This window comes from Sebastes umbrosus, chromosome 14 (assembly GCF_015220745.1).
Source record: "Sebastes umbrosus isolate fSebUmb1 chromosome 14, fSebUmb1.pri, whole genome shotgun sequence".
NCBI lineage: Eukaryota > Metazoa > Chordata > Actinopteri > Perciformes > Sebastidae > Sebastes > Sebastes umbrosus.
The window spans coordinates 25,073,419-25,217,597 of record NC_051282.1 but is presented as its reverse complement, the minus strand read 5'-3'; the positions used below and the strand labels follow the sequence as shown (position 1 = coordinate 25,217,597).

The following is a 144,179-nucleotide window of genomic DNA, read 5'->3' as shown; positions in this document are numbered from 1 at the left end:
CACACAAAAGATTTCATGACCTTTTGAACTTACAATATCCACATGTGCTCCGACACACTGTCGCGCTGCAGACGGCCCTTTTCACACCCGTTGTCAAAGCCTGCGTGCTTCTCATCTCCGTCCTCATTACAGAGAGCTCAGCTCAAAGGCCGCCGTGGAAGGAAGCAGTCAGACTCTCTTCTTATATACTCACTTGTAAAGGAGAGATATCAAGATTATCACTGACCACGCTGTTGTCTGCGGGTTATGCTGCTGGGTCAAACAAGCTCTGTGGAATTTCATGCTGCCACTGTCATTGTTTGTGGGTTTAAATTCACTACATTGAAAGGTGTTTTAGCCTGCAGCCATTATTTTGTTAAGGTGAGACTCTGCAGGTGAGTAGGGTACAAATTTAACGAATAGATACCAAGAAACGTCTCCAGTTGATTACTTACAATAAGGCAATTCATTTTTGTATTACAAGTTCTCTGAAATGTTATGTGTAAATATGCAAATGAGGCATTATCTTATTAAATATGTGCATACATTTCCAGAATTCTGAACATTGGATAAAGCCACGTTCAAACTTCTTGTTTCATTTTGTTGACATATTAGAGTCAAAGGTTTTTACAGAGGGACTTTCTTTTCCTTTTTTCAACAGCCATAAAAAAACATACATTTTTCGTCATGTTTTTAGGAATAAAATGTTATATAAATCAGGTTATGAATGATATATGAACAAACCCTTCTGTAAAAACCTTCAGAGTATAGATATCAATGAAACTGGAAAGTTTGGTCTATGAAAGTGCTACTGAAGTGGAGATTTCTGGCTCAGAGTATGAGAAAAAAAGATATGTTTGTAAAATTTCATAAATATTGAAAGACACTACAGGTGAATGGGGTAAAAACATTAACTTATAGATAACACTATGCAACTTCCCCAGTTGATTACTTACATTAAGACAATTATTTTTTGTATTACAAGTTTTATATAGATATGTAAATTACGCATTATCTTATTAAAAATGTCCTAATTTGCATACATTTACATACATAAAACCAGGTTCAAAATTCTTGTTTCATTTTGTTGATACATTAGAGTCAAACATTTTTCCTGAGGGAGTTTTGGACATCTCTTTTTATCACTCCATAAATCAGAAAATACTGTCAACAGCTACAAAAAACATCCATTTCCGCCATGTTTTAGGAATAAAAAGTTCTATAAATCAGGCTATAAATGATGTATGAACAAACCCCTTTGTAAAAAAAACCTCCAGAATATAGATAGGAATGAAACTGTAAAGTTTGGTGAAAGTGCTACTGAGGTGTAATTTTCTGTCTCAGAGTGAGAAAAAACTAATTTTGAGAAAACAGCCTTTAAAAGATATAAAATTCACTACTTTTTGTAAGACACCACAGGTGGATAGGGGGAAAAAATATTATCACCATGAAACTTCCACAGTTGATAACTTATATTAAGACAATTATATTTTGTACTACAAGTTTTTGGAAATGTTATGTTTAAATATGCAAATGAGGCATTATCTAATGCTAACTTTTGGTAAATTTAGGAGAAATCTACAGACGCAAATAGACAAAGTAGTAAAATAAACACCTATATGTGTATTTTGGATGTTTTCTTTCCACTAGTCTGAAAGAAGACATGTTATGGAAGCGAAATAACCTGAAAACTCAAAATTGACCAGTGTATGAAAAAATGTTTTTGCCTGAGGTGTCTTCCTTTAATACAACATGGGCATGTGAATGTAGTGAAGTAGTGCTTAAATAATGAATATACCTCCTGTGTGACGGAGCAACACGATCAGGAGCTTAAATTGATAAATCACTTTAATTGACAAGATTCATGGCACCAGTTTATATATCGAGTTACCCATTTAATAGGTACAGCAGTAGAGTCTAATCAAATCCAATACCACAGTCCTCCAATAAATCTTGTCCTTTTAACGACCTTTATGAGTCACTCTACAGTCATTGTTCAGGTTGAAGTTGGTGTTGCTGTTGTTGCACTGGATTGCTGCAGATGGTACAGGTGTTCCTCAGTGAAAAAATGACCAGTGTCCAACTCCAGGCCTCGATGAGGTGCATGAATTCCAATCAGGCAGCAACCTCCGTGTCTGAAAAGTGAAGCCAATGCAGAAGTGCCTTAAACTTGCATTCTTTCTAACAGCCAGCAGGGGGCGACTCCTCTGGTTGCTAAAAGAAGTCTGATTGTATAGAAGTCTATGAGAAAATGAGCCTACTTCTCACTTGATTTATTACCTCAGTAAACATTGTAAACATGAGTTTATGGTCTCAATCGCTAGTTTCAAGTCTTCTTCAATACAGCATGATGTTCATTTAGTAAATTATGGTCCCATTTAGAGTCAAATAGACCATAAAGCAGGGTATGCTTTAGGGCGTGGCTACCTTGTGATTGACAGGTCGCTATCACAGCGTTGTCTTAACCCTTTCATAGTCAGTTCATGAAAGTTAATTGTAACATTTTGGTTGACTAAAAATGTCTTATTCAGCATTCGGTTGTACTTAGCTCCACCCTCTCGTGTCACTTCTGGTTCCAAAAAACCAAGACGGCGACGGCCAATTCACCAAACTCAAGGCTTCAAAACGGCAGTCCACAAACCAATGGGTGACGTCATGGTGATTATGTTCACTTCTTATATACAGTCTGATTCCAACTGTCTTTTCAGTCACAATATTCAACTGACATTAGACCAAACTAGGCCAAACATAGCATGTGTTCACCCATTCAAAAATGCTTCACCCCACAACATAAATCACAGTTTTATACAAGAAAATCATCAAATAAATATTAAATAAAAAATAAATATGGTTTATATAAGAATTATAGATTTCTCTCCAGCCATGTGGGAGACTGCCCTTTGATTCATGTCCACTGTATCAGCCTTTCTGATCACCATCATACCAACCAACAATCCTCTAATCTCTTCTTGTTAAATTGCCTCGCGGCTCCAACCTGCTTTCTCAACTTTAATTAATCTACCATCTCTCCAAACTATGCTCATTGTTTCTCAACGACCTATATGATGACTTTTGTTTCAACTGTGACTGTAATTGCACGTGTTGTCCACATTTGGGCTGCACAATTTTGAAAAAATATCTAATTGCGATATGATTTGCGATATTAGAGGATATGATCATTTTTACATCATTATTCTTATTTTCATTGAAAAACAAAATGATTATTTTCTGGAGATCTGTACCAAACAAAGATGTTTTCTTAAGTCTATAGAATAAGATGTCTCTGCAGCAGCATAATATTTAATTTAAAAAATGGTATTTTGACACATTTCACCTTTAACAAATACTGCGATTTGAAAATTGCAATAGGTCATATTGCGATTGCGATAAAATTTTGATTAATTGTCTAGTCCCAATGTCTACTTTAGACTTTGTTTTATTGTTACATTCATTCAGATAAATGCATGTCATGTTTTATGACTTGCTTGATTTATTCATTGCCTACTTTAATTTATGGTTGCTAATGCTGCAGAATGTTGTCCTGTCTATCAACGTGCCCTTATTAATTCACCAACAGATAGACATTTTACAACTTGTTGGCTTCAGCATTCATGTGCACTTTAAAAGCAGCTGGCTTTTCATTTTTAAAAGCGTATTCATTTAAACCTGCAGTGGGTAGAAACGGAGCAAATACGATTTAAAAATGTTATTTTTATAAAACACCCACTATATCCTGACAGTAGTGCATGAGACAGGTAATCTGACAAAAAATCATGTGCCTCTGTGTCCTCTGGTGCTTCTAACGGCATTTACAGGATTTCACAGACCGGAGGAAAACAACCAATCAGAGCCGAGCTGGAGCCTGCCATCTCTGAGCAGCTGTCAATCACTTGCAAACTCCGATCAAACGGTCAAACTAGGCAGCGCTGATCAAATATGAATCAATATTCTGTTACTGAAATGCCTATTTCTTGTCTCAAATGTTTTCAGAAACATCTTGTAGTGTACTGTATAGCTGTAAAATTAGAAAGTTTGTGACCCGGCAGCCTTGTTGAAATAAGTTGAGGTAATATCAAGCACCGCCCACCAGCCAGAGCACAGCCAATAGGAACGTTCTCTCTCTGAAATGACCCGTGATTGGCCAAAGTCTCCCGTCACGGGCTACATTTTTTAAAGCCTGAAAACAGAGCCATGAGGAGGTGCAGAAGTCTAGTTTTCTCTCAGAACAATTGAATTACAATATGCTGAAAGGTTATTATGGATTTTTTTTCCCAATGATGCCAAAAACATTCTGCCTACTGAAGCTTTAATTTTATGATTGCTAATGCTGCTGAATGTTGTTCGTCTATCAACGTGCACTTATTAATTCAACAACAGATAAACATTTTACAACTTGTTGGCTTCAGCATTCATGTGCACTTTAATAGCAGATGGCTTTTTATTTTTTTAAAGCTTATTCACTTAACATCCTAAGGCATGTCTACTTCCCCACAATAGAGGGTTACACCCTGGATCCGTCTGCCCCACTGCCCTCTGCATCCCCATCTCAGACCACAACACAGCTCCTTTTCACTTGGAAAACTGGTCTCAATTACCACAAACACTCCCCACACCGTCACCTTCAGAAATTCTGCTTCTCTAATTGTTCTAGTCGAGACCTTTTCCCACCTCTGAACCTGGCAGCTCAATTTCACGACTGTCTCTCTCTTTTTTTCCCAAAATACTGCACTCTGAACATGTTTTCTTCTCTCACAAACGCTCCTCGTACATCTCTAAACTGTTTGTAAGATAGAGGGTGATTATTGTTTTCTAGTGAAACGCGTTTAGACTTCTGTTGTTGTCGACATGTCTTGGGATCAAATAGCTCTTTACCACCGAAATACCCTTACACTATCACTGAAATACACTTGGAAGCGAACAATACAAATGGCTGGATCTGTTCCATAGTGTGCTTGGCAGGGACTTTAGAGGTCAATGTGGATTAAGTAGCTCGAATGGAAAATCTTCTCTTTTAGTTACAGTGCGGCTGAAATGTTGTCTTTGATGACACAGAGGAGCCAGTTAAAATCCCACAGCATAATGTCAAAGAGCGGACAAAACAAATACTGCGGAGCTACATTTAATTTACCTTAAATCGATGAATCTTTTGGCTTCAGTCACGTGTTCACTCAGCATGCTGTACCGGATTCATCACAGCCTCTAAACCAGATGAAAACCTTCAGGTTAGATTTATGTGAGCTGAAGTAAATGAAAAGGTAGTATGAATACTTACGTTGTGCCTACAATGTCTCATTTTGTACCCCCCAGACACATTTCCGCACCAGGCCGAGGCAAAATGTACAGAAGGTGTAGCTGCAGTCTCTTGAACACACACAAGAGCACACGTCCACACACATCTGGCAGCAGATGTCACAGCAGTGTTCAGAGCAATTCCTCCAGTCGTCACACACACACGAGCAGCAGCCGCCAGCCGGTCGGCATTCCTCCTTACTTTGCAGGCAGGAGTTGCAAGGCTTGCAAGACTGTAGCCCCATGGGTCCGCCTGTTGAAAACACACAGAGACACGGGGAGATATTGAAGGAAATCACTGTCTGGAAAAAGAAATGGTCTCCTTTTAAAAGTCCAGAATTGGAATTGGAGGATGTATGTACAAAAGGGGAAGTGCTGTGGAGAAAAAAAGATGCTGATAATTGACTGTCAGCCTGTCCCGAACATTGTGCAAGTTTCCTGCTAGCTCGTGTTAAAGTCCAAAGTTCCTGCAGTATTTGCTGATGTTCGAACAGCGCAAACAGTTTGACCAACTTTTAGATATAATGCTTGATGTCATACTTTGCTCCCCGAGGCCTTACTCCAGCCCGCTCCCACATTCACGAGACAAAGCGTGAAACCAGCCTTAACAACAATTCTGCGATTCCTAAACCTCAAATGTCACTACCAACAGAGTCATCCTCTGTTAACACAAACCCAAAATGCTCATAACACCAAAAGGAGTTTTTTTTTCCCAGCTCTGAGCATGAAACCCAACAGAGACACTCTTTCTCAGGCCTACTTGTCACGCGGCCTTCGAGATAGAGATGGTTGGTAAAGAAAGGATAATGAGCAATACGGCATGAATGAGTAAACACTGATTTAATTATGACTGCAGCACTAACCACCCAAGTTTCTGAACAGAATAAAGATACTAATTGTGTACCAGATGGTTTAAACACTTTTGGAACAGTAAATTGCTTTTTTCCTTTTTTCTCAGAAACGTGTTTTAAGGAGAAAACAAAGCACTTACTTAAAAAGGCGCACAGAAGTTTGGTGACGAATCCTGAACCTCCCGGAGCATGCAAAACAGAAACCTGACTGTCACATGGATCACACATGATCATCATTACAGCAATCAGTCCGAAACCACTCACATTCCTGTCAGAGCACACACGGCTAACGAGGTGTATACAGGCCAGAGCTGAAAGCACGATTAGAAAAGAAATGTGGATGTATTCAGTCAGCAGTCCGACATATGTACACATTGCACTTGAGTATGTGCAAAATTGTATTTCTAGTTCAGTGGCGGCTCGTGACTGAAATTTTTTCTTACATGGGATTCAGATTTTTTCATTTGTATTCTTTAAATCTTTACAGCAATTTACACTTACAAAGTGCTGTATAGATAAAATGATGATGACTATTAATATTATTACACTAGATGGATGCTTATCTCTACTTTCTGATGTAAAACAAAAAACTGAGCAGTAAAACAATGACTTCCAAGATTTCTTAAAAACAATCACTGCGACCGAGGGTGACTATATCCCAAGAAACCAAATGTGGGACAAAGACTATGTTTGTGTGGGACAATGTGGGACACGTTACCAAGGCTGAGTGGTAGTCTACAATTTTGATATAATATCTATCTAACTTCAATAATAAACAATTCTATTCCTCCCCTTATCTTGTAACATCTTTATGCTTTTCCCGAATTCATCCGTAGATCGGCACATCTCTTTTTTGAGCCACACTTCTCTTGTGCGACTCACATGAACTGCGTCGCTTCATGTCGTATTCCGATGAAAAATATCAAATTTCACCAAAAGAAACGGCTTATAAATACTTATACATAGTTTCACAGTCTTTGTTGTAGCTGCTCTTCCTTTCCTTTGTGGTAGTTTACATCATATTCAGCCTAAATCTGCATAGCTTGGTACTTTGCGGTGACTCGCAATTTTCTCCGTTGCGCATAGCGTAGCAAAGACGGTGAAATGTTGACCTGCACTTGACCCACATGTGCGAAGTTTGATTGACAGCAAACAGCCCTGTGATGACAGCCTTCCCTGCTTTCTTCACAGCCATTAAATAAAAGATAAAAGACATTTAAAAAACAAAACAAAAAAAAAAGCATCTGTCCTGCAGTGGTTTCACTTCTGAAAACTAGAGCCAATGAAAATGTGGGACATCGTCTCAATATGTGGGACGTGGGATAAGGGATAAAAATCCTGTGCAGTCCCTACTGCAGCCTCAGGATGGGAATAAACCTTGTGTGCGTAATGTATGTGTCACTAGAAGCCTGTCTGTAAACTGATGCCCGTACAGCAGTCCTTCACCCGTACCGGGATCCAGTCCCGGTTGAGTGCAGCACTCCGTCTTCCCGCTTTGGGTCCAGCCCGGAACAGCTGACAGTGTACGAGCAGGCAGGGCCTCAGCTTCTCTGAGCAGTCTGGGCTGACCCACCCACGGCGGAGCCGGGATCCAGGACCGGAACAATCAGAGCCTGTCATGGCAAAAACAAGCACTTTTAGTGGACGTAAATGACGATGCCAGCTTGCCCCAATAGCACCATATTGCAGCCTGTGAGCAGCTGCCGTCTACAGCGCTCTCACTCATTACTGGAACAGTTTCAGATATTGTTATCCCCATTAGTTATTTAGACACAAAACCATGGGAAAATAGGGTCCAAGTTGAAAAATACTGAAGTTACCATTCATATTTGTGACATATGCACATTTTACTATTGTACACATGAATTTGTATCCTTTATATTTAGGGATGCACTGATCAGACTTTCTCAGTCCTGATACCAATAGCGATACCTGGGCTTTGAATATCGTCCGATACCGAGTACCGATCCGATACCAGTGTTTAATTAATCCCTATTTATATTTCTCTCTTTCTAATTCTTATTGTTAACACAAGTCTTTTAGCAGAGCCTCAGGAGCATGCCACGTGGCATTTCACTACTCTGTGTACGTCACAAATAAACCTTTAAACCCTTGAATCATTGAAACATAAAGAACACCTCCATGTTATATATTGTATAGTACTTTCTTTAGTGCAATGCAATCAGACAGGAAATCATAGTGAAGTTGATTGATCAAAGTTAGAATAACTCTCCTTCAGTTTGCGGCAGATGTGACATTTAATATTATTAAGTCTTCAACTGTCTTTGAAAACAGATCACTTCTTTCCAAAAACCAATGATCCTGTGATTAAAAAATCTCCCCAGAAAACAGCTTGCCTTTATATTTTTTACTTACATATCGTATCCTCATAGGAGCTATACTCATCACGGTTAATCAAGGACATAGAACAGACATCTGTTCACATGGCAGCTCTCCTGACGTTTTATTATTTCCTTTCCTTCTCCTCTCCGTCATTCTGTCTCTTTCTCTCTTTCACCCTCTTTCTCTTTTTTTTTTTTAGACACGCACACACACGTTCCTTCTTGCTCCCCGTAACACAAATGTCAGCAAGCCGCGTGTGACAGGTGAACGACAGTGAAGCGGATTTGACCTTGACGACTCTAAGAGTGAAGTGACAGTAATAAAAGGCGGTAGTGAGCTATTGTTGGCCCAGGGGCATCTATTAATGAATGACATGAAACAGCCGTGAGATTCGGGGACAGGCAGGGGAGGAGGGATGATGGAGGACAGGTGACAGCAGCCCACACACGGCCCTCACCCTGTGATGAGCTCAGCCAGCACCTCGCACACGGGGGTTCATCACTTAAACATACATCCGATGGCATGCTCTCAGACGGCTGCATCGGGACACACGAGCGTGCGAGCAATGTACGGAGGTGTCAAAACACACAGCCACCTACAAATACTCGCCGTCTGAAGACATTCTGTCAAAACCTAGTGTTTACTGTAGAATAAATCACCAGCTATTTCATTACATTATTCATGTGCTAAGTAGACCCCACTGCACCTGAGGGCGACTTGCATTTTTTTTTTTCCACCTCCCACTCGCTCTGACTCTCATACCCGGATCATGCACTGATATAAACCCCAGTGACAATTCAGCTTAATCCCCAGCTTCCCCCTGCTGCACTGCATCCTGTTAGTGAATTGTTGTGAGTGTGGAAATGAGGCTATTTCAGGGATTCGAGAATCTTATATTCAACACACAGTTTCGGGTTCTTACACTCCGGCAGAATTTGTTGGTCTTTTCTACTGATATGGGGGATAATTATAGATAATGAATTGATAGGGGTGATAAGTGTCAGACCACTAATGGAATGCAGTGCTTAACCTCCATAATCCCTTTGTGCCCTTCACTTAGTGTCAGGATAATTAGATTACTGCTGCTGATACCTTCTTTTCCCGCAGACACACACGCAAACATACACCGTGCCTATATAATGGACTTGTCAACACATTTGTATGCATGGACATACTCTATGTATAGTACACCAGTGAGGGGCAGACTAGTTTGATTAAAAGTAGTTGTTTAAGGTTGATAAAATTGTATTTTTTATTGATTTAAAGGTGGAGTTTTCGACCGCTAGTAGTTTTTATGAGTGGGTCCCACCCGATATCATGACCCATCTCTCCACAAGACGATAAAGTGTCAATGTCACGTTTTGCCAAGCCGAGGCGTGAATATTACTTGTGTTTATGAAGGTGCAATACCAGCAGGGGGCAGCAAAACCACTCACTTAGGTTTAGGCAACAAAACCACTTATAGGTTTAGGAAAACCATCATGGTTGGCCTTAAAATATGTATGGAAACAACATAATATAAGTACGAAAAACACGTCACAAACGCCACTAAAAAACACGTCACAAACATAACTAACACAACTTCGATCTTCCGGTGGAAAGTCCTGTGTTTGTTGGACCTATCCACCTCCACTCCCGCCCGCCAAAAGCAGTCTTTCGCACTTGTTATTCTACCTCACTAGCTCTGAGTGTAGCATATTTACGTGGATGCATTTACATTGCAGTCAGTACAGACTACATGGCGTACAAATGACACGCCAAAGGCAAGAACGGCGTTCTTATGTCACGCTTTTGCCTTGCGCGTTATCGCGTTATTCATACGCCTTTACGTGCTGTCTCGGTAGTTGGTCCTCTGCCTGTGCAAATCTATTCGAACCTTTTATTGAACAAGACTTGGTCAAAACCGAGTATATGGCTGGACCGTGTGTGGTCAGTCTGTGAATTTGTGGCAAAGTTGTTACAGAAATAGTTAGTGGTCATGTCTATAATGTTAAATCCAATGGTACATGTCCACCAGGTCCGATGAGGACACTGTAGGGGACGCACTGCCCCACTCAACTGGCCGTTCAAGCGGTGACGTGAATGGTTGAATGCACGTGATTGGTCCCTGGTTTTCTGCTTGCCGTTTCAAACAGCAAACAACATGGTCGGCCTGCTCATAAACTTTCTGTTATTCCGTCTAAACATTCCACCAAAATGTACTTCTGACACTGCTGAATCTTGTTTAATTTTAGAACTAGTTTCACAGCTTGGCCCAAGTTTCGCATCACTGCCAGTATGAGTAGCTTTGATGCAAAACATTCATAGGTGAGTATTTCACATTTTTGTGTTGTTTATTCGTCACGCTCCCGGTGTGTAAAGGCCTCTAGAAATATCATGAGAAATCACACATTGGATAGTTCCAATTAAAGTCCCATCACTTCAGCAGTGGGCCCAACAACGCCAGGCATGATGTCCACAATGTTCTTCCACAACCTGCCTTGGGAGGATGACTCAAGATAAGCAATGACTAACAGTTTAAACAGTAAAAATAGTGAGAGATTTACTGAACCTGTCAGAGAAGATATGGCAGCGCTGGGTGATATATAGCGGTGGGGACGGCACGCTGCGTAACAGGCGACTCCAGCATTTCATCAGGATTGGCAAGACAGTCATATTTTACCCGAGCCATCGCCCAAGGGCTCTGCTCCAGCACCCTGCATCTCTACATCACTCCTATCAACTGGGTAGGGAGCAAGATCTAATTGGCAGGTAGCATGTCACATTCAGGGATGACAGAGAAAGGAAAAAAGGGGGGAAAAAGATGTTAGCAAGGAGGAGCCTAGGTAGGTATCAGTAAAATAACTTATTGTAGTTATTCTAAGAACGACTGTAATGGATGGACTGTCATTCAATCTTGTACAGATATCCATGGTATCCACATCCCCTGACTTTGTATCTGGTGTCACCAGCAGGAAAGGTTTCTCTAAATGTTTCTACTTGATGGATTGGCACAAAAACATTCATGGCTCCATAGTTTCCTAATGATGATTTTCTGACTTTTCCTTTAACGCCACCATGAAGTTGACACTGTTTTTTTTTTTTTTTTTGTGAAATTGATCAATTGTCATGAAAAACAACTTGTTTTAGGTTTAAATGACTAGAGATTCTTTAAGGTTAGGGGACCTTCCCCATCATGTTTACAATAAAAACTACATGGTTGAGGTTATAGGTCTAATTATGGTGAATATGGAAAACATTATATCAGCATGTTAACACTGTCATTGTTTAGCATGTTAAAGTTAGCATTTAGCTCAAAGCACCACAATACCTAAGTACAGCTTCACAGAGCCTCTGTCATGACTGTAGACTTTTAGCCTTGTTTGAGCATCAACAATAGATTGTATATAAGAAGGGGACATAGTCACCGTGATGTCACCCATGTTTGTGGACTGCCGTTTTGAAGCCTCAAGTTTGGCTTGTTGGCCGTCACCATCTTAGTTTTTTGCAACCAGAAGTGACACGAGAGGATGGAGCTAAGAACAACCAAACACTGAATTAGACATTTTTAGGCGATCAAAATGTGAAAGGATTAAAGTTGTAAGAAGAAAACAGGGACAACTCCCAGACCGGACAATGCCGTGGTAGCGACCTGTCAATCACAAGGTAGCCACGCCCTAAAGCATCCCCTGCTTTATGGTCTATTTGACTCTAAATGGGACCATAATTTACTAAATGAACAACATGCTGTATTGAAGAAGACTTGAAACCAGCGATTGAGACCATAAACTCATGATTACAATGTTTACTGAGGTAATAAATCAAGTGAGAAGTAGGCTCATTTTCTCATAGACTTCTATACAATCAGACTTCTTTTTGCAACCAGAGGAGTCGCCCCCTGCTGGCTGTTAGAAAGAATGCACATTTAAGGAGCTTCAGCATTGGCTTCACTTTTCAGAACCGGAGGTTGCACCTCCTTCACACAGGTGGGACTTTATGTTTTAAGCACTGAGCAGCTAGGCTACATCAGACCAGGTGAGGGTTTAGTGTCTTACTAAATGTTACCTTCTGGAAGTGGTTGTTTAAGAATGTTCTTATTTATTTCCCCACGTAGACCTCCAGCCTGTCTAGAGATTTGAATGAGCAACCTTTCCAGAGGGGCTGCTTCTTTAACTTTTATGCTACTGCCACTCAAGGACAGACTGGCCATCTGGAGTTGTGTAGGACCTTTGGGCCAGTGGCGACTCCAGCTCCACTGATGGGAAAAAAAACAGCCCATTCTGTTTGTCTATCCTGATTTAGACCGGCCCACTGGGTCCACAGAGGTGCCTGTATTCAGAGGTCATCAATTTATACCATCTCTGGAGTCACATCTCTCTTTGCTGTCACCTTTACTTCGGTATGTTGTTCTCCTCATGCACCCAGTGAATGTTGACAGAGTTTTGATGAAAATATCTCATTGCATGTAACACTATTTTAAAGATTCTTATGTGTCTAAAAAGGCTTTGCCGATATCCCCGCCGCAATATGTGATATCAAGACTTGGGATCTCTTTCAGAACTCATCTTGTAGTTGTTGGTGAGATAATTTAGCGACTGTTGGGATTGTTTTCACTTCAAACGTCGAAGACAGTGATGCATCTTTTCAAGCATACGGTGTATTAACGTGTCAGTTATCAGCTCAGCTCAGGCAACAACTTCTCCCCATGTTTGCCAGCTGGAGACCGACATCAGCATTTCCATCATCACCTGTGAAGAATCAGGTGGAGTTGATACCGAGCTGCAGTGGAGAGGTTGCCATGACAGGCTTCTCATAATGACTGATGTCATCTGTGGCACTTTCATTTACTGTTCAAAGTGATGGACAAATGCCCAGAGTGTGCCAAGGGACCGTGTCATCAAGATGTCTTTTTGAAGGAGCGTTTCTGGCACTTGACAAGCTGGCGGGGTGTTTCTGTCTCTTTCTTGCCCACGGTGAGACGAGGAGATCGATTATGATTGGTTTCCCACCAAGTACTCAAGCTGCAAGATTGACTTGGTAATGTGTGTTGACATGGAGATCAACTGAGCCAACTCAAGCAGCCTGGTATTAATGAAGCACAAAATAACAACTGTTTGTTAGCGAGTGGCGGCGCAAATCCTCATTCCCTCTCATTAAGCAAAACACCCACTCACGGCCGCGCTTGTGTGGCAACAAACTAGTCCTCGGCACCAAACTAGCCCTGACTCATGTGTTGTTACGGCAATTAGATGAGCCAGTGTCATGCTTAGTCAAGCCTCAACCTTTACTCATGACTTTGAATGCAACATTTCACTGAGGAATTTAATCTTCAGAGCAGTGCCTTCTTTTCTTCTTTTAGTGAGGGAATTACTTGACACTGGCTTTTGTGGTTCTATTGAAGATATTCCAGCTATTTTGTTTTTAACTTCAGAATAAAATAATGCAGGTGTTAGGGGATAAATTGCAAAAAACATCTTATATAAGAGCAAACCAAAAAGAAAACAAATAAAGCTTTTACACAGCATTCGAGTGTCAACAGGGTGAATGCCTCTGTATTATTTTCTAAAGTAGAAGCACTAAGAAGCATCAAATAAATGAAATGCAGACTAACTTTAACATTTTACTGTCTGTGCTTGTGTGCATTTCTTGAGCTCGCTTGGCATCCGGCGCGTTCTCCAGCCCATTCATCAAAAGGACCAATGCTCTTGCGAGCGAGAAGATTTATACACCACAGAGGAGAGAGGTGGAGAATTAGCCCAGATTTATGAGCACAGGCCGCAATGGCACGGCACTGGCAGCTGCTACTTGACATTTGAAATAGAGAATGTGAAAGAAAATTGGAGACGGGGGAAACAGGAAATTGGAACAACAGAGAGGTGGTGGCGACTGAGAAATGAATGAGACATGAGCAGGTCCAGGATTAAAAAACAACGGCATGTGATTGGGAAAACTAATTTGTAGTGAATAAGGCTAAAGAGGAAAAGTATTCAATCACAGCAGTCTATTAACATGAGTTCCATTATTTTAATTTCTGAAAGGTTTCAGCAGATGATTTTGTTTTTAATCTGCTACAGAGAGGTACTACAGGTGAATGGAATATTAATGTTAAGCAGCATTATATGTTTGACACTAAATAAAATGGCCTATGATGATAATGTGAGAGGGTTAGTAATATAGACCCCACTGAGAATCAACAGGTGAAATGGAGATCCTTTGAGATCTTAAAGAACTTAATGGGTGGACTAAAATGCAGCTTTTAAAGCCCCAGTTGAGCATCCTTCCAACTCTCAACTATCACATCGCTGTTGATAACATGGTCCCATTCCTTCAGCTAGTAAGAGGCTGCAGCCTATAAGTTGACTCCCATGCAGGGTCCGCTGGCACACTACTCATCAGTGTTCAGTTCTCACTGTTGTAGCAGAATTGAGTTATGATTGGTTTAGAAAACATTGAGTCAGACTTTGGCTACACAACAAGGCAAAAAAGAAATCGCTGTAAAGCTTGTCAGTTGGTTTGTGTTTGAGGAAAAACTGGAATAACTGAAAGGATCTTCAAGCAATGCATTGGTTGTTTTTCTGATTCATAAGTAAGTAAACTGAATCTTCACCAACAAGCTATTCTCTATGCGCATACATTTTAGCAAACTGAATGTAGCTGTATCTATAAGCTACTACGAGCAACTTTCATTTTGTGTTGGTTTTTGCAGTCCCTGTGGACAAAAGCGGTAGTGTTTCAGAGCACCAGAGTCCCTTTAGAAAACCTCTCATTTTACTGCAGCAGGGTCTGACAGTCTACCTCACTGCTCAGTCCTGGTTCTGGTTCTCCCGTGCCTCCCTTCCTGCCCGAGGGAGCCAGCAATACAGCCTTGGCCTCCAGCAGCGTGGTGTCTTTGGTGGCTCTCAGCAGGGACCGCTGGCGAAGCCGGATTTGGGTCGGATCTGAGCTGAAGGAGTTTCTGGAGAACCTGCTTGCCGTAAATCGATGGTCTTGTTTGCTTATGTTGGTCATATAGAGGCATCTGTATTAAACTGAGCCTGTTTCATAACCAGTTAAAAGTTCTTTGTAGTAACTTAAATCTGGAAAGTAACTAGTGACTTTCAAATAAATGAAGTTGAGTAAAAAGTACAATATTTGCGAGTGTGCTGCCATCTCACTTCAGACTTTATATACATAATAAGAGGAGATGGCTGACATATTGGCTGATATACCCTAGTAGAATATCACACAACCCGAGTCAATGAGGCGGCTCATTGGGTTTCTTTGTACAACTTCTTTAGGAGAAAATAGTGGACACAGAACATGAATGCCCTGCACGGTCTGCACCACAGTGAGAGGCTGCCCTTCTCACCTGGGCTTAGAAGGCATGCTGGGATGGCTGGAGGATCAGACAGAGGTGACAAAAAGCATGCAGAAGGCTTTTTTTTTAGCAGTCACATCCACTCGGGGTGGATCGTCGTGAGGTGACACAGAGAACCACAGAGGACAGTGGGCGCTTGGCCTCGCGGGAAAACGTCCACATCCAAATTGAGTCCAAATCTGACTCACGACGTCAGTGTTCAGGTTCCATTAGTTTGCCGGTGGCCTGCACTCTACCTACTGACTTCATCATGACTCCCCTACTTCCTATTAGCCATCTGTGACATTGGAGGCCACTCTCGGTTGGGGACATTCCCTGCCAACGCTAGTCAGACTCGTCTTGGCTGGATGGATAGAGCCCCAGGAGCAGGCTAGCTGGCGTTGGTCCACGGTTCTTTACCGTCCAAGCCAGGGTGGGTTGTTGGGGCTGACGAGGCAGGAGCTGACCAGCTCCTCCTGTCTGGTGCTCTCTTAAACTCAAAAAGAAGAAAGCATCCCTTTTGGCCAAGGCACAGTGAGTGTGAAAATGTGCCCATTGTCATGTTATGACAGGGGAAACCACAAAGGACAGGGTCCAGTCATGAAACACACAGATTCTCTTATGACCTACCGATTCTAAGCCAGATCTCTCACTCTGAGATTACAGGAAAATATACGTATTTCCCATCTGATTTGACAAGGAGCTCACTGAGTGTTCTCAACACTACCCAATCTCATGGGATGGCGTATAAATAGTACGACATTACAAGGACATTTTGTGTGTCATGACTTTTCCTAGCCTTTTCCTAGGTCATTTGTACACTTTTTTTGCATTTTTTTTTTTTAAACACCACAACACAGTTAGGTTTAAATGTAAATCCAATTTTATTGTCACACATTCTACATAGCACAGCACACAGTGATATTTAGCTACTGCATTTAACCCATCCTAGTATATTAGGAGAAGTGGGCAGCTACGATACAGCGCCCAGGGAGTAGTTTTGTGGGTCGGTGCTTTGCTCAATGGCACCTCTACAGCTACAAGTCCATAGCCTGTACTTGGTCCGTGCGGGGATTTGAACCAGCGATCCTTCGGTTCCCAAGCCAAGTCCCTACGGACTGAGTAGTTTAGTTTTGTTGTTTAGGCAACAAAACCACAAAGGTTTAGGAAAACATCATGGTTCGTTTTAAAATAAGTACGTAAAATACGTATGGAAACAACCTAACAGAAGTATGGAAAACACGTCACAAACGTAACTACAAAACCATACACCTGGTGTCTCGAACACTGGTCTCTTGGTTGAAAGTCCTGGACCCATCCACCTCCCCTCCAGCCATCCATAAGCAGTGTTTCTTTGCTATTTATTCTGCGTCACTAGCTCTGAGCGTAGCATATTTATGCGGATGCGTTTACATTGCAGTCAGTACAGACTACGTGACGTACAAATGACACGACAAAAGCGAGAACAGCATTCTTATTGCACGCTAAATGACTTGCAAACTACCGCGACATTAATGAGCTGTCTCAACATGTTTATTTTCTTTATACGGTACATTCATATTTTTCCGATTTAGATTTATGTGATGACATTAAATTATTTTACTCGAAATAAGAAGTAGTGAAACCTTTTTTTTTTTTTTCCTCAGAGGTTTGGGAGCTCTTCACTCTGAAGTCTCTTGAGACAGCCAGTATTGAGTCAGGAACAACAGAGTCAAGTCAATAAAGGCCTGTGAGGGCCAGCAGGTCAAGATGTGAATTCATCCAGCATACGTCAATCACACTGAAGATCTCTCTAGTGGTTCTATTGAGACTCTTCAGTCTTTTGTGTTGATAGTCTTTCATAAATTATAAGTTTTGTTTAAATATGCCAACGATGCAATATCTTATGAAATATGTGTTAATGTGCATACATTTCCAGAACAGAAATGTGAGCATTGGATAAAACCAGGCTCAAAATTCTTGTTTCATTTTGTTGATACATTAGAGTCAAAGGTTTTTACACATGGAATTTTGGATATCTCTTTTTATCACTCCATAAATCAGAAAATACTGTCAACGGCCATAAAAAAAAATCAATTTTCACCATGTTTTTAGGGATAAAATGTTCAATAAATCAGGCTATGGATGATATATGAACAAATCCCTCTGTAAAAAACCTTCAGAATATAGAGAGGAACGAAACTGGAAAGTTTGGTGGATGGAAGTGCTGCTGAAGTGGAGATTTCTGGCTCAGAGTTTGAGAGAAAACCCATTTTGAGAATACTGCCTTTAAAGATATGGATTGTAAAATCACATACATTTTGCAACAGGCACTACAATGTAAGGTGAATAGGGTAAAATAACTTAACTATTAGATATCACCATAAAACATCCCCAGTTGATTATTTACATTAAGACAATTATTTTTTGTATTACAAGTTTTCTGAAATGTTATGTTTAAATATGCAAATGAGGCATTATCTAATGGTAACTTTTGGTGAATTTAGGAGAAATCTACAGACGCAAATAAACAAAGTAGTCAAATAAACACCTAAATGTGTATTTTGGATGTTTTCTCTCCACTAGTCTGAAAGAAGACATGTTATGGAAGCAAAATAGCCTGAAATCTCAAAATGGACCAGTGCATGAAAAACATGTTTTGGCCTGGGGTGTCTCCCCTTATATATACTCGATTCTACTTAATCATGACTTGATGTTAGTATGATTACATGGGTATGACATCAGCTGAGGCACGAGTCTCTCTTAAAGTCTAATGAAGTCTTTAGTATGGGTTGCCATGTACTGTGTGTGTGTGTATGACATACAGGAAAGGCAAACATGAAATGATGAAGATAAAGCTGTTTCTGATGTGTTTGACTACAATCCTTTGGCAGTAGTAAACCCCAAGCTGAAGCATAAAGACTTTGCGTTTGGGAATAGATAAGGGCTCAATTGAGGCTGCTGGAGCCCGCAGGCATTCTTCCTGGAGGTTTTGGAGACTGACTGTATGGACTGATGGAGGCTGTTGCATCAACAGGAGATGATATCTGATTCCCCCCTCTTACTGCCTGAGGGGGAAAAATACATGTGAACCTGAAATGCGCTCAGTGTATTCAGTCCGAGACCGTCGTCAAAGAGACGGGCCCCGCTCAGTGGTTAAATGTTTAATGGACTTAAAGGACATGATTGCCTGTTGGCACTGTGTCAAATTTACGGAGCAGCCATATTTAGTGCCAGTGTAAAATGTTTGGCTCCGTATTCCTGATGACAGAAATGACCTCCATCATATCTGCTGAAGTTACCGCAGCTGTCCGATCTCAAGCACGACGTCTCTTGACGTCACAAGGACGCTAATTATGTTTTTGATATAATCACTTCACAAGAGCTCTCTATGATTAGCTCGAGTGGTTCCTCTAATGAAAATGATGTCTTGCTTTGTTAACCTTGTGTGGCTCCAGCACTCAGGTGTTAAACTGTGGAGGACGTGGGCCGCATGCTGAAAACATAAAATTTTACACCAAGAATATAAACCCTTAGCCCCGAACAGCTCCATCAAATCTCCTCATGCTTTGATGCTGTTATAACGGGGCTACGGCTCGATGTACTTTACAGCCCACTTTATTGTTGCTTTATGGAAATCAATATGTCATTTTACGGCAAATCTTGCAAATACTTTCAATAAACCGTTAACGGGTCATCTAATCTCCTGCGGCCAATTACATTAGGAGAGAGGAAAGGAGCAGTCTGTCAAGCCTCATTTACAGGACAGGATCATGTCGCTAATGTTTTAATCTGTCTCTATTGGGAATCATTTCTTAATGACAGTCGGCAAATGCTCTTGCTATGACATCTGCGAGAATCATCGCCGCCATTACTCAGTCTAACCAATTGTTGGTACGTCAAAGCCGTATGCTACATTATCTCTTTGTTGATGTCTGAATAGCCGTTGATGTCAGTCACTTTGAGAGCAAACTGACACTCTACAGTTGATCAACTTAACATGACGTGCGCTCCGACTTGTCGTTGTAGTTTGAAAAGGATGAGTCACACCTTATTTTATAGCCATCTCATTTGCACTGTGATATAAGGCGGAGAGGGGTGCAGAGCTTTTGGACTGAATGCTAATGTTTGTACACACCTTGTCCTGTGCTTTCTAGACAGCCCAAACAATGCCCGACCCACATGGGAGCTCTCCAGCTCCACCGCATTCATTTACATTACACTACGGGCCAAAACCTGAAAACTACATAAATCACTCTGTCACTGCTATAAGCTACTATGGCAATTCAATTGGCTTAAGTTTTGCTGGCTAGTGTGGTATAATGCCATCCGTACAGTGCGATAATTCAAACCCATTGATCTGATTACAAGCCCCATAATTCACTGCGACTAGACCCGGCAGACAATAGTTTCATCTCTGTGGGAGCGACACGGCCGGGTCAAAATTCTGCCCATGCCGGCTGTGAATGTTGGTTTTTGGAAATCATTAGGTTTCAAAATCTTCACACTTTGTTAAACTCCGGGAGGGAGGCTGTTGTCACCCTGCCTCCTGCAGCAATGCCAGGCTGTAATGGACACCTGGAAAAAAAGAGACCCTTAACATAATGTTACAAAAGCCCAAGATATGGATTCCTCTCTGTTTGGATGTTGGGTTGAATAGGTATGCTGGAATAGCATCGCACACACACAAGAGGCTTATGGCAGCAGACTGATGGCTACAGGGAGGAATTTCACATGCTAAAACCAGTGTGAAATCCCTAAGAGACCTCTGGCTCCTATATCTCTATTCATCCCACCTAATCTTTAGTGTGCCCAGGGTATTTTATAATGCCATGATATACCATGGCGGGGTTTATGGGCTCAAGGATTTAGCAGCATGATGCGATCAGCCAAAAGGCAGAAAGTAATGGTGGAAAATTATTTTTGCTCAGCATGTAAATAGCTGCTTTAATTACCTTCCAACAGCTGAATGTGAAGATGACCTTTATCAGCTGGTGATCTAAAAATTACCGGGGATATAGCTCGCTTTTGTTTACAGCGATCCAAACTGCCGTGCGATTTATGACCTGCTTTTCATATGCAAGGAAAAACAAGCACTTATTGATTAGTTAGAAAACTCATAACTCTGCGGCACAATGTGGTAAACATTGATTATTTCCCTATGTATGAGGTGCTTTAAACTCCATTTTGCACACTTTTCTACACCTCAAACGTAATGAAAGATTACATAGAGTTCTGCAGCTGTCACGCTATCAGTGAGAGAAAGGACAGGGACACAATAACACAATTTCTACCAGCAGCGCAAGCTATTCATTCTAAACAAGGACTTTGAGAGGAAGTACAAACAATAAATTGCCAAATCAGCGTGGAGAAGGTCACATGGAGTGACACGGGAAGGAGGAACAGTTCTGAATAGGGCGCAACAATCAGTAAACAAATGTCAAGTAGCACGGTGGATTTATGAAAAGAATTGTTTTGAAAGCAAACATTTCTGATAAAGACTTGGCCCTGGAGCGGCAGTTTACAGCATAAAGGAAAGTCATAATGTAACTGTCTGGCCATCTAATGCAATGCGTGTGCACGTTGCATGTATACCGTTCCACGTGCCGGTGCATGGTGGACAGAAATTGCCCGCGGCGAGACGCAGAATCAATCCCAATAATGTTGCATCTCTCTCGCAGTTTCTCTGAATGAAATGCACCCTTCACATCTCCAGTTTAAGACATTCAATTTCCAGCTGCTTCTCGGGGGCAGAATTCTGCAGTGGAAGATCAATGCAAAATGACTGGAAAATTGCTAATGTTATTTACATCAAAGTGAGACTCGAGGAGGCCAATTATGCCGGTGATTCAAGGCAATATTCCTAAGTGAGTTGTCCCTTGGGTAATAATAACCGTGTAGCATTCTGATTTTATTAATATTCTGAGACCAACCCGGGTATTGTTTCTTTAAAAGCACATAAACTCTGATAACTTGACTACAGGTATTTGATATGCTGTGGATGCAGCTATTGTTTAAAATAATTTATTGTGAAACTTATGGTGAAATCTGAGTCCAGAAGATGCACAAAGACATGCAAATTAGGTTTTGTTGTGTTGGGGAGAAAACAGATCTAAGGGTGCGACGTAGAATGGGATATTACCCCTCTGATGTCTTTGCTGAGACGCGGCTATGCATCTCGTAGCAGCAGCGGTTTGGTTGTATTTTTCATGTTTCAATTTGCAGTTGGAGTTTACCACCGTCTCAAGGAAGGAGCTGTGAGATGATCTGTTACTGCAGAGAAATCTGATTTCCTCTGTGAGATACTATGGATGAGGTGTCAAGGCAGATGCAGCAACATTGTATGTATTGTAACGTGTGTGTGTGTGCTTGCACTTGTTAGGGAACACATTTTTGTTTCTTCTGAGGAAAGCAAATCAACAACAGCAACATGTGTGACAAATAGCAGCAGCGTCTGCAGAGAATGAAGAACAAAGCTGGAGCGAATGGCTGGACTGTTTTTTTTCTGTTTAAAACCGACAGACCATATACTGTTTGTAGCCACAGATGTGATAGGCAGAGAGACTGGCATTTCATGGCCACTTTGTTTGCCTTTGCCTGCATGCATAAGTGAGGCAGCAGCACAGGGCCAATCTCAAATGAAGCTCATTTCAATCAGGCCATTTCAAATCAGGCGAGCTGATGGGAAAGAGAGCAGCTTTCCAAAAGGGCCATGGTGCATTCCCCCATCTCCCAAACCAACACGGGTATTTATTTAGCCACGATGCTACATGAGAGTGCATTATCGCCACAGTCCCGCTGCCACTGTCAGTGACCTTGACAAACATAAACGTGTTGGAACATTCTGATGTTAAAATTATATATAATTACTGATGTTATAAAATTATTTGGGTATTTGCTGACCCAAATAATGCAACACAGTCTCACGACAGTTTGTGAAATAGTCAGAAAATGTAATCCATTTGATTCATGTACATAGACACAAATTTCCCCTTTTTTTCGTGATGCTCAGCAAGACTTTCAACAACGTATTTTTCATGCGTTTTCCTACAATGTCCAGCAACACATGAGGCATGTCTCAATTTCCGCTCCAGTCTTTTCAAAATAAAACTACTTAGTTAGGTTTAGGAATAGATTGACTTGGTTAGGTTTAGGCAACAAACTATTTAGCTAGATTTAGGAAAAGATCGTCTTGATTTGGTTTCGGCAACAAACTACTTAGTTAGGTTTAGGAAAAGATCGACTTGGTTAAGTTTAGGCAACAAACTACTTAGTTTGGTTTAGGAAAAGATCAACTTGGTTAGGTTTAGGAAACAGTACTACTTAGCTAGGTTTAGGAAAAGATCGACTTGGTTTGGTTTTGGCAACAAAACTACTTAGTTAGGTTTAGGAAAAGATCGACTTGGTTTGGTTTAGGCAACAAACTACTTAGTTAGGTTTTGGAACATAATGACTTGGTTAGATTTAGGCAACAAACTACTTAGTTAGGTTTAGGAAAAGATCGACTTGGTTTGGTTTAGGCAACAAACTACTTAGTTAGATTTAGGAAAAGATTGACTTGGTTAGATTTAGGCAACAAACTACTTAGTTAGGTTTAGGAAAAGATCAACTTGGTTAGGTTTTGGCAACAAACTACTTAGCTAGGTTTAGGAAAAGCTCGACTTGGTTTGGTTTAGGCAACAAAACTACTTATTTAGGTTTAGGAAAAGATCATAGTTTGGGTTAGAATAACTCTGAAAGTGCTGTAACTTAAGAACGGAAGTTACGTGATAAGTAAATCAACGTTGACTTGTGGTTTCACATGGGACACGGACACCGGTCTCCTGGGTGAAAGTTCTGTGTTTTTTGACCCACCCATCCACCCTGACCTCTTCCCTACGCAACGTTCACTGTTCTCTTTATTTACCATTTCACAATTACATGGATTACATAGGCTACGGATTGACTTCGTGCTGACCATCACAGAAAAAATGGTAAATTCGTGTCTATGTACACGAATCAAAACATTAAATGTCGTGACCATTTTACGAACTGCTGTGCGACTGTGCTGAATAATTACATGAGTGATGCCTCTAAGAAAAGATTGACAAGTTCTATTAGTGCCATTTAAGTAAGTATCACATTGCAAAGTGCGTCTGTCTTAACAAGTCATCTGATCTCAGATTCAGCCTTCGAGGCCGTCAAGAAAAATACACTCAACTGGAGAAAATCTCTTGAAACATGTTGACTCCTTTTGTGCTTTTCATACAATGAGAAAAAGTGACCCTTTAAGAGGAAGACTTGTCTGGTGTAGAACATTTGTTCAAGGTTTTCCAAGGTTTCAATATGAAACATTTCTATTTGAAACATCCTTTTTTGTTTGTTCGTCAATGTCGCCAAAGCAATGCGGTCTGTGAATGTCTAATCATTTAGTCCATCAAGGACTGCTGCAATACCTTTTGAAAAATGCCATTACTTGATATCATTTTTCTCTCTCTCAACACTTATATGAAGAAGAAGCACTTTGATTAAACACATTATAACACATCTCTGGGTATGAAAGACGCCTGACTTCACGTCAACTAATATGTTACGTTAGAAGACGAGTAAATGAGTTGTTTTTTTTTATATTCTTTACTCGGCAAGTAAAAGTAGCTATTCAAGTGTATGCGTAGCTGTCAGCTACACAATACCATATTGTTTGACAGCAGCCTGCGTGGTTTGTATCATCAGCCAGCCTCTGTTTCCTCTGCTGCAGAACGGTTATATAGAGACGGAGACAGAGCACCTGCCCCGGTGCCTGAGCTCTGTTCCCAGCAGCTTGCTAATGTCAACCTGCCTGATACGCACAGCGGGGCGGGGGGGCTCCAAGACAGCAGCAATTTTCCACTGCATGCGAATGAGACTGGAGAGCAATCTGCCGGCCTAAGAGCCTCATAATCAGCACATCATTATCAGGGGGTGGTGGTGGTGGGGTGGGGTGGGGAGTGGGGGAGGAAATAAAAGGGAGGGAGGAATGGATGACACCAAATGAGCTCCTGGTAGCGATGAGACTTTGTGAGACGTGGGGACAAAGGGGAGTTGGTTATTTGTGGAGCAAAGGACGGATTCACTGTGGGGACTATATAAAGCACCATGCAGAGAGAACCACCTCTGTTTACACTTTGTTCTTTGAAAAGCAGCGGCTTTACCTATAGATACAGTAGCCTGGAGGTTCCCTATTAGTCGATAGAACTCACCAAATCTAATGGCCCACGTAGGGGGATGTCTTTTTAAGGCGGACAGCTCATACCTTGAATTTTTCAGCCAAAGACAACAAAGCTGATATCACAGCCCCATATGTAACCTCTGTTCTCACTGTGTGCCTCAAACTCTCATTTTTATCCTCTGTGTGTGGTGATAGGAAAGCATTCACATAACAGGTTATTTCCTATATATGTGCTATTTATCTGTCTAATGGTTTCCGCTTTTAACCACACCAACAGAGCCAGGGTGAACCGAGGCCAGTGCGGAACAAATAGATCCAAACAGGACGGAAGTCTGTGACCCAGTTAATGCTTTATCCTCTGCAGTAGAAACATCCCAGAACAGCCATTTGGGAAGATTTACTTGTCATCAAGTAGCTTTTGAAAAGGCATTTAGCTTTGAATGTGTCAACAATCAATCACAGCTTGTCCAAATGGATGTTTTCCTACCACTTCCTGCCGCGTGGTGGCAGTAGCGTACAGAGCACTTTGTGCTGCCATTGTTTGGCTCAGGTTGTGCGCACTGATCTGGTTTACAATGGGATGGTCAATTCATAAAAAAAATATGTATATATATATATGTATAGACAGTAGCCACATAGAATGGCACAGTGGAGGTCGTTTTTACGCACAAGGAAAGCTTTTTTAAACCTCTGTGGGAAGTCTGTTTGCACTTTCAAACACACACACACACACACACACACACACACACCTGGGAGCTCCAGTGCAGCCTCCTGCTGGGTGATGAAATGGAGCAGCTGGTTTTTGCTGAAGTGCCTTGCTCAAGGACAGCTGCAATAGGACGGTATTTAGAGAGCAAACACACACATGTTTATTTATTTTAGAGGAGCCAAAAGCTCGAAAAAGAATTTGGACATCACATGAACTTCTCCTTTTTTTGATTCCTTATTTTTTTTTTATATATTATAATTATTTCTCTCTGTGATCCATCCAGGGGGTTTTATTCAGAGCAGTATAAGAAGATGATGTCAATATTCCGTCTCGCACACTTGACAGCCGAGCAAATTCAATTGGACTGACTCCGCCTCGCTCACGCGGGACTTTGTCCACAGGCTCCTCATCCTCACACTACCGCGTGCCCGTCTGCATGCCGGAGCGAGCTCTCCTCTCTCTCCACAATCCCCCCCCCCACCTCCTTCACCAGCACCACCACCACCACCAACCTCCAGTCACTCACCCTCATCACCAGTGAGGAGCAGCAGTCTGACGCACAGGACGGACCCGCAGCAGACAGCATTCAGCTTACAGCGGGCAAGCCAGGACTCTTTTCTCCTGGAGAGTGCGTGAGTGAGTGTGTGTGTGTGTGTGTGGTGGACAACCGAGCAACATGTCCCCAGCGTGGAGACGGAGAGGAAGAGGAGGAGGAGGAAGAGGAGGAGGAGGAGGAGGAAGGCGCACCGGGTACTCGACGAGGACCATGGTTACTGGACAGGTCGGACAGGTGTGGGTCTCCTGTTGGATTCTGCTGTCGGCGACTTGTTTCCTCAGCGCTCGAGCTCAAGGTAAGATGTACCTCCTCATAGTGCTGCTGTACTGTTGTTGTTGTTGTTGTTGTTGCTGGAAGAAGCGCACAAGAAAAGTCTGTGTTAGAAAATTAGGTTATGGCACAACATTAAAAAACTGCTCCAAAAAATGTTTGCTTTTTACAAATCTGGTCACATTGCCCAAACTTAGACTAGTTATTGCACAGTGTCTGACACACACTGAAATGGGATTAAATGTGTGTGTAAACTGTCACCTTCACCACATCCCCCCCCCATTGGAACCACAAGGCCAGCTCCAAAAAGCTCAAGGAGCTCAGCTTGCCTCTGCAAAACTGGACACTTAATGTTTAATGTTGTGGTTTGGTTTGAATGAGCCTGCATGTATGATTTTGTCATTGTGAGCTATTTAAAATGCATCTGGACACTAATGTTTAGTGCGTAATGTTGTGCTTGGTTTGAATGAGCCTGCATGTATGATTTTTTGTCATTGTGAGCTATTTAAAATGCATTACAATACAGTCTCAAAAAATGTTCTGTGTGTGTGACTTTAAATCTTCTAGATGTCATATTTGCATATTATTAGTTTTGCAACATTTAAAAAAAATCTCCAGTGAAATCTGTTTAGAAATGACCAGTATGAGAAGCCTCAAAGCAACTAGTTTGACTGCTCACAGCCCCTCCTGCCTGCCCGCCTATAGGCCACCTTTAACAGCTGAGCATTAACTTGTATGAATATGACTACGGAACAATGAAGCAAGGCCATTATTTGGAGGCTGTCTGATGTCTAATTTTTGCTCTCTCACTCCGTGTGAATGTAATAGAACAGAATGAATAAATCCCAACCAGATAGGCTTCTTTCTTTCACATCCAGCACAGTCAGTCGGAGATATGTGGCTTAAAGGCACGAACACGATCTACACTAATCATACAATTACTGTGAAATCGGTATGACTTGTCACTCGCCATCTGTCAGCGGGTGACATGTGCTTCTTGACCAGCGAGAAGGTAATGAGACAGTAGATGGTAGAGAGAGATTGAGAAAAAAATCCTCCCTGCCTCCATATTTCAGAATTGGAAAAGCACAACTGCCACAAGAACTGAAGGTAAGTTGATGAAGGACAAAGTGTGGGCTCACTGGGCTATGAATTTCATCGGCCGTCTTGACGTACACTCACATTAAATGGCGTTTAACCTTACGCTTCAGGTTCCAACCACAGGGTCGTGGTTTTTATTACAGAGGGTCACGCGGAACCGCAAAAGAAAGAGTCATGTTTGACATACAGATCCTTGAGGCGTTTACTTCAATAGGTCCCGAAGGAGGAGAAAAAAAATAGAAGTTGACTCATATGAGAAGTGGCTTCTCTTTGCACTCCCCAACTTATAATCACAATGCTCAGTGCACCAAAGTGCTAAAAGCAGCATAATCCCTTTGCTTGTTTGTCTTTGAACAGGTCGCATTGCTCTAAAGTGCTCCCAGCCTTATCTGAAAGGAGTCTCAGGCGTCTCTTATTATGCAGGGCACAGTTCCTCTAGCTGTTATTACCATCCTTTTTCTCCAGCTAACATGCCTGGAGTCTGTGAGGATCTGTTGAGCGCTTCAAGGCTACTTCACAGGGTTTTACCTTTCCTCCCAAAACAGACCTCTTTCTCATCTTGCAGTTGGTATTCAGGCCCCCTTGAATGTTCCCCGGCTGCGCATTAGCATTGGTGAGAGATTCACTCCTCTCTGTCTGCCTCCTCTTTCAATTGAGAAGGACCTCCTCTATGGCGCACCATCGCTGCTTTAGGTTGTTTCACTGAAGACGCAGTTGCAGTCTTTGCAGGGGGGTCCTCTCACACGCCAGAGAGCTCTTGTTCCTCTGAAGCAGGGAGCCGGTCTCATCCTCGTGGGGCGTCCGTGTTTGCGAGTGACTGGCAGTGCGGCTGTGCCTGTGCATAAAGTTAGAGATGCTGAGAAGGGAGGACCTCTGAGGATGTCATAAATTAGACGACATACAGGCCCCGGGGAACCGGAGGTGGCGTGTTCTTGTTTTTCAACAGGTTCCTACTGAGGCTCCTGCTGCGTTTAATACTGCTGGCTGCTCCAGAGCACAAGAGGATACCTGATAGAGTCCACGGGGGGACCGCTCTCTTGCCACAGGCTGCTCTCAGCATGCCATTTTAAGACTCATTTAGACACCCTCATCGAAATAGCAAGTAAATAGACGTGAGGTTTTATCTCTCTTCGCCTCTTAGCGGTATCTCCTCACCCCTCCTCAAAAGCCTCTACTGCTGAAATCTACCCGTGTGTCTTGTGCCGTGTGTTGGAGCTCACTGTATGCTCCTGTCTATTGAGCTTTAATCTAGATAGCCGCGTTGACATCCTGCCAACCGGCAGCTGCTATAATTTTCTGGACGTACGTTATTATGCAGCTTGACAGCTGTCAGGCATTTTCCAAATCTTTAAATCTTATGATAATCCGCCATGCTTACAAAAAAAAGCATTTGTTTAAAACACTCTGAATCCTTGTGTGATTAAAACTCCCCGCTCTAATGCGGGCACCAGATCATAATTCATCTACATCAGTGACACACCAATACACACACACACACACACACACACATACACGTGTGCATGCAAACACATCCACTGAAAGATAGAAAAATCAATGTGTATAAGATTACACGACTCCGTCAAGAGGAATAGAATACAGTTTTAATAGAATCAAAGGCATCTCCTCGTTCCAACAAAGACTGATGATCATCTGCGCCCACACGAACACCACTCCATCACAAATAACAGGAAGCTTAATCTGTTTTGCATGCGGCCCCACAAAAGTAGACCTACATACTGACATTGATGCACACTGGCCTCAGGCATCTGATTTCAGACATGATAATCCTGAGCCATGTGTGATGAAATCATTGCGTTTCTCTTCAACTTAAAGGGCAGGTCCAATATTTTTGAGTTTTTTGAGGTTTTATATCATTCTGTAGCTTCCCAGTGGTGTCCTTATACATCAAATCAAAGTTTGGATGTTTTAGCATCAAAATACTATTTTCCCAAGCCCTTCTAAAAAACAATTCCCACGTGACCTGACGTACGTTTCTGTATGATGACGCTGCTACATGTACAGTATATACACATCCTTATAGTCAGTGTATTAATGTTACATACAGTCACTTAGATGGTGGTCGGCATGCTCTCAGTTTGGAGACTCAGTTCACAAAACAGTCATTTTACCTCGCAGAATGCGGCAGTATACATAATCCCACTTCAAAAAATCCAAACCAAACCTTTCACTTATTTCCGAACTTAGCACAGCTAACGTTACGTGAGCTAGTGCTAGCGTTCACATTAATCATAACCTTATTGATTAGTGTACTTTGGAAACCTACGTCACTGCTTTTTGCAACAGCTGAATGGGCGTTTCCATTTGAAAAAAAACGCAACAGAACACAGATGGACCCGCCCTTTAATTGATCACATCGCAAGTCCCATATGGGGCACAGTGACGTGGGAGCGCTGTGACTTCTCAGCCGCTATACCATAATTACACACAGTGCATATTTATGACATGTTTGGTGAAATGTAGTTAATTAAACATGTTTACTTCTCCAGGGAGCTAACAGATGTCTGCTGAAATTTGGACTAAACGCTTGTTTTCTTTCGCGCCGTGGCTCGTGCCCAGAAAGACCAGCTAGTGGCTTTGTACAGCCTCAGGTGAAACGTGGTGGCAGCCTGGCTTCCAAATCGGGCTCCTTGTGTGTCTTCAGCGCCTGCCTTGCCTCCCATGTCTGGCCGGTTGGCTGCTTTTTCTTCGGCTGCCAAATGCTGTCTACACATGTTTATTCATGTTGTCACAGGATGCTTTATTCACCAAGATGGAACATATCACAGCTGAATTAGAAAAAGGAGAAAAAAAAATCTGTGCTCACTGGCAGCAGCATTTGAAAAAAATGAATAAAAAAGCCTTTTTTTAAAAATAATAATAATAATAATAATAATAATAATGCAAATGTTTCAGAAAAGAAAGAAAATACAAGTGCCTCAAACCCATTTAAGGGTGACAAATGATCACGATCTACTGTATTGTTGAAGAACAATAGGGCCGCTGCGCTGTCAACGTCTTTTAGCTTCAGGAGGCCTTTAATTGGCTCAGTCGAGCAGCAAAACTGTGTTTATAGTTCATAATGGAAATGTAATCAAATTAACTTGTACCGCAGGGTTTTGGCATTCACCCCTTGCCCAGTAATTGCCATTTGCCCAAAAGGGTTATGGTAATGGCTATGTGCATGGGGCAAAGAGTCGTATCTTCCACCATGAGTCTGTCATACTGCCATATGAGAGTAGCTGGCTGAAATGATTACTTTATACAGGAGTTTAGTTATGCTGTGCTACCGTTAAGAACTTATCGCTATGATGTGGGTTTGTGTTGAGAATTTTATTGGCTAAAGAAGGCATGCAGTCAACCAAATCTGGGTCTTTTAAAGTGGCAGTAGGCAGAATATTTTTGGCATTATTGGGCAGAAATTCCATAATAACCTTTCAGCATATTGTAATTCAAGTGTTCTGAGAGATAACTAGACTTCTGCACCTCCTCATGGCTCTGTTTTCAGGCTTTAAAAGATCTAGCCCGTGACGGGAGACTTTGGCCAATCACAGGTGATTTCAGAGAGAGAGCAATCCTATTGGCTGCTCAATCAACAGAGGCAGCTGGCAATCACTTGCAAACTCTGATCAAACGGTCAAACTAGGCAGCGCTACAAGTTTATTAACCGTTGGGAAAATTTCCTCACCGTCACATCCCCTTCAGCTTTTATTGGAAAAGAGACGGCAATACTGGGCTCGGTTTTCGATTGGATAATCTTTAAAATCTCTAAAAAATTACCAACCCTAGATTTAATGATGAGAATAAAAGGTATGATGCAACCTGTGAGCTTCACCCCACACAATCATGTTATGCAGAATGATTTTCTTTACCCACAGACAGCCTTTCTTTACCCTACTGGGTGACAAATACAGTTTTGGAAAGGTATAGGCTTCTCAAATTAGATTTTCAGCAGCTTTGACTGAGGAGGCAAGTACTTCTTTTGGGGCCAATTTTAATCACATAGCTGAGAGTGGTTTTGTTTCCATGTCTCCTTGTTTACTGATGAGACTGAGGGGAGAAGCGCTGCAAGGGGGGGGGGGGGAGACAAATTCTCCATGTATTAATTCTCCTGGCTAAAAGTCTAATCAATCTGACACAGGACCAGGAGGCAACTCTTCAACCATCAAGAACAAAAAGAAATGTCTCAGAACAGGCCCTGAGCTGGGACAGGAATTGAAAGGAAATGACCTTGGATGGGGAGGGGGATTCAAAGCGGCACTGTTCGTTTAATTTGTCTAATATCATTTTGACAAGGGAGCAGAGATGTTGTGCATGCCGCTTCATCAAAGCGTCATTCTGAGGAGCGATTTGAAAAGCCCTCAAAATGGTGTCATTACTTTCATCCAGGGAAAAGAGGGATTCTACTGAGGCACTTTTCTTGGACCGTGCATCTGTCTTGAAGCCCCCAAGCTGTTCCATGTAAACATTTAAACAACACAAAGGCAACTCAAGGAAAACTGTGGTGAGAAACAATGCTTTTTACAGCATAATGTGCACACTGAATCTCTGCTCTCATTCAGCTTGCCCCTCCTGGGGACTGGTGAGTGTATTCTTGTGTTGTGAATAAAATGGCAAAAGAGGCAAAGAAATAGAGGAATGGAGGAGAAACTGTGGTGGGGGGGAGATGTTTTGTCTCCCTCGCCGAGTGAAAACAACTGGTGGTAGCGATCCATTCTTCTTTGTACATTCACATGAATGAATTCACATCTTGATATTCTGCTCCGTTCTACTGCTGACCTCAAACCAAACCTTGGTTATGTTGCCCGACCACCAGCAGCAGGTTTCCCTGCAGTAACTGTGATGACGTGGATGGATATTGCTGTTTCACTCAATACAGAAGCATGGAAAAGGAAATACAAGCGAGTCAGATGAACAACACGCCCCACAACATATGGAACTGGAGAAGATAGGGAAAGAATATTTAGTTTCTTCTTTGCGACCTGATTGTTTGACTCTTAGACTTTATATAAGAAGTGGACGTACTCACCGTGACGTCACCCATTGGTTTGTGAACTGCCGTTTTGAAGCCTCGAGTCGTCATCTTGGTTTTTTGGAACCAGAAGTGACACGAGAGGGTGGAGCTAAGTACAGCTGAACGCTAAGGTTAAAATTAACTTCCATGAACTGAAAACACACTGTGAAAGGGTTAAAGTTATAAGATGAAAACACGGACAACTTCCAGATCGGAGAACGCCGTGGTAGTGACCTGTCAATCACGAGGTAGCCACGCCCTAAAGCATCCCCTGCTTTACGATCTATTTGACTCTAAATGGGACCATAATTTACTAAATGAACATCATGCTGTATTGAAGAAGACTTGAAACTAGTGATTGAGACCATGAACTCATGTTTACAATGTTTACTGAGGTAATAAATCAAGTGAGAAGTAGGCTCATTTTCTCATAGACTTCTATACAATCAGACTTCTTTTAGCAACCAGAGGAGTCGCCCCCTGCTGGCTATTAGAAAGAATGCAAGTTTAAGGCAAGTTCAAAGCTGCATCATCCTGCTGACACTGCCAACTTTTATGTGCACAAAGGTGGGGTCAGGGGTCAGCGGGTTGGCAGAGGCTGGGCGAGCGGAGAAACTATTTCAGTTCATGGCGTGCTTCTTGTCCACGGGCAGGGTCTCGTCTGGAATCAGGGAGCCTCCATGCCCTCCATCTGTGGGGCTGCGTTTGCTGCTCAGGCTGTGCTTGGCAGCAGTCCTACCAGTCCCACTAGGGGGCCTGGCGAAATGCCTCAAGCTGCATCTCAATGCCGTGTGCTCAGTATTGATTAGGACCAGAGCTGACTCTCATCCCCCATTGTCCTGGTCTTGGCCACATGGGATTCCATATCATGTTTGATATCACTTTTGTTATCCAACACCTGCCTCCTTCCTCTTTCCAGAGATAGGCAGAGCTCAACACCAGACCCCTTCCCACTCCTGACACGTTTTTACTCCACCCTCGCTGCAAACAAACGGCTCGCAACAGAGAGATACCAGCGGATTTCAGTGTGGATGTTAAAGCCCTGAACATGCAAAGGCATCCAGTAAGATAAATCTTTAAAAATTCCTACCTACAATCTCATCCGGCGGTGCTTTTGTGTTAGCTGATAAGGAATTCCCCGCCTGGTATGAGTGGCATAGAGCAGAGCTGGTTGTCATTGCAGCATGGCAGCACTTTAATGTACACATATCTTTGATCCCTGTCCTTGCCTCTAACATCAATAGTGTCAGTTGAGAAGTGTGATGGAGATGGGAGCTGACAGAGGTACCGGGGGCTTCTTGCTCTATGGCTCATGTCACATCTGGATCCCCTTTCCTTGGCCTCTCAGCAGTGAAAGCCATGAAAGTGCTTCAGGTGCAAGACTGGAACCATATGGTGGGATTCAAGTCAAAGCCCAGACAGTCAAAGCCCAGACAAAGCCTTTGTCCAACTCTATATGGAAGCCTGCTTTCTTGTAGAGATATATTTACAGGCCTGAAAAACAAACTGATGATTTCTGTGGTAAATGTTTTTTTTTTTTTTTACCTCGTAACAGGTTATACAACTACATTTCTTGAGAACACAATGAGTGATGACATTCTCGACTACAATTTTCTTCTCTACCGACCGTTTTCATTTATGTGCTAAGGAAAAAATTGACTGGTAAGATTTAATCGAAATGTACGAAATGGCTCCAGAAAAAAAAAGGACGGTCTGAGAGCGTGACTGCTTGAATGATACAAATTATGTAGGTGTGCAGTACATACGTAAATCAATACGGCACAGCGGCTCCTATTGAAATCAGCAAATTGAGAAACTTGTTGTATTCACTCTTCCTCTACATGCTTGCAGGATTAATTGATGCAGGAGAGCCAGTGTTTGACAATGAGGCATGAATCTGCCAATACGCAAATCGAGTCCGTCATGTGTTTCTGCCTGGAATGATTTAGGATCAGTTTGGGAGGGCTCCTCTGAGGTTAAACGTGAAGTCTGTGCACCTCTGAAAGCAAGCAATACCGACAAGGACGCAAAAGATCCTGTGCAGATACAGCTGCATATTTATTTTAATTTCAAAGGCAGCTTGAAAGAGGGATCCAATAAAAGTGCCTTCATTGCTTTAATGCATGTTAGCAGATGCACAAACATGCGCATGGCAAAAGAGTGCATGCACGCTAATACGCCAACACATACTCCAACATCTGCGCACACGCGTGAGGATTGTTTCATTATCGCTAAATGGAGCCTTCTCAAAAGACCAAACCAGCATTTGAATGCCGTGTTTTTTTCCGGCGCAACTAATGAAAGTGGGGCACAGCCACGGTGTCTCGTGTGAATAGACAAAATCAGAATCAGCTTTTTCGCTGTGAAGCGTCATGCTCCGATGGCCCTCTGTGCAAAAAATACTTTCCAATTTAACCTGTCTCCATGCCATGTCGCAGTCGCTGCCAACTGCAGGGAATGGATGGAGAAAAAAGGGGGAACAGAGAGAGAAATGAATATTGCTGTGGACGTTGTGAGGAGGCAATAGGTGGTGGTGGGGGGGGGTCGGGTTGGGTATTGATGGAGGAAAGAAAGGAGAGCGCTGCATCAGTGGGGTAGAGATTGCTGTGGTGTACAGTAGCACAAATCCCAAATTCTGTGCAGATCCGACGGTAGCTAGGAAACAGCTGACAGTAAAATGGGGGGATCAAAGGGATTAGTGTGCCCAGTTTGAGCCCAAACAGTAACCCTTCCACTTCTCCCCACTGCCAGCCTTTTTATACATTCACCCCTGCATTTCACTGATGTGTGCTCGGCCTGTTAGACACAACACATCTCTGGTTATCCTCCCCTGAGTCTACAGTAATTGTTTAATTTGGATTCAGCCTTTTTTTTTACTCACTCTTACATACTCTCACAGACAGGCAATATGTAGAAAAAGGTCACAGTTTCAATTTTTCAAAGAGAAGTGCAGAAATACACCCCCGCTCTAGCACACACATACACACACATATGGAAAGACAAAAAACACAAATGCCTACACACGAGTAATCCAGACAAAACAAAGACATTGCATCTGAGGGAAGAGGACGCACATGTCAGACGCGATCAGTGCTGCCATCTGTGATCTGAGTGAGGTTTCCTGTCACCGGGGCTCGAGACGCAGCCTGCTTAATTCTGCAGGGGACTGCCATGTCCCAAATGCCTCGGTCACTGTCTCCTCTTGTCTCAGAGCCAGAGAGACGTACCTAAAGGAACGTGCCCGAGCGTCCCCTGTTGGGGGCATGTACTGTACAGACTTCTGACAATGTTCCCCCCCACCCCACTGCCTCCACACTGGGAGATGCGGCAGACATGTGAACACACTCTAAGGCTGACACAGAGCTTCACCCGAGAGAGTAAAGCCAAATAAGATCTACATCACATGTGACGTACACATATGACGGCTCAAAACTGATTTGTGATGCCTGATTTATAAGAAAGAGCATAAGTACAAAAACAAAGACAGATTCTATATGATGGCAGCAGCTGCTGTCTGACTTGTGTTGCTGTTGCCGAGGCCTCGGGGCTAAATTTCCGTGTCACTGTCCTCAAAGCTTTCGCAAATTGCTGGTCAAGCTATTTTCATTTGCAAGTGGGGGGGCTTTGAAAAAGAGTAATTTCCTTGTTCTGTGAAGGGAGCTGTTTGAGCACATATCTTATTGTAGCAACGCTGGACATGTTCTGTTCTCCGCCTGTGGGGACGGCAGAAAGGAAAGGGAGAGTCAGAGGGATTATATCAGTTTAATGAAGTTGCTCCGGCCGATGTTTAATTTCACGAAATTCAATTAAAAAGCTTTATTTCCATTTTCTGTAATCACTCAAGGGGTCGCCGTCATGAGAAGAAATCCAAAAATGTGTTCTTCGAGCCCATGTTATGCTGATCCGCATGCTTCACAGTGAATATTGTGAGTCTATAAGAAGAACAAAAAAACGTAACGGTGAAGGAACACAGAGGAATAAGTGGGTAAATCAGGTTTGTACGTAATGCAAAGATAGGAAGAAGTACAGCTGTTAGGCCTGGACAATAGACGCAATCACTGTAGCGCAGCAGCTTCCTTTCCACTTTTATCTTCCTCTGTGGACCTCCACTCCGATTTTATTGTCGAAGCTCCTGTTGTTGCTTTATATGTTAAAGTGGACCAAGCACTTTTCTTGCCCCCATTGCATTAGTGAGGAATAGCAAAGAGGAGAAAAAGAGACAGGGTAAACGGCAGAGACGGCGTGTACCACCACCAGCCTCGTTGCGAACACAGACTGCAGAGCTGACATATGCAAACTCAAAGGGTGGCGGTGTTTTAAAAGCTTTAATCACGCCGCCGCTCGGAGCCCAATGTGGCGTTGCACTCTGCATCATTGAAAGCTTGTTTTATTAATGTTGTCCAGAGTGAAGTACGGTGGGGAAGCGGGGCTGGGGAGGGGACGCATTGTGCTCTTGATTTAAAGTGGGGTGGAGCAGAAACAATGGCCATGAAAAAAACATGGCAAGGAAGGCTGTGAGAAGAGGCAGCCCACTTCCATTACTTCAGAAGGCGCGGTGCCTAAAATGGTGCATGAGAAAGTGGATGTACAGTATAGAGAGAGGACCAGTCACACATGAGGGGTCTTAAAGATTCTATAAAAACTATATTTTAGGGCTGTCAATCGCACATGTTTTAACTGTTCAAAATGAACCTTAAAGGGAGATTTGTCAAGTATTTAATACTCTTGCAAACATATTTAGGGCCTATTTATTACTGGAAATCAATTAAGAACACCAAACAATGACAAATATTGTCCAGAAACCCCCACAGGTACTGCATTTAGCATAAAAAATGCTTAAATCATAGCATGGCAAACTCAAGCCCAACAGGCAACAACAGCTGTCAGTGTGCTGACTTGACCCCAAACTGCATGTGATTATCATAAAGTGGGCATGTCTGTAAAGGGGAGACTCATGGGTACCCAAAGAACCCATTTTCATTCACATATCTTGAGGTCAGAGGTCAAGGGACCCCTTTTAAAATGGTCATGACAGTTTTTCCTCACCAAAATGTTGCGTTACTTCGTAGCGCTATTTAGCCTCCTTCGTGACACTCTAGTATGAGTTGCTACCAATGGATTCCTGAAGTTTCATATGAATGAATCAAGTATCTTCACTTTAGCTCTAAAGCTAAGCCCGCTGCAACCTAAAAATCGCAAGTTGCGTTAACGCATTAAAGAAATTGGTGGCGTTAAAAGGAATTTGCATTAACGCATTATTATCGTGTTAACTTTTGCAGCCCTTCTTTATTTATACGTCAAAATAAGCAGTCTTAGTAGAGGAGTGGATTTTTCCTGGATATCAGTCAGAGAGTCTTGACACTTGCTCTGGTTGACTGTGTGGAATAAGTTCATCATGCGCTTTATGTGACACATACGAGCCAATCAAGGCAAAGTGTGCTGCCTTTGAGTGAAATCTCGTGCGAGTGTGATGCCTAATTGCTCTCATTAGCCGCCGCCGTTCACACCAGTTATTCTGCACAATTAACCGGCTGCCACCAAGATGTTATGAGGCAGAATACGGCGGTGGGTCAAGGGAGAAAAAAAAAAGCCTTGTAATTAATTCTCACTTAAATTAATGATTTCATATTTCAAAGGCTGGCACAATGGCATTTTTTCTTTTTTTTGAGATTCCCCTAGGGGAGACCACTGATGAGTGTTTTTTTTTGTGTGTCATGTGGAAAACGAGGAGGTGCGCGGCGCATTTGATGGAAATCAGGAGCCATTGTTGTTTGACAGTAGGCACCTTTGCAGTGATTGCCTGTGTTATTAATTTGCGAGATGAGAGGAGGCAGGCTCCTCCAGCCTCTGATGGTTACGCGCCGCATTAAAGAACTCGCTGCTATGAATGACACTCAGGGCTAATGAATATGAATACATTTATAAAAATAGGCACGGGCTCCCCTCTCTGCAGATTGGGAGTGACAGTCACATTGGCTGAGCATGGTTGATGAGAGAGGGAACCGCTGGCCCTGGAGATGGAGGGATCAGACAAACAACACACACACACACAGTCACACTCACATAAACGAATGCCCCAGCATGATGACATTCAAAAAGGCTCCAGCATTTAAGAGTGACAATCTTGTCATCTCGTGATACTATTTACCTCGCTGGACGCAAATGATCTGATGTTTCACAGCCTGCGTCTCCCTTCCCTGAAATAATAGTTACCCCAGTATCCAACATAACTAATTGCTTCATTTGTGCATGATGTCACAGCGAATACATCATTTAATATTATGCTTGAAATATCGAGCGGTGGGTGGGTGGCTTCCAAAGAGGATTTCTCTTACTTTTGTAAATCCACAGGTGTCATATTGTTAGCTGGTGATTCATGCCGCACAAACAACACATTTACATCGCCTGTCAACCAATTTATAGACTGCTTCCTGTGGAAACAAAGCGCGGTAATGTATTGTCATTAATGCACAATTCATTACGTTCAGACTCACTTGGGAGGAAATGGAGATATGTCAATTTATCTCTCTGCGATTGTAGCGTGGCATTTAAACAATGTCATTACCTTACATGGACATCAATAACCAACCAATGTTAACTGAAAGGCATTTGTTCAAATTGTATCTAATATACGAGGAGGTACGCTTTTAGTTCTGCAGTTGTTGTTTTAGCAGAAATGCAAACTTTTCTCCTTCTTGACAAAAAAAAAGATCAGTGAATAATCAATCACATTGTGCAGTTCATGCATAGACTGCATAAAAGAAATGGATATAGTCACAGTGACGTCACCCATTGGTTTGTGGACGTTTTGAAGCTTTGAGTTCGGCATTTTGGCTGTCGCCATCTTGTTTTTTTAAGTGTTAAAGTTGAAAGCAGTGGACAACTCTGGGGTCTGAAAAGTGAAGCCACTGCTGAAGTGCCTTAAAGTTAATTTTTTTCTAACAGCCAGCAGGGGGCGGCAACTCTGGTTGCAAAAAGAAGTCTGATTGTATAGAAGTCTATTAGAAAATGAGCCTACTTCTCACTTGATTTATTACCTCAGTAAACATTGTAAACATGAGTTTATGGTCTCAATCGCTAGTTTCAAGTCTTCTTCAATACAGTATGATGTTCATTTAGTAAATTATGGTCCCATTTAGAGTCAAATAGACCATAAAGCAGGGGATGCTTTAGGGCGTGGCTACCTTGTGAGTGACAGGTCACTACCATGGCGTTGTCCAGTCTGGGAGTTGTCCGTGTTTTCGTCTTACAACAACCCTTTCACAGTGTGTTTTCAGTTCATGAAAGTTAATTATAACCTTTTTGGTCGCCGAAAAATTTCTTATTCAGCGTTTAGTTGTACTTAGATCCACCCTCTTGTGTCACCTCTGGTTGCAAAAACCCAACATGGCGACGGCTAAAATGCAGAACTCGAGGCTTCAAAACGGTAGTCCACAAAACAATGGGTGACGTCACGGTGACTACGTCCCCTTCTTATACACAGTCTATGATTGTAAGACGAAAACACCGACAACTCCCAGACCGGACAACGCCGTGGTAGCGACCTGTAAATTACAAGGTAGCCACGCCCTAAAGCATCCCCTGCTTTATGGTCTATTTGACTCTAAATGGGACCACAATTTACTAAATGTAAATCATCCTGTATAAAAGAAGACTTTAAACTAGTGATTGAGACCATAAACTCATGTTTACAATGTTTACTGAGGTAATAAATCAAGTGAGAAGTAGGCTCATTTTCTCATAGACTTCTATACAATCAGACTTCTTTTTGCAACCAGAGGAGTCGCCCCCTGCTGGCAATTAGAAAGAATGCAAGCTTAAGGCACTCTCACATTGGCTCCACTTCAGACATGGAGGTTTCCCACTGAGTCCATCGCACACAGGCTTGTTTCTCTAAAGACATGTTTCATTTTTCTATCAATCAACATCAAAAGCCCTGACCTAAAAAAAAAAATACCCAAAATCATCCCCCTCCACAGCCATCAGAGAAATTTAGTATCAGTGTGTTCTTTCTTTAATAGAGACGAGAATTATGACAAACAAGAATATGCAAATGTGTTCATCTGTTTCCCTCGGTAGGCGACGATTTTAATTGATTAATTGAGGATGTTTATTTGATTGGTTGCGGCTTAATAATCCAAGATGTTATTTGTCAAGCTGTTGAGTTTAGGTGCAACAGCCAGCGAGACTGTTTCCCTTCCATTTTCTTTCCCCCGAAAGTTAATGTCCTTATTTTTCCTCGAGTTTGAAGCACAGGCAGGACCAAATCCCTCAAAGATTTGTGAAGGACTTTGATTGAGATAAGTGGGATGCTCATTGGCGCCGACAGACGTAACCTTGGTGAGTGTTCTCTGGCAGCCACTTGAGGAGGATGGCAGACTGTGAGCGCCGGACATCGGGCATGACTGACACCATGGCGCTAACCTTGAGCCAGGTTCCCGTAGAGCAGCGGCGCAGTATTTAAGGCCCAGAGAAAACTCATTGAGCATCTGACTTAACTGGGTTAGACTGCACCCATGGATGCAAGCCATCAAACTAAACTAATTAACAGCTGAAACAACCTTGAAAGCTGCAGACAACAGTGTGTTAGCAGCGTTTGGCCCCCCCACCCACCACCACCACCACTCTCTTTCCCCACTACTTTCTGCTGTCTGTTTGCGCTATGTGCTATGCTACTCAATTCATTTATTTTGCACTTGAACAACTGTTACTTTATAATCTTTTCTCTCCAGCTGAAATTAGGTTAGAAGTACCTACCCATCAAACCGTTCTGTGGAAAATTGGAGAGGCATAAAAGACAGATAAAAGCACTACATGTTGCCCCTGAAAAACGTGTCGGTTTGTGGGGTTGGAGAAACAGAGAGAGAGAGAGAGAGAGAGAGAGAGAGCAGATGCAAAAGCTCAGAAAAAATGCGCATCACTTTCTAGGATGCTCATAAAGATTCTGCTTAATGGGATGACTCATTTATTTACTTGTTATTTCTATGTTGGCGTGTCTGTTCACGGCGGTGCCCTAGAAAGTGAACGTCTGTGCTTTTTTGACTTATGTTCGCATGAATCAAAAACAGCAAAAAGGATTTACTCAAAGGGGAGACTCATCAAATTCTGTCAGATTCTGAGCTCTCATACCAGTGAGCCCCGGGGATTCTGTTTGATTTCCTCCTGATTCAGCACGGCTGCCATTTTTCTTCCGAGGGCAGTTTGGCCCGAGTTGCCGCGGGGGGTCAGGGGCCAATTCGACGTTATTGAATAATAAATAAATAGAAATGTGTTCCGACTGTCGCTGATCCTTGTTGTTTCTTCTCCCCTCACTTCCCCGGGCAGACTGACAGCAGCTGGGGCCTTGTATTCGCTGTAATGGCCTGTATATATGCAGGGTTTCATATTTCAATCACCGCTGCGGCGGCAGAAATTGGCGGTTTAAGATGAAGTTGAAATTGGAAAGTGGCTATCGTGTCTGCATGAGGAAACACATTTGAATCCCGGCGGAGAAGGTGCTTGGCAGCTGCATCTGGAACGCAGACTGACGAGTCCTTAGGAGTGGAGTTAAAGTTAGCGCCACAAGTGCTCCGGCGCCTTTCAAGCCTTAGCCAAATGATTTTTCCAGCGGAGGTCGCATCAGGGACACGAGATTTGAGGAAGTATTTCATAATAGCCCTATAATCAATGATTCATCACTGGCAATATTAATGAGCCATAAATGATGTATTGGACTCTGATGAGGTAAATCTACATTCACATCGTTAAATGTCACAGCCCGTTCGCGGTAATAAGATATTTGTAATAAGTAATGGTTTGTGTTATATCGCCTATATGGGAAATGATATATTAGCGCACATTGATTTGATTTTTGGACATAAGGCCCGCTGGAAAATCTGAGTTTCACCTTTCATTTCTCGCTGTCACTTATTTCTGTGACTCACACAATCTCTCCTCTCTGCTACATTAACTGAATATTCATTATGTGGCTAATAGTGGTGCCTTTGAAGGGGAATGATCATATTTAATTTTCTCGCCTGAGAAGGAACAAGTTAGTGAGGACTGGAGGGTGGAGGAGAGGAGCGTAGGGGGAAGATAAAGGGGAGGGGAGGGAAGGAATTAGATCAAGCGATGAATGGAGCGGCAGGGAGTTTATGGACCGGCAGGCTTGGGAGTGGGGGAGGGAGGGGAGGGAGGTTTGTGGGAGGGGGTGAGTGTCCAGATTACATTATGATTATATCAGTCTATCTGCCTGATAGCATTGATTGACCTGCACCTGTGTCTCCACCACTCCTCCACCTCTCAGTGCCAGCACTCTCCCCCACGTTGTGCCTATCCTGCTTGGGAGAATAAAGTCTTTCTACATTTTACTCTTGGCAAGAGAGAGGTGGTGGTTGTGGGGGGGGGGATCAAATTATGATTATGATTATGAGAACTCAACCAGTGGCCACACAGCGGTATTTCTTCGCTCCAGCAGCTGCAGTCCCTGGCTGCGTTTATCGCTTTATCGATTACCATCACAAGGCAGTAATTTGCCGGGACTTGCAGGGACATGATTAAAGATCCGCAAGCAACGCACGTTGGCTCGAGTTGGTGTACGGGCGGGGGGGGGAGTGTCATGTTGATGAACACGCGCTGACACACGTACACAGACTCTAACGCTCCGGTAAGCAAGAGAGTGCTTCAAGGGAGGGGGTGCATTCCTGTCATAGACATCAATGGCTCTAAATCTCCTGAGCTAACCTTTTAATGCTCTCAGATCCTTATGGCTGGCTGGATAATTGATTGTGTTTGGTCTAATGGGATTAAGAGGCAGTAGTGGCCTTGGGCTGGACACAGTGGCGGTGATGGCCGCAGTAGTGGTGGATTGGAAGATGGAGAGGTAGATAGAAGAGTGTGGATTGAATCGAGACATAGGTGTGAGAAAGAGTGACAGAGAAAAGCAGCAAAAAAGAAAGAGTGAGAGGAAAAGGAAAAACAGGGCGGATAGATAGCTGCAGGTCTGCTTCTCAGTCCATCCCTAATTAGCTGTATGAGAAAACCAGGGAGCTGCTGGTATCCCCAAGTGAAAAGCTTGTTAGCGTAAGAGATGCTATCCGCCGGCTATTGGTTTTGGTTGTGTTTTGCTCGCTGGGTGAGTCACTGGGTCTGCGGCGAGATGAAAGCGGCGGGAAAATGAGAGCCAAGGTGGCGAGGCCCACCCCTCCCTCCCCCCTTCTCATCACCCGGGATAAAGCCTGTCCCATCCGAACTTATCAACAGCCTCTGTGCTTCAGCTGCATCCCTCACACCAGAGCTTGTTTGAATGTGTCAGTCTGCTAGCCCCCCCTTTCTTCTCTGAATTATTTTTAACTCCCCTCCACACTTGGGAGGAGATAAAAGCAGAAGTTTGTGTGTGGGAGAGTAGCGGGAGAGGAGAGAGAGAGAGACGAGGCTGCGGTTAGTAATTCTTTGCCGGAGTTTTCAATGACTGCTTGTCGCCCTGTATATTGCAGCCGTAGTGTGTCTGGAATCCCCCGTCTCTTTGTGCGGCGCATGGCTCTATCATGAGCGCGTACACGCAGCGCAGAGCTGTCATCATCAGTGCCAGTTTTTTAGTCTTTATGTCTACCCCCTCTCCAGTACTACCTCCCTCTCCATCTATGTTGTATACAGCGAGGCAAAGCCGCATAGTATAACGGCTAACAGGCTGTGTCGGTGCTGGATTGCTGGCTCTATTCATAAGTCCAGCCAGGCGAGATCATGCCACAGATCCAGGTTTTGTCTCTAGTGAATAGAGAGGCTGCCGCAGCCCACCGGCCCTTTATACTGGGCCACGTTTTCACTTGGGCTCACAATATGCCAGGTCAGGATAACTGTTGCCATTTTGGTGGGCGGCGGACGGCATTTCGCCAGCTTCCTGTGGCCAGTAGTGAAGCTAAAATGTGCATCTGTGACTGGTGAATGAGAGTAGAATAGAGGGGAGGGTGTGAGGAGATGATAAATCCTATGTGTGGTGTGGGAATATGAGACGGAGGGTGGGGGGGGTGGGGCTGTGCGGCGCATGTGTGTTTGCGAGTTAGAGAAAATGTGTCACTCAGACCTGGCTGGCTGCCTGTTCTTGTCGAGGAGACGACAGGTGAGGGGGTTGCCATGGTTACCCGGAGTTGGGGTTGGGTTGGAATGTTTTTGTGTGGCGGCCTCGCAATTTTGCAGTTATAACTTTTTTTTTTTACGCCTCGCATGTTCTAGTTTTGTTTAGGTGATGGGTGATATTGTAGTGCCATATGGGTGCAGCAGGTGTTACTAGTAGCCGAGCGCCAATCTGTGCACATAGTGGGTGTTAGGAAAGAGCTATCAGTCAGCCCCTTTCTCGCTCCGTAGAGACTTTCCCGGAGAGCTGTGTTGTCCCTACAAGGGCCAGATGCTGCCTCGGTTTGCTCTGCTGCCCTCTTTCCTCTCTTCCCTCGTTCCCAGGCCCACATCAAACATGCGCAGCCCATTTCCCCCCACAGCTCTAAATCTCTTTAATTCCATCATCTGTTGCCCATTGAGGGCAGCAATTTAGTCTTTACGCAGCATTTTAGTGTGCCATTAAAAATTCTGTGAGGTTGGTGGCCAGGCCCCTGTAGCGGAGAGGTGGCCAGGCTTCAATCTGTGTCTCTGTGTCTAACCTCTGCAGCGCCGTGTCTCCCGGGACACATCCGACCATAAAGATGGTGTTTGAACAGCTCGGCCCGGACACATAGAGAATACATCACATATTCCCCACACGCCGGGCTCAGCCACTCCATCATCATGATTGTCTCTACATCATTCATATATTGTGATAACCACTGACGCCACGCTACGGTGTAAGGGGCTGCCTGAGTAGTTATCAAGTAGTCATTTTTTTCTTTTTTTCTCTGCCGTTAACTTCACTCCAGGCTGCGGTAAAGTGCAGCTCACCGCAATGATTACATTTCTCTGATTTAAAGGAAAAATTCACCTTAAAAACACCTTAACATGTGAGATTTTCGTTCCCATTTCGTCTTTTGTTGCCTTTTATTGTTATTCCTATGTACTAGGGCTGTCATAGTTAATGCGTTAATAATGCAAACTAATTTTAACGCCATTCATTTTTTTAACGCATTAACACAATCAATCTTTCGGAGGTTATAGCGGGTTCAGTCCAGTCTGAGGTACCAACCATGTCAGACTAGCTTGTCGCAAAGGAGGCTAAATAACGCTCCAAATTTGCACCAAATTTTGGCGAGGAAAAATTGTCATGGCCATTTTCAAAGGGGTCCCTTGACCTCTGACCTCAAGATATGTGAATGAAAATGGGTTCTATGGGTACCCACGAGTCTCCCCTTTACAGACATGCCCACTTTATGATAATCACATGCAGTTTTGGAGCAAGTCATAGTCAAGTCAGCACACTGACACACTGACAACTTCTGGGCTGCCGTTTGCCATGTTATGATTTGAGCATATTTGCTATGCTAAATGCAGTGCCTGTGAGGGTTTATGCACAGTATTTGTCACTGTTTTGTGTTGTTAATTGATTTCCAATAATAAATATATACATACATTTGCATAAAGCAACATATTTGCCCACTCCCATGTTGATAAGAGTATTAAATACTTGACAAATTTAAGACAGACATTTTGAACAGATAAAAAATATGCAATTAATCACCATTAATCATGGACAATCATCAGAGGCACCACGATACAATCCTATTGCAATTTTAAACATGAACATTTTGCCATATGCTATATATGAGTGGGATTGTTAAGAGGTTAATAGCTCATATGATAAAAGAGCGATACTTGATGTCGCAAACTATCTCCATACTACGCTGTATTGATTTTTTTCCCCCACCTCTATTATACATGTAGAAGTTAGTTCAATATCTGGCAACCGTATGAGCTCTGTCCTTAACCAACATCTGGAGAGGAAGTGCTGCTGCACGGATTTTATAGACACCGGTTTTATGTAATTTCCAGCAATTTCACCATTACTATTTTACAGTGATTGGAAACTGGCTGGCTGCTCAGTTAATGACTTCCCTATATTCCAGATGGAGAGCAACACCCACACTCAAAACAATGACAGAACAATGACTTGCAAAATAATTCTGTCTCGCAGAATTCTACCGGTATGAATTGTTTACATCATTATGGCAACAACAGCACTCGAGACGAACCTGAAGCAGCTCGAGCTTACTGTAATAAGCAGTCGGTATTTGCCCCTGTAGTGAGTCAGGGGTCTGCCGAGGTTGGGTTTCACTGGTTCACTCCTGCTAATAGGGGGCTGGTTGAACCGGCGCTGGCCCTCTGCCACTCTGACCAGATACTCTCCTCCTCTACGCTGAGAGAGGAGCTACACACTGTATGTCCTTACTAGACCTGACATTGACTCTAAGAGTGATTGGCGAGTCTTAATAAGTGGAGTGCCTTGCAGCAGCAGCAGGGAGTCACTATGCTTGCTGCAGACCTGACCTCTCCTACCGCCCAGCTCTCCTTCTGACTCCCATCGAGTTGCAGGAAGATGTTTTTCTCACCAAAGTCTTTTCAATAAACTTTTATAGGGGGTTGAAGTGGGGGTTGTATGAGGTACTTATCCATAGTCAGTGTATGACCTAACAGTAGATGACGGTCGGCACGTCCCTAGCTTGGAGAAGCAGACAGGAGTTACCACAAGGAAGCAAAGCAATGTACTGCTGTGGACGGGGCCGACAGCAAAACGTATTTTAGACACCTAGAATAATCAATATCAGTTTAAGTGTACGCTATATTTATAATAGTTTTGCTGGTTTACCTTGCCGTCAGACAGCTCTACAGTCTGTGTTTCCAACTGGGAACTGAAACCGTTATCAATGCATTATCTAAGCCACCAGACTCCATTGAAAAAAACAGTAATTTTACCTCACAGAACACAAGAGTTGCTGGTCTACCGCTGCCTCGATCGATTAGTTTGTTTGTGTTGTTGTGTGACTTTTGTTAGTTCTGATTCACCAAAGTCACACAATAGCAGAAACTAACTAACCACTCGAGGCAGCGGTAGACCAGCAACTCCTCTGTTCTGTGAGGTAAAATTACTATTATTTTCAATGGAGTCTGGCGGCTTTGGCAAGAGCATAGATGGATACAATGGCTTCAGTTCCCCGTCGGAAAGGACTGTCTGATGGCAAGGTAAAGTGGTGAAAATATTCTAAATACAGCGTCGCTTAAACTGATATTGATTTTTTTAGGTGAGTCTTTCTTTTAGGTGGCTAAAATACATTTTGCTGCCGGTCCCGTCCACAGCAGTACATTGCTTTGCGTCTGTGTCAGTAACTCCTGTTTCTCCAAACTGGGGGCGTGCCGACCGTCATCTACTGTAGGTAATACACCTACTATTGAGAAGTACCTCAAACAACCCCACTTCAAAACACCTGAACTATCCCTTTAACTACAAGAAACACCTAAACAGACTAATCTACTAAAACATAATACATGTTTTGTCTTAAAGACTTGATACAGCTAAAACATTTTATTCCCCCAAACTAATTCTCCTTTGTTTGCTGATGTCCGTTTAGAAAAGCCCTCTGGAAATCTGAAAAAAAAACATCTTCTTATCAGGACTTTCTTCTCTCAGTGGGGTCACAATGACCAGATGAGAGATCAGTGTCAGGTGTCCCTGAAAGGAGCAGCACAACCCATGCACACTCAGCGAGTGAGTCATAGCATACAAACCGGCACCACCATCAAATATATACTGAATCATTGTTACATCTGTAGCACCATGTGAATCATTCTCTCCTGCTTTATGTGTACATTTAAACAACAAATTTGTTTTATGCATGTTTATAGCGCCGCATTTACCAGGATAGATGCAGAAAATGTTATATAGCACATCCTACAGGTCTAGCACAAGAGAGAAGATGTTTATTGTCGAGAAAAGAGAACCTCCATTCATCTGTTTGATGAGATTATTATCAGTAAATATTTCCTGTCTACCTATTTGCTCTGGTATCTCATTGGCAGCGGCCTGCTCCCATCTGGGAGTGTTTTTCATACGGTATCTCGCAGACAAAGATAAACAGCGGTGTTGTTTGCTGGTGAGCCGATGTCAACACCAGTGATGTCACGGATACCCGTTGCAACAGACAAAACCACGAAACAATGATACGGGATTAACCGCCCCGCCGATCAGGGACGGCCCAAGGGTAGCGGAGAGATACGGGGCCTGCACGGCGCTTTGGTTTAGCACATCTTGCTGACAGCTGTCTGTCCACATGTCAGCCAGTGGTACACACATAATCCAAGACTGCATGATGGCGCCCTCCGACATACAGCGACAGTAAGGAGAGCAACAACAACCTCTCACCGTGGAAATGCTAGGTGCTGGATTATTCGTGGTGTGGCGGATCATCCGCAGCCCTCTCACCCACCCAGGCAGCCTCAGAGGTGGATTAGAGGCCTGGTAATCTGACTGTGTGCTGTGACACATGTCAACCACGGGATGTCTAGAGCGAGAGGAGATGGGGCGAATTAGAAATGGCGAGGTAATCCAGGCTATACGGTCTTTCACTTCATTCCCACACCAACCCCCCCAAGTCACACAGAAACCCACACATGTACGAGGCGCTTATTGCACACAGGCGTCCCCGCACACGGGCCTGTGGGCTTCCTTGACATTACCTCCCTGACATTACCTCCTCAGCACAAGCCCAGCCTGGGATTGCTGTCACATCCTTCCATGGGCAAGATTCACATTTTCATTACGGTGGTGCCAGTGGCGCCACACAACCTTTTTCCCTCCTCCCTTCCTCTCCTCTTCTCCTCTTCATCACCGTGTCAATCATCACAATGCTGTCACTCCGGATCTGTCTCTGAACTAAGCTGTCTCAGAGCTAAGATCCAGACGCACTTGAGAGACCGCGGCAGACTACTCACCCAGACGCTCCTCTCTCTTGAAGTTGTACCAGCGTTTCGCTCCTTTCTGCCTCTCGACACTTCCCTAAGTTTTTTTTTTTTTCTTTCTTTTTTTTTTTTTTACTGATCTAATTTGCAATATTTCCACACATTAGATGAAGCCTGTACATGCGGAACAGAGTACACATGGCCAGGGAATTGAGAACCTCAAATAATTCCCTCATGTGGAAAGGCTGCAATTAACTGGGGATGTCAGCCTTTGTAAAATATAATTGAGTTCAGGACGAAATGAACGTCTCTAATCCGGCCGACAGAGCACTGTCAATCAGCGTTCCTCGCATCCCCCAAAAAACCAACTGTCATGCTTGTTTATGTCTGTCTCTCAGCTGAGTTTTTGGACACTAATGCTCTGGCAGCTGCCTCCCTTTAATGCGTGGGTGACTGGGTGACTTTGTGCGCCGCCTCGGTGGGAGCGGGATGCCGCACTAAAGGCTGGACATCTGTTTTTTGTTTTTTTTCTGGTTGCGCTGGAGATAGCATTGTGCGCTCAGCCATGGTGTCAAACACCTGTGCGACTGAAGAAACATTTTCTCCGTTACTGAGCATAAATCGCCTCTTGTGACGTGCGGAATGATATCAACTGGGAGTGCGGCTATTAGCATAGCGAGGCTTCACCTCAATTCAGAGGGTCAAATAACAGTGCTGGCTCTCTAGTGAATAGGCTCCTCCCGTAGACACTGTATGTGAATTACCTTTCCCATCATCGCTGAGCTGTGCAAGGCATCTTCCAAGACAGCCTCCCTGGAAATGTCAACCATTCACAACGCTCAAATATTGCCTTTCATGGCAAAAAAGAAAGACAAGTGTTGACCTTAAAGAGGATGGATAAATGAGTGCACTTAGAGAACAATCTTTTTTTGTCCTCTTTATTTCCTCTCCACCTGTCTCTCCCACGGCGGCGGCTCTGATCTATGGCCTTTCTCTAATCAACCCTCTCACTGAGAGGTAAAAGGGCCGGGAACACATCAGATACCTCGGTGTCACTCAAAACAGGCCTCCTCTTGTGTCTTGTGCGTGTCACACAGTTCAGTTTTTGTGTGCGTAATGATTGCCTTTCAAGGGCCTCCTCAGTGACTCCCAACAGGCTCCCATGGAAATGGATTAATTACAGGGCGCCTGACAAATGGCTGCCCACAGTTGCGGCAGCTTTGTAAACTCTCTTGACTAATCAGCTGAAGACAGAGCCCCGGTCACTCAGCGCGACCTCATCACCAGCCTGACACTGTAGCCGTGGCTGAGGGGGCCTCTAGTCAGAGATTAATTGTGTTGAACTCTCAGTGCTGTTGCTAACTGACGCTGTCATCTCAGTCCCGTCAACGAATGTTGTTCTTCACCTCAGACACCCGTTGACCCGGCGTGATTGAGAAAAATCTCTCCACTCCTCTTCAAACCCTTTATCTCTGAGAGTTTTTGATCTCTCGGTGAAATAGATTTGGGATTGATTGTCTGCACCCTGTGCTTGGTTGACTATGAATTTCTCTGTTTGTTGTGTGCGCTGTGTCTCAGTGCTCTCTGTTTTCTCTGGGATCGCTGAGCAGGTGAATGCACTGTTTGTTTTGCCTTCTCTGACTGATTAAGATGGAATTTAAGTCGATGTTGCTCCTAGTTGCAGCCCTGTGAAGTAGGGCTTTCATTGTCAATCTGTCGATTAGTTGTTTGGTCTATAAAATGGTGAAAAATGTGGATCAGTGTTTCCCAAAGCCCAAGATGACGTCCTCAAATGTCTTGTTTTGTCCACAACTCAAACATATTCAGTTTACTGTCATAGAGGAGTAAAGAAACCAGAAAATATTCACATTTAAGAAACCATATTTTTTAGGGGTGTCAATTATTTAAAATATTTAATCGCGATTAATCACAAATGAATCGCACAAAATGTACCTTAAAGGGAGATTTGTCAACTATTTAATACTCTTATCAACACGAGAGTGGACAAATATGCAGCTTTATGCAAATGTATGTATAGATTTATTATTGGAAATCAATTAACAACACAAAACAATGACAAATATTGTCCAGAAACCCTCACAGGTACTGCATTTAGCATAACAAATATGCTCAAATCATAACATGGCAAACTCAAACCCAACAGACAACAACAGCTGTCAGTGTGTCAGTGTGCTGACTTGACTATGACTTGCCCCAAACTGCATGTGATTATCATAAAGTAGGCATGTCTGTAAAGGGGAGACTCGTGGGTACACATAGAACCCATTTACATTCACATATCTTGAGGTCAGAGGTCTAGGGACTCTTTCGAAAATGACTGCCCTCCTTTTTCTTTTCTTAAAATATGACTCAAACGGATTAATCAATCTCCAAAAGTTTGTAATTATTGTAATAGTTGACAATTAATCTTTTAATTATTGCAGCTCTATTCTGAATCCTTGTGCCAAATGCCCAATATGTAAAATAGATACCGAAATGAGTCTCATTACAAACAAGTGATGTGCAAATATCCAACATGATTCCTCTAAAATCCTTAATAACCAGAGTTAAAGCCACTCTTAAGCACCTCTCAGTCTGTAACCTGTTTTCTCAGCTGCTTACCAACTATGTGTTGCTTTTCAAGCTATAGTTTCTTATCCAATGCTTCAAAATTAGAAGCTCAAGTCGGAATATTAATTTAATATATTCAGTCGGCTTTTTCTGAAATACAGAGAAGTGCCTGCAGCGTTGTTTATGAATTTGAATAACCCCCTAAAATCATAGAATACAGCAGGAATACAGAGTAATGCCCCGGTGTACCTCTAAGAACACCTTTGTAAGTGACTAAATGTGTGTGTGTGTGTGTATGTGTGTGTGGAGGGGAGGTGGATGCGAAAAGGTTGGTGAGGGTGTTGGGCATGCGTGATCCCCCTGACTGGGATCCAGATCCACAGGCGAAGAGCGCTGAGCCCTCCGTCAGCACATCACATAAAAGCACCCGGCTTTGCAGGATTGCAAACCAAGAGTTTATTTTCCCCTCATTTGTTTTCCTTCCTCTCGGTGAGGACAGGTTTCTCTGCTATTGTGAGGAGCGCACAAGAGAGTCTACCATTATCACAGCCGTAATCGACCATTACAGTTTCCCCTCTCATCAGAGTGCTCGTTAACTGCAGGACAAAAAAGCCTCCAAAACAGACAGAGTGTCCTGGTGCAAACAACACGGTGGTTCGCCGTGCCAGCTTAAACCAACAGCTTGTAAATTGAATCCTGTGGCATACAGTCAAATTTACAGTGTTCAGTGGAGCTTCGCCACCATCAACCAGCCAGCAGAGCCCCGAACTGACCCGGAGGCTCAACAACACCTGGCTCTTCCCTTGTTAATCACGGGCGAGAATCCAATCTAAACAACAGTGTCTGTGTAGCTATTGCGTTTCATGTCAGATGTGAACTAGGCTCATACATCACAGTATTTTTAGACTTCAAAAACAATGCTTTTGTTTCATGTCTGTTCATGTCAGCCGTGCTGCATTGCGCCTGTTTCGGGGTTAGAGTAATTCACTGTGCCTCTCGCCGTGTCTGCATCCATTTGCAAGTTTTTGTTCCCTTTGTCAAAGCGTATTATTGATGCTAATGGGCTTAGATGCCATTCGTGATTGGATCTGTCAGCATAAAAAAAAATAATAATAAAGGTCGGTTGAAGATGGAGTATGTGTATCCGTGTGTGTATTTGGGGGGGACAAACTGTTACCTGTGTGTGCATGCAACTTTACCTACGCTTCGGGTGGTTCGTTCAGGAGGCGCGCTCGCCACAAATATCCAGTCGCTTCAGAGAAATTATGTGCGACAGCAATCACTTTACATTCCCAGAACTGAGCAGATGGAGCGTGTTGTACAGTGAAATAAACACACTGGTGAGCGTAGCACTGGTAGATAGGAGGCAGCTCTGGAAGGGGTGGAGAATGAAAAAAAAACATGGAGAAAACAACATTTGGCAGGGGGCTTTGTTCAAGCTACGTTGATGGACTTAAGGTGGAGGATTAATCTGTTGATCGAAGTAACATTTGTCCTTAACACAGCAGCATCATTTATTTCAAACACGTCTTTCCATCCCTCAATCTGGCCTCCACTCATCAGATGTCTTCCACTTTAGGTGTGGTCAAATGGGATTATGAGGGACAGGACCACATATGGCCTGTGCTGGTCACCATCCCTGTTGGGGGATGTAATCCCACCCCCACCCCCCTTCTGCCATGCCTCATTATCAGATACCAGCATGTGTAGCAGCCACATACCAGCACTATCTCTCACAGACAACTTAGTACTTCCTAAAGTTTCTTCCTTTGTCTCCCCCCCAAATTGTGGCTGACCGAGATGTGTGATATGCTATATTTGGTGGACTGGTGGGGGGGGGGGACAGAATGGACTTGCAAGGAGATTACAGTGAGGGAAGTAGAACAACAACAATGTACGGATTACAGGCAGGATTTGTGTGAGGAACACATGATATCCTCTCTCATCCCTTTATCAGATTGGCCGTGATGGAGAGGCAGTAGTGGCTGGTACCGGAGAGAGAGAGGGAGTGGGTTTGGATTCATTAGGACGGAGCCAGATCAGGACAGAGAGTGATGATAGCGGCTCATAATTCAATAGAAAAATCATCTCGCAGTCAGATGACGTGGCTGCCCGCAAAGTCCATTTTCACAAGTAATGTAGGAATCAGCTATTTCCTAAAGCGAGAGAATACATTTGCCAGTTGGATTGGATAATTGCAGCAATCCACAATTCGACTTGTTTTGATTCATTAATTTCTATAATTAAGTCATGTCACTGTATTTCAGACCAAGTGCAGTTATTGCACGGAAATGACACTTGTTCCTGCCTGAACCAAAGAAAACAGCATACAAACAATATGTTCATATGTTCTAGAAACCAAGATTTTAAAGGACAACAAACTGTGCTTTTTTTGCCAGATTTGGGCCACATTTCCAGACTGTCCACTATAGTTATTGAGACTTACCCCTCGGTAGCAGAGGAGGAAGTCAGGTGAACTGTTGAAGGAAAACAATAACGTGGGACTTAGCCACGGGAGACTACTGTTCTTTTCCTGTTCCCTAGCAGTGGTAGTTATTATTGTAATCATGACTACAACGGTCCCCTGACCTCAAAGGTGATCTATATGATATCCAGAGCATTAATAGAGCAGCAAACAACTATTTGCTATAAGGCTGTGTGTGCACGAAAAGGCATATGAATGACACGACAATGCCCAATGCAAAATCATGCAATAAGAACGCAGTTCTTGCTTTTGGTGTGTCATTTGTACGCCATGTAGTCTGTACTGACTGCAATGTCAATGCACCCACGTAAATCTGCTACACTCAGAGCTACTGTTCTGACGTAGAATGAAAAAGTGAGAGACTGCTTATGGCAGGCGGGAGGAGAGGTAGATGAAACACAGAATTTTCAACCAGATGATCTGAGTTTGGTATTTTGTTTTTTAGTAACTTTCGTGACGTGTTTTCCGTACTTATGTTACGTTGTTTCCATGCGTATTGTACTTAGTTTACGTACTTATTTTAAGCCCAACCACGACGTTTTTCCTAAACCTAAGTGTTTAGTTTTGTTGCCTAAACCTAAGTGACCAGACTACCATATGACCAGACATTACCATATTCTTGTTGCATGGCGTATTCATACGCCTTCCCGAGAGATCGGCTTGGTTTTTTTGATCTACTCCGACCTCCTCCTTGAACAGATTTTTCGCTCTTTGTACTACGTCTCCTGACTTTGCTCCTTTGCTCCTGTCATATTTACTGCAGCCACTAGAAGTCGCCGCCTAACAATAACTGTAAATATGGGTTGTAATAAGCTGCTTGCACAGACAGTCTATTTTGGAGGAGAGAAAATATCCTGCATCGAAAACTGTCGGCTGCTGAAAGCCATTTAAAAACGCCAGTAATGTGAAGCTCAGTTTACTAAAAGTGCACAAAACAACCAGGATGGGCTTTTAAGAGAACACAAGACGGGCATTTTTCTGCAGTGATGTCGGCCATAGTTAATGGGAGCCTCTCGAATCTCGGCAGTGAGGGAATTGTAATTTAACCTATACAGACAGAAAATCTATTCTTTTCCTCCCATGAAGCTGTACGCAAACACAGAGCAATCAACAACATGCCCTTTACCTATAGTTATCTGTACTGACCAAGGGGGGAAATGAATGCACGGCTCCCTCATGGTCTGTGTTCTCCAGAACCCGACTCTGACAGCATCAAACAGACAAGGCTGGATCCATCACTAGTCAAGCTGACACACCTTCTCACAGCGCTGTCCTCCCACACCTTTCTCCACTTGTCTCCTCTAAATAGCCACAGTACAGGCTTGCTCTGCATGCAATCACTGAGAAACGACAAAACTGGCCGCGGTTGACTTTCTGCTAGCGTAGTTCCACCGTAATGCCAGACAGTCTGGGGAAAGTGAGAGAATAATGAAAGAGCAAAGAAATGAAATAGCTGGAGAAAGAGAGAAAGTAAAGAAAGGCAAAGAGCCGAAGGAATAATAGACTGAGAGGCACGGGGAAGGAAACTGATCGAACAAGAGGATGCCATGACAATTATAGGCAACAGAGCCCCCAACGTCAAAGTGGAACCCTATTTCTGGGAGCTGTCTATTCTTCCGCATGTGAGACAGTAAATACCTTGTTTCTATCTTCCCCAGACGTCATTGTGACCACCAGGGTGACAATGGAAACCCTGATGAGGAGCACATGCAATTGCTCTCTCTTAATAAAATCTCACAGTTCCCATTACACCCCGGCACAATGGGCCTCTCGCCTGGCCGCTGATTGAGTTCCTACTCTCCTTGGAGCTATAATAGCAGCCAAGCCACTCCTTCCCACCACCTCCACCACCACCCTCACCCATTTCACCCCATTTCACCCCGCTCCCCTCCTCTAGCCTCACCAGCCCTCGTCCGACTCCCTCCCTTGGAATTTTTGTCACAAGTGAGATCTTTTCACCCAATATTCACTTCCCCTCCTCCTCCTCCTCTTCTCTCTCGAAAGGGCGTGAGATACCCAATATCGACCTGATCGATGAGTGGATGCTTTTTAGAGTGTTACCCCATCTTACTCATGTGAGGCACACCTTTATCAGGACGGCCTTAGTAGCCCCGCAGACAGGCTGTCAAGGAGCAGTGCTGATTATGAGGGATTTCGAGGAGGTTTGCTGCAAGAGTCACGAGGTGGCTTGGATTCCTTTGCCGGGGAAAAGGGCAAGTTAGTTCTCAGAAGTGTGTTAGCTGGTGGGAAAGGGGATTTTTTTTGTGTGTGTAATTGCACTTTCTTCTCCAGCAGTACTTTGGCCTCAAGCGTAAATTCACCTTGAAGGAGAATTCACTCCAAAGTGGAACTCACAGTGAATGTAGAAACAGTAAATATTTATCAGTTTAACTTGGTCAAAAACAGGCAGAAACTTCTGGTTTTGAAAAGTGAAGCTAATGTAGAAGTGCCTTAAACTTACATTCTTTCTAATAGCCAGCACTACTCTGGTTGCAAAAAGAAGTCTAATTGTATAGAAGTCTATGAGAAAATGAGCCTACTTCTCACTTGATTTATTACCTCAGTAAACATTGTAAACATGAGTTTATGGTCTCAATCACTAGTTTCAAGTCTTCTTCAATACAGCATGATGATCATTTAGTAAATTATGGTCCTGTTTAGAGTCAAAACGGCAGTTCACAAACCAATGGGTGATGTCTCGGTGACCACGTCCACTTCCTATGTACAGTCTGTGATTAAAAGCAATAAAACTTCTGCTAAATATTCAAGCTCATTCAAATTCTTGCAGACAGTTTAATGCCAATACTCCATAAATATTAAATTCCCATAATGAAAGAATAGCATGAATAGCATTGGCCTTGAGATGCATTTTTAATCCAACAGAGGAATTTAGTCAGCGGTGGCCAGACCATGACCTCATTTAACTTTCGTAACTTTTTTAAGGTGTGGTTTTGGCATTGAAAGGCAGCGGAGGTTGGAACGGCCGTGCGGTTGCTCCAAATTAAAGGATGAGCATGAAACTCGGATTTGATTTATTAAATTCGTCTGACTTTCTTCCCACTTTGAGGGCCTTCACAGCACAGCCCGCATCCACTTTGTAGTGGGTCAAAGAGGCAATTTTCTTTTCCTTGTTGACTTGTAACGATATGATCAAAACATTATATGAGCATATGTACACAAACATCCTGACCCAGTGCAAAGATACACACATCAGTAAACAGACAAACACACACACACACACACAGCTCCTCACAGGTGGTAAGCCATTAGAGACCTTTTGATTAGCTGTTTTCAAGATGTGAGTCAGGTAAACCGGGGCACTCCCTGCTGCTGTGTGATGCCAGTAAAGGTCAGCAGCTGGTGGCTTCGCTCCCGTCTGCACCGCACTTACTCCCAGAGTACAGCTCAGACACCCTGGGAGTGATGGGGGGGAAAACATGCTTGTATTCACTAGCTGGCTTCATGTGGAGGCCACACATGTATGCTCCAGAGAAGACATACACAACTGTAAGCAGAAAAAAAACAAAAACATAAAAGGGATGTGCAATTTTGTGCTTTACACCACCTTTTTTTAGATAAGAGTATGGCTTCCAGATATCACTTTTTCTCTGGCAGGGATGATTTCAGATTTCTAAACTTGGCAGTGTGCGTGAAAGCGAGCAGGAGAGATGTAGAGAAAAATTCTGGCACTGTCCAGTCTACTGTTTAACGTCAGTGAAGCTGTTTGTTGGAGGTCGGAGCTCTTGATGCAGGCGTTCTCTCACTCTGATACTCCCCGGGCCTGGCATCGGATGCTTATGTCATATTAATTTCATATGGACTAGTAGATGGGCAGCCTCTGATGTGCTTTGTATTGATTTTTGTTGTGCGTTACTTACATTTGATCCAGTTGGCTGACTTGCGGATGTGTGAGGGGACTGATACCATGAAGATAAGGGCGTCAGATCAGTCGGGGTGCCATGCTTTATTTCCCCCTCGACAAATCCGCCGAAGTTTTCTCATCTCATCCCCGCGCCACGGTGACAGCCCGACAGGAGGGGTCCGGCCCGACACACTGCAACGATAGACAGCTCACGCTGACAATAACGCCACCGTTGCTCATGCTGACAAGAGCCCATCCCTTCTCATTTCATTGAGAACGGGAGCAGAGAGAGAGAAAGAGAGAGATGGAGGAAGGGAGAGTGGAGGGGTTGGGAAAAAAAGAGGGAGGTTGACTGGCATCCAGTCAAGGAAAAAACACTGATTTTTGAGCTGCAGACAGACTGCCACTGCGATGGTAATCCTTCAGTGACACCCTTCTTCTGCAGTGTAGGTAGACTGTCAAACTGATAAACACATGCACACGCACAAACATGGATTATATAAACCTGGCCTGTATATTTGTAAGCAACTTGTATGCCTGGTAACTTTGAGGTAGAAATCACTGTCACACTTTCAGCATTGGAAATGATTACCAATACCAAGTAATCACTACACTTGTCTAAAAAATAAATTTAGTTGAATCTAAAATCTATGTCCCCTCACATGAAAACAAGAACAAAATGTCTATTTGTGCCATAAAGTGTATATAAAGATGGAGCTCCCCAAAAGGGAAGCCAAAACATCTAGGTCGCCCCCTGGTGGCTGGCTGCAGTATAGATCATAAGTCCCGCCTCCTCCATGTTAGCAGAGGGGACATGGGTCAAACTAAAAAAAGTCAAACTTCAAGTCAAACTAATTTTTTTTGTCATTTTAGGTAGTTCTTATCACGCTGATGTATGTTTAAGTGTTCATTTTTCTGATATGTTTGGTTTTAATTAGTTATTTGATGCTATAAAAAGGGGATGACACATCATGATTGACAGCTGTGATTGACAGCTGCTCTAAATGAAGTAGTCGCGCAGCTGGAAGCTCTGGAATTATACAAGAGAGGAGATGTAACTTTAACTTTCCATAACGTCACGAGTCTGTATAATAGTGTCAAGTGATCATAAATATTAGTAGCTATAGAGATACTATGGTTAACTGTTGTGTCTTTCTAGCCATATGGCTACCGTGGTGCTAACATAGCAGCTAGGTTGCTCACGCTAACGAGCTGCGGACGTGCTCGGTTTGTGATTGGCTCGGGCGGATGTGTGGGCGGGACCTCGATACCGCGGCTCCAGCCCCCCCGATCACTACTGCGCAGACTCTGGCTCCAAATTACATAAAAATCTCAAGATGGCAGCTCCCGTATCCAGGATATTTTGGCTTCACTTTTGTACGATGGGAGGAATTGGAGACGCGTCGTCCACCTATATATACAGTGTATGATTTCTATATCTTAACACTGATCAATTGAGGAGCTAAAAGTTGACTTTATTTACTGAAATATTGCAGTATTAATATGTATTCAAACCCTTCTGCAATGTTTCCTTTTGCTCTTTAACTATCAGAAACAATTTACATCAGCATATGCTAGTAGGAAGTTTTTGTTTTGTATTGAACCCTGACTCTGACCTCCTGTTTAAAATGAGCCTGCACATCTCATTTGCACTTGTATATATGCACAGTAATGAAGCCACAGTTCGGCAACACAACCTTAGCCGTCTTCAAAAGTCTTAACATTGGTCAGTGTTGAGCGTCTCGGCGCAGCTGCTTGTTTTCACCCACGTTCTAAAATCATATGTGCTTTCATCCCCGGCATGATGTGTGCAGAAAATATGTCAAACTCCCTCCGGTGAGAAGCTGCCAAATTCATGAGTGATTTCATTCTACGCTGAAAAGCAATCAGTCATTAGCTGTTTTAAAATGTGGGTGTGCGGCTCTTTGAGACTAATGTGATTAAGCGCTGCACAAATAAGTTCGACTTGACTTGTCTTATTAGGGGTTGGACCTGCTAATCCAATTTTAAATGTGAGCTTACATCTGTGATTTAAGTATGATTACTTTCAGCCTGAATACAAGACAATTTTTCAAATTAAAATGCTAAAGAGAGTTTTGAAAATTCTCTTTACTTTGCTTGACTTGGACGTCAGAACTGTGAATATAAAAAAACAACTTGTCCAGCCTGCCTCACACTGCTGGGATGTTAAAAGAAGAAGCACTCATGCATGCAGTAATTTTGTGGCTGTACAAAAAGAAGCACTAAGGAAGGAAAGGATTCATATAGTAAATGAGGAATGAAATTCAAAATATGTAGTAGCTCGTAATGACTTTTACTTTGTGAGGAATCTCAACAGTGTTAAACAGTGATTCAATCACACACTTGTTACTTGCAATTTGACACTTGTTACGTAACGTTGTTTTAGGGAACGTTGTTTTAGGTAACGTTGTTTTTGTTTTAGGTAATGTTGTTTTAGGTAACGTTGTTTTAGGTAATGTTGTTTTTCGTAATGTTGTTTTAGGTAACGTTGTTTTTGTAAAAAAAATTTTGTAACATTTTACTTAATGCCGTTTTACGTAACGTTGTTTTGGTAACGTTGTTTTGGTAACGTTGTTTTTGTAACGTTGTTTTTGTTACGTCGCTTTACGTATTGTCGCTTTACGTATTGTCGCTTTACGTATTGACGCTTTACGTAACGTCGCTTTACGTAACGTCTGTTTTATGTTGTTTTTTGTAACATTTTTTGTTGGTTTGCAGAAATGTACAATGCCAAAATTTTGTCTGACAACTGGGTTGGAATAGTTCATAGATTACGCTCTAATCTAACAAATCTATAACTCTTAGAATCTGCAAATATGTTTAACTCTAATATCTTTCTAATACATTTCTCTTGTGTTGTTCTTTCACATAATTAAGACTATAGAAGGGTAAAATAGGCTACGTCAAATTATTCCAAGGGACATACATGCGGGGGTCCCCGGTATATTCTCTATCTTGTAAGATGTCCTCGGCTGAAAAAAGATTGAGAACCTCTGGTGTTAAACACACATAGGACAGCACAGCAGAACCCGAGTGCTCAATATATAAACATGGCATTCTCTGGCTGATATGCGTTGGATTAGATCAGAGAGGATTAGAGGAATGTGGAGGCAGGTTGGTGAGAACAGATCACCTAGATTGAAGAGGGATTTCTAACACTTCTAAATGAGATATGGGCACGCATTCAGAGATAAGAAGCTGCATATGAAAATGGGTCAATTGTTCTGCAGGTTTAGCTCGTGATTAAGAAGATTACGTTCCACCAGTGAACAACAATGGTAGAGTCAGACAGCAGCCCAGTTGTACTTAGCCACTCCGTCAGCCTGGCTGATCCCTATTCTGTCCTTTCACCAGCGTTCAGACTTTCATGTTTTGAGCGATGGGACTTAAGTACTGAGGCGGTGCTTGTCAGGCAGCAGATTTTTTGCTGGAACACAACATAACAAAGCGCAGTATAATTTGACTCATTCCCAGACCAAAGACTTGTTTTGATGAAAGTTTGTGCGGGAGTGTGTTTTTGGGTCCCACCACATCATCCTCCATTTTTCAGAGGAGAGTGATTACAGCAGGAGCACTTAGGCCAGAGCTAGTAGACCGCTATTGATTGATCAAACCTGGCCGCTCAGTCCTGAAGAACACGGAGGGTTTCCATGCCGTCTTCTATCCCTCCCTAATGAAAGGGAGGCAAAGCTGGCTGCCTCCTTTGATCCAGAAGGGATTAAAACAGTGTTGCTTATGGAAGTAGAAAGATCGGGGCTGCCTGTTTCTCTGTCTGTCTGATGTACTGCTGGGAAAGAGTCTGAGCCTGGGTCAGTTCATGATGGGGCCAGGAGGTCCGATTCACAATGTGGTCAACTAGCAAGACCACCTGCCGCTACCGTGCTTTGATCATCGGCATCATCACCATCACCAGCGACGCCAGATGGGAAATGTTAAACTATCGTACCGGCGGCTTGAAATTATCGTATTTTGAGTAAAATTATCTGTGCCGACCCTGACCAATTTGGTGCCCTAGGAAAGATTTTAGCTGGTGCACCTCCTCTTCTTTTTTTTTTGAGCACTCGCAAAGCGCGCCCTGCCGGGAGGTCCTCGAACAGAGTTATTTTTGTGCATATATAGCCTCTTAACCTGCTTATATAGCTATCATATCGATCTTGATTATGAGACAAAAAAAAGGAATTAAATCTGACCAGAATGCACCAGTAACATATGAAAAAAAAAACAAGCCGATATATATATTTTAAATGTGCCCCAGAGGGCTTTAATTAGACTCTGCCCATCTCATTGATCACCATGATCTTAAAATAGGAATAACTCTCCTCCTCAGTTCTTGGTTTACTACTAACCTTCTGAAAGTGATGGTGGGTTATCTGACTGGCTTTAACATTACCAACCTTTTGAAGGCCGTTGCAGGTTTTTAAGATAGTGGACAAACAGTGATATCATATGAATCTTGAGATTGCGATGAATCCGTTGATACCAAACATGTCATGCTATCTTACCAGGAAAGGGGCTAAATATCGCTCCAAAGTTGATCTGTCTTTACCGCGAAGGTCCGTGACACCTCAGTGGCAAACTGCAGTGTTATGACCACACTGTGTGTGCCCCCTCCGGCACTCGGTGCCCTATACGCACAGCGTACGAGCCTAGCGGTGGCGCTGAAAATGATCGTCCACGAGTCATAACCATAAGAATAAATAGCCGCAAATGTGTCATTTTTCAAAACACATATTTAAACAACTTTTTCACAGTAGTAACCTTCCACCATTGTTCATCTTTATTTGTTTTCAACCCCTGATTTTACAAGATATGAGCCGTGCCTCTTGTTTCTGTTTGTTTCTCATTTCCTTCCAGACTGATATCTGTGCTATTACATGTTTCCTCTCGTGTCTGCAAACAGTCGTCTTTGTGATGCATCAAACTGACGGCTACAGATCTGAGGTTTTTGACAGTCTCTATTTGCAACAAGGAAAAGCAAGGTTAGAATCAATAAGATCAGTTTTTTTGATATGCACAGCGGCGCCTTGGACAGCTATTTGATGGAAGTCCTAAAAAACACTAATAAACTTGAAGCCGCGCTCTCAATAATTAAAGCTGATTTCTTTTTTTTCCTTTTTTTCTCTGAGAGAAAATATTTTTTTCGAGGGGAGAGCTGGTGAGGAGGTTGAAGGCTTTGATACAGCCCAGAAGCCTTCATAAAAGTTTTAGATGTGGAGAGAGTAATTGACATTTTTCGTGTGTTGGCAGTCAGAACCACATATGCTTTGCCAAGTGGGCCCTCAAGTTTGTGCGGTCAGTCTCGCTCGCTCCCTCCATTTCTTTTCTCTCTCTCTTATACACACACACACTTTCTGTCTGGTGCATTTTCAGTTTGATCTGTTTTATGGATTTCTCTCACAACTCAGTTGAGGAATTCAATTAATTGAGCAGCCGCGCTGTGAAATATCTATCAGATCAGGATACAGTCGTTTTTCAGAGTGTGGACACATGCAGTATTCATATCTGCATGATGCATAGAGTGCAAAACAGTTGATTTATACACATATCTGCCTGATTTATCTGTAGCGTTACACACACACACACACATTGATGCAAGCACTTTAGGTGATGAAGCCGTCGACCAGGTACTTAGGACTTGGAGCCCTGGGGCAGTTGGATGCACTGTGATATGTGCGGTGACATGTGGCTCCACTATTATCCGTACACTTGTTGTACGCCCTTGTTTGTGTAGCCTTCAAGCTGTTTCCAATGGTCTGTTTATGCTAAAGCTGCCCACCAGAGGGTTTTTGTGTGGCTATTTAACACACACACACAGTTCTTTTCCCCCACATGCATGTTCCCACAGAGGGAAGGTGGAGTTGTTAAAGAGACACTGATAGCCGCTGGCAGAAGCTGTAGCTCCGTCTGATCGTTCTCTCTAGGATCGCTGTGCATGAGAGAGCGAAAACACAGCGAGTGGCATCAGAGTGCGAAAGAGAGAGAGAGAGAGCCCGTTCATCCTCTCCCGACTACCTGCTCATTAGGCTGGAGACCGGGGAGCTGCGTGAGGCCTGCTAACTGCGTGCCTGCCGAAGAAAAAGCCCGACATTACCGCCTATTTATCAGAAGTTGCTGAACTCGTCGATGCACTAGCAGGCATCAATGCATCAATAAATCAGCAATCACTCTGGGCGGTCTTGACTTCTATCGCTTCCTGCCACCCTGACACACTTTTATATACTCCGTTTTATTCACTTTTTATGTGCTGGGTTGATGTATTTTATCGAGCTAGTTACAACAGAACATAAACTAGGGATTACAACCTTGTGCATAAAAAAAAAAAATCTGCCCCCAGAGAGACGTGGAAGCAATCTGTTTTTAATACACTCCACTTCTTATTCTCTGCACCGCTTCCACGCTTCGCTTTCCGTCACTCATAGCCTGCCGTCCTTGTTGCCTCTCGAATGCATGCAGGAGCCGAGCGGCATTGTTTTTAGATCCTATTATCCTGAGAATTCGCCTGGCCTTTCTCACCCCGCCGTTTCCCCCCTCTACTTTACCTTTCTACCTGTTAAGACTTCCAGAAGCAGATGCTGTTATCTCCCAGGCTTTCAACAGCCTGTCACATCCACTAGCTTCTGCCTTCTTCAAAAGCTGTCTCCCACTACCTTCGCTGGATGCACTCCCTGCGGTTGCCGATACCTGCTGGGAGGCGCAGTCGGAGATGTCAAACTTGGACGAATGCGGGGGGAAAAATAGGAGGAACCAAAGCAAGGGTCAGGATGATAGAAGGAAGGAGAGTGTATGAGTGAAGAGACTGAGGGTTGCCACTGCAATATGGTTGTTACTTATGTTTTTTTTCCTTCTCTTTTCAAAGCTGACGTTATTGATTTCTCTAACCTGAAACACAGCCACAGTAGAACCTTCCATCGTCCTATGGATTGGAATTGATTGCCGCGAGGCTCTCTTGTCCTGTAAATATTTGCAAGGCATTATTGATTCCATTAGCAGCTGGCTGCTATTTGTGACAATGGTGTGGATGGTTGCTGTTGGTAAGAGTAAGCCAGTGCTGGAAGGCCAGTCTTTTTTTTCACCGCACATTAAGGTCTTGTTTCACATGTGTACAGTTGTATACGACCTGTCCTTGCTGCCATTACGAGGGGAATGGTCACCCACTTGATTTGTGTGACACCTTTTAAAAGCGAGCTATTCAGGTGGATGATATACTATCTCACAGCCATTCTCATTAGTCTGTTTATTCATCTTCAAAGAAGGCATCGATACTCGCTTGCTGCCAGATGTTTTCTTGTATGAAGCCACAGAGGATGACAGTAACGGTACGTGTCCACATGGGCGTTTTTTGGACGCAAGGGATCGCCTCGCTTCCCAGCATTGGACGCTTGATGGGCTGCCACTAAGCGCTAGGGTTGTGTATTGGAAAGAATCTGGCGATGCGATATATATCATGATACAGATGTAACGATTCATTATATTGCGATATATTGCAATTTTTTCAAATCTAATTTGAGGAAAACTGTCATAGTATAAAGACACACCACCATATATACAGTATATGATCTGAGTAACCATGTGAAACTGCTACTGTGGGGACTAACATCATTACACATGAATATAATTGGACTAATTGGATCCACAAGAGTCTCAGCCTTCCAGTGATACCCAATTTATGCAATTCTAAGACTGATTAGGGACCCCAGTATGCAGAAATATTCAACTACACCATTTCAGAATAGGTGAAAATAACACATTTGTACTGCATGCAAAAAACTGCCTGGTTTTTACCCACGACTGCATGGGATTATCATAACATGTGCATGTCTGTAAAGGGGAGACTCGTGGGTACCCATAGAACCCATTTTCAAAGGGACCCCTTTGAAAATGGCCGTGCTAGTTTTTCATCACCAAAATTTGGAGCGTTATTTAACCTCCTTCTCGACAAGCTAGCACCAAAATGTACCAATGGATTCCTTACCTTTTCTAGTTTTATATTATACCAGTATCTTCACTCTATCTCTAAAACTGAGCCCGCTACAACCACCCGAAAACAGAATAGCGTCTGTGTCCGCTGTTGGATTTTTAAGAGGTTAATTAAAAATCAGCATTTTGGAGAATCAATACACTTGTTTGTATCGATATTTTCTTACACCCCTACTAGGCACCAGTCACCTGATTTTAGAGGAATGCTTTCACTCGTGGGCTGCTGCTCCCAGCTTTCAAACCGGAACCAACATGGCAACTCGTTTAGAAACTTTCTTCTCTTATATTACAAATTTATTTCACTGAAATTGAAATTAGGCGAGGAAAAAGCCCTGCAGTTGCTGAATCTGTCTTCATTTTAAATCGACAACAGTTAGTTTAAAAGTTTTTCAGGAGTTTCCAGAGGTGGCGAGTCACGCTTGGATCCCCCCTGATTTGAATAAAATAGCCTAGTCTTCAACTTTATCAAATGAGGAGCAGCCAACATGATGGTCCGTCTCTCGAAACGCAGCGCTACGCTACCAGAATGCATTGCACAGCTGCTTACATGGACAATGCATGGAAAGGATGGATCCTGTGGACACGTACCACAAGATGTTTTTTTTCTGTAAGGTGTAAAGAGCATGACCTTGGATGTGACTCTCGCTAGCCGAAGCTGATTTTGGCATGATGGAAAGGAAGGGAGGCAGACTTTAAAAAGAGCTGCTCGTAAAGCCTGGACACAATGCTCATATAGGGGCCAATGATGTACAGTCCGTGTGTATAGACTGTGGGTGTTTCATCTAATCTGAGGAAGCGAGGGGCCGGGAGAGTGCTGCTTAAGAGCACAGGGGAGAGCGAGGTGGCCCACGCACTGCTGCTCTGTTAACCCGCATCTCTTCACACATACCCCCTCCTCCTGCATATTCTACTGTTGTCTCAGGAACACAAAGACTATTTTCAGGCAGCCAATCCACAGAGGAGTGGGAAACTGCAGCCCTGCATGCCCCTAAAAGCCTTCATGACTTTTTAATCGGTGGCTCAGGGCTGTGTGCGTCCGGCGGTTAGAGAGTGGACCCCACTGCCATAGCTCCACTCCACGGAGGGATCAAATCCCCCCTCGCTTGAATCTCGGGCCTGTCAAAGCAGTCAGGCATGGAGGCGGTGGATGGGTGGCATCTGAAGGTGAGGGAGGGAGGGAGAGAGACAGAGAGTTGGCAGTGGAAAAGAGCAGTTTGCGGTTGAGAAGGGTGGATGGTAGAAGGCAGCCAGGAGGGAAATGTTTGTAAAGGGTGAAAGAATTTATGTGAAACTGCTGAGAGAAGGAATAGCCCCGCACCAAAATAGCAATTTCTAAGGTGAGAAAGAGTTTGTTCAGTGGAGTTGTAAGAGAAAAGTGATGTGTGTGTGTGTGTGTGTGCGTATGTGTGTTTGTGTGTGCATGGTACGTTCGGTAGGGGCAACACAGCATTTGGAGGTGATGGATTGTTACAGCATACCAAACAGAGTGGGAAAGGTGGGTGGTGGATTTTATTGGAGAGCTGGAAAGGTTTTGTGATGAATAATAGTCATGAGTGAATTGGTCATTGTCAGAACCCTCCAGAGCCTATTGAATCAGCAAGGCTAGGGTTTTACAATGAGCTCCAGCCCATGAAGATCGGCCTGTTGGGTCGTAATAGATGGAAAGTGAGTTGATGGAGGCAGGAGGTACAATAGATGAGGCCAGCTCTCACCGCTGGAGCGGCGTTTGTCGGTGGGGAAATGGGCCACAGGAGAGACCTGTGTTCCTCCCACACACTGTGCAGAGATCAGAGAGCAACGCGGATGCATTTGATGATCGCGTACAGGCATGAGTGCACCCACACACACACACACACACGCAGGTGCACGCACACACACAATGAGGCTCTGAGAAGAGTAAACATGCTGCAGGGGTAGCATGCTGGCTAATGATGCCCCGTTGACCCATCGCTAATGATCCCCCCTCAACGCAGCCAGGAACATGATGGGCTTTGATCTGTCTGTCATTAAGGGACTGTGGAGTACATGCACGTCTCTTTAATCTGATGAAGAATTCAAATATACATGGATCGACTGGAGAGAGACGCACACACATTTACAGTACAAGCATGTATCCTCATGAATAGTTATATATGCCTACTTACACGTGAAGACAGTCTCTGTACACCCACAAACATCTGCGTTTACTGTATGTTAGCGGTGTAAGAACATTCTCAATAACACTGTATGGAATGTTAAATAAAAGTACAAGTGCAGTGCCCGTTCAGAGCGTGTGTCCGTATAGAACGGGCCGATTGCTTGGCCCCCAGAAGTTCTGCTTGCAGCGTTGTCAAGAACCGCAGTATGGCTGCTTGCATCCGCCAAGCGTGGCGTTGATTGGATGAATGGTTCACGAGAAATACGAAGGACAGTCATACGTACATACACAGACAAACATACAGAGAATACTTCCATCATAGTTGATGGTTATGATGCTGCTGCAGCGCCACCTATTGGCCAAATGATACCAAATTTGTCATGGTCACTCAAACGTCATATCTACACATGTCCACCAAATGTGGTTGCAATAGCACAAAGCCTTCAGGAGATATGACATTTTTTGTAATATAAGCCCTTCCCACAGCATTTGAGATAACTTTTAGGGTCAGCTATAGCAAAACTGTACTTTTTCCGGCTTGGTCCAGAGATGTTTTGTACCAAATTTGGTGATGTTTGCTCAAAATTTGTAGGATGAGTAGCAAAAAAATCAGATTTGGACAAAATTCAAAATGGTGGGAAATTGGTCAGTGGATAGTTTTGTCTTGCGGTTCAAAAGTTACAGGCCAAAATGTAAAGTTTGTTGTTATAGCACCACCATCTGGCCAAATTGCACCACATCCGACACTGCACTCCCTTGGGTCCTGAGCAATACACCAGCCAAGTGTGAAGTCGATCAGATGAGCGAATCTCAAGATATGTTGAGGACAAACAGAGGGACAGACCGACAGAGATTCTTTGCTTTATACTGTAGTTAGACAGATGCAAAGATTCGTGGCTCAGATTGCACAAAAAGTAGTGCTATGATGTTGGATGGTACGGGGACTGTGATAAATGCAAAAGCAGATCCCACTGTTCTGATTGCATTAAGAAAAGCAAACTTTTTTTTACTCTCTTTTTTATACTTTAACAGTTTTTCTATTAGATATAAAAAATCACAATATATCGCCTCGCTTACAGTATCGCAATATATCACAATATATTGAATCGTAACCCTGTATCATGATACGTATCGTATCACCAGATTCTTGCCAATGCACAGCCCTACTGTATATAAAGGTCAGGTATGCAGACGCTTGCATTTTACAGACAAACACATACAGACAAACACACATATGCAGGAAAACACAAAAAGCCCTTGAATCCATGACAGAGATTAAACATGTCATTTACTCTCCATGGTAAAAGAGAAGTAATAAATAAAACAGATGATTTATTAATATACCGAGTTGTAATCCACTGCATTATATGTGTATTAAAGCACATTACTTACCATGGCATGGTGAGCGTTAAAGTGCTTCTAATAAAATTCCTAAGTGCCTACAGGCGTTTCAAAGCAGCGGCGGATCTCTGAGCAGTATCTCCTCAGTGTCTCGCTAATGGGACTGATGTAAATATGTTCATTTGTGAATCTTCTCTCCAATTTAGAGCTGCTCACATTGTAGATGAAGATTATCCAGGGATTATGAGGCTTGAAAAAAAAAAAAAAAACTCTATTTGATGTGTATTTATGCACGGCTTATAGATGTAGTAATATGGAATTAGGTCCCATCATGGTTGGAAAATACAAACATGAAAAAAAAAGTGTCACTCCTACCTTCCCCCCCCCATCTGGCTCCCCGTCAGGTTGTCATTTAGTGATATTCGCTTGCAAAAGTGGAAATTTAGCAGACGTTTATGATGCAAATCACCGGCTATAACTCTACGTGGCGTGGAGGGCCGCATTAAGCCTTCAAATCACTCATCCCGTTGCTTGGGCGCCAGTTACATTATGCCATATCCGCTTGATCGTTCGCATATTTCAGTGTGCTATTGCAGCTAACAACAGTCGATGCCTCCGCTTTGTAGGTCCTTAGAGGCGGAGAAAGTTCAGAGAATTACCAACATGATTTTTTTTTTTTTTTTTTTTTTCACACTGGTGCGTTAAGAGCAGTGATGGGAACATTTCAAGAACACAGCGGCGAGAAAAAACTGCTCTCTGAATACATTAACCTGATGGAAGATGGTGTTTCTATTTAAATTTATCTAATTTCTAACGATAACCTCCAGGATATATGTGACATTGTGTGAAGACTAAAATTGCTGTGGTTGTAATTCCTTTTTTTTTTAACATAAAGAGCTCTTGCATATGTATAAGACCGTCAAAAAAATAGAGCTAACCTTGGTTTTTACTTTCACAAATTCACTCTATACTTCTTGCATATCTAGTGGACACGTTGGGGTGCAGAGAGTTGAAAGTTTGAATCCAGGATGGGCCAGGGCTGAATTTTCCCTTCAGCAAGTTTCTTAATCTTTACCCTTAACCCAAATGTAAGAAAACAACCCTTGCAAACATTGCTGCAGCAACACTGGAAGGAATGTAAGCTTGAGTGCAAGCTCACGAATATAATTATAAAAACATCATAAAGCTCATATATTAGATAGCCTTGTTGGCACAGGGCTCCAAGCTGTACTCTGAGCCAATGTTGTGGTAACTACCAAGGGGTATGATTTGGTTTCTCTTGTAAGACAGCTTGCAATTTTAAGATCAACATGACAGAATCTTTACAAGTGGAAAAGTGGGCTTGTGACATTTATCATTAGGTGGACAGATGACGGGTGATTACTGAGAGTTGGATTCTACGTATATAACAACTAGTGGGCCACTTTGTTCTCCTGAGTTGCGGACTTAATCAAGAGAAACATACACATCTTTAATGTTCTGGTGTCAGGATTAGCGTCTAATCATTATTCATTATTTCCACTCTCATGCATAATTCCAAAGTATTCACATAGGATGTTATTAAGCGCACCCGATTTTAACAAGTCGTGTTCCTCTCACGCTAAACCATCCTAAAGGATCATGTGGAGAGAGTACAACAATTAGTATCTCTGACTGTGAATTTCTCCCTGCTTTGTTCGAGTTGCATGCTTCTCACTCGGCGCCCGTTACTGTATCTGATAATTGAGATGAGCAATGTGGTGTGAAGTCATGTAAGAACCAGCCAAACGCTTCCATTAGCATAATGTCAGGGCGTTCAGATCTGCTGTCTGCCTGCTGGCGTATACTGCTGGCTGCCTGTCTTCCGCACAATGCCACGGAGCCGTGTTCGTCCTCTTTCTTTCCTCCTGCTTGGAGCCACTTCAGAGACAAGAACCGGCAAAAGAGGATTCCGACGCCTCAGAGGTCAGAGATGTGGCCTGGTGGGATGTCGCATAGGAGGCCAGCAGCTTTGAGGTTCCATCTGAATGAAGTGATTTTTAGGGGGCGATGGGGGAGCTCTCACGCCATCACAGAGCTCGACTTGGTGCTCTAGCATGGGTGATGGGAGAGAATAGTGGTCAGAGGGTTTCTGTAATGCGGTGGAGAGAGAAGCAGTGATGTGACAAGCTCCACTCTGTCGGCTCTCACACTCCAGAGGTCTCAATTAGGAGCAGGGACTCTGTCCTCCCTCAGGCTGCCCTGCTCACAAAGGTGATAATCCTGCTACACATCATCCAAAATTAGATAAAATGAAATACACATCCATACACTCTATAACTCTACTCATCTCCAGGCGATTACACTGCCATCAGGCCATTAAATAGGCGTTATCTGTGGTTGTAAGCCCCATAGATGTGGGTCAGTAAGGCCCTGCTACACCCAATTTTAGGTTTTATCATCCGTTCACATGGTCGAGCACTGAAAGATTAGGGGTTAGAATCACCAGAGGCCGCACGATTGTCACAATACTTAAGTCACGATACGATCTTATTGCGATTTTAAACATTTTATGATATGCTGAGTTTTGCGATAAGATATATTGCGATTTATTATCTTTTTTCAACTGCAAATTATGCAGCTTGTCAACATCTGTTTTATCTAATAAGATCCAGTTTTCACTCTGTTCATTTCAGAGTTTTCATTCATCAAGATATAAAAGACGGGAGCAGAGGCAGATCATGGAGTGATGTATAGACAGCCTGAAACTCCATATGAGGTGGAGGTTTGGGGGGCGATTGATGGGACACAAAACACAGGGTTTTCACCCAGGAAGTTCACATCCCATATGAAACAAACAACGTGTAGTGGTCTTTGGGTTCACAAGCTTTAAATTTCACTTTCACTTTTGAAATGTAGTTATTTTAAGTCGAAATACAATGTTTTTCCCTAAACCCTAAACAAAGTTTTGTTGCCGAAACCTAAAAAAGTTGTAGTTTTGTTGCATAAACCCAAAGACGCCTTTTTGTTTGTGTTCAAAATGTAACATTTCATGCAGTTTTACGTGTTAGAACGTGTTTCACTTTCACTTTTACGACGTAGTAGGCGCAGTAGGCCCCTATTGACCCACATCTACGCCGCTAATAGCGACAGATAACGCCTATTTAATGGCCTGATAACCGTCAAATCAGACCCGATGTTGCTGACATGTAATCTGTGTGACATATTGTAAATATGAGAAACTCCTCACATCCCAATCCCATTGTAGATGATGCATTGACACAAAAAGAAGGTGTCTGTCTCCTGCAAAACATGCAAATAAAGCATTGCCAACACTGATTGCTGTTCACGTCTGGGCTCAGAGGAAGGAAGTGAGACAGACAGGCAGGTTGTGTAAATGTAATGAAGGGAGGGAGATAATAATTCTTCTCTCCGTCAGCTGCTCTCTGCCATTAGCATTTACTGCCAGCCCCTGCCACTCACGGCTTGGCGCCCGTGCACTCTGCCACACTGATAAGAATCACAATCACCCGCCATTCCACGCGCATATATTACAATGGCAAGCGCCCCCGATACGTCGCACCTAAGCAAAACACTATTAGCATGCCGGTCGGTATCTCTCCAATTCAGAGATTCAAAGGGTTCGGCTGGGGAGAAAAGGCGCGGATGGGACATGGCAGTTTGAGTCCATGCATTTTGCCTGATAATATTCTGGTGTCTGTATCTTAAAGAAACACAGTCACACAAGGATTTACGTTTTGCACACACACATATAGTATGAGGGATAAAGGGGAACAAGGAGCAGACAGGTTGTCATAATGTCAAGAGCAAAGATGACTCTCTCCTCCAAAAAAAAGTACAACTCTATCTATATGTTAATGGTGGGAAGGGAGAGATCCAGATTCTGTCTGGTGCATCAGGCAATTAAATCAAGACCTGTCTGATATCTGACGATACCCACAGCGGTCCCAGGATGGACAGGCAGCGCCGCGTTGCAGGTGCATCTGATCATCTCCACCTCAATGCGTGTGAAGTAATGTTTCCCCTACCATACCATCCACTAATTAGGATCTAATTATCCAGGCTAGTGTAAACAATCGCGGCAGATGGCACAGCGTGCCGTATTAACTCTAATGACCCGGGGCCCTGTGGAATTCACATTTCAGCGCGTTTGTTTATTTTCCTCCATTAGTCTTTGCCCTACTTTCTAAATTCACTTAGGCCTATTTCCAACCTTCTCATGCCTTGAGAAAAGCTGCCCGCCTCCTATTCCCGATGCAGCTCTCCTTGTTGTTTTTTTCTGTTATTATTGCTATTTCTTCCACTTACTGTCGTTTATGTGTTTTGTGTTGCTTTCTCTTGTTTTTTTTTAAACAATGTCAATTAGCTCTCACGAAGATCAAGTGAGAATTTGTACCTATTTTTCTCTCTCCCACCCGCTACCGTCTCCCCTTCTCCCTGGTGAAAAGAGGAAGAGTCGGAGAGAGGCGCGTATGTGATCTGGCGCACAAAAAACCTTTACTTCCTCTTCCAAATCGTAGGAGCCGTCAGTCTCACTTGGGAAATAATACTGTGATGTCAGTCACACACGCACTACCAGCATGGATCATTTGTGTTTCTACCCGTAAGAGCTCTCCAAACCTCACTTCCTTAAGGAAAAACAATTTCATATATCTTGTCCTTCGCAAGAAAGAAATTGCCATATAGTGTATGGCTAAGTTGATACATCCTTTGGATCCAAGAATGTGTTCACAGCTCGCTGCTACGACACATAAATCTTCTCTGAGTGCCACAAAGTCAGACAAGAACCCATGCTTTGTCTTTTACAAAGCTAGGACTATCCCTTGATGATTACAGACACAACTTTCCTACATCAAGCTACAGTTGTTCATTTGTGGTTTTCCCCCACTGTTCGCCGGACAGGGCTGAGCTGACTAGAGACTGGATGCTGCAGAGGGCGTGTAATGGCGGCTGTGGGTGTGCGAGGTCTCATTAATTGACGCCGGGCCTTGTGCCTGTGCTCCTCTGCGTGCCGTGTTCCCTGCCAGGAGCTGGACTTGCTAATTAGGCTCCTGGATATCACAGACACGTCCCTCGCTGTACGCCGCACAATATAGTGACTCAGAAAAAGTGCTAAAGAAGAAGAGAGCCGGGGCGAGAGGATGGAGGGAGATAGAGAGTGCGGAATGACATCTCGACAGAGAGCTCAGGAGGAAGGGACGTGGGGAAGAGAGCGAGGGAGATGACAACTGATGAGAGGACAAGGAGAGAGAGTACGAAAACGACTGTATTGGGAGAGATCAAGGCCACCAAGAAAGAGAAGCTGCCACAACACATAGGGAGGAAACTGATATTGTGGCAGGGAAAAGAGAAGAGAAAAAAAGAAGAGGGAATCAAAAAGAAAAAGCTAGTTGGAGACAGGCAGAGCATAGCAGAGAGGTAGAGGGAGACACTCAGAGGAGCAGCGAGGCAAACAGGGAAGAATTCCAAACAGAAAGTGTGTGTGTGTGTGTGAGTATGTGTGTGTGACTGTGAATTTGTCTGCGCTGCCCGCCGGAGTGTGTGTCCAGATAATTCAATCTGCTGCCCATTGACTGGCCTCCCGCTCCGTCTTCGCTCCTAATTAAATCTCCATTTGTTGGCTGGATGCTGGTGCTTCTAATTGTGATGCTGCAGCATCAGATAGACACACTTAGACACACCTAGAGACACACACACACACATACACATAGGCCCGCAGCAAGTGGGATCCCAGACACGTCACCACCGCGCTACATTACACCTCAATTAATCACATCAATTACGCATCAATTAACCCGTGGCGATCCACTTAACGCGGCCGGGGATGCGGGGCGGTTTTTCGTCGGTGGCGACCTGAGGACTTTTTCTGCAACATCAAAGCAGACGCATCATCAGAAAGAAGAAAACAACTTAACATGAAAATCCATATTCGTACTTTCCTCCGAGCGGTGAGCATGACTGGATGAGCTTTTAAAAGCTGTCACTTGGGCCATGAAACCTTTTATCGTTACAACATAGATACCAAAGAGATCTTAGTCCGACTGAATGGTGCACAAACTTGTTCTAGAGCTATAAATTAGAGGTGGGACCAAAAAATCGATTCACCTATGTAGCGTGATTTTTTTACTAATTTGAAATAGATTTTTCAATGCTATAATCGATATATTTGCTTCATTTGAGTCTATGCGGCGGTTGAAGGAAGTTACCGCTTTTATTGTTGTAGTTTTAGTAACGTGACGTCATATCCGTTCCGTATCCGTCAACCGAAACAAACCACAACAAGCCGAAACGACAAAGTAGAAAACGGCAGAGGGTCTGCATGGATATGACCCGTACCCTCACATTTTACATCCAAAGTGGTAAACACTACACATGCAGTAACGTAAACACTTTGTGGTTCACACATTGCCATAGCCGTCACTCGCATCTCCATGGTCAAATCCGCCGACACTACAACTGTAGAGCACCCTTATACTGACATTTATGTTAAATGCATTCAAACAGCCCCGATGGAGCTGACCATGGATGTATAAAGAGAACAAAGCTAACGGTAAAGGAAGTATACACAAAGTATACACGTGTGACTACGTCCAGTTCTCAGAATAAGTTGTTAACAAAGGGAACTGTAAAATACATATATGGAAATAAGATTGATTGGATCATATTCACCAGAAGTATAAAACATTACATGTCTCTAAAATACCACTTATTTGTGAAGGAAATGTCTTTGATTTTTGGGTTGCTGGAAAAAAAAATCAATAATATATTTCTGACAGTATATTTGACTTCAGGACATCTCTGACTACATACTTGCTGAAAATCAAACATTGTTACTCTATCAATTCAGATATTTTCCAAAGTAAAAGTCTAGAAGCCTAGAAATGTATGATTTAACTTTTTCCCATAGTCTAGTGTTAAAAAAAGTTAACGAAAATTGCAATAAATCGTAATATCGAATCGCAATATTTGAAATATGGTTATAATATTGAATTGGGAGATAGGTGTATCATCCCGGCCCTACTATAAACCCAAAGGGGGTTGGGAGACATGGAGCTGTGATGGACTGGCACTCACATGCAGATGCTGATCCGTAAGCCATTTCTCTAAATGAGTGCAGGGTTAGATGGAGGCTCTCCATCTCCCCTCCCCGTCTTCCAGGCCTGGTCTGCTTGTTTGGCTTCGGCTGTAATGGGTCGCTTCACCTTGCAGCCTAGCGTTGGAGGACACACTCTTTTCATTTCTCCACCCCTTCTCAATCCCTCACCTCATCCCGCCTCTACATCACCTCCCGATATCTCTCTTTTATCATTAAGCCCCGCGTTTCTCTCGCCATCTGTTTTCACCGTCGCCCTCTCTGTCTTTTCTCGTTCGCTGTCTTTCTTAATCCCTCCCTGCGTGTCCGCCTGTTTTCTGACTCACCTAAGTGATGGAGTGTAAATCGGTGGGGTGCCTGTTGTCACGGTGACAGCGGCTGGTGACGGAGTGACAGTTCGGGCTGACCTTCAGGATGGATGGTGTTTTCGCGGGGGAGGAGGTGTGGATAGTTGTGTATTTATGTGTTTGTTAAAAGAGCCCAAACATGCACATCTCAACTTGTAAAGCAAATCGTGTGTGTGTGTGTGTGTGTGTGTGTGTGCTTGATGCACATGTGTATATCTATAAGGGAGGTGTTTCATCAGCTTTTAAGATGCTTTTAACCCCCCGCCACCAACCCCACAACCCACACCCTTTCACCAAGCCATTACTAGGCCAAGGTTGCTGCCATGACTGTTGCATAACCCCCATCAGAGAGGCTAACCATGACCCATCTCACATGTTAAAGTCCAATTGGAGAGGCTAAATGACGGCTCTAAATTTTCCTGGATGACATGATGCACCATGAGGTGGACTGGGGGTGCTCGATGGAGCGGGGAAGTTATGTGCATATATGTATGTGTGCGTGTCTGGGAAGAGAAAGAGAGGTGGAGAGAGTGAGATAGCGAGGTGGAGAAAGAGTGAGCAGATAACAAGACCTCCAAATGTTTCGGCATGCGGGGGCTCCACTTTATCGCTGCATCTCAGTGATACAGTTGTGCCGAGAGCCAGCGAGGATGTGGTTACATAGGCTCAAACACAGGTGCCTGAGGATTAAGCAGAGGGCAGAAAGAGCTCCCTGCTGCTGCTGGAGTGGAGCGGGGGTAAGGAGGTGAGGCACAAAAATAAGCAAGAGAAAGAATACAAGACAAAAGCCGAATGTGAACACCGTCTGTGTGATTGCATGCCAGCCGCGGCGCGATGGGGAGCACAATGGGCCTTGGTTTATAAAGCTGCCCCGGTGCCTGTGGTCTTTGTCTCACGGCCATTAAAATTCTGTGTCTGCAGCAGGGGACCCGGCTGGAGACATGCCACCATTCAACCTCAGCTGTCAGGTTAGAATAAGGTGTTTTCATATCTTTGGTGAATGGGCTGGTGGTGCAGCGTGACTGTCGGGGGCAGCTGCTCTGCACAGCAGCCACATTAAAGCCCTCCTGGTCCCGCCATGCCAGGTTTTGGTCTTCCCTGGATCTGTCGACCCGTTTCGGCTGGCTTTTATCTGTGCTCATAGTGCTGCAGGAATTCATAGTCCAGAAGGACTGCCCTCTAGCTTTCCATCTGGAAAGCCTGCAGCAGGCACTGCCTCGCACCTGCAGAGCCCACCGCTGTCCCTTCATTCATCATTGGAAAGGCAAAGGCCACAGTTCTTCCTTTTCTTCCTCGCGTCTCTTCCAGAAAAGATGTCAGCTTTACTACTTGACACAGTGCAGCCAGTCAGCCGCAGTCAGATGAACTAATGTCCTCCAGTCAAATAAAGGGATATTTCAAGTGTTTTGAAGTGGGGTTGTATGAGGTACTTATCCATAGCCAGTGTATTATCTACAGTAGATGAAGGTCGGCGCGCCTCCAGTTTGGAGAAACAGACAGGAGTATCAACACAGAAGCACAGCAATGTACTGCTGTGGATGGGATTGGCAGCAAAATGTATTTTAGCCTCTATATTTAGATTATTTTTGCCACTATACCTTGCCGTGAGTCAGCTATACAGTCAATGTGTCCGATGTGGAACTGAAGCCGTTTTCGATGCTCTTGCCAAAGCCACCAGACTCCATTGAAAAAAACTGTAATTTAATCTGCCGCGATCGGTCGTGTTCTGTGATGTCAAATTACAGTTTTTTTCAATGGAGTCTGGTGGCTTTGGCGAGAGCATCAAAAGCGGCTTCGGTTCCATGTCGGAAACGTAGACTGTATAGCTGTCTCACGGCAAGGTAAAGTGGCGAAAATATTCTAAATATAGTGTATACTTAATACAGATTTTTTTAGGTGGGCCTCTCTTTTAGGTGGCTAAAATACGTTTTGCTGCCTCCTCGTCCACAGCAGTACATTGCCTTGCTTCCGTGCTAGTACTCCTGTCTGTTTCTCCAAACCGGGGGCGTGCCGACCGTCATCTACCGTAGGTAATACACTGATTATGGATAAAAACCTCATACAACCCCACTTCAAAACACCTGAACTATCTCTTTAAGTTGATTCTATAGTCCCCTATTTGTGCATTCATGTGTGTTTGTGTCCACAGACGTGTTTCTGTAAAAATGAGACATGCATATATGTATTATATCACACTTCTGTTCCATGAAGTCACAGTGGTTTTAAACAAGATGACACCTGAGACGATTTATAGATCAGCTCAGCGGCGATGACACCCCAGCGGAGGCAAAAACATCCACATGACGCATTAGTGACAGCAGCATCGACAGCGAGCCGTCTCTAGTTTACTGTATATTAACAGAGCTTTGTGCTACTGCATGTGCACACATGTGAAAGTTCACATCTGCGTGAGCATAAATAGACACATCTGTTTCCATGTTGACATGCACATGTGCAAACAGACGCATTGCATATTTACAGTGTTTATCTGCACACATAAAACAGAAGAAACAGATACGCTTTAAAACACATGCGGTGTCCACCACAGGCGCTTTTTGACCTCAGCGGTTCACTGCGAAGATCAAAAGCACAGTGATGAAGAGGAAGAGGAGAATGAGGGTCAGACGAGAGGTTCTCTGTCGGAAACTCATTAGATCCCAGAGCCCAGCGTGCAGAGGAATTGGTTCTATCTCCCTTCAGCAGCGAGAAACTGTTAGCGGTCAGCGGCCATTTAAGTTCTCCCCGAGTCTCGAGGAGAAAATCACTTAACATGGCGAGCAATCTTTTCTTGGATGTCGGTTCTGCGCTGTATCTTAAACAGTGACTTTTCCTCTCTCGCTTTGTTCCTGAATATACACTCTTTACCCTAAATGAGAAATTGCCGCAGATAGCCGGTGATTAGAAATTCATAAAAAGGGGCTCAAGTGATCCGGTAATTTGAGGTAGAAACGGATGTGATCACATGAATGGCACTAAAACAGGAAACCTCAGTGGTGATTACCGTGCACTCAATTCTGCAATTTCACATCAGTAACTTGGTATTACGCATATTCCTTGCCTCAATGTGTGCCCAAACGGGTTTGCCGCGTGCAGGTCTCTAATGGTGGCTTGTTGATGGAGCCGCATTGCTAAGTGCATGTAGCCACCGAGCCCCTGAACCAGCTGGAAATGGTTGGGTGTTGCCTGTGTGCGTTTGTTCAGGCATAAGTGAATGTTTTGGGTTGTGTGTGTGTGTGTGTGTGTGTGTGTGTCAAGTACAAATGCATTTACTGGTGGGTAGAATTACAGCACAGCCGCCACTCCACCGGCTATACTGCCTGGGGAAAATAAGGATGGTTCTTTAGTTTGGGCTCAGACGGGGATCAGTTTCAAGGGTCTGTTGGTTTTGTTTTAGAGACGTTCATGAAGGTGGTAGAAAGAACAGATTAGCCAGGTAGTAGTGGAGTATTGTTGTAACCAAACGGGAGAAATGTAAGGACTGGTTTATGAAACAGAAAGGTGGTTTTGTTTGCCTCCTTTTTATGAGTGCTGGGTTTTTTTTTTGAGGGTAATAGAAAGGGGAGTAAGCTGCAGCTTCCAGAGGGGTATTGTGCTGGTGTGTGTGTGTCCGGTTATCTGCGTACCTACAGTGTGAGACACAGAGGTGCACAGTCATTCCTTTTATTTACAGTTTCAATCAGGTTCAATTTTCTGTATCCCCCTTCCCTGCTCGGCGAGGCTGCCCTCACATTCACCCGCTTCCGCCACGCCATCCACTGCATTCGCCGCCATAAATCTTGGGCGTGAACCTGCTGGTGGATGTGGAGAGAGAGAGAGAGAGGGAGAGAGAAAGAGGCTCCAGCGATGTGCCATTAGAATGAGTCAGCCAGTGTGTGGTAGACCCAGAACCAGGCGTGCTCCGGGCTCATGGCGGCTTACTGCAACTATTAATACAGACTTTAATTAGCCCGCCACAAACACTGGCACAATCGGCTCAGTGTCGCCCGTGGCTGGCGAGGCAGACAGATCAATAGGTCTGATCATGCCTTTTTCATCAGCTCAAATGAAAGCACTTTGTCTCCGAGCTCAGCCCCGGACCCTTAGCGTATCACCTTAAAGGCTTTCCGCGGCTGCGCTGGCTGTGTGCAGCGTTGCGGATGGGGCCTGTATAATCTGGCTGCATTAGGGAACTATAAAGATAAATGAAGGGAGGCACAGAGCATAACTCATCCTGTCAGAGAAGGGGGTTTAAGGCTGGGAAACTTTGTGTTTTCTAAAGCAGCCCCTGCCACCCCCCACCCATGGCTTCCTAGTTTCGCACTCTCTCTTCCTCCTCGCCTTCTTTCTTTTTTTTTTGTGTACAATCTCTGCCGTATTTTTCTCCATCTGCTTTCTGTCTACTCCCCCTTCCCTCCTCTCTCCATCTCCATCTCCTTCTCCCTCCCGCATCCTCTTTTACTGATCTGGAGGTATGGAAGAGTTCATTTACACTTCCTCTGCTGCACAAATTGCTCCTCTACCTCTTTGCCAACGCATTTCGGTTTGAAATAAAAGAGTAAGCTGCTTTTTGCGGTAACAACTTTATTTCATGTGCTTTTTTTGGCAGGCTTTTCCGTTGACCTTCAAGTTCCCAATCAGTGCAGAAGAAAAATGTAAATAGCTTGTTCCGAGTCCTCGTTTCCTGTGAAATTGCTGAAATTGTGTTGAGTGTCTGCACACAGGGGTCACTGAATCACCAAATCAATGCATTTTTTTTACCAGCTACCCCCTCTGTCATTTTCAGGTCTGTCAATGGAGTCAAATATTTAATTGCGATTAATCGCACATTTTTTATCTGTTCAAAATGTACCTTAAAGGGAGATTTGTCTTAATACTCTCATCAACATGGGAGTGGGCAAATATGCTGCTTTATGCAAATGTATGTATATATTTATTACTGGAATTTAATTAACAACACAAAACGCTGCCAAATATTGTCCAGAAACCCTCACAGGTACTGCAATTAGCATAAAAAATATGCTCAAATCATAACATGGCAAACTGCAGCCCAAAAGGCAACAACAGCTGTCAGTGTGTCAGTGTGCTGACTTGACTATGACTTGCCCCAAACTGCATGTGATTATCATAAAATGGGCATGTCTGTAAAGGGGAGACTCGTGGGTACCCATAGAACCCATTTTCATTCACATATCTTGAGGTCAGAGGTCAAGGGACCCCTTTGAAAATGGCCATGCCAATATATCCTCGCCAAAATTTAGCGTAAGTTTGGAGCGTTATTTAACCTCCTTCGCTACACGCTACTATGACATGGTTGGTACCAATGGATTCCTTAGCTTTTCTAGTTTTATATGATGCCAGTACCTTCACTCTAACCTGCTACAAACTAAAAATCGCAAGTTGCTTTAATGTGTTAAAGAACTTAGTGGTGTTAAAATGAATTTGTGCTAACACGTTATTATCGCGTTTATTTGACAGCCGTCTTTTTTAAATCACTCTCACTTTTTTCCCCCTCTCTCTTTTCTTGTTTCCAGTAGATGATGTCCCACCTTATTTTAAGATGGAGCCTCCTCAGACGCAGGTTCACCTGGAAGGGAACCGCCTGGTCCTGACCTGCATGGCCGAGGGCAGCTGGCCCCTTGAATTCAAATGGATCTACAACGGCAGCGAGCTCACACGTTTCTCCTTGGAATACAGGTGAGGAATACAACCTTGCCTGCCTGAGCTCATTCTATTACCTTCTTTTTTTTCATTATTATTCATCATCTATAATTAGCTTACTACATGAGGACATTTTAGCGGCATTTAATTGTAACTAATAGCTCAATTGCTCATTTTTATTCATATTGGAAACTCATTTTCATGGATTTATTCAGGACTGATTTGGCTGCATGTCTCCCCTGAGACATAACATCCTGCGTTCAGGGGATTGTCAGATTTATCCCGATTTGTATCTCGCACTGTGTTCAGCGTGCAGAGATGGGGCGAGCAGATAACTCCTCTCTTTTCTCTCTCTTTCGCTGTTTGTTGAAACTGCGACGGAATCTAACAATGCATATTTTTTCATCAAATTGTGCAGTGAGTGTGGGTGGGCTGGTTTGCTTTGTCAGCAGTAAGATGCTGTTTCACTGACCGTGGACTTTTATTACACTTCAGCCTCTATCACAATGCTGGAGGATTGTACTAAGGGCACAGAGTAGTGTGGCAAGAGAGAGCCTCAGCCTGTGCTAACAAGGCCTCTCTGTGTGTGAATGCATCGAGCCCATTTGTCCATGTACTGTAGGCTTGTGTGTGTGTGTGTGTGTGTGTGTGTGTGTGTGTTCGCAAGTCACAGTCCACACGGTGAAAGTCAGTTTCTATCTAATTCTAGCCCTGTTTTCTTCACTCTCTACTCAGTCTGCCCAGTCCCCTAGACATGGACAGACTCTCTCAGGTGGCATTGTCTGATTGCTATCGCTGGCTACACCCCCCGCCTCCCTCTCTCCCTCCCTCCCTCTCCCCACATTCACACTCACACTTTCCCTTCCCCGTCTCACATCCTCTTCTCCCCATCGTCTTCTTCTTTCCCTGTCTTTTTCCTCAGTATTTGGCTGTGCTCTCACGTGGCTTAGTCTCTGGGTCTGCTCTGCGGGCCAGCCCTCTGCTTGTTATTCTTCACCAGCCCTGATCAAAGAGGAGAACTTGAATCCATTTAATCGGACCCCCCCCCCTCCACACACACCACCTCACCCACCCTCTCCTACTGTGAATTGCAGTGCAGGGGCGGACTCCACACTCCTAAGTGGCTGTAGCAAACCAATTAAAGAGGACTCAGATCTGGGGGTTATCTACCTATATTTCACACACACACACACACCATTTAACATTAATGCACATCGGGGGAGAGACGGAGTTACGGCTGCCAGGGATGAACAGGTGAGAAGCGCTCATATGATTTGATTCAACTGACTGAAGATACAAGATAACAATGGGGTCTTTTGTGAGTCCTGCCAGTCAGTCAGAAACTCTCCGCTCTTCGCTCCACAGCTGGCCTTAAAGGGACTCAATGTAAGAATCAGAAATTGCTTGTTAAAGCTTCAGCAGGCAGAATGGTTTTGGCATCATTGGGAAAAAATGTCATAATAACTTTTCAGCATATTGTAATTCAGAGAAAACTAGACTTCTGCAACTCCTCATGGCTCTGTTTTCAGGCATTACAAAATCTATATCTATCTATATCTACTTTGGCTAATCACAGGTCATTTCAGAGAGAGAGCGTTCCTATTGGCTGTGCTCCTGCAGGTGGGCGGTGCTTGGTATTCCTTCAACTGATGTCAACATGGCTGCCGGGTCGCAAACTTTCATTTTACATCCAAACAGTACACTACTTTTCCTGCTTCAACCTCCCGACCGACAGTGGTCAGGAGGCACAGGGACACATACCATAGTTTTGGTCTCCTGGGAACTTCACTGAAACAAGACACGGGAGACCTCTGTTGGTCTTGAGGAGCTGCAGCGTTTATTTCTGCACAAACTGCAACTTCCACTGTACGTTCACTTAATATTCTCAGCGAAAAAATAACTCTCTTCTGCACCTCTGCTCGCTCGTTTCGCCGCCACTCGCTCTCTCTTGCTTCACCACTCACTTCCCACATGCGCACACACTCCCACCACATTAGTTTTCCCCCTGACGTCGGTCACGTTCCTGTTTTGCGAGACGGTCTTAATTAGATATAACTTTTGTGCTTCCGTGGAGTTTGTATCGGAGTCTGAGTTGTGGTGGGGGCTGGTCGTTTGTTGGCGTTAGCGGACTCCACTTCTTACCAAACGTTAGCTGTCATTGCATACTGTTAGCCCTGAAGCGGAGCTGAAAAAAGTAAAGGCACTCGCGAACTCGCATGACGTCACATCCGTTTGGATTTTGCCAGAAAATCGACCCTCATTCTTCACATTAAAAGCAGTCTACAGGTTGATAAAAGAAACACATAAAGTCGCGGAAGGTGTTATTTTTTAGGTTAAATTACAACCTGTTCACACATTGGCAATAAAAATAGTTAAAAAAGATTTAAGACTTTAAGATTACTGTCCGTCTGCACATCAGCGCTGAATCATACTTCAAGGCCGCTCTAGTATATTCCTAATTTAGAACCTCCATGTCTCATGGCTAAGTGGAACGCCATTTAAGCTGGAGCCCAGTGAAACATCTCGATTCATTTAGCATCTCGAGTGTGTGAGGGGGGGGGATAAAAGCTCCGAGATGATAAAATGTCACCGTCTGTCACGCTCATGATGACGACTAATGGCACTTTGTGTTTGTGTGTGTGCCCATTAGGTACCTGATCCCCTCGCTGGACCGGTCGCACGCCGGCCGCTACCGCTGCATCGTGAGGAACCGAGTGGGCGCTATAATGCAGTGCAGCACTGAAGTGCAGGTCGCCTGTAAGTGCGGGTTTCTTTTCCACACGTGTGACAAAGTAAGGGGAGGACGCTGGGTTTTGTTAAAGGCTTGTCAGGCTCAGTATGTGGATGAGTCACTGAGTAAAGGAGCTTAGCTTTTGAAAAAAGTACATAATAATGACAATTCTTCTTTTTTTCATCTCCCATCATGTTTCTCTTCTAGTATTAATTTTCCTCTTTTGCTCACTTTCCTTGTCTACACTTCTTCTCTTTAATGCCTGCTAGATATGGGTGGTTTTGTGGAGGGCGAAAGGTCTCAAACTGTCTCCCAGGGTGATGGCGCTCTCATCCACGCGCCGCGGATACACAGCTTCCCCAGGCCACAGATCACCTGGTTCAGAGACGGGCGTAAGATTCCCTCCAGCAGCCGCATGTAAGTCTACCCTGCATGGTATGTTCGGCGTGTGTGCACGTGTGTTTCTGCGCGTGTCTGAGCGCTTGTATATGTTGCTGGAGCAGAATATCTTTCACTTCAGAGAACTCCGAGAAGTTCAATACTGCTCGCAGATTTTCTCACACACACACATACACACACACACCATGAGTGAAGTTGAGCAGAGTGGTTGATGATGTTGGCGCGGGCCCTGTGTTCATCACTGAATCACCTCTCAATGATAAAGCGGGTTATTATATCGCCCCTATTGACTTTGCAGGCGGAATGATTGAAGGGTAGAGATAGAGCAGGCAGCAGGGGAACCAATTAGACAAAATTGGACAAAAGGCCTCAATTGACGATGTGTTTGACTGACAGCTCTCACCCCTGGGTGGATTTGTATGTGGGAGGGTGTGTGTGTGTGTGTGTGCATGTGGTGAGAGTCTGTGCGAGGCCGCGTGTGCACAGTGGGAGTTCAGCGGGTGACTGTATATCTGTCTATGAGCTATGCTGCGAGCGCGAGTGTAGCTTTTTTTTGGTTCACTGGATTCCTGCCTGTTCAGATATGCAATTTTCCTGAAGAGACACTGTGAAGGTAATCACCTGAGATTAATTTCGCCATCCAGACAAATAGAGGAAGGCAGTCCACAGCTCCTCGGAAACCGTCTCCTCGTGTATTATTCAGCAGCGAGCTCTACCATGTCATAGCTGACATGAAGACCCAGAGTTGCACGGTCTCCCTTGAAGAGTGGATCGGCGCAAGTACCATCTGCCTGCAGGGCTCCAAGTAAAAAAACACAGCACAAGTAACACAGTAAGAAAAAATCCCCAACCCCTTCCATGAATGTTCCAGACCAATTCCAGAGCCGGTTACTGTGCCGCTGACTCTTATCAGAAGCGAAGCGGTGAAGCTTTTGCTCCCTGACAATGAGAGCCACTGACAGGACACTCTGCATTTACCGCTTGTTTGCTTGCTTTGTGTCAGGCCCCATTGATATTCACAGGCATGTGTGTATATCGGTGTTTGTGTGTTTGTGTAGGTGTCTGTTGGCTCGATGAGAGCCACGCAGCTCCTAATTGTCCAGGAGTGTGTCTGTTTATCCTGCACCGATCAGGCAGATGCTGGCAGATATACGGAGAGCCTAATCTGGCCGCGTGCTTAACTTCAGCCCTCATTTAATGGGCCCATCTCAGACGTTTGAGCCCATCAGCCCAAACCAACGTTCAGCCATTCTCCAGGAACAAAAAGGATTTTAAAGGAATGGCTCGTTATTTGTCAAGCTAGTGTGTAGTTTTTACAGTCATCCATCCATTTTCTTGTATTCTGCGTAGCTCGTCATAATGACTGTAAATGCAGTTAATGTGGGACAAATCAGAAATCCATCTTAAGCTCAAAAAAACACTCAGACACACAGATCATCCAAACTAACGTGATGCTGATACAGCACGTTATATTGAGTTTACAGCATTTAAAGAAATTTGAGTTTATTAGCGTCTGTCTGTTGCACTTACTTGTCTCTACACACCGGGGCAGGTTGCGCTTTGACTGTTAAGCAGCATGAAACCTGCCAAAATAAAATATAAATAACTAAATTACTCAATAAATAAATAAATATGCTATTAAATCATCCAAAAATAATATTAAAAATAAATGTAGGCTTTAATAATTCATGAAATTGGCATAAATTGATATTTCTGTTTTAATTTGCTTCTTTATTTCTTAATCTTTGTATTACTTCCCCCTTTTATTTATTTATTAATTTATTTATTAACATAAATTTATTTATTTTTGCATTTACTTTTATTTATTTAACATTTATTTTTAATTTATTTAATTATTATTAAATTATTAAATTGTATTTATTTATGTATTTATTCATTTATTTATTTCTGCATGATTATGTACTGTGGTTTTGTCTTACAATAAATATATAGACGTCTAACTTCATCAGTTGCTCAAAGCTGTTGTTGTAGGACCAATTCATTTGTCTGGATATATTAAGTATATCACAAGACCAGCCTCACTTATCTTAACCCGCTGGGTTCATACAGCGATTGATATTACAGTTACTTTGTATTAATACACTAGTACCGTAGAAACAGTGAGTATAAAATAACGAGACACATTCTGAACTATTCATTTAAGACACTGCAGTGCCTTGTAGATAGAAGTGCTCATAAAAATGGTGTGCTTCTTTTTCAGACATAATTTATGAGCGTGTGTGTGTGTGTCAGTTTACCCTCAGGATTTATTGACTGTGAGAAACAACTTCTCACTGGTTTAATGATATGAGTGTGTCTGTGAGTGGTTTGGTTGTGTTTGGGGACAAATGTTATAATGCACACCAGTTAAGTGGGAATGTATGATTAATTGAGAACCAAATTGGTGACTCCACTTTGATTTGACTACATTCAACGTTACCTAAAGCCGTTTGTGTCCTTATTGGGTAAGGTTGAGGTAAAAGGAATAGTTTGGGTGTTTTGAAGTGGGGGTGTATGAAGTACTTATCCATAGTCAGTGTATTGCCTACAGTAGATGACGGTCAGCACGCCCGTCTACACAGAAGAAGACAGAGAAACAGACAGGAGTTACCGCGTTGAATCAAAGCAATGTACTGCTGTCGACGGGTCGGCAGTAAAATGTATTTTAGCCACCTAAAAGAAAGGCTCACCTAAAAAAATCTATATCAGTCTAAGTGTACGCTATATTTAGAATAATTTCGCTGGTTTACCTTGTTGTGAGACGGCCCTTTCCGACGGGGAACTGAAGCTGTTGTGTCCATTTATGCTCTGACCAAAGCCACCAGACTCCATTGGAAAAAAAAAACAGTAATTTCACCTCACAAAACCCAGGACTTGCTGGTCTACCGCTGCCTCGATCGGTTATTTTGTGCTAATATGTGACTTTGGTGAATCCGAACTAACCAAAGTCACACAATAACACAAACAAACTAACCAATCGAGGCAGCGGTAGACCAGAAACTCTCGTGTTCTGCGAGGTAAAATGACTGTTTTTTTCAATGAAGTCTGGTTGCTTTGACGAGAGCAGAGATAACGGCTTCAGTTCCCCGTTGGTAACATAGACTGTACAGCTGTCTGGTGCCAAGGTAACCCGGCAAATTATTCTACGTATAGCGTACACTTCAACTGATATTGATTTTTTTTAGGTGGGCCTTTCTTTTAGGAGGCTAAAATAAGTTTTACTGTCGGCCTCGTCCACAGTAGTACATTACCTTGGTTCCATGCAATAACTTCAGTCTGCTTCTCCAAACTGGGGTCGTGCCGACCGTCATCTACTGTGGGTAATACACTGACTATGGATAAGTACCTCATACAACCCCAGTTCAAAACACCCAAACTATCCCTTTCAGTTAGTTTGATGGAAATGAATGTAAGGCAATGCAATGCCCTTGATAGTAATGCTAAACAAATATGTGTGTGCATGAACATTTCCTCAGTGCCATCACCCTGGACAACACGTTGGTCATCCTGTCCACCGTGGCCCCCGACGCGGGACGTTACTACGCCCAGGCGGTCAACGACAAGAACGGGGAGAACAAAACGAGTCAGCCCATCACGCTCACAGTTGAGAGTAAGTACACGCGCATCCACACAACACATTTAAGCAACAGCGATACACCTCACTAACAGATTGTTTGTGTCACCAGCAGATTGCATTAACAGGTTGTTGCAAATGAAAATGGAGTTTAAAAAAAAAAAAGTTCATTATTTTTTTCTCACACATTAACTGAACACAGCAGCTACACAACAGGTGGCTCAGTCAAAGGCAATAGAAACAGAGATAGCGCCCTCTACTGGAGCGCCCTTTCATCATAGAACCCCTTTCTTCTTCTATCTCTCTCCAACTAATCATACCCATTATCTACAACAGTTGTTCTGCAGTCCTTCTCTAACCTCTGGCTCCAGCAGTGAGATATATGGTATAGTATAGTATAGTATAGTTAATAGTCTATAAGGTGTGTGTTAGGCAGCAGCAGCAGCAGCAGCAGCAGCAGCAGCTCTCTGACTGGCTGGATGTACGGGCCCCATAAAGTGGACCTTCGGTTTAATCGCCGCTCGCAAAAAAAACGCAGATTTATGAAAATGACACTGAGCAAACGGGGAATGATTAAGGTCGGCCTCACTTATAAACGCTCACAACTTCAAATAAAGTTTGGCATCGCTCGTGCGAGCATGGTTACATGTCAGATCATTAGCTGAACCTTCCCCATCCTCCCACCTGCTTCCACCTTCTTTCATCTGAACAAAGTCAAATTCTCCCACTTACTTTCATCTCAGAAAAATCTTTCTTTGCGTTCTACGACCAATTCAAGCAGCCACTAAATGTATTCTCTAACTGCCTCTGAGGATATTTATGATACTATTTTATACAGCATGTAATACAGCCTTTGATAGAAGATATCACAGGAACCCTTGTTTGATTTGTATTATTCATCTAACGGGGAGGATTTTTAACCTGCTGCGCATTCGTAATATCAGCCTCTCTCCCCGCTCCAGCATATGCTCGTCATATTGTTAATACAGTGTTTGTAATTCAGTGCTCAATACGCATGACACTGCAGTCTGCGGGGACCAGATATCACTGAATATCACCAAATCTGACCTTGCGGATCACACGACCGTAGTTTGCATCTGAAAGTCAATAAGGTTTTTTTAACATTTGTTCATTTTAGCATTTCTGTGGAGAAAAAGACAAAAACTATGCGGTGGAGGGAGCGTGTTGTTCCTGAGGGAGCATACAGATGAGACGGAGCTGAGTCAAAAAGCAAACTGACATCGGCTAACACTCAAACTGGGCAGACACATTTTGCTCTTTGTTCTCTTCTTCAGAGTGTGAAATTCCCCACAGTTGACTCAGGTTTACAGTTGTTTGTTTGGACACAGACGGATGTAAACAATATGGTGACATTAGTTGCAGGAGTTTGCTATGCAGGTCACCACGTTGTTTACTTTTCCCGTTTAATTAGAAGATTACACACTTGAGGTATTCTCAACACTGAGAGTTTATGAACTGCAATACATTAATTAGTCGCTGCCAAGGAACCAATCATGTCTTCTGGAAAATAAAATGAGTTATTTGACTAGTCTAATGGATTCCCAGTTTTCATCAAACTCTCAGCCAAATATTATGGAGTTTAACTTCATTTAACACGTTTAGTTCAGATATTCACACAAATATTTAACACATTTTGATAAACATTTAATAGATATTAAAGTGTAACATCAGCACTCTGTTTGAAGTGGACTATTACACACAAGAGCTTCAACACGACCGCATCAATAATTACAATCAATGAATCATGCATAGACCTCACTCCTCCTCCTCCTCCTCGTCCTCCTCTTCCTCTCCTCCTCCTCTTCCTCCTCCTCCTTCTTCTTCTTCTCCTCCTCCTCCTCCTCCACCTCCTCTTCCTTCTCCTCCTTCTTCTTCTTCTCCTCCTCCTCCTCCACCTCCTCACTCGTCCTCCTCCTCCTCTTCCTCCTCCTCCTTCTTCTTCTCCTCCTCCTCCACCTCCTCCTCCTCCACCTCCTCTTCCTTCTCCTCCTTCTTCTTCTTCTCCTCCTCCACCTCTTCACTCCACCTCCTCACTCCTCCTCCTCCTCCTCCTTCTCCTCCTCCTCCTTCTTCTTCTTCTCCTCCTCCTCCACCTCCTCCTCCTCCACCTTCTCCTCCGTCTCCTCCTCCTCCTCCTCCTCCTGTTCCTCCTTCTTCTTCTCCTCCTCCTCCTCCACCTCCTTCTCCTCCTCCTCCTCCTCCTCCTCCTGCTCTTCCTCCTCCTTATCTTCCTCCTCCTCCTCCTTCTTCTTCTTCATCTTCTTCTTCTCCTTCTTCTTCCCCTTCTTTGTCTTCTTCTCTCCTCGTCTTTCTTCTTCTCCTTCACCTTCTCTCCTTCTTTGTCTTCTCCTCCTCCTCCTCCTCCTCCTTCTTTTTCTGCTTACTTTCCTCCTCTTCTTCTTCTTCTTTGTCTTCTTCTCCTCATTCTTGTTTTTCTTCTTCTCCTTTGTCTTCTTCTTCTTCGTCTTATTCTTCTTCTCCTCCTCCTCCTCCTCCTCCTTCTTCGTCTTCTTTTATTTGTATTATTATTATTTACGGTATGTGATTATACCACTACCAATTTGTGACCTTATTCTTCATCTCTTGCTCTCGGTAGAAGATGAATATTCATGCTGATAAAATTCTTCCTCTTCCTCCTCTCCATCAATCACTTCTTCTCCTCTTCCTCCTCTCTCTCTTCGTCTATTTCTTCTCCACTACTACATTATATTGTATGAGGAGCTCAGAGACCGTCGGACCCACACCAATCAAACTTTCCACATAATCTCACCCGTTAATTAAGAAACAAAAAAAATTCCACAGATCAGCCAAACGCCTGTAATCTTCAGATTTATCCTCATAAATCCTGTGGACTTTGGTAAATCATTGAAGCCTGTTTCATTTCTTCCTTTTCAATGTTTTGACTCTTCTAATGACTTGACAACAAGCTGTTCTACGTGGATTGATTGGCCTTCACTGTGCAAATTAATGATAGCGTCAATAATGCCCTCAAGATGATGCTTGTAGCACCATGATGAAATAGTAGAATCACAGTATCGCAAAATTGATCTGTTTGCTTATCAATCAATGGGTTAATCATCTGCCTCCTTTCTTTTGAATGAAACACGTCACCTTTCTTTAAAAGGACACATTTTGCTGTTCTTCACCTTTCAGTTAGAGTTTTTTGTCAACCAGACATCATGACAATGCATTTTAGGGTCACGGTCCACCATTTACCTGTTTTATACGCTCTACGCTGCTTTTCAAATGTTAAGTGCAGTCTCTTAAATGTGCCAGAAAAATGTCAGCAGCAGCTAAGTTTCACTTTCTTCTTCTTTTCCTTCATTGCTGCTTGAAGCTGTATAATCATAGTTAATAGTCTGGATCAGCTAAAATCACTACTTTTAAAGTCGAGATGAAATGAAAAATGCCTTTTCAACCCTTTTAGATCACTTCCCCGCTCATATTGTGTAACTATTTAACAATATATGCAAAAAAAATAATACAAAAAATCCATTTCTTCGTATTTTCATATCAAAAATCCAATCATCCTTTTTTCCTGTAAAACAAAATATGACCGGTACCAACCAATTTCAACAAATAATATCATACCTTCCATCAATCAGTCTGCAACTTTTAGCAACAAGGGAGGTGTGTGTGGAGCCCGTAGACTGTATATAAAGATGGACGACGAGTCGCCACTTCCTCTCGCTGTACAGAAGTGAAGCCAAAATATCCCGGATATGGGATCTGCCATCTTCAGATTTTGACGCCATTTGGAGCCAGAGTCTGCGCAGTAGTGATCGGGCAATGGAGCCGTGGTATCGAGGTCACCCGTCCGAACCAATTGCGAGCCGAACACGGCCGCAGCTTGTCAGCTAGAGATCTGTCAATCATGACGTCTCACCCCCCTTTTTTTATAGCATAAAATAACTAATTAAACCAAACTTATCAGAAAAATGAACACTTTAACATACATCAGCATGACAAGAACTACCTAAAATTACCTATACTGCAGCCAGCCACCAGGGGGCGATCCAGATGTTTTGGCTTCACTTTTTGGGAGCCGTCATGGAGCCACAGTCCTCTGTCACTACATATCGCGCTAAATTTCAAGCCCACTTTTTAGCAGCCCAATCCAATGCGAAGGATTTGATTTAAATCCCTCTTGTAACTGAACACCGCTCAAATATTCAGTTTCACCGGGCACTCACAGTACAGAACCTAAATACGCTCTAACTTTAGTTTCACTGGGACTTTAAATACAGTTTGCATCTTATTGTCTACTGTGAACATTTTTTACTCAAGGCCACACTTTATAATCATGTTAAAACTTAAGCCTCTAAAGTTTTACAGTATGTGGCGTAAACAAGAATTTATGCAACTGAAGCCAAACAAACAATCTAATTTCACCTTGTAAATTGTATTTTTATAGCACCTCATTCACTATACTAAATTAAACTGGGTTTATAAAATTGTAACGCGACTGAAATGATGATTTCAAACTGTACAGCTGAAGAGCCGGAGACTTGAACGAAGCAATCAAATGGGGGAGCAGAGCCAAACAGCAATAACCCGCCAGGAGGGGCTGCGCCTGCATCCAGGCAGTGTTTGTAGAGGAAGCTTTGTCATTACACTGCTGAGATTCCACATAAATGGGCCTTGAAAGGGTGTGATTTACACTGAGGTGGCACAAAATAACAATAATGATAATAAAAACTTGATTAGGGGCCCTATTAACCCGGGGTAGCCCTGAAAAAGAACTTGCGTGTGCACACAGTACACACGCAGTAAACACGCTGTAAACTCGCAATCACTCAAACACATACGGGCGCACAGGCCCAACAGCCATACTCTGGGGAGGTGGGGGGAAAATGAGATCAGATTCAGAGAGAGATCACTGATTGAGGGCAGTGAATCGATGGTTGGCTGGAGGCTACGTGAAACCCGTGAGTGATGGTGCTGCATTTAATCGCCTTTTGTGTTTGTCTCAATTATGCTACATAATGGCTTCTAACACCTGGGCTAACACCGAGCTCAGGAAATGCTGTGTGCACTGGAAAAAAGGATCTAAAGTAAAGACAGGGGTGTTAATAGTTGGTGAGAGCATGCTGGCTACCTGCTGGTGATAGTGACAGACTGTCAGTCTCTATGTGCGGATCTAGCCGCGCTCAGTTGGCTATATCAGACGGATGCACAGCTCTGCATATAGTTTATAGATTTGTTTCACTTTTTTCTGTGTTTCCCTGTGTGTGTGTGATAGATGTGGGAGGACCTGCAGACCCCATCGCCCCCGCTATCATTATACCCCCCAAGAACACCAGCGTAACCATGGGGAGGAACGAAGCCATCATGGAGTGCGTTGCAAACGCAAGGTACATTTCAACACACACACGGATAACTGAAGAAAAAGACGAATACGAGTACACACAAGGCAGACACGCGCACATTAGCAAAAACACCTACACCTCGTCTCACCCCCACATCTGATATTTTTTGTGATTCAAATGAATCTCGAAACCTTTTGTTTGAACATGATAGAAAAGTATTTTGTACGTCTCTCATTTTGTACCTCTCCATTCTTCCCTTTGATTCAAGGCTTCGCTCTGTTCTCGCTATCTCGCGCAATCTCAGCCCTGAATTCTGACTATTATCTCCAATTCAAAGACTTAATCAGAATGACAGATGCATCCCATTGCTCCCTCAATGCTCTGTAACCTTGAAACAGAATATAAATCTGTATTAAAAACCAAAACTCCCTCTCTCTTGCTCTTTTTTTTCTCCTTTTCATCTTTTTATCTCCGCCAGACCCCTCGTCAAAATGAGTATTACTTGGAGGAAAGACGGGGTAGTGGTCAATACTGGCATCCGAGATTTCGGCCGTAGATTGGTCATCAGTTTGCCCGCAGTCAGCGACAGCGGCTACTACGAGTGTGAGGCGTCGCTCCGCAGCAGCAGCGTCCCCTCAGCCACTGCTGGGGCCTTCCTGCACGTTCTAGGTAAATTACCCACAACTTACATTTTAACCCTGCACCCAGCAGCTGAGCCTGAAGTATCCAAATATTGCATCAGCATGCCAACCCCCATGTTGAGAGAACATTTTGTTGCCGTTTTATACTTCAGTAATTGAGTTGATGCTGTTATCTAAAGGGTTGCAAACGCTAGTTCACCAAAGAAGGGTCAAGATAAAAAAGCACAGATGATTTACGAATCGTTATTAAAGGGATAGTTCGGGTGTTTTGAAGTAGGCTTGTATGAGGTACTTATCCATAGACAGTAGATGACGGTCGGCACGCCCCAGTTTGGAAAAGCAGACAGGAGTTACCACACGAAAGCAAAGTAATGTACTGCTGTGGACGGGACTGGTAGCAAAACATATTTTAACCACCTAAAAGAAAGGTTATAATGTTTAAGTGTACGCTATATTTGGAATATTTTCATCAGACAGCCCTTTCTGACGGGGAACTGAAACTGTTGTATCCATCTATGCTTTCACCAAAGCCACCAGACTCCATTGAAAAAAACTCAAATTTTACCTCGCAGAACACAGGAGCTGCTGGTCGGTTAGTTTTGTTTGTGCTATAGTGTGACACTGAACTGCGGACGAGGAAAAACGACCTTAAAGAAAGGCCAACCTGAAAAAAATCAATATCAGTTTAAGTGTACGCTATATTTAGAATAATTTCACCACTTTACCTTGCTGTCAGACAGCTGTACAGTCTATGTTTCCGAAGGGGAACTGAAGCAGTTCGCCAAGGCCACCAGACTCTATTGAAAAAAAACAGTAATTTCACCTCTCAGAACAGAGGAGTTGCTGGTCTACCGCTGCCTCGATCGGTTAGTTTGTTTGTGTTATTGTGTGACTTTGGATAGTTCCGAGTCACACAATAGCACAAACAAACTATCCGACCAGTTTGTTCGTTGTTCCATGTTCTGTGAGGTTAAATTACAGTTTTTTTCAGTGGAGTCTGGTTGCTTTGGCGAGAGCATAGATGATACAACAGCTTCAGTTCCCCGTCGGAAACTCGGACTGCATAGCTCTCTGACGGCATGGTAAACCGGTGAAAATATTCTAAATATAGCGTATACTCAAACTGATATTTATTTTGCCCACAACAGTACATTGCTTTTGTTTCTAACTCCTGTCTGCTTCTCAAAACTCGGGTTGTGCCGACCGTCATCTACTGTAGAGAATACACTGACTATAGATGAGTACCTCATACAACCCCACTTAAAAAACACCCAAACTATCCTTTTACAGGATTTAATGCGGCAATGTTTTATGCTTTTTCTCCTTTGAAACAGAATACCCTCTGTTTGTAAAAGAGCCGCCGACTCACATCAGTGCAGAGATGGAGAAGGTGGTGGATATCCCCTGCCAGGCACGAGGTCAGTGGTGTTTGTTTTGTCTGTGTGCTCTTGCATGTGGGAAAGAGCAAGCAAGTATGACAAAGAAAAACAGAATAAAAAGAACAAAAGGGTCACAGTGACAAGGAAAAAAAAAAAATAATCCTCTCCTTCCTCTGCAGGCACGCCGCAGACAGACATAGTGTGGTATAAAGATGCAGTGCCCATCAGCCCGGTAAAGATCCCCAGGTACAGGGTGCTGGTGGGAGGCAGTCTACAGATCAACGGTCTCCTGCCGGATGACACGGGGATGTTTCAGTGCTTTGCTCGCAATCTCGCAGGGGAGATCCAGACAAACACCTACCTAGCTGTTACTAGTATGTCCCCTTGAAATACATTTCAAAGCTCTGCACGTCTGCTGCTTAATTCTGCTCATCTTCCGCTCTCTGTTCACCCCCTTTCTTACTCTTAAATCCGCTCCTCTGTTCTCGTCTCTAATCCTCTTTTCTCCCTCGCTCTGTCTCGCCTCCTACACCCATCTATCTATATATCTCTTCACATTGACAGACTTGTCACCTTGGATGCTCAGGCAATTATTGGCTATTTTTGAATCAGAGCAGGAGAAGCAGAGAGATGGCGGCGCCTTGTCAGATTCTCAGAGTTGTCCCCGAGAATGAGACCCGACAGCCGCCCTTTTTGTCAAGTCTATTAAGCTCTCAGCTGGCGTCTGCTTTATTAGGGAGAAAGCTGTTTATGTCTCTCATTATCACCTCTGTCTTACCTGATTTGTGTGTGTGTGTGTGTGTGTGTGTGTGGCTGACCCCTCCTCTCTCAGGTATCGCTCCCAACATCACCGCCGGCCCCTCTGACAGCGCCGTGATTGACAGCATGTCAGTCATTCTGCATTGCGAGACCTCGGGAGCCCCACGGCCAGCCATCACCTGGCAGAAAGGTGCGTGGGCTAACAGCATGAGGTCTGGAGGTGGGGGGGTTCATTATGCCGCATTTGGATGTGTCAAAGTAGACGAGAGCCATGGAAAAGGGTTCAAATATGCATTTTCTCCAGACAAGCTTCACTTTTGCTGCACTGCTTTTCCTTCCTGTTTGTTTTTCCTGACATTTCTCCAATACCCTAATCTCTCTTTCTCCCTGTTCCCCCGTTTTTTTCCCCCTGTTCTTCATCCCACACCATCAATCACTTCCACCCTCCCCTGCAGGTGAACGTGTCTTGGCCAGTGGCTCGGTCCAGCTGCCCAGGTTCACCCTGCTGGAGTCGGGCAGCCTGCTAATCAGTCCCTCTCACCTGTCTGATGCCGGTACCTACACCTGCATGGCCAGTAACTCCAGGGGGATTGACGAGGCTTCGTCCGACCTGGTGGTCTGGGGTAAGCAGAACAGAAGCTCTCTGCACATCATTGTTATAGCTCGCATCGTAGTGATGTGCAGAAAAGAACAAACAAATCTTTTTAACGACTCTTTTCAGTGTCGGCTTGTCGAACGGACCGAAAGCTCATGAATCCCTTACTATTCCCACTCGCTGTTATCGTAGGGTACTGCTCATGCTGTTTGCTATGGTTGTCCATTCACTCAAAACACAGGAAGCGGCGTACACGGACCAAACGGCACTGAATGAACAAGGGAGGACCAATTGAATCGCTCACAGAGTGTCACAGAGAAACTGGCGCTGTATTTTTACAATTAAAACTCGAAAGGTTTGAAATAGGGCTGTCAATCGATGAAAATATTTTAATCGCAAATTAATCACACATTGTTGATCTGTTCAAAATGCACCTTAAAGGGAGATTTGTCAAGTATTTAATACTCTTGTCAACATGAGAGTGGGCAAATATGCTGCTTTATGCAAATGTATGTTCATATTTAGTATTGGAAATCAATTAACAACACAAAACAGTGACAAATATTGTCCAGAAACCCTCACAAGTACTGCATTTAGCATAGCAAATATGCTCCAATCATAACAAGGCAAACTCAAGCCCAACACGCAACAACAGCTGTCAGTGTGCTGATTTGACTATGACTTGCCCCAAACTGCATGTGATTATCATAAAGTGGGCATGTCTGTAAAGGGGAGACTCGTGGGTACCCATAGAACCCATTTTCATTCACATATCTGGAGGTCAGAGGTCAAGGAACCCCTTTGAATATGGCCATGCCAGTTTTTTATCGCCAAAATTTAGCGCAAGTTTGGAACTTTATTTAGCCTCTTTCGCAACAAGTTTATAGTAGTAGTATGAAGTATGAACTTGTTGGTATTCCTTAGGTTTTCTTGTTTCATATGATACCAGTATATTGTCTCTAGCTTTAAAACTGAGCCTGCTACAACCTAAAAACCACAAGTTGCAATGAAAAATAAATTAGTGGCGTTAAAGCGTTATTATCTTTGACAGCCCTAGTTTGAAAGCTTTGATATATTTATATGTATCAACTCGACTATTGCATCGTCTGAAAACCCCTGTGTCCTCTTTTTCTACCTTGAAAAATACTGCAAAGTCCAAGTAAGACCTCTGCAAAATAATAAAATAAAAAGAAACATTCTTCCTTTTTTTAATCCAAGACTTATTTACTTGTACATGCAGTACGTACCTGGTTGCTGGAGGTCATTGCCAAGATACTCTGAATATATATGTAGTCTAATGACTCACGCGTGCATAAATTCACATTATCAGTCCTTGAAAGCTTCGCAAAAATACTCCATCCATTGGAAATGCGGTGTGATTCACCCAGATTCAGAAAGACCGTGAGTGAAAGATGAGACCGAGTCCAGTAAGCTCTATTCAATCCGCTGTTCAAACACAGTCTCCGAATAACAACCTCTCTCTGTGTGTTCACAGCACGTACCCGCATCACTAAACCGCCACAAGACCAGAGTGTCATCAAAGGGACCAAGGCTGTAATGACCTGCGGCGTGACCCACGATCCCAGTGTCACTGTGAGGTAATGATGCAGTATCTGTTGGAGTTTTGTCACATCTCTTTGTAACATTTCCACATTAAAATGTCTACTTGTGTTATATTTTTTTTTTAGTAGTGTGCTTACATTATCCCAAATGTTTCCAACAATGTTCAAACCCAGAGAAATCCTCAATTTTATTAATGGTAATTCATTCATTTTGTCGCCTGTCAATGACAACATATCCACGTTGCCCCCTTCTAGTTCCTATTATTTCCATGGAAACACCGGATGATACATCAGAGAGCGAGGAAGGAAGCCGGCGATCCAGTTACCTAGCAAGCCGCTCTATTAACAAGCAAATTAACGTTACGTTACTTGTGGCTATTTCATTAGAATGAAATGACATAACGTGAATAAACTAGGGCTGTCAATCGATATGATTGTCCATAGTTAATCGCGATTAATCACAAATTAATCACACACTTTTTATCTGTTCAAAATGTACCTTAAAGGGAGATTTGTCAAGTATTTAATACGCTTATCAACATAGGAGTGGACAAATATGCTTGCTTTATGCAAATGTATGTATATATGTATTATTGGAAATCAATTAATAATTGATTTGGTTGGTTGGTACCAATGGATCCCTTAGGTTTTCTAGTTTCATATGATACCAGTATCTTTACTCTAGCTTTAAAACTGAGCCCGCTACAATTAAAATTGCAAGTTGCGTTAAAGTGGTGTTAAAACAAATTTGCATTAACATGTTATTATCGTGTTAACTTTGATAGCCCTAGAATAAACGTGACTGAATGTAACGTGAATAGATCTTTTTTGATTGAGAGCCCCCTAGCAGCAGAAATTACATATTTATCACAGATAATTGTACTAAATGTCTGACATCACATCCTTTTTTTGCAGCTGTTTCTTGATGCAACACCAAGACTAGAAAACAAGCTCTGGTATCAGTGTTGTACTTAATTAGTTTATGAAATCGGCGAGAGCTCTTGTCGTGTTTATCCACCCTTATACGACCTCCTATGGGAAGATTTTCAAACTCTTAGAGTCTGATTGAGGAATTAGTCCGTCGCTTCTCCTCCACTCCTCAGACAGTCTTGATCATGATCGAGTGTGTGCACATGCATCTGTCTCGGAGGGAGCGAAACGACGTCTGCGGAGCCCAGTGATTAGAGTGCCTGTCACCTGTGGGCCCGCGGCATTGATCAGATCGCGGGGTAAACAGATGAATATGTAAACAGAGTAATAACTTCAGACAGCGCCTTTAATTAAACGCAACACAGAGGAGATTAGCTGGAAAGCCCGAACAGTCGCAATTAATCACAGCAGCTCCTGGTGTGTGCATGTGTATGTGAGTGTAAGGGGGCCATATGTGCGGTTGGGTATATGACAGGGAGAGAAATGCATGGAGGAGAGCTGCTGTGCTGTATGTGTGACAGAGAGAGATGGTTTTAAGATTCAAATCCCTTTCCCATCAGCCTCGCAAGGCTTTTCATCGGTGTCAGCGCCTTCTGTGTTTTTCTGTATGAACTGACGCAAAGCAAACGGATTTACTGTCACAACACTCAGAGATACAGAAAAGTGTGTGTGTGTGTGTCTCTCACATATACGTATGTGCACACCTCCAGGCACGTCTGGGAGAAGAGCGGCTCGGTGATTGACGTGACCACGACCCCCCGCCTGCGGCTCGACCCCGACGGGACCCTGCACATCTCCCAAACGTGGTCGGGCGACATCGGAACATACACCTGCAGGGTGACCTCCGTGGGTGGCAACGACTCCCGCAATGCTCACCTCAGAGTCAGGTCTGCATATCTCTCTCCCTCTTCGTCTTATCTTGCTGTCTGTGTTTTATTTTTATTTTTTTTCCTCCTCTTATTTATGTCTGACCGGGACATGATGGATGAATGTTTTCCCCACTGTCGTGCTTTATCGCCGCTCTCCTCTCTAATCCATCAAATCCTCTAATATTTACAACGCGAGGCTCTCGGTTTTGGCTGTTTAATGCTGTTATTTGCTGCCTCTCTTGTCTGATTGTATTTCTCTTTATCACTTTGTTTTTATCACTCTCACACACACACACACACATACAGGCAACTGCCCCACGCTCCAGAAAACCCAATAGCAGTTCTGAGTACCACGGAGAAAAGGGCCATCAACCTCACATACGCCCAGGCTTTCGACGGCAACAGCCCCCTGATCCGCTACATCCTGGAGGTCTCGGAAAACAGTGAGTGGTTCAAGCACCAGTGTCACCGTTAACAATGCATGTGTTGTTTCTTGTTAGTCAATATTTTTTACCTAACATTCCCTGGAAGCACTCAGTTGCAGCCTCTTATTATATTACGTCTCCATTGTGTCCCTAAAATTGGCGGTTGCATCGTCTCCTCTACAATCACTATAACTCAATCGCCTCACCTGTACGCTTCCTTTGCGAGCGATCAGGGGAACCAAATTGCGTTGATGCCCGATGCTCTCGTCTTCCTCACGCTCGACGAAAATCAAAGAAGTGGGAATGCTCTGCTCTCACCCAGAGAGAGTAAATCGTTCAGCCATTTCTCACCGGAGCTCAGGCTCACTGAGAGGATGACAACTCATTAAGAGGAAAATGAATCCGAGGATGCAGATGGGATCCGCTTTTTGGATAATTGAATTTCAATCTGATATTTAGAGTGTACACAAAATAAATGACTTGCTTTTTTATCGGCAGCTGCAATATTATTGCTGAAAATGAAACAATGTGCAATAATAGTCAGGAATAACATTGAATTTAAATGTGTGCTGGAGAGAATAATGTTCTCGCAAGGTCATTTACCGTTCACTCGCTGTATTGCTCACAGCTCTCGTCTAATTTGTGCGTCTTCTCTGCCGCAGATGCTCCTTGGACAGTGCTTCTGGCCAATATTGAACCGGAGTCCACCGGGGTCACCGTTGGGGGGCTCATCCCGGCGCGCTCCTACCAGTTCCGCCTGTGTGCCGTCAACGACGTGGGCCGAGGCCAATTCAGCAAAGAGACTGACCGGTGGGTGCTGCGCTTAGCTCGCTCTGCATCTACTGAATATTAAAAAGATGTTGCTTGTGGTGGTCTGTGTAACTTAATGTGTGTACGCTGGTGAGAACAGCGTTTGGGGAACAACTCGTTCCTCTGCCTCGTCTTCAATAGGAATGATTATTTCCTCTAAGTTTTAGTGTTTGCTCCCGTGGGAGTGCCTGCTCCAGGAACGGGGGCCTTTTCAAGATAAAAACTGTGAATGAGCTGAAATTGCGCTTTGTGAAGACTTGATGGGTGCGCTGACCCATCTTCATCTCTCTCCCTCCCATTAACGGTCTTCACCGTGCTGCATAGTAAAACACAAGAGAGGCTTGAAAGAGGCAGAGCTTCACACAGATTTAGATCTCAAGTGAATTCTCTTGACGTGTAAATGGTCATCATCTTACAGCCCCCCCACACACACCAGACACACACATATATATCGCATCATGATTAACCTATACACACTATATCACTGACCATGTCAACACAACCCAAGTGCTGCTTTAAGGCTGTCAAAGTTACTGCGATAATAAGACGTTAACGCAAATTCATTTTAACTCCACTAATTTCTTTAATGCACACGTTTTAAAGCTAGAGGGAACACTGGCATCACATGAATCTAAAAGACCTAAAGAAACCATTGGTCATGCTAGATTGTTATGAAGGAGGCTAAATAACGCTCTAAAGTTAGGCTAAATTTTGGCAAGGAAAAAACATCATGGACATTTTCAAAGGGGTCCCTTGACGTCTGACCTCAAGATATGTGAATGAAAATGGGTTCTATGGGTACCCACGAGTCTCCCCTTTACAGACATGCCCACTTTATGATAATCACATACCGTTTTGGGCAAGTCATAGTCAAGTCAGCACACTGACACACTGACAGCTGTTGTTGCCTGTTGGGCTGCAGTTTACCATGTTATGATTTGAGCATATTGTTTTATGTTAAATGCAGTACCTGAGAGGGTTTCTGATCAATATTTGTCATTGTTTTGTGTTGTTAATTGATTTCCAATAATAAATGTATACATACATTTACATAAAGCAAGCATATTTGTCCACTCCCATGTTGATAAGAGTATTGAATACTTGACAGATCTCCCGTTTAATTTACATTTTGAACATAAAAAAATGTGCGATTAATCGCGATTCAATATTTGAATCGATTGACAGCCCCTAGCTGCTTTTACACCGGCAGCAAGGAAGTCCCTCCAAAGCCGCCACTACCCATCACACACCGTCTGCACCGTACACTCATTCACACTTCCTGTGTGAATGTACCCCAGACAAGAGCGCACCACAGGAGGGTGACTGAGCGCCAGCGAGAGTGCAGGGCTTTTCTGAGGCATCTCCCGGGCACCCCTCTTTGATCCTAAACACTCTGCTTCATGTCCTCCCGAGCAGCGCTCCGGTGCGCTGGGAAGAAATCAAGATGTCATCTTAAATTGGCTTAAGGGAAAGTCTGCCTGGATCTCTCTTTTCTTGTTCTTTTATATCTTCCTCTCACACTGTCTCTCCATTGTGCTGTTCCATTTTCACCAAGGCCTCTTTGATCCTTGTCATGCCATAGCGAGATGTCCCTCCGCGGACAGTATTATAGAGAATATGTCTCGGACAAAGACACACTCATCCCAACTTTTCCTTTATGGTGCTCTGAAAAAAAAAAAAAAAAAGCTGGCTTTATTATGATTTGACTTCTATGATGAAATGGGATGGAAATATGCAGAAACTCCCGATAATTAATGCATGGTTTCACTCTTTGTCTCCTCTTTCACCTCTCTTTCTCTCCCCTCAGACTAACTCTCCCCGAAGAGCCGCCCAGCGCCCCCCCTCAGACCGTCATCGCGAGCGGCCGCACCAATCAGTCCATCATGATCCAATGGCAGCCGCCCCCGGAGAGCCATCAGAATGGGCCACTCCAGGGCTACATCATCAGGTAAGAAGACCATGACAGCCCGTATTATTCCTTTCCCAGGGATAGGTGCCTGTCAGCTAATGCCATTCAGATGGTGATAATAACTGTTATGTCAGCTCCTTTTCTTCCTCTCCATTTCGCTTCATTCTCGCTCACCGCTGCAATGGAATAATTGGTGCCAATTAAATACCTTCCCCTCCATTCATCTGGTGTCACCTCTCTTTTTGTAACCATTTTCTAAAAAACTGTTCTGCATGGCTTCTCCTCCATCTCTCTGTCTCTTCTTTTTTTGGGGAGAATCTAATATATTTATATTTATGTCTTGTCTCTCCCTCTGTCTATCGATTCCTCCCTCTGCTGCCAGGTACTGTCTGTCGGGGCTTCCTGTGGACTGCCAGATGAAAAACATCACCAACCAAGACCAGAATAGTCTGCTCCTGGAGGACCTCATCATCTGGACCAACTATGAGATCGAGGTGGCGGCCTATAATGGAGCGGGCCGGGGCACCTATAGCCACAAAGTCACTGAATGGACGCTGCAAGGGGGTGAGGCACAATATCACATATGCCCAAGGAATACAAGCAGCCAAGTCTGCAAGTATGAATTAAAAAAATGTCCTGCAGCTTAGTCGCTGTGAGTACCAGAGGCTTTATTTAGTCCCACAAATTCCATTCATTACCTGCAGCCTCATCATATTAGTCCCTCGGCTCGTGTTGAGCCCGCGGCCTAAAACTTGTGACTGACGCTCAATCCAATCATCTGTTTTTAACGATCAAATTAAAAGCAAAGACGGCCGTGTTTTTTCTCTGCAGCACGCTTTTTTTAAAAAAAAAAGCCTTCGCTAACCTTGAAAAGGTGATTCACACGCATTACTAACAGCCCTTCTCCCTAACACTCCTGTCGCAATCAGCAGTCAGCACTTAGCACCGACGGAAGCAGCGAGGCTTTTTAAATGTATGAATGTAAGAGACATGGCCGTGTAAGTGCAAATTTGCCTCTCAGCACCACTTATTTGTTTTTGTCTGTTTTTTTATGTCGGTAATTTCTCAATAAGTGCTGCAGCACCGTAGGACAAATTGTACACAGCCATGAGCCGATGACTTCATTAGAGCTTTTATTTTTTAATTCAAGTCAATCTTTTAAGTCGGTTTAGATCACTTTCATCTTGTAGATTATTAATTTTTTTGTAATCTTAGCATGAATGTAATTTGTTCCACTGTATGAATACTTCTTAGAATTATTAACCACTCAATATAGGTGAGGGTGATGCTTTTTTAAAGCGGCAGTAGGCAGAATATTTTTGGCATTATTGGGCAAAAAATCCATAATAACCTTTCAGCATATTGTAATTCAAGTGTTCTGAGATGTTTCTGAAAACATATGAGGCGAGAAATAGGCATTATAGTAACAGAATATTGATTCATATTGGATCAGCGCTGCCTAGTTTCTCCACGAACGATCCAGACAGATTTTTGGATTATCAAAAATTGAGCCCACAGTGCATCAAAACGTTTGATGCTACTGCAAATTCTCGTTAAATAAAGTGTTAAAATAAATAAAAATAAAATGTTCATGAAAATAAATGCCAAAATGTTGAGATCATGGTAGATGTAGTGTGGTAAAATTCAGAAATGTATCTCAAAAACTGCATTTTTGACAGTAGTTTGAATCCTATCCTAACCATTACAGTCAATGGAAATCAAGCATGTTTAAACATCAGTTTGTCACACATGGAGCAGTCAATCTTTATATAAATAAATGACAGACATTTTTGTGTTGTCCGGATGAAGTACGCAAATTCTCAGAATGTTGTCTCAAAAACTGAATTTTTGACACTAGTTTGAAATCTGCCTTTACATGCCATAATGTGAAGTGGTAGTTTTTGTCCCGGGCAGTAAGCTCACCAACATAGTGACTTTCCCTTGGTGTCAGAGGTTGTGAGTTCGAGACCCAATCGAGGCAGAACGAAAATGCTAATATCTTAAAGGATTAATGATGACTGACCGTCCTGTACTTTGTCTTCCTGCTTCTTATTCTTCCTCCTCAAAATTAGGGGTGGGAAATACCGCAAAATTTGGTTTCGATCCGATAGCAAGTAATACAGGGCCAGAATCGCCGATATCGATACCGATACGGTACCGCGTTTGTTGTTTGAATGCACACAACGTCACAACAGCAGTGAGAAGCAAACGGTACAACAGATCATAATTTGCACAGACAGTTCTACTCTTTGATAAAATATGAATGGGTGCAGAAGAGAGAAACTTTTTTGTATCGATCCTTTTGACGCCAGAATCGATCTTCAAATCGAGACATAGGTATTGGTAATATCGATATTTTCCGATCGATCCGCCCCCCCCCTACTCAAAAGGCTCGGCCCCGACCCACAGTTGGGCAGCAGCTGTAATTTCCTGTCGTAGCTCTCTATCCCACTTTTCTTTCACCTTGTAGATTATTATTGCATCACGGTGTCAAAAAAGAAAAATGTTCCCATTGACCACCTGCAGACATTTAATTGATTCTGCACATATATTACCAGGTGATGATGTGCGTCAGGCTTGTGACACACCTTTGGAAGTCGCTAAAGGAAGCTGCCTCGCTTGACTTCTCTCATTCTACATGCTGAGTAGTATAATTAGAACACACACTGTGAACTTTTCCACGGTGTCGTACAGCTACATATTTCCGTCACGCCTCGGTGATTCCAGCACCTTATGTTCCTGTCTATTCAAAAATCATCACAAGATGAAAGTCACATTTTGTCACTGTAAACTTGCACCGAGCCAAATCTGAGATTATTTCTGGCACCGAATCTTAAGGCTTTTTTTGTCTGGAAACATAGCCAAAGTAGGCTCCAGCTAATGCATCAGCGTGTTGAAAGGTTAATCCATGTTTTCATTACAAGAAGATTGAATAATACTCTCTTTACTGGCTTTCCTCAAAAGTCAATTCATAGATTACGCCGAGTTCAAATTGCTGCTGCTCCGAGACTTTAACAAACACGAGAGAGGGAGGATATCGCTGCTGGTTTAGATATGCTGCGCTGGCTTCCAGTTTGATTTTAAATTCCTTTAACTTGTATATAAAGCTTTGGAAGGCTTAACACAACCACATATCTCTGAATCCCTGTCATGTTAAATCCACTCCATGGACACCACACGCACTAAATATTCTCTAGAGCACTCATAAGAAAATTGGGAGTGTTTCCTATTTCCTATTCTGTTCCACTCCCTGCTCACATGCATTTATTACACAGGGTGAATCAGCAGATATTTTGATTTCATTAGGTTTTACATGCGTTTGCGGTGCTGTATATCACACTGGTTTCAAATTAATTATTTGTATATCTTTTTGTCATTTTCTCCTGTTTCTCCTGCTTACCTGAACACAGCGTGTTTCTCAACCACTCATTAAAACACACAGACTTATTCTCTCTGTCCAGCTTGTTATTATAATTGCGCTGCACACATATTATTTTTTCTCTCTTTTAACAATCGTTGCTTTTGATTTGCTCTCCACCGGTCTTCTCTCACCGTTTCATCTTTACATCCTGCCGTATAAAAGAATTGTTTTCTCATTTATATTATGAGTGCTGGGCAGGTGTGTGTTTGTGGGAATGGAAAAATGGCGTCTATTTATGTCTGTTTCTTTTTGGCTGGATGATTAAAAAATACTTCAAATGCTTCAGAAATGATGGATTCTACCTGGCACACCTTGTTGTTAAAGAAACTACTTTTGAGTGATGCCTGATCAATCAATCAATTAATGAGCCGCTCTGATGCACCTGCAAGTAAACAAATGTGCTGCATTTGTAGAGAAACACAAAATCGTTATGTTTAATTAGCAAAACTTTGAAAACCTGGAAGGTTTTTTTTTTTATTTTATTTTATTTCCATGCGTCTCTCCCCGGTGCACAAAAATAAATAATAATTTCATCATCCAAGTCGCTGTCAGTGAGTAGCGACAGTGAACAAGGCACTCATGTTGTTTAGCTCAGCTCTCATTAATTGGATGTTTCCGTCACTCACTCCATTAAAGGCTCAAGAGCAGATCATGATGTGCATTTAAATACGCTCAAAGGGAATGGAGGATAGCGTGTGGATGCGAGGACCAACGCCGGCCAATCAGCTTCATTAATGCGTGACTCCTCGACTGTTTTTCCGGTGTTACATCAGGATCGCATGCTCGCTTCAAACAAACTGCTGCAGGGTTCACCTGGAAGACGCCTTAGGCAAGCGCTCTCACACTCGGTTTGATTGGCGTGTTCTTTCCTCCCCCAAATGAACCAAAATAAAAAATGCTTCAGCCGGATTCTCACGCTCTAAACGAGGCTGGTCTGAAATTGCCTCTTGTACATCTTCGAGTATTTTCCTTCCCTGTCTCATCACTATTCGCTCTTTTTCCCCTCCCCCCTCCCTCCTCTTCTTCTATCTCTCCCTCCTCTGGATCAGTGCCCACTGTGCCACCAGGAAATGTACAAGCCGAGGCTGTCAACTCCACCACGGTGCGTTTTACCTGGAGTGCCCCGAGCCCGCAGTTTATCAATGGAATCAACCAGGGATATAAGGTGAGCATAGCAGGACTGGTGCCCCCTAGTGGTCGGAGCTAGAGGAGCAACATCTCATTACGAAGTCTGAAAGCCTCATTTCCTCAATTATTCATGATTTTAACACAGAGCAACAGTTTTTATTTTACATTTTACTTTTTAAATTAAAAGAAATCTCATCCAAAATTGGCTACGGCAACTCAATATTTATTTTACATTTACACCTTTAAACATTATGTTGGGGGTTCTGGATGAAAACGGTCCCCAGATAATGAATGCAATTATTCTGTTGGGTGAAATATTCATATTTGGAGCTCAATCAAGAGCTAATCTGAATATAAGTTTCTTAAAAATGTATTGCAAAGACAATTTTGGGGGAAAAAATAATTGCTACAAACAAATACAACATGAAATGGAAAAAAAGGTCAAGGGACCCCTTTGAAAATGGCCATGCCAGTTTTTCCTCGCCAAAATTTAGCGTAAGTTTGGAGCGTTATTTAGCCTCCTTCACAACGAGCTAGTATGACATGATTGGTACCAATGGATTCATTAGGTTTTCTAGTCACACATGATGCTAGTGATCTTTAATCCAGCTTTAAAACTGAACTACAACCTGAAAACAGCAAGTTGCGTTAATGCATTAAAGAAATTAGTGGCGTTAAAACTAATTTGTGTTAATGCGTTAATATCGCGTTAACTTTGACAACCCTATATTAAATATAAAATATTAAATACACTCTAACTGTCATATGTATATTTCAGTTTTTAAATGTATCAGCACTGTCAACCTAATTATCTGAAATACTGAAGGGATCCTATTCATTTTATTGTTATCTTTTGGTATTTATTTATTTATTTATTTATTTATTTATTTATTATTTTCCTTTTGTCAAAGTATTTTCTTAATTTTTTTTTTTTTTATGAGGTTATATTGTCATGTAATCATATTGTTGTGTTTATTGTGTGTATTTTCCCCGTATTAAAGAAATCTTGATGTTACCATTGACACCCTGTCCCTTGTCACATCATGTCCAGCTGTTGGCGTGGGAACTCACTCGTTCAAACGAGGTCCAAGTGATGACGGTGCGTCCCAACTTCCAGGACAGCGTCCATGTTGGTTACATCTCTGGCCTGAAAAAGTACACCGAGTATTACTCGTCGGTGTTGTGCTTCACGACACCTGGAGACGGCCCGCGCAGCCCGCCTCAGCGACTACGCACCCACGAGGACAGTAAGTTTGCCCATTCCGGATATTATATGGTATTTGCAGATAATTACATGTCAGGCTGCTGTTCAGTTCGTTTACTGCCTGTTTTATTATTATTTTACAGCCCCTGGTGCCGTGGGACACCTCAGCTTCACTGATATCTTGGACACCTCACTAAAAGTCAGCTGGAAGGAGCCCCAAGAGAAAAACGGCGTCCTCACAGGTAACCATTAAAGATAATTATGTAACGTTAACATGTCGTCTCTGCTTCGCTCAGTTTACGAGTCACTGAGCTGTGTTTACTGTGAACATTCGTCTCTTCTTCCAGGCTACCGTATCTCCTGGGAGGAGTTCAACAGGACCAATACTCGAGTGACCCATTATTTGCCCAACCTGACTCAAGAGTACAAGGTGACGGGGCTCACTGCCCTCACCACTTACACCATCCAGGTCGCAGCTATGACCGCCAAGGGCCAGGGCCAGCTCTCCGCCTCCACCATTTCCTCTGGCGTACCACCAGGTGAATGTTCAATCTAATAGATGAACTTATACAGTAATTATGAATTATAATATGAATTCATAAGTACCTCAAGTGTCCACTGAAAGGGCTACAACCACTTACCCATGACTGAACTGATTTCTACTCAGCTATTTCTAAAAGCAGTGAAATTAATTTCCTCCGCTCTCCTCCGCAGAGTTGCCCGGTCCTCCAACCAATTTAGCTATCTCCAACATCGGCCCTCGCTCTGTCGCCCTGCAGTTCAAACCTGGTTATGATGGCAAGACATCCATTTCCCGTTGGCACGTTGAAGCCCAGGTAAGGATCTATTTCAAAGAGGACCTATTATGCTCATTTTCAGGTGCATACTTGTATTTTGGGTTTCTACTAGAACATGTTTACATGCTTTCATGTTCAAAAATAGGCTTTGCTTTCCTCATGCTGGCTGTGCAGCAGCACCTCTTTTCACCCTCTGTCTGAAACGCTCTGTTTGCCTGTGAAGCAAATATTCGTAGTGGCCAAACGGCATTACTACAACTTCCATGTCCATCACGTGATGCCATTGGGCCCCAAAATACTTTTTCCCATAGACTTACATTGCGAAAGAGATGTCCCTAACTCAGCGATTAATTTATTTTGAGGTGAATCAACTTCTCAGTATGAACACTTGAATAGCCCTTATTTAAATCACTAGGTCCTAAAAGTTGTAAAATGCACTAATAGCCGAACCCAGGGTTATTTCCCTTCTTCTGTTCATGTGAATGAGACGTGGAGTTATCACTCGGCAGTCGAGTCGACTGAGCAACTCTCATTGGAATGAACGGGAGCCCGCCTCCAACACTGTATCCAGTTTTCTTTATACATCCATAGTTTGAGGGAGTGCCAAACTAGCCGCTAGGCAGGTATTTATGCAAATGTGTTACTTGGTGACATCACCACTTTACAGAAGAAAAGGCGGGACTTCAAGTGAGGCGTTTCAGGCAGTTCCGGAGCAGTGTTTCTGTGGGGGAGAGTAACTCCATTTGGCGTGGACTTTGTAACTTTGCAGACCTTATACATGCACAAAACACTATATAACACACTAAAGGAAAGGGAAAAAGCATAATAGGTCCTCTTCAACACAATGAGAGCAGTCTGGATTTTTTTACAAGTTGTTTGATGTCTTTATATCAGTGCAGGTTTTACGATACCAGCTAATTTCTTTAATTTGTTCTCGTGCTGATAGCACCTCATTCTCTCTGTGCATTTCAGATTGGCATAGTAGGAGACAATGAAGAGTGGCTGGTGGTTCATCAGCTGACTAATGAACCTGATGCCAGATCACTGGAGGTCCAGGACCTGAACCCCTATACGTTCTACAGGTGAGCACACACACACCCAAACACAAATGTATACAGGTGGCCAAAATCTTCTATCACAATATAGGTCATTGCATATCGCGATAACGATATATATCACACATTTTTTCCGGTAAGTCAAAAATAAATAGTCCATAACCACATGGTAAAGCCTATTTTGTATACTCCTGTGTGAATTAAATACTTAACAAATAAAAAGTACTGAGCATTTTCTCATTCCATTAAGAAATTTAGTGCAAAATGAACATAAACAGTTGAAATTATAGAGAGGAAAAACTAATATTTCCATATAAACACTGTTTGTTAATCACATTGAACAAAACCCCAATCTTCAAATGATATTCCCTCAAAATAGTTCACATCAGATTTTTTGAGAAATTTAAGTTAGTACGTGCTCGTTATTATCAATTTAGACAACGTAATTGTGTATCACGATATCTCGATTTATGATTTCATCACAATACGGTTCCATTGAAAGACGATAAATTATCATATTGAATTATTGCCCAGCCCTAGCTGTATATGAAATAAAATCTTACCCAACCGTCTTATAAAAAGTACATTATGAAAATGTTGCAAAGTGAAAAATCAGCCAACCTAATAAACTGGTTATCTTTTATCTTGATTTACTTTGTTGGAATTATTTATTTATTTCTCTACTCATAAATAGATCCTCTTCTCTGCAACTACAATGACCTACTTTCCTTTTGGGCATCATTCAAATTCCATCTAATCTTAAATAATCTAATCTAATCCTTTCCCCGTATCGCCAGCAGCAGATCTTCACTAAACACCCACCTTTATGATGATTTATCCACCATCCGCTGGTTTCCTTTGCTCCAGGTTCCGGATGCGTCAGGTGAACATCGTGGGCACCAGTCCTCCCAGTCAGCCGTCCAGGAAGATCGAGACCCTGCAGGCCCCTCCGGACATCTCCCCCGCCAATGTCACCCTTCGCACCGCCAGCGAGACCAGCCTGTGGCTCCGCTGGGTGGTAAGTTGTCACAAATCGTTGCACGTTGGTTCCTATGTATGAAGTTAGTGGAGTTTTATTCGATTATTATTATTATTGGAGCACGTCTGGGTTGTTCCTGTTCCGACTAGGCTGGATTAGGTATGCCTCTGCATGCGCATAAGCTATCTTTTGTCCTTCTCGTTGATGGAAAATCATGTTGGGACTGAATTGGCAAAATGCCCTTGGGATATTAATTGGATACAACATTGATAAGATAAGCGTTGTCAAATCAGATTTAGGCAATTTCATTTTGCCCATCCAAATAACAAAAATCCATTTTTTTCTTTTATTAAAAAGTTTGATGACTTTCTCTACGACAGCTGGCTTCAACTCAACTGACTCACAAGCATCCCCCTCGTCACAAAACTTAAGTTTACAATCTGGCACACTTCATTAGGTCTTTTTTGTTTCGTTCATGAGATGTTGCCTTTTCCTTCTTCTATAAGTTTGTCCTTGTACTCTCGCACACACACTCTGTACTTGATAATTGCGGCTTCCTGTGTCAGCACTTGGCCAACGTATTCTTCGCTACATCTGCCCATTATCATCGCCGTGCCAGTGCCTGGTCGGTGCCAGGCAGACGGAGAGACAGAGGCGAGATACTCCTGCAGCTCTTTGCGGGGTTATGAAGAGTGCGTGTCACCTGGATTTAACAACACAGCGGTGTCAGCGGTGTGATATGACCCTTCAAACGAATGACAAAGCTCAGTGATTGCGACCCTTTTCAAAAGCTGTAGTAAAAGTTTGGGTAACACTTAATTTGGTAATTAAGTGATAATTAGCAAGTGATCTTTTTATTAAATTATTAATTACCCCAATATTTACCTCAAAATGTATGGAAAATTACTTTATTGTAAACATTGTTTAATAATTATATGCTTAAAAGGCATATAATAATTAAAATAGGGCCCTGAGGCTGTGCGCTGCTCTTCATTGGAGGTGGAAAACTAATAGAAGACACGTCTGATCAGGCACAAATCTCACCACTGTGTGACTTATTGTCTACACAAATGTAACCCGGTAGCTGATGTCATGATTCAGGGAGTTTTTTAAGTTATTTGCTAATTATTATCTATTTATCAGCAGATATGGAAATAAAGCATATCAATTAACTTTGTATTCTTTTCCTGGAAATGTATTAAATAAATTATCAGCTATTGGGAGATAGCAGAATATAATTAAAATAATTTTGGATACATTTTGAGGTAAATAATGGGTTAATTTGGCAGTAATTCCAAAGAAATTTCAAAGAAGTTACTTGCTAATTATCACCTAATTACCATGAAATTTATGGACCTGTAAAATGAAGTGTTCCCGAACTTTGTGGTCCGCGTCGCGGCCGTGGAGGTCTTAGTCAAGGCCACATTAATTTCAAGAACACCCAGCACTTTAATAGAAATAAGCCCAGCACATATTTAGGTAGGTGCTTTCACTTATCACGCTCAATTATGTCCATGTGTCAGTGCTAGATACACTGCATACTAGAAAACAAGATTTTAAGATCATCGTATTTGGCTGAGTGACATTTAGAGTGATTGCAAACACCCTGAAAACACACTTTAGGTTGCAGTTAATTTCAATATTAATGAATCACTCAAACCTGTTGCACCTATGCCTCTCAAGATCTATATTGCCTGCTACATATTAGGATTATATAGTATTATTGATTTAACAGATGAATGTGCAATTATTTAAAGACAATGGAGTATTACCACATTTTGTTAAAACCACTAAGTGCAGTGCTAAGTGCTGAGAGCTTCTCTTCCCGACACCTCTTAGCTGTTGTAATGTCACCGTGAAGTACGGCCTCTCGCGGCTTATTGCTTCGTTATGCACTCCGTTATGATGTCATTTGTATTGATCCTGCTCCAACTGGTGGAATAAAAAACAAAACAAATCCTCTTAGCCTCTTCCAGAGTGGGAGTACAACGGGAACCCAGATCTCGTCGGCTACCGGGTCCAGTACTCCAAAGCCGGGTCCAAAGGGGGAGTCCTCTCTCACGTCATCATGGACCGGCTGGAGAGGGAGTTCACCATCGAGGACCTGGAGGAGTGGATGGAATACGAGGTCAGAGTTCAGGCCATCAACGGTATCGGCTCTGGGCCCTGGAGCCAGCCGGTCCACGGCAGGACCAGGGAGTCTGGTGAGGAAGGAAATACATGCATACACAAGCCAAACACATAGGCTGCGTCCGAAATTCCACACTAACATGCTATTTAGTACACTAAAACAGTATGTGAAATCGTTTAAGTATGTCCGAAACCTTAGTATGAGACCAATAGTACGCAATATATTTCAGAATGGCATAAATATCCCACAATGCAATGCAATGCAGTGACGACAACGTTCATAACAGATGTTGACGGACAGCTCTGTAACATCAATAACGCTTTAATTTAACTGTAAGTATAAGATTTCACTTTGCTGAGCGTAATATATATATAAAATTAGTTCACAAATCATCGTTTGGTCACATGAGGTTGGCACAGATTACCATGGTTACAAGTCTCCAACCGGCAAGGAGGCTCTCAGGAAATGGCAATGTAAAATACAGCTCAGTGTGTCTGAAAAGATACATACTACTGTTTATTCACACAAAAGTATGTCGAACGATAGTACACATATTGGGTATGTAGTACATAGTATGTGATTTTGGACGCAGCCATATATGTAATAAGATGTGCTTGAAGTGCGCTAAGCTCCGTCCTTTAACTCTTTACTGTAGTACCCTCCAGCGGCCCCACCAACGTGTCAGCCTTCGCCACCACCTCCAGCAGCATCCTGGTGCGGTGGGGGGAAGTCCCAGAGGCTGACCGCAATGGACTCATCCTGGGGTACAAGGTCAGCAGGCAACAGTCATATTCATCTGAGAATTATCTCTATTTCAGAATAATAGAGTGGTGCAGGGATGATGTGTTTCTGTAGGCCAACCAGAAAGTTAGCATCGCCATGGTTCCTTCGATAAAAAGCCAATGGGATAGCTCCAAAAAAAACATTGACTTCCAGACGAGGGAACCAGAAGTGCTAAAATGCTAACTCATCTCTGGGTTTAGGGATTCATTCCTGCAGCACTATGTGTACAAAGGTCAATCAATATTTTGCAGATTGTTAAATCAATTTGAAAGTTACAACAAAAGCATAAAAACATCTTCCTGTTACTAGTTTCCTCATCATCCATTGTGCATTTCAGGTTGTGTATAAGGAGAAGGACGCAGACACAGCACCCAACTTCTGGGAGGTGGAGGGCAACACCACCCACACCGTCCAGCTGACTGGTCTGGGCAAGTACGTCCTGTATGAGATCCAGGTCCTCGCCTTCACGCGTATAGGAGACGGAAGGAGCAGCTCGCCGCCCATTTTAGAGAGGACCCTAGATGATGGTAAACACATCCATCTTACCAGCCTATTGTTTTGAAATTGTATAAAATCTCTAAACAAATACAAATGTCACTGTGCTGTGATCATTTCACTTGTTGCTAATCAATTTATCAAGAATTTTCTTATTTTTTCAGCAAATGATTGAAATGTTCTGACTGATCACACCTTGTATAAAGAAACATGTCATAGAAAGTGTTTCTTTTTAACCTTGTTTTAAAATGGATTTATTTCCTTGGTCCATTTTGTTTTATCTGTGATATATGTCACATTCAATACCAGAGGTTTGGACTCGAGTCAGACTTAAATCATGAATTTGATGGCTTTAGACTCGACTTGACAAAATCAAAAAAGACTTGCAACTCAACACCAATCTTGTGACTTCACTTGGATTTGAGCCTGTTAGGGCCGTCCCAAATACTATTTTTTGGGGCTTTGAAGCTTCAGTGAGAAATAATTGAAGGTATCGAAGCTTTGCGGAGCAGCAGGCTGACATGTTCTTCTGTCTGTCTCCGTCTCCACCGTTTCAGTACTGTACACACACACACCTCTACATACAACAAACAGCGATATCCGTCTGAGAATAACTAATAATAATTAATGTTAAATATGAATAATGAATAATGTTGTGGGATTATTTGTTATTTCATGGGTTATTTTGGAATTTATTCATTATTATTACATATTTATATATAAAAAATAAAAAACAAAGCATTCAAAAAGTGATTTTGAGCGTCGAAGCATTCGGGTCAGCACTAAAACCTATTGACTTTACTTCATATCTTCCCCCGAGCCCAAAGGTTAAAAAGTATGTTAATTAAAAAGTGTGCCACAAATCAATTTCCCTTCATTTCCTGAAACAATTAATGCTATTCATTCCCAGCACTTAATTCCCCAGATCCACTTTGTTTGAACCAATCCAACAGCATCCAACCACGTTGCCCGAGAGAACCATGAAGAGCTGACGTTGCATGACTGCACGCCAGTTGAAAGAAATGCTACCAAAGATATTTTTGTTTGTGTACAAAAACTACGTAGTGGTCAACAAAAAAACAATTGCCGTGTGCAAAATGTGCGGTTTGAAAATGACAGACGGAGACGTAAATGAGAGAACATTATGACTCGTTTAGGACCCGAAATTCAAAGTTTAGTACTCTGGACTTGAGTGTAAAGACTTGAGACTTACTTGTGACTTGGTCGCACCTCTGTTTAATACTCTTGCCTGATTTGTTTATTTGATGTATTCTAGTACCAGGCCCTCCGGTCGGCATCCTCTTCCCAGAAGTCAGAACCACTTCAGTCCGTCTCATCTGGCAGCCTCCTGCACAACCCAACGGCATCATCCTGGGTCAGTTTGCAATATACAGACTTTCCTCTACGACCTTAAATATTCTCACGAGAAAAAGTATTTTGCTTTTGTGCTGGTCCAAAAAAAATAAATTTCCCTCAATATTGTTTGATTTTGTAGTGCAGCCAAATTGTTCTCTTTGCTCAACTTCTTTTCTGCATGGCTTCATATTGATATGTCCTTTCAGCCTATCAGATCACGTACAGAAGAAACTCTTCAAACAGCAACGCCGCCACCGTAGACGTGCTGAGCCCCAGCGCGCGTCAGTACACGGCGTCCGGACTGAAACCGGAGATGGTTTACGTGTACCGCCTCACCGCTCAGACACGAAAGGGTTGGGGCGAGGCCGCCGAGGCTCTGGTGGTCACAACAGAAAAAAGAGGTAAAATACCGAAGCTGTTTAAATTATTCACCTCTAAAATATTAAGTTTGAGAGTAACCTTGAATGTGTGTGTGTGTGTGTGCCCTTCAGCCCGACCCCAACCAACGAGCCGTCCCGTAGTGCCTCAAGAGGAAGTCCAGGCTCGCAAAGTGCTGTTGTCATGGGAACCAGGCAGCGACGGCCTATCCCCAGTTCGTTACTATACAGTCCAGTACAGAGAGCTGCCGGACAGCAACTGGACGGTCCATTCTGCATCAGTCAGCCACGAGACGCACTCCTACATAGTGGATAGGTAAATGTGAACGACCGCTTTCATTCCCCCTAAACGTCAGCAGTTTTTATTCTGACTTTTTTTCTCCTCTTTAAAGGTTAAAGCCTTTCACTTCGTACCAGTTCCGTATAAAAGCCACCAATGACATTGGAGACAGCGAGTACAGCCAGGAGAGTGAGGCCATCACGACACTACAGGATGGTAAGACTGCAGTAGTTAGACATGTCCCCCTGTCGTCACTATCCGCTGAATTTCCTGTTCACTTGTACAACAACACTTTTGTAATCGAATGCCTTTACATCCATGTTTTGACTTTGGATTTTCACAGCGAATGCTCTACGTCAACAGTGCGTGTGTTTACTCTCAAGCTGTTCCCCAGCAGACTGTTTGAATTATATATCGCTCTGCTCAGCTGGGTTGGTTTCGCTAACACCAAAATTCTCGTTTTAATTTTTTCTCCCCTTATCTCCTCCAGCCCCAGACAAAGCCCCGACCATTCTGTCCGTTACACCTCACACCACCACATCTGTGCTGGTCCGCTGGCAGGTACGCCGTTGAATTACTTGGCGCTGTGTTTTGTGAATGGAAGGATGAATTCATGTTTGTTAAGTATTGGGCATTAAAGGGATAGTTTGGATGTTTTGATGTGGGGTTGTATGAGGTATTTATCCACAGTCAGTGTAGTAGATGACGGTCGGCACGCCCCCAGTACAGAGAAACAGACAGGAGTTACCGCACGGAAGCAAAGCAAGCTGTAGACAGGGCCGACAGCAACAAAAAAATCTATATCAGTTCAAGTGTACTCTATATTTAGAATATTTTTGCTGGTTTACCTTCCTGTGAGACAGCTATAGAGTCTATGTTTCCAACGGGGGACTGAAGCCGTTATCTATGCTCAAGCTGATGCAACCAGACTCCATTGAAAAAAGCACTGTTAAACCCGATCAGAGAGAGACATTTTTGCAGTTTGCTGCTTCTTTTTTATTGGATATGTTGCTAGACAACCACCAAATGAGTGCTATTGTTACCATATTAGAAACCATGAACTGTACGCCACCCAAATAGTTAATAGTACAGTTTAAATTAATGAAAGCAATTTACATGAAATCTCAAATACCGCACTAATTTGCCTGTTTTCTTTTCAGATTATGGTAACTATGGTTAGTAAACTCATATAGCTCCGGGTATCCAGCAAAACTCACAACAATGAGAAAAAAATAGCTAATGACATCGGGCGTTTTTCTGCTCTGAGTTGAATATTTTTCAACTCGAGAATCGTAAAAACACGAGGGCGAGGCGCTCAGCAGCGCAAGAGCAGCGCACAAAGGGCTTCAATCTCATTGAAAACAATTACAAAAAGCCGCCCCAGGCTGCTAAATCGCGCTCTGTCTGATGAGTCGGGCCTAAGTTTGTTTGTGTTATTGTATTTGATTAGTTCGGATTCACCAGAGTCACACTATAGCACAAACAAACTAACCGATCGAGACAGCGATAGACCAGCAACCCCCGTGTTCGGCGAGGTAAAATTACAGTTTTTCCCAATGGAGTGTGGTGGCTTTGGCGAGAGCATAGATGGATACAACGGCTTCGGTTCCCCGTTGGAAAGGGCTGTCTGACTGCACGGTATAGCAATGAAAATATTATAAATAGATTGTACACTTAGACTGATATTGATTTTTTGGATGAAATATGTTTTGCTGCCGGCCCCGTCCACAGCAGTACATTGCTTTGATTCTGTGAAGTAACTCCTGTCTGCTTCTCCAAGCTGGGGGCGTGCCAACTGTTATCTACTGTAGGTAATACACTGAATATGGATAAGTACCTCATTCAACTCCACTTCAAAACACCTGAACCATCCCTTTAAGCAGACCTCTTCTCTTCGCAGCCTCCCTCTGAGGATCACATAAATGGAGTCCTGTTGGGGTTCAGGGTCCGGTACCGGGAGTTACACTACGACCGGCTACGCAGCTTCACTGTCCGCACAATTAACAGCCCCTCTGCCAACTGGGCTGATCTCACTGGTGAGTTTACTTTTTCCACTGCTTACCCATCAACTACTCTGCAGAAAGCGATGCTACCCGGAGTCTTAAATGTACTTACTTTTACATCAAAGTGTTGCTTTTGATGCTATCAGTAAGGCCTGTGGTGTGTTTTATTAAATAGCAGCTAATATTGCAGCTCTTTTCCCAATCCTTGTTTCCCCAATCCTGCCCATCCTCTATCCAAACTCCAGCTCCTTACAGCGTCAGGAACTTGAGTGAGTCCTCGCTCACCCAGTATGAACTGGATAGTAAGTCCCTTTATGCCTCTCTTCCGTCACTCTCCATCTGTTTTCATGTCATCTGTTGCATGCCATTTGTATAAAATTTACAGCATCTGCGCCTGTGCGTCGTCCTCTCACTCAGCCGTACCCGCTGAGGGGCCGCCGCCTGATTCTTAAGATGTGTATATGACTTAATTCTCTCCAAGCCGCCCTATCATTATTTCAGTGTCTTCTTTCTTTTTAATCGCTGACAAATCTTCCCCGTGTCCCCACAACAACCCCGTCTTTTCATCACTTTGCCTTTACAATTCCACCCTCTCCGTCTTTTTTTGTTCAATTCATGATGTTGTCTTGCCACGAGCATCACTACGACTGTGTGTCTCTCTGGAGGAAGTTTTCTTTTTTTGATCTTAACTGTTCCATTATAATGCTGCTGTGGGTTCTCTCCTCGCAGATTTGAGTAAACACAAACGCTACGAGATCCGTCTCAGTGTGTATAACGCTGTGGGGGAAGGTCCCAGCAGTGCACCACAGGAAGTGTTTGTTGGAGAGGCGGGTAGGTTTATTCTCTTGCTGTGCAGCGCGTGTGCTACTCTACCTTTAATCTTCGTTTCTTAGATGTTAAGCAAGGCCTATAGAAAAAGTGATTACACTCTGCTCCGTTCTAGTCCCAACATCCCCTCCTCAAACTGTGGTGGTCCAGTCCTCTACAGCCACACAGCTGGACGTCACATGGGACCCTCCTCCTCTGGATGCTCAGAACGGGGACATACAGGGTTATAAGGTATCAATAATGTCTCTTTTTTTTTCCTGTGTTACAGCAAATCAGCCAAACTTACATCATTCCTTTCTTATTTTTTATCTTTTTAATGATTTTTTTTCCCCCCTTGTCTCTGTTCACAGATCTATTTCTGGGAGTTTCAGCTCCAGAATGAGACAGAGCGCCTTCGTACTCTGTTCCTGCCGGAGCTCGGGGTGAAGCTCAAAAACCTGACAGGCTACACCACCTACATGATCAGCATGGCAGCCTTCAATGCTGCAGGGGACGGGCCCCGCTCCCTGCCCACCAGAGGGCGCACTCAGCAAGCAGGTGAGCTGCGGCGAATCCAGATGTGGTAGCGTTTCTTCAAAAAAGACCAGCGGCATTCATCTCGCAGCTCAGATCTTCTATAGCATTTCACAGTTCTGTATTTCTTTATACCCATCTGTCTGTCTCCCTCTGTCGTCTGCACAATGATACTCCTCCTCACTATTTTACGGTGCTCAAGGGTGCTTGTGTGGAGTAGTATCTCAAAGTTGGCCTTCTATTCAGTCACAAATGGTGCCTTACAAAAGAATAGATGATGAGCACTTTCATTTTTAGTCACTGTGTTGCACAAAAATGCTGCAGCTTTAAGAGAAATACTGTAAGCCTCGCTCTTCGTATTCACCAAGAAATAGAACATTTTCACTAAAGAGTTTGGTCCTGTGAGATGTAGCATAAGAGATCAGAGTGTTTTTGGCCGCTTCATCCAGGACAAGCCACAAGGGTGGAAGCCTAATGACAGCGGAGGAGCAGTGAATACAGAGTGCGGGGGACACATGTAGATTAGTTTTTTTGGCCGCAACTGCACAAAGACGCCTGTGTTTACCAGCGAGCGAGAGTCCCTCCACTGCGGTTTCAGCACAAAAACAGTTTCCAGTATAAATTTCTCTTGTCTTTTTTCGCCCCCTTGAAGGCTGTGACATTGGCGAGGGGTACAAAGTGCTGAGAACTTAAAAAACACAAGCAGGAATTTTGGCTCTCTGCACCGCAGGGTACTGGGAAGCCAGCCAACACAAGCTTTTGTGAATTCTATGCAGAATTGTGGCAAAATCCCGACACTTAGCTGGATCTGGGCTGGGTCAGTTCTCACAGCTCTCAATCAAGGTCACACAGTGATTCTGCACTCTGGTGTCCACTTCCAGTTTGCTTTTCAGTGACTCATTTCTTCAAACAATGATAGGATTTTCGTTTTTGCATTGATCTGAGCTGTACACCGCGGTACCTGTTCGTACACGCACAAAACATTTTGTTATTCATGCTCCGATAAAGAACAATGAACAATGAAACCGCTCTCACTTTTAATCTCCGAGTATTTCTGTTTCCTGCCATCTAGCATAACTGGACTTTGTCTCAGACTATGAGCATACTGCCTCTGGATTTCCCTCTGTCGTGCTGGCCCAAATCTACTTTTGTTGCCGGTGTAATTCTCCCAAATGTCTTGAGAGTTTGGAGCAATAAGGGGAAAGTAACTGCAGTTGATGATGTGCTAAATTAGTATTGTGACATATGGAAGCTCAGATATCTACTGACGACTGCTGAACTTCAAATTGCTTGTAGCAAGTAAAACATTAGGTTATTTATTTGTTCTCTTCATTTCTCATTTGGCCGGTTGGTTGCTGTCACAGTTATATGTTATGTTGTGTATTCCTTTTCAAATAAATGCCAAGCATCAGTTCATTGAAGGTTAGGCAAATTTCTTTCTAATGTTCAGAAATCAGTCACAGACTCACAGTTATGTTAAGAATTTATAGTCGTCTCGTCTTTTCACCAAATAATAGAAAAGTATCAATAAAGACTCAGCTCGTTAAGCAGTTCAGAAAATGGTATCAATAAAAATGATCGATCCCCATCCCTATTAATTACAGAATTCTACCACTGAGTATTCTGCCTCTGTCGTTCTGGCCCAAAGTAGGATTGCGACCAAGGTTATAATAATTTAGAATTTTCAATTCGTTTTTAATTTAGTTTTGACTTTTCAATTACATTTAAGTTTAGTTTTAGTTGGTGTTTAGAGTGTGGTTGCTACTTTTAGTTTAATTTCAGTTTTTCAGAAATGGTTAGGGTTAGGGTAGGGCTTACAGTCCAGGCTTTTTTACAGTAGTTGTAGTTTGTTTTTGTTAGGGCCAAGTATAATGTCTCAGAAGTATGTAGCTATGTATATATATATATATACATTATAATAACGATAGTTTAGAGCAGGAAAAAGCCGATAGACGATTAATCGGTCGATATCTTCTTTACTTCTGCAGCAGCCACTTTTGCATATGCTGTTTTTGATAAATCAGTTTTTGCCATTCTGAATTCAATCTTTCGTAAAAGAATATCCTGACGTGTGATTTCATGGATTACATCGTTGGAATATGTTCTATTTATTTGCAATGGGCTGTTCTGTGGTTTACATTATGACTGGCCAGGATTACGTCTGCTGCGCGCCCCGTTACGTTGTTAAATGCCACTCTTACAAACCATTCACGTTGGTGCATATTCCCGGGATAAGGAGGATCCTAAAGTGTGTAGTTTCATTTCATGAATGGATGGTTACATGGCTGGATTACCTAGAAGAGAGAATGCCAAATTGGTAAGCAAATTAAAGTAGGCAGTTGAATGATTAATTTCCCTCCCTGTCTTGTATCGTGGACAAAGAGCTGATAGGGTTGCATTTTATATTCAAGAGAAATAAACTCCCCCTCTCCACCTTGACCTTGTGTATGGGGCCTGGAGGCTGCACAGCCATCGGCCACTATCGGAGCCCAGTTCCACCGATAACGATAGTTTATAAAACATTCTGTCGGCCAAGCCAATTAATCGGTCTGCCTCTAGTAGGAATGGCTATAATGTTTAATCTTCGCGCTACTTTAGTGTCCGATGTGAAGCAATTGCGGCGTAGTGCCATCTCCTGGAAGGTCAAGTCCGTTCAATTTCTGTGGTTCAATGTTAAGAGTTGACGGAAATTCATGCCTTCTCCTTTTTTCGGTAGCGATATATTATATCCAAAAAAAAGTAAAACGGAAATTAATTTACATTCAATTTTACTTTTAATAGTTTTTTGCCATGGCAATATTGTTAGTTTAGTTTTAGGATATGTTTTTTTATCAACTTTCAGTTTACTGGGTCGGCACGGTGGAGCAGTGGTTAACACCTTCGCCTCACAGCAAGGTTGCAGGTTGGAGTTTGCATGTTCTCCCTGTGTTTGCGTGGGTTTCCTCCGGGGTTCTCCCACCACCAAAACAAGTTGCGTCAGGCAGGGCATCTGGCATAAAACCTGTGCCAAATCAATGTGCAGATCAATAATCTAATGACCCCTAACGGGAGCAGCCGAAAGACGAACAACAACATGTTGTTTAAGTTTTCTACGAATATTTTTCACTGCTTATTTTTGTTTTCGTTTCAGTTTTAGTTTATTATAATAACCCTGGTTCCGACTTATGAAAGACTTCTGAATTTCAAATTGCTTGCTGTACAGTGTTATAAATATTTATTTGTTCTTATTCATTTGTGTCAAAGTTTGTACATTAATTACACAATTTTAACACAGAAAATTTACAAATGAGTGTACGTAGTGTTTTGTCTCCATCCTCTGAAGAGATCCAACTCTCATCACCTCTTTTCTCACTTTCTTCGCCAAAAGCGCCGACTGCTCCGAGCTTCATCCACTTCAGCGAGTTGACCACCACGTCTGTCAACGTGTCCTGGGGAGAGCCCAAGCAGGCCAACGGCATCATCGAGGGCTACCGCCTGGTTTACGAGCCCTGCACTCCAGTCGATGGTGAGAAGCTCCGCCTGGAGCCTAACAACTCTGTTGTATCTCTTGACATTCCTCAGCTGGCTTTTCCCAGACTGTGATTTACAACCTCTCTCCTAGTTACCATATTCTGTTTTAACTCGCGCTGCTTAAGCTCGTGCACTAATCTGTCACAGGTGAGGGTAGGCCCCACAGTAACGTATATGGCACGTCTGATAAAATATGTTGGAATGCTCTGGTAAGACTTTGCACAGCTTCCTCTCTTGCTGAGAGAAACATGGCTAATAGCTGGTTAAGTGTGGTTGCCTGGACCAGATTGTCAAGTAATTGGGAGCAGAGGTGGAATGCTGAGCCGAGGCATGCTGCGGTCCCTCGGCTATCCGCTAATGGACCCAGAGCAAAGCCGAACAGAGCAGTTAAGACAGGGAATATCAATTGGTCTATTATAAAAAGGTCCTGGTGTCTCTTCCTATCTGGATATCGAGAAGGCTTGCTGGATAATAGACCCTTTCTGTTATATATGCAAAGATATGCCTGTCTGTGTAGTCGTCTAACTCGTTGTGTGATTGCGTGTCTGTTCATATGCAAAAAAGCTTTGTTGCTATGTGTCGCTTGTAGGAAGCAGCATTCTAGAGTCTTAGTGTTTCCTGTACAGACTCCTCTCCTCGCACTCCAGGTGTCAGTAAGATAGTGACAGTAGATGTGAAGGGCAGCGCTCCCCTGTGGATGAAGATCAAAGACCTGGCGGATGCCGTCACCTATAACTATCGCATCCGGGCCAAGACGCTCACTTATGGCCCCGAGGTGGAGGCCAACATCACCACTGGGCCTGGAGAAGGTGGGACTCACTAAATCTGGGATGCATTTCTGATATTTATGCCAATAGTCTCATCTTTTAGACTCATAGGAAGCCATTTTTTTCTAACTATCCACCATTTTTGTCTTCCCAAGGAGCCCCAGGCCCTCCAGGAGAACCCTTTATTTCTCGGTACGGCACTGCCCTCACGCTGCATTGGACCAGCGGTGATCAAGGCCGTGCACCCATCACACGATACGTCATTGAGGCCAGACCCTCTGGTGAGCCCCACATACAATACATGAACAGTTTTGGGGTTTTGGGGATTTTTGGGTTCTAGCGGACTCAGTTTTAAAGCTAAATTGAAGATACTGGTATCATATAAAACTAGAAAACCTAATGAATCCATCGGTACCAACCATGTCATACTAGTTTGTTGCAAAGGAGGTTAAATAACGCTCCAAACTTATGCTAAATTTTGCTGAGGAAAAACTAGCATGGCCATTTTCAAAGGGGTCCCTTGACCTCTGACCTCAAGATATGTGAATGAAAATGGGTTCCATGGGTACCCACGAGTCTCCCCTTTACAGACATGCACACTTTATGATAATCACATGCAGTTTTGGGGCAACTCATAGTCAAGTCAGCACACTCACACACTGACAGCTGTTATTGCCTGTTGGGCTGCAGTTTGCCATGTTATGATTTGAGCATATTTTTTATGCTAAATGCAGTACCTGTGAGGGTTTCTGGACAATATTTGTCATTGTTTTGTGTTGTTAATTGATTTCCAATAATAAATATATCCTCTTATTTGCATAAAGCAAGCATATTTGCCCACTCCCATGCTGATAAGAATATTAAATACTTGACAAATCTCCCTTTAAGGGACATTTTGAATAGATAAAAAATTTGTGATTAATTTGCGATTAATCACAAATAACTTTTTTAATTGATTGACAGCCTTAGTTCCAATACCTCAACAAGTGTTTCTTATTCATTGTCATCTTGCCTTTAGATGAAGGATTGTGGGATATCCTTATCAAAGACATCCCTAAAGAAGTGACGTCCTACACACTTAACCTGGAAATGCTGCGAGAGGGGGTCACCTATGACTTTCGAGTGATCGCAGTCAACGACTACGGCTACGGATCCCCCAGCGCCCCCTCCCCCTCCATATCAGGTACTTTAATCTGAACAATAATGTGTTATCAAAACAATGCTTGTTTTAGTTTATTAATGTGTATCATTTGTTGTGTGTTCAGCCCAGAAAGTGTCCCCGTTCTACGAGGAGTGGTGGTTCCTGGTGGTGATCGCCCTGGTGGGCCTCATCTTCATCCTCCTCCTCGTGTTCATCCTCATCATCCGAGGGCAGAGTAAAAAATACACCAAAAAAACAGACTCAGGTACGACCGCCTGCTAACGTCTCAGTTTCTCCGACTGCATCTGCAACTTAAGCTATCGACTGGTATTTGTCTTCCTCGTGGACAGCTCTGCTGAGAATTGCATTTTAACGATTGCACATCCAAAGTCTATTTTCAGAAAATGGGATTGTGAAGGCTCACACAATTAGACAAATTACCCTGGTTTTTCTGAACATTGTTTGGCTGACAGGGGAAAGATGAGAGTAAAGGCTACCGGTGAAACAGCTGACACAGGCAGGTGAATAAACATTATTGTTCATGTTTAACTGCAGCGAGGATCAATACGGGGATAAATGGCTTGGCAGTGGTTTAATGCTCAGGTCATTAGTCAGACTGAGAGTAATTATATAACTACAGCACTAGCGGCGCTCGCACCACTGTATCAAGAAGCCGATTTTCATGATTGTGAATTATCCCAGGTGACATTGCTGCCCCCTGAGAAACTCTTTATCAGAGTTTAAATCCCAAAACATAAGTTAATCAATGTTAGGAGACTTAATATTTCACAGTATGGTTGGCTAGTATTCACAGTGAGGGCATCTGGGGCTAATCTTTTAGACGTGGTCGAGTCGCCCAGCAGCATGGAGGAGATGGGCAGAGTGGTGAGACGGGAAGGGGGAAAGTGAAGGGTCAGGTCAAGCCTTCCTAAAAGCCTCGTACCAGTGACTTTTTAGCTGATTCAGCATTTAGCATGGTGCCAGTGGTTACCAGGGTCAGTAAACAGGGCTTGGTGAGACCAGTTCAGACAAGCGCTGTGTTTGTGTGGGGACACAAAGAGGACTTCTTAGCCTCCTCTCAACCCCTCAGTCATGAAGCTGATCTGTCTGTTTGTTTTGCTGGAGGCCGTGACCGGACAGTTGGCCTGACTGACTGTCAAAAAGGAGCATTTCTGTTTGTTTTGTAAACTGAGGAGGATGTGATCAATAGAATACCTTTTTTTTTTGTTTTTCTATTTAGAAAAAATCAAGTTAAAGGAACAGTGTGTAACATTTCGGGGGATCTGTTAGCAGAACTGAAATATAATATTCAGAACTATGTTTTTATTAGTGTTTAATCACCTGAAACTAAGAATTTTTTGTTGTGTTTTGAAACTGCGGTAACGTGAGCCGTAGAGTGCAAAACCGTGGTACCACCAGCCGCCGTCTGACTTCCGTTGCTCCTATAGTAGTGTTATTATGGTAAGGATGGCATCTGAGCGAGACAAACGGCGTTACCACGGTTTTGGACTCGTCAGCTCACGTTACCGAAATCTTGGAAAGGGATGAGTGAGTGGAGGGGTACTCAGGTTGGTTTCAATCTGCAACCACACCACTAGGTGCCGCCAAATCCTACACACTGTCCCTTTAACTGTTAAAAAAATAACTAAATTCAATCCTCATGCTTGAGTATAATTGTGTTTTCTTCAACTCATCCTTGAGACTGAAATTGATTCTAGATTTGACTGAAGATCACAAATCACTTGTTTCATCCCACGACCCACACAGTGTCGTCCTCATACCCCTGTCCAGGCAACCACTCCAACTGCACGGCGCTGCCTCTGACCCACGGGGAGATGGTGCGCCTGGACGAGGGACGCTTCCCCTCGCTGGAGCTCAACAACAGACGCCTCTCCGTGAAGAACTCCTTTTGCCGCAAGAACGGCATCTACACACGGTCAGTGACCAACAATCAATCAGTTCAGCTGACTGTTGCATCCGTTTCCTGCATGCACAGAATCCACTTCTCAAACATATTAACCTTTTCCACTCCACCGCTCTTTATCATAGACCCATTTCTGTCTTTTTTAAGGGGGGCTGGGGGCGCAGGGTGTCTTTAGGGGGAGATAGCAGGCCAACAGTAGATGTCACATAGAAGTGGTGTACATCATCTGAAAGCTGGGAACCTTAAGATTAATTTGAGATGCAGCTCAGCACTGTGTGTCAAGTTAAAATACATATTTAAAGTGTATAATTGCTTAGAACATTATGATAGAAGTACATGATGGTCATTCCCATGCTCACTTGTGTCTCATAAGTCATAAGTTGCAGCAATTTTGGGGTTGATACCATTTGTTACACAGATTTGGTACTAAATTTAACAATTTTTTACGACTCATGAATTGATAAAAATGATCAATAGTCCCTCCAAAATACCACATTAGGACACCAAGGCCTTGAGGAACACCATAGAAAAAGCCATGCTGTGATTTGGTTTCAAAAACTTTTGACATTTGGAGATTTCTGCAAGAATTGCAGTTTTCGGCGATTGGATAGCGAGCACTTCTGTTCTGTAAACTGCTCAGGAACCTCCTTATTGTCAATCTACCTAGGAAAGCCATCCATCCTGTGAATGCTCTAGGTCTCTAGTTTGTGGCTGTAGAGTTTCATGAGGTTGTGATTATCCTAGAGGTCACCACAGGTCAATTTATACAGTGAGGTCAAGTTTGGAAAAAAATGGTCTCACTACAATGAAAGGGCTACTATGGGGACTAACATCATCACACATGAATACAGTTGGGCTCATTGGATCCACAAGAGTCTCAGCTTTACAGTCATACCCAATGTATGTAATTTAAAGATTGTTTAGGGACCCCAGTATGCAGAAATATTCAAATAACACATTTATACTGCATTCAAAAAACTGCATGAGTTTTTCCCAAAACTGCATATGATTATCATAAAGTGAGCATGTCTGTAAAGGGGAGACTCGTGGGTACCCATAGAAACCATTTTCATTAGCATTTCTTGAGGTCAGAGGTCAAGGGACCCTTTTGAAAAGTTTTTCCCAAAATTTAGCTTAACTTCGGAGCCTTATTTAGCTTCCTTCCCAACATGCTAGTATGACATGGTTGGTACCAGTGGGTTTCCGAGGTCATCTAGTTTCATACCAGTTCCTTCACTCTAGCTCTAAAACTGAGCCTCTGAAAGACGGTAAAGTCGGCGGAGGGCGCCGGCACCCTCAAGGAGTGGAAGAGGTTAACTCGGTTTCAGTTTTGTCTTCCAGTTCAGTGTTACATAAGTGTTACTTCTGATACAGACAAGAATTAATAGTGTAGTAGTGCGTTGTTCCCTCACAATAGTCTGTCAGTCTAGAGAGAACGATCCGGGCCTCGAGGAGCCCAGCTGCTGATTTGAGCCTCCTTCCGCTGCCCTCGTTGATATTCAGTGTTTGTGTCGAGCCACAATCTATACAAGGGGGCAGCACAATACCAGCTAATTAGCATTCATGAGCTTCTGCATCGCTCTTTGTCTGTCCATCACCGCGTTAGACAAAGAGTGCCTATGGGTCAGAGCCGGCCATTTTTTCTATTGGCCACCGGCCCGGAGTATCTCGAGTGCGGCGCTGTGAGAGCTCGTCTCGACATAAAGTGCGACACCGTCGGGTATGAGAACATGTCCTTCGGCCCGTCAAAGCAGGACTTTGACAGGCTGGCTCTGTGGTAATGTTTAGGCAAACATTAGATAAGAGGGATTTCACAAACACAAGAAGTGTGGAGACATGGGTCACACATAATCGCTGACTGGATGGATGGTTCACGTGGTTGTGCTTGGGGGGGTTAAGTCCAGAGTCTGCTTCTTGTCACAGCAAAAGATGTTGTTTTTTGCACATTATGGAGGAATGTGCTAGAAGGGCTGCGTTAAGGGCAGCAGAATCTGTGCTGTTTTCTCCTTGACCAAGGAGGCCAAATAGGGGGATCAAAGGGCCTCGAGTTGCTCCGTCTCTTTTGAAGAGCTCCAATCTGGTGTTGTACTCTCTGCTAATGATCTGTAGACTGAGGAGGAAGAGTGGGAGGGCTCCCTACGGGATATTTGAAGGCGTGAGGGAGAGAAGGATGTATTAGACGGATAAGGCAATGGGAGAAAATACAGTGCTCCTAAATAATTCAAAGCTCACTGGCAGCATTTTGGAGTAGTAGGAGCCATCGCCCCTCCCCTACGCTCACGTCGCCCCGTCCTTTTAATGTCTGACTCAACCTTGTCTGAAGAACATGGTTGTTTTCTTTTTTTTTCACAGTCCGCCCCCTCACGTCATCCCCTTTAACCCAGAGGAGGTGTCTCTTTGTTGTGTCAACCCTTTCATGGCCGCTGTCATGTCGTGTCTTCTAAGCTTCCTGTTCTTGGCATTCCCCGTGATTTAGCTCCCGCATATATCTCAGAACATATTAATTTTTATTTGAGAAGCCCGTCAAGGTTGTCTGCTTTATTCCTTAATATTGCACTTGACATCGCAGCGTTTTATGCTTGTCTATTCTGCCCCCACATACAACGTTTTCCATTTCAGATCATTTAAACATTTACTTTCATGCCATTTCTACTTTATATAAATCTTTTTTTCTGAAAACCAACCGAGCAGACTCTTCTCTTAATGCTGTGTTAGCCCGAGTTGCATACTGAGCCCACTGATGTAGCTCAGTGATGTGAGGGGTGGTGGGCCAGTTTTTTGCCCTCTGACTGTCCAATTCAATCCCAGCAGACCTTGAATGCAGCAGCAGTCATTACTGCAGAAGGAGAATAATAATTGTCTGCACAGATGTTTCTCTCTGCTTCACTTTATGGACTTAATGAGTGGAGATAAAAGAAGCTATGGAGACTTTTACTTGACCCGCGCTCATAAAGAGCTAAGGGGCAATGCTTTGTTACGCAGCTTTACTGCAGGAGGTCTAAATCTCTGACTGACTCAATCTGTACAGCCATTCAGCTCTAATCACCACAAAGAAGCCTTTCATGAAGATGCTCATAATGTTTTCATACAGGAGCCTGTTTGTGCAGCGCATGACGGTTGAGGTCAGCTGAACTTTGGCAGACCTCGGCCCCCAGCTGCCAAACTGACACTTTGCAAAAACCAGAGGGAAATAACAAAACAATATGACGAAAGACCAAAACGCTTTGTGTAATAGCGACCCGATATCACCCCCAACTCATCATACCGACACACGGAGGTACCTTTTAGCAACCATTTGTGACGAGCCAGGCTTTCAACTAACTGCAATGTAAACCCACCTGCTGCATAATTAGACGGTCGGAGCAAGTGACGTATTACTAGCGTGAAAGTCCGCTAAGGTAGGGCAGGAGTGGTGGTGGATGGGTCAAAGAAACACAAGACTTTCAACCAGGAGACCGGTGTTCGCGTCCAGCGTGAAACTGGAATTAATGTTGACTTATTTTGTCACGTACGTAGTTAGTCACGTAAGTCAAGTCAGTGAAGTTAACGTCAACCATGTCCGTTTCCTAACCCTACCTTAGTGGTTGTGTTGCCTAAACCTAACTTCCTGTGAAGACGGGAGTTTATTTTGAAAGGACACTATGCATGTAACAAGCTTATATTGACACGCCGTCCCCGGGCCGTCCAAAAGTAACGCAAAAGGTGTTAATAGTAGGTTTTATCGTCTATTCACATGGTAGATCACTGAAAGAAGGTATAAAAGAAGACGAGAGCTACCTTTTACACCTGGAGACCAGGTTTCACATCCCATGTGAAACCAACAAGGTGTAAGTTTCACTTTGACTTATTTTAAGCCGTAACATGATGTTTGTCCCCTAAACTTAACTAAGTGCTTTTGTTGCCTAAACCTAAAGAAGTTTTGTTTGAGTTAAAACGGGACATTTCATTCAGTTTTACGTCATGTTAGAACGTGTTGCTTTTAAGTTTCGCTTGACTTTTACAACGTAGTAGTAGTAAAAGTAGTAGGCCCCTAATGACCCATATCTATGATGCTTATAGCGAGCAATAACGTACATTTAATGGCCGGCTAACAGTGGAATCGAATCCTTGTCTGAACTAAGATATCACTTTCATTTTCATAATAAATGACACTCCGCTGAATCTGTGCATATTGATCCCACTGACTGTTGGATGTGAAGCTTTTTCATTTTTAGAAGTATTTTGCAGCCGAGTGGTGTCAGTCACACAAATAAGGAGGCATTTTATGTTCTCAAAAGAAGAGAAAACTGTTTCCCGAAGTGAACAATGATGATGATCGAATGAAACGCTTTTCTTATATAACCATTAGCTCCATCTCTCTTTCTCTCACAGTTTTGCTTTCTATCTCTCACAGACACTCTGTCTCTGTCTCCATCTGTCCAGGTCTCCACCCAGACCCAGTCCTGGAAGCCTGCACTACTCCGATGAGGACGTCAGCACTAAGTACAATGACCTGATCCCGGCAGAGAGCAGCAGCCTGACCGAGAAACCCTCTGAGATATCCGACTCTCAGGTGAGCTCTGACCCTGGCCTGTGGCTCCATGTCCACTCCAGGTCTGGAATCGGCAATGAGCTTGAATTAGAAAGTAAAATTCAACTGTTTGAATTTGTCAAAGTGACAAAGTCCTCCAGGGCCGAGTCATAACCTTTCCAATACTTTTGTCACATTCGCTGTCTATCTGCTTGATAACCTCCAATCTTTTTTGTCATAATCACTGCTTTTCTACATGCAACAACTCGATGGCTGTCTAATAATGAAGCGGAATATCTGAAAATGACAGTCAGCAAGACATTTGCCTCGAGTGGATAACCTCGAAAATTAAATATCCTCTGTTAGTCATGGCTGACATCTCTGGATCTGACTTTTAATACTGATTTGTCCCATGGGAAGGAAGTACGGGGCCAATTCTCATGTCTCGTGTGACTTGAAATGTCTTCGCAACTAATTAATTTTCCTCAAACAGGAAATGCTGTATTAATCTGGGCTGCTGGGTCTTCGCTCAGTGTGTGTGTGTGTTGGAGTAGGGAGGTCCAGTGAAGGGACAGGGAATGTTAGAAGTGATGATGGATGCTAAAGGCAGAGGAGCTGATTGTAGCAGATCGCGAACATGTGTCTTCCCACACTCGCGCCGGGTCTCCCCGGCCAATTTATCTGGTACCTGCACAGTCAAAACATTGTTCAACCCGCCTCGAGCAAACAGCGCTCTCGTGGGAGACACAAACCGGTGTTATTCTTTTTCCTCTGCATAGCCTCCCACTGTTTACCTGCCACTTGAGCAAATAAATGGCGCTTCAACATCTGTTCAGCTGTAGTGCCTCAATAGAGCAGTAGATGTGCAGGCACTTGGCAGGCACACAAATGTGCCAAGTCTGTAATGTTGTCTGTGAGAGCAATTTGCTCTTTTTGTTTGTGTTTCTCAGCCAGTTCAGTGTGCTGGAATGGCGACAGCATTCACCCACACAAACGTTTGTAACGTGCAAGACTGATGCTTTAAAGCAGTGATTCTCAAAGTGGGGTCCGGGGACCCGCAGGGGTCCATGGCACTCTGTCAGGGGGGTCCGTGGGAGCCAATAGAAACTTCAAATGCAACTTGTCGGCCAAGACAAAGGCGATGTAGTTCTTTGACGTCGGCTTGGTGTGTCTGGGCCTTTACATGGCAACAAAAAGCAAATGAATCCTGTAAATGTTGTTTCTGTCCAATTCTAGGACACTTATGTGTACGGGTATCACTTCTGTGCTCCGCAGAGGTATGGGTGAGCTGTATGTGTGAAAGATGCTCAATAGAAGTGATTGTCTGCCCCGTAGAGTTGCTTAGGATTCATAGATTTCCAGTTTGTCTCTCAGTAGATACATCCTGCTGTGTTATGACCCAGTATTGTGCAGCTTGACAGTGAGGGTGCTGTATTAGAATTAGCCTTGATTTCGGAGCATGTTAATGTTGCTGTCTGTGTAGTAAACATATGTCTGATTGGTAATCTCACAGTCTTTTAACTGATTGGCTCCCAGGGCAGCGACAGCGAATATGAGATGGATCAGAGCCGTCAGAAGACCCACTCCTTCGTCAACCACTACATCAGCGACCCCACCTACTACAACTCCTGGCGGCGGCAGCAGAAGGGCGTCTCTCGCCCGCCGGCGTACGGCTACTCCCAGCCCGAGCCCCTGGTCGAGCAGGAGTCACGGCCGCACCCGCCGCCCGTGCCCCCTCTGCCGCCTCTCCTCCCCCAGAGCGCCCCGTCCCCTCAGCCCCAGTGCCAGGGCCAGGGCACTCTGTTCAGGTCTAAGGGAAGCCGGACTCCCACCCCCTCCCTGCTGTCCTCCGAACCCCCCAGCCAGCACGGCACCCTCTACCGGCCCCCCAGCAGCCTGGGCTGTGCCGCTCAGGCACCTACCGCGGGCTTCTCCTCTTTTGTTTGACACACGGCTCTCCTTCCAATAACAACAGGACCCTGAGGACGAGCCTTTGATTTCGTTGTTGTTGGTTTATTTGTATTTTGCTCTTCTTTTTTTTTCTGTCTATTTGACAGAGTTGTTGCTCAATATTAAGCATTGCAGGCATCTTGAATAGCGTTTTCTCCTCTGTGAAGAGTGCGTGTGTATGACTGTGTGTAGCGCGTATGATTGGTTATTCCATGTGATATGTATTTCATGAAAAGACAATCATTTGAAAGTTTTTATGCGTTGCTTAAGTGAATTTATTTGAAGGTACAAACGCGAACAAGGGAGTGCAGAACCTGAGGTTCTGAAAAAAGAAAAACCTTGTTTTAAAAACACTGTATTATTGTTTAATATGAGAGCTTTATGGATAAACAACCACCTAGAACCATATAGAGTACGGACCACTTGGCTTGCTGAGGCTGGACAATGGACAAACCCAACTCTGATGGAATAATGTGATGTTTGAACAACTGATAAAGAGAAATGGACTCTGACTTTGGAGAGAGGCACCAGCGGTCGCCGTGGCCCTCGGCTGCCTTTGACTTCCTCACTCTGCCTAATCATTGTTGCATTATGTGTTTACTATATGTACTCGTCTCATATTGTTTACCAGATATTTATATCAAATCAAGCTTCAAGCTCAACATCTTCAGAACATCACTAGTGACAATGTTATGAATCACATTAAAGCATTGTGGCACCTTTATAGTAGTCTGGGGAATGTGTTGATTGTCAGTAGATATACAAGCTAAGACAACTTTATTAATGTGCATCCGTTTGCTTTTTACGTTACCACAGAATATGACTGAGGACCAAAAGCACAAATCTTCTTGGTTCAAATGATTTTATCACACCAAAATATATGCTATTAATAGCTGTCAAAGAAGAACCGGTTTACTGACACATAAAGAACAGAGACCAAATTTTAATTTTAAAGAAAAAATAAGACATCATGAAACTTACAGAAATTTAAAATAAGAAATATTATGTATTTGTTCATGAGGCTGGAGAAGAGATCAGCCTGATGGTGTATCTATGTTTATTTAATAAACTTAATTTAACGATTGACAGCAACAGGACACAAGTATTGTACATGAAATGCATCACCGAGGATCGTCATGTGACATTATGTGTGTTCAACGTGTTACAGTGTAACATGGCATTGATATGATGACTGAAAATGTGTTTTATGCTCACCGTGCAAACGTATACATACATGTTATGATGAGATGTTTTCTACGACTCTTTTGAATATGCTGGTTCTTTACTAAAGTTGAATGGGACATTGCTGTGCTGGAGGTGGACCCGTAGTGTATAAACTTAGACAGTCGAAACTCCAAAATATCATCTGTCAAATTTCCAATGTGAACATCACTGTATGCATCATGAAGGACACATTATGGACCTATTCATGGTAGCGCTCTACAATAAATTATTCTATTTTGTAGTGGCTTTTTCTTCGTGCCTCATCTGAATATTTTAGATTATGACTAATAATTCTGACATATAAAGGAGAGAGTTGTAGAAACAAAGGATTTTAAAGGAATTAGAAACCATATCAGGCTCTGCAGACAACTATTTTACACGGACGGTCCTAAGCATACCTATTTGCATGGTCTGAGAGACAAAGCGATTATAGGTGACACTTGATCCTACAGTGCAGAAATGACCCGATTCTCTCAAGCACAACAGAGACATAATTGGGATGCATAAGAGCATGAGTTACAGGGAAGAATTTGAAGAAGAACCTGATCCGGTGCAAGCATGCTGAAAAGCTGGGGGAGGGTTGGGAGAGTGTGCCTGGCTAATCTCCTTATTTCAGGCCGGAAAACATTGATCTTCAGCAAGGCAGAGGGGGGGAGGAACAGAGGGATCCTGCTGGAAGGTTTTTAAGGGGAAAGTCGAGTCAAGGGGAGTCAAGAACATTTTATTTATTTTTACAAAAAGACCCAAAAAGAAACAAATGGCAGAATATAAATCACATTGACACATTGTTAACTTTGCAAAAGCGGATAGATATTTGATCATTATGCAAAATCAGCGGGCAACTCCGGAGTCTGAAAAGTGAAGCCAATGTTGAAGTGTCTTAAACTTGCATTCTTTCTAATAGCCAGCAGGGGGCGACTCCTCTGGTTGCAAAAAGAAGTCTGATTGTATAGAAGTCTATGAGAAAATGAGTATACTTCTCACTTGATTTATTACCTCAGTAAACATTGTAAACATGAGTTTATGGTCTCAATCGCTAGTTTCAAGTCTTCTTCAATACAGCATGATGTTCATTTAGTAAATTATGGTCCTGTTTAGAGTCAAATAGACGATAAAGCAGGGGATGTTTTAGGGCGTGGCTACCTTGTGATTGACAGGTCGAGTTTTCGTCTTACAACTTTAACTCTTTCACAGTGTGTTTTTAGCTCATGAAAGTTAATTGTAACATTTTGGTCGCCTAAAAATGTCTTATTCAGCGTTCGGTTGTACTTAGCTCCACCCTCTTTTGTCACTTTTGGTTGCAAAAAAACAACATGGCGACGGCCAAAAACCAGGATGGCTTCGAAACGGCAGTCCACAAACCAATGGGTGACGTCATGGTGACTACATCCACTTCTTATATACAGTTTATATGCAAATTGCATTGCTTCTGGGTTGTTGAGTGACAATGATGTGAAAAGTCTTAAATCTTAAAAGTTTTCTCAACAGTGTTCCCCAGCATGAAGTCTGGAAAATCACATCTCATGTATTCTTTATAGCCCAACTTGTTTCTTCAACTAAACTAAAGCTCAGTTTTAAAAACTAAATATAACATATTGCTTCATAACATTTTGAATAATTCTATTTTGTAACTCAAAATTATGGTAATTCTTCACGCTTAACGCTGCCGTGACTATTGTTCACTCTCACTCACTTCACTGCGAGGAGGCACACAGATTAATCTTCTGTTCACACACACACAGACGCAGAGAGAGAGAGCGACACGGCTTCACATCAACAAATCTGTTACATTTTTACATTTCAGTTCAGTATCTCCTCATGGGACCGACTTATACAGAATGCGTCCTAATTCTGACGGCGCTTGTTGGAGTGCATCAGAGCACATTTTGCAACACAGATAACTCCGCCTGACTGCTGACTCCGAAATGAGGACAAAATCATGATGTATGAAACAGAAGGAAATTGGACGTTACAGCTTTTAAAAAGTTTAAAAAGTCCTCTTGTGTTTTGTTATTTCACTCCCAAGTGAAGTCACATATCCATGAGTGTGCAGCCACTTCAGGCCTCTTCAGCACAGTCAATAAAAAGGAGATTATGAATCATAATCCATTTTGTGAGCATGGGTTGATAATAGGTTTACCCACTGCCCTCTACAATTAATCAATCAAACTGTATTGTACAGCACCTTTCATACAGGTTAGTGCAATTCAAAGTCCTTCACAGATGACTGACAAGCCGAAAGTCAGACAGAACAAATGTGAACCGTGAAAACTAAAAACAAAACAATTTAACAATTTGATCATTTGAGACCACAGCACGCAAGACAATAAAATTATAAAAATGTAATAAAATTAAATTAAAAGCTATAATAACAGTAATAGTGGTAAAACAGTGTGAAGTAAAATTAATAAAATAACAATAAAATAGAATAGCTATCCATCCATTATCTGTAACCACTTATCCTATTCAGGGTCGCTGGGGGGCTGGAGCCGATCACAGCTATAAAATAGAATACAATTATACAAATTAAATACAATAAAATAGATGATTAATAAAATAACTATAAAATAGAATACTATTATTCAAATTAAATACAATAAAATAAGTGATAATTAAAATAACAATAAAATATAATACATTTATACAAATTAAATACAAGGAAATTGGTGATTATTTAAATAGCAATAAAATATAACATAATTTTACAAATTAAATACAATAAAATAAGTGAATAAAATAATATAAATGATAACCATTCTTACTCATTAGGTAGGTTTTAAGTTTATGGCAGCGTGCTGAAATGTGCATGTGCTAGTTCAACCGGTCCGGCCTGTCCAGACCTTTGCCATGGTATTATACATAGTCACCACCATCCAAATTGTCATGGGTGGAAAAATGGCTAAAAGGTTAAAGGGCACCGTCTTCTCTCTGTATTATGTGATTTATAGGCTTAGCAGTGAACCTTATTTTGCACCCTCTGCTGTGAAATAACCAAACTCATAAGACTGACAAAGGATCCCTCTGCACTGAGGATAGAAATCATTGCATCACAACAGCCATGCTGAAGAGATACACAACACCAGACTGCTGGCGCTGTAAACCGTCTCCAAAACTCCAAACTAAAAAGTCTGCCTGTTTAATCTGGGAGAAACCTAAACATCAAAAATCCAGACAGCTAAAGATTTCCCTGAATGTCCAAAGTGCCTCAACTGAGAATGAACTTTTTGAAAAATTCAAAGATGTCAAATGCGTGGTTAGCAAAGGCTGAGACACCGCTGCGCCAACACCCTCTTCTGTGATGTACCACTGAACAGAGCTGTCAAAGCTGCCAATGTAATACACAAAGCTGCAATATATAGGAGACGGTTGCAGCAGCTAGAACTGAGCCGCCTCTCAATAGGTCGCTGAGAGGTTCAGCTTCCCATCATGTATTTTTTCTTGCATTAAAGAACTAAATGAGCACTGGATGCATGGAATGGGTGTGTTCACTCAGCACAGCAGGACAAGGGCCAGGAGGAAAATGTGATTACTGACCAGCTGCATGTAAATGCAGGTTCAGTAATCAGGTTATTGCAGTGTTTGGAAGAAAGTGCACTCTCAGATTTCAGTGTCTTAACCAGAATTCAATTAGATTTGGAGAGCGAAAGAGAGAGTCATCTTATATTATCCTGTAAACACACACGTTACTATAGAGGAGAGTGGTAAAGTCATACTTTTGGGGCGTGGGTATGTCAAAAAGGCAACTTATAACATTTGACTGCAGCTGGTTCCTGGACAAAAGGCCACTGCAGTCAAATTCTCATCATAAAGAGTCCTGTTCTCCCATCAGCTGGTGGGACAGACCAAACTGGGAACTTAGCCAAAGGCAGGAAATAACTTTCAAATGTGTGATGGACACCCTCCATGCAACTCATTACATTATCAAGAACAGCACGGTTAGATAGGCTTGAATAGTGAGTAGTCATTCTACCCAGGTAGCGGAGGAGCAGCGTGACTTTTGTCCTTTGATAATTATCAACCATTCACACATTCCTGTCTCCTGAGCTCAGGGCGAGAATGAACAGACAGCCTTGGGGTGAACCTATCTGCTGCTTCCTTCTCATTTCCATTGCAAAAGCTCCTAATGAGCGGTCGCTGACAGCTGATCGGCCTGGAATACACAAAGTCAAACAAATGGGTCAGCCGCTGAAAAAAGGTCTTCAGTGATCGATCAACGTGAGAAACCCATGAGAGCTTTTGGACGTCTTGTCTCAATGTGTAAATAATGAATGTGATTTGCCTCATCGTCCCGAATTTTGCATAATCATCTGCACAAAGAGACACTGGATCCTACTTATTAGCCTTGTTAGCTTGTGTATTACATGAGTAAAATCCATGTAAAAGTAGTGAGATGTCTCTCCTATAGGTACACTGCATGCACCTCCTGAAAACTATAATGTAGGGCACTGCAGGAAGGATGTGATTTTCTCTGTCTTCCTTGGATATGTCCGGTTCTCACAAAGGATGACAATGCATTTTTCTCCTCTCAGTGACATCATCATCAGCCAATGCATTTCTGATATCACAAAGACAACATCCGATTAGACTGTTGTCAGGCTATTAAATAGGTGTTTCATTCAGTTTTATAACATGTTAGAAAATGTTGCTTTTAAGTTTAAATTTTACAACGTAGTAGGTGTAGTAGGCTCCTATTGACCCACATCTATGGTGCTTATAGTGACCGATAACACCTATTTAATGGCCTGAAAATGAAACAGATCCCAGCTATAAAATACAATATATTTATACAAATTAAATACAATAAAATAAATTATTAATAAAATAACTATAAAATATAATAAAATTATTTTAATTAAATACAATAAAATAAGTGATTATTAAAATAACAAAAAATATGATAAATTTATAAAAATTAAATACAAGGAAATTGGTGATTATTATAATTACAATACAATATAATATAATTATATAAACTATAAAACAATACACTGCTATTTGCAATATAAATACCCCATTAAATGCAGAATATTTTCTTGACTGCTGGAGAAGATGGGTTTAGAGCAAAACATATAAATATAGTTGCATTTTTTTTTTGTCTTTTAATATCTATTAGTCCACTGAAACATCATGGAGAGGTGGTATTCAATTTATTATTGTTTTATTTATTATAGGCTACTGTGTCATAATAGTGTTCAGAACACAGACCCCTAATTTAAGGGTGAAGGAAATGAGGCAGGCCCCATGCTGTGCAGCCTGTGTCTTTAAGGAGCCATGTAAAGAGGGCGTGTTCAAGCACACTACGGAGGCAGGCTGGGCTCATTGTAGTGAGTTATTGCACTTCAGAGCAGCAGCACCGCTTCAGAGGATGCACTGACAGCAACTGCAACATTTCTATGTTAAATAAGAGACATTTGTCTGTCTAACAAGAGTTATTTTGGATTTCCGGAGAGTGTTTCATCGTCTCCTCCTCTTGGTTTGCTGAACGCACCCCCACCGTCAGTCAACCTGCTGGGGGCCTGAAAGTGAAGCAGCAGCAGCAGCCGGCTTTATGAATGGGGATGCTCGGTAAGCGCTACAATGTTTATGCATGCACTTAAACTTACACCGCAGAAAATGCACCTTTTTGTGTTTGTTTATGAGGCAGAAATATGTGTTTTAACAGCGGCTTTATTCAGCGGTTCAGCAGAGCGCACGCTGCGCCAGGCAGCTGACGCTTTTGTGGTCAGCTACTTATTGTTCTCGTGCCATTGACCCACCCTGATTCAGCCTGCTTTATTGTGATGGGAGAGAGAGAGACTGATGATAAATGCAAGAGTGCTGTCAAATGGACACTTAGGAAGACGTATTTGTGGTCCCTGGAGCATTTATTTGATTGGAGGCTATTTTATGAGCTTTATTGGAAATGCTTTGTAGCTTGAAATGCATTGATTTCCTATTTTTACTCATCATCCCCCACCAAAGGAACACTGACTTGCAAAAGGCCTCATATGAGAGAACAGATGTTGAGCTTTGTTTGCTTTGTGTGCACATGCTTGTTTTTCTCAATACTGATGTATTTTGAAACATTTGTGTTAACTTAATCATGATTGTTTGCTCTGGGTTCACAAAATCTGCTGATTAAAAAACGAAAAAAAATACACATTGGTCGTGAAACAGTCATAAAATGTATTGTATTGATTCATGTACATAGACACCGCTTAGGGAGGAGGTCTGGGTGGAAAACACAGGACTTTCGCCCAGGAGACTGGTGTTCGTCTCCCGTGTTAAACCACTAGTGAAAGTAGATTTGTTTGCCACGTAACTTCCGTACTTTAGTTACGGCACTTCCAGAGTTATTTTAACCCAAACCGCTATCTTTTCCTAAACCTAACTAAGTAGTTTGTTGCCTAAACCTAACCAAGTCAATCTTTTCCTAAACCTAACTAAGTAGTTTGTTGCCTAAACCTAACCAAGTTGATATTTTCCTAAACCTAAATAAGTAGTTTGTTGCCTAAACCTAACCAAGTCAATCTTTTCCTAAACCTAAATAAGTAGTTTGTTGCCTAAACCTAACCAAGTCAATCTTATCCTAAACCTAAATAAGTAGTTTGTTGCCTAAACCTAACCAAGTCAATCTTATCCTAAACCTAAATAAGTAGTTTTGTTGCCTAAACCTAACCAAGTTGATATTTTCCTAAACCTAACTTAGTAGTTTTGTGCCTAAACCTAACCAAGTTGATCTTTTCCTAAGCCTAACTAAGTAGTTTTGTTGCCTAAACCTAACCAAGTCAATCTTTTCCTAAGCCTAACTAAGTAGTTTTGTTGCCTAAACCTAACCAAGTCAATCTTTTCCTAAGCCTAACTAAGTAGTTTTGTTGCCTAAACCTAACCAAGTTGATCTTTTCCTAAGCCTAACTAAGTAGTTTTGTTGCCTAAACCTAACCAAGTCAATCTTTTCCTAAGCCTAACTAAGTAGTTTTGTTGCCTAAACCTAACCAAGTTGATCTATTCCTAAACCTA

General features: G+C 43.1%; 2 protein-coding genes and 1 long non-coding RNA gene across 10 annotated transcripts in view; 2 read left to right on the top strand and 1 right to left on the bottom strand.

Annotated features, from left to right (window-relative positions):
• Positions 1 to 1,809: 1,809 nt before the first annotated feature.
• On the bottom strand, positions 1,810 to 6,398 carry LOC119501094. Of its 4 annotated transcripts, XR_005209757.1 has the most exons (5): positions 6,384 to 6,398; positions 6,260 to 6,298; positions 5,252 to 5,521; positions 5,108 to 5,178; positions 1,810 to 2,114 (listed from the first exon to the last, which is right to left on the bottom strand). It is a non-coding gene; the product is annotated as an uncharacterized LOC119501094 (long non-coding RNA). The 4 variants fall into 4 exon arrangements; XR_005209756.1 differs by having other exon boundaries at positions 6,260 to 6,387; XR_005209758.1 differs by lacking the exons at positions 6,260 to 6,298; positions 6,384 to 6,398 and adding an exon at positions 5,631 to 5,701.
• Positions 6,399 to 25,673: 19,275 nt separating this feature from the next.
• sdk2a (sidekick cell adhesion molecule 2a) lies at positions 25,674 to 137,419 on the top strand. Of its 5 annotated transcripts, none has more exons than XM_037792872.1 (45): positions 25,674 to 26,503; positions 82,768 to 82,927; positions 85,542 to 85,648; positions 85,892 to 86,039; positions 89,498 to 89,631; positions 94,859 to 94,970; positions 95,404 to 95,594; positions 96,901 to 96,984; positions 97,125 to 97,319; positions 97,778 to 97,894; positions 98,160 to 98,327; positions 99,795 to 99,897; positions 101,502 to 101,678; positions 101,967 to 102,103; positions 102,748 to 102,895; positions 104,703 to 104,843; positions 105,187 to 105,368; positions 109,275 to 109,390; positions 110,405 to 110,600; positions 110,701 to 110,799; positions 110,905 to 111,096; positions 111,272 to 111,393; positions 112,327 to 112,436; positions 113,277 to 113,427; positions 115,355 to 115,592; positions 116,175 to 116,290; positions 116,640 to 116,829; positions 118,074 to 118,172; positions 118,360 to 118,554; positions 118,645 to 118,846; positions 118,923 to 119,026; positions 119,301 to 119,371; positions 120,711 to 120,846; positions 121,059 to 121,115; positions 121,543 to 121,644; positions 121,757 to 121,872; positions 121,992 to 122,178; positions 125,522 to 125,659; positions 126,291 to 126,473; positions 126,587 to 126,712; positions 127,450 to 127,614; positions 127,697 to 127,837; positions 129,340 to 129,508; positions 133,919 to 134,048; positions 135,543 to 137,419. In XM_037792872.1, the coding sequence occupies exons 1-45, from the start codon at positions 26,329 to 26,331 to the stop codon at positions 135,951 to 135,953; spliced, it is 6,741 nt and encodes a 2,246-aa protein (XP_037648800.1). In that variant the 5' UTR covers positions 25,674 to 26,328; the 3' UTR covers positions 135,954 to 137,419. The 5 variants fall into 5 exon arrangements, with proteins under 5 accessions (XP_037648800.1, XP_037648801.1, XP_037648799.1 ...); XM_037792873.1 differs by having other exon boundaries at positions 82,765 to 82,927; positions 126,312 to 126,473; XM_037792871.1 differs by having other exon boundaries at positions 82,765 to 82,927.
• A 5,031-nt stretch (positions 137,420 to 142,450) lies between these two features.
• The window catches only part of cdc42ep4a (CDC42 effector protein (Rho GTPase binding) 4a), an 18,223-nt gene continuing 16,494 nt past the window's right edge, over positions 142,451 to 144,179 (top strand). The window contains exon 1 of the mRNA XM_037792718.1: positions 142,451 to 142,745. The gene's annotated coding sequence lies outside the window, so the exon portion shown is untranslated. The remainder of the gene's footprint in view (positions 142,746 to 144,179) is intronic.

Excerpts from the sequence above, each read along its gene's own strand:
- sdk2a (XM_037792871.1), top strand. The coding sequence starts at position 26,329 with ATGTCCCCAGCGTGGAGACGGAGAGGAAGAGGAGGAGGAGGAAGAGGA. Across the intron at positions 98,328-99,794 it reads GTCCGACCTGGTGGTCTGGG|CACGTACCCGCATCACTAAA; the intron begins GTAAGCAGAACA and ends GTGTGTTCACAG. Across the intron at positions 127,838-129,339 it reads CACCAAAAAAACAGACTCAG|TGTCGTCCTCATACCCCTGT; the intron begins GTACGACCGCCT and ends CGACCCACACAG.